This window comes from Pristiophorus japonicus, chromosome 17 (assembly GCF_044704955.1).
Source record: "Pristiophorus japonicus isolate sPriJap1 chromosome 17, sPriJap1.hap1, whole genome shotgun sequence".
In the NCBI taxonomy this organism is placed as follows: Eukaryota; Metazoa; Chordata; class Chondrichthyes; family Pristiophoridae; genus Pristiophorus; species Pristiophorus japonicus.
Window position 1 is genome coordinate 47,039,858 of NC_091993.1, and position 144,179 is coordinate 47,184,036.

The window sequence follows — 144,179 nt, forward strand, 5'->3', positions numbered from 1 at the left end:
TTTTGCAACTTCAGTGTTTGCTCCATTGATTTGATTTTGTGGGTCAGGTGTTTCTGTTCATTTGCACCTAGAAGTTACCATGTAAAAAGGGAACACTTTACAGATAAAATGCTGCACCATTTTTTTGTTTGTCACTCAAAGGAATGTTCCTGCGTTGTGTCAATGCCAAAATTATGTTGTCATGTTAAGATGAAACTGAGGCACAATAAGTCTCACTGCAGAGATTGCCATTTTAATCACTTTCATTTCAGCATCTTTAATTTTCCATGCCCATACATTATGTGTAAAATTATAGCTTGCTCTCTTGTCAGTACTCCTGTACCAGATTTCTGCTGGCGCTGGCACAGACACAGTGGGTCGAATGGCCTCCTTTCCTTCTGTGCTGTATCTTTGCATGATATACCACTTCTTTGGCCATTCAGCCCCTCGAGCTTGTTCTGTCATTCTTAGATCATGGCTGATCTGTGCCTCAACTCCATTTAACCGCTGTTACTCCATATCCCTTGATACCCTTACCCAACAAAGATTCCTGGAGATCGGTTTTGAAAACTTCAATTGTCCAGGCATCCCTGGCCTTTTGGGATGAGAGTTCCTGATTTCCACTATGAAAACATGCTTCCTGATTTTCCTCCTAAATGGGCTAGCTCTAATTTGAAGATTCTGCCCCTTCGTTCTGACATGGCCAATATTTATCCCTCAATAAACATAACAAAAACTGTTTATCTGGTCATTATCACACTGCTGTTTGTGGGAGCTTGCTGTGCGCAAACTGGTTGCCGCGTTTCCCACATAACAGTGACAACACTCCAAAAGTACTTCATTTGTTTGAAAGCGCTTTGAGACGTTCGCAGGTCATGCAAGGCGCTACATAAGTGCCGACTCAGCTAGTTCCACTCCCCTGCCCTTTCCCCATAGCCCTGCAATTTTTTTTCATTCAGATACTTATTCAACTCCCTTTTGAAAGATATGATTGAGTCTGTCTCCATCATCCTTTCGGGCCGTGCATTCCAGATCCCAACCACGAGCTGCGTAAAAAAAGAATTTTTTATATTGACTTTTGCCAATCGCCTTAAATCCGTGTCCTCTGGTTCGCGATCCTTCGGCAAATGGGAACAGTTTCTTTCTATCTACTCTGTCCAGAACCCTCATGATTTTGAAAGCCTCTATCAAATATCTCAATCTTTTTTGCTCCAAGGAGAACAACCCCAGCTTCTCCAGTTTCTCAACTGAACTGAATTCCTTCATCCCTGGAATCATTCTCCTAAATCTTTTCTGCACCCTCTCTGAGGCCTTCACGTCCTTCCTAAAGTGTGGTGCCCAGAATTGGACCCAGTTGGGGCCAAACCACTATTTTATACAGGTTCATCATAACTTCCTTGCTTTTGTACTCTATACCTCTACTTATGAAGCCCAGGATCCCATAAGCCTTTTTAACCGCTTTCTCAACCTGCCCTGCCACCTTCAATAATTTGTGCACACATACCTCCAGGTCTCTCTTGTTTATGCACGGCCTTTAGGATTGTACCCTTTAGTTTATATGTCCTCTCCTCATTCTTTCTACCAAAATGTATTTCTTCACACTTTTCTGCGTTAAATTTCATCTGCCACATGTCCGCCCATTTCACCAGCCTGTCTTATGTCTTCCTGAAGTCTATCACTCTCCTCCTCACTTCACTATACTTCCAAGTTTTGTGTCATAGAATCATAGAATGGTTACAGCGCAGAAGGAGGCCATTCGGCCTGTCGAGCCCGTGCCGGCTCTCTGCAAGAGCACTTCAGCCAGTCCCATTCCCCCGCCCCTTCCCCGTAGCCCTGCAATTTTTTTCCTTCAGGTACTCATCCAATTCCCTTTTGAAAGCCACGATTGAATCTTCCTCCACTACCCTTTCAGCCAGTGCGTTCCAGATCATCACTGCTTGCTGCGTGAAAGTTTGTTCTCCTCGCCCTCTGCTTTTGCCAATTGCCTTATTTCGGTGACCTCTGGTTACCGACCCTTCTGCCAATGGATATAGTTTCTCCTTATTCACTCTATTGATGCATTTCATCATTTTGAATACATCTATTAAATCTCCCCTTAACCTCTGCTCTCAGGAGAACAACCCCAGCTCCTCTAGTCTCTCCACATAACTGAAGTCTGGTGTCCGGCATCCCTGGTACCATTTTAGTAAATCTCTTCTGCACCTTCTCCAAGACCTTGACATCTTTACTAAAGTTTAGTGCCCAGAATTGAACACAATACTCCAGTTGAGGCCTATAAAGGTTTAGCATAACTTCCCTACTTTTGTGCTCGATAAAGCCTTTTTAACAGCCTTCTCAATTGTACAGACCTTCAAAGATTTATGTAAATACAACCTCAGGTCTCTGTTCCTGCACCACCTTAAAAATTGTATCATTTAGTTCATATTCACTCCCCTCATACTTCTTAGTAAAATGAATCACTTCACACTTCTCTGCCTTAAATTTCATCTGCCCTGTGTCTGTCCATTTCACCAGTCTGTGTATGTCCTCTTGAAGTCTGTTACGATCTTCCTCACTGTTTACTATATTTCTGGGTTTTGTGTCATCTGAAACCTTTGAAATGATGTTGTGTGTACCCAGTCCAGGTCATTAATATATATCAACAGGAGCAGTGGTCCTAATACTGACCCACTGTATACTTCCCTCCAGTATGAAAAACAAGCCTTCACCACTCTTTTCTGCTTTCTGTCCCTCAGCCAATTTCGGATCCATGCTGCCACTGTCCCTTTAATCCCGTGGGCTTCAATGTTGCTGATGAGCCTACTTTGTAGTACATTATCAAACGCCTTTTGAAAGTCCATATATACATCAACTGCACTACCCTCATCAACCCTCTGTTACAATAAAGCTCACAAATTAAAAAAAATGAACTCTGGCTAAAGTCAGATATTCCCTTATTGGAGGTACTCTTTCCCTCCAATCCGTGATACTTAAAAATATTCCTCCCAGTGGTTTACATGGCAATCTTTTAGCTCCATAATTAAATAATTTCAAAACTGAACAACTTTTGATTGAATTATGGGCACTCCAATTCTTGGCATGGGTTTTGATACTATTGTTTACAAAATTTGCACTTTCCTTGAAAATGTTTTAGAATCAATGTTTTAATCTCTGAAGTATTACTTAGTGTTGGCGATAAATATTTTCACTGGCTCTACAACTTCCAACAAAACTTGAAGAATTTTACAGCACAAAATGGCATTTAGTCCATCACGTCTCTGAAAGACTTATTCACTTAGTCCCATTCCTAGCCCTTTCCTCATAACTTTTAAAATCTTCAAATATTTATCCACTTTCATCGCTATTATGACTTCAGCGTCCATCAGTAGGGCATTCCATGAGCCATTTGTGTTTAAAAAAAATATATATGTATGTTTCTAATCTCCTTTTTCATTCTTTTAATTATTAAGCTTATGTCCTCTAGTTATTGCTTCACTGACCAGTGGATATATTTCCTCCCTGTTAACCTTAGCTAAACCCCTCAAAGTTTTGAGCACCTTTTTTAGATCTCTTAACCTTTGTTCTAGTTCTTTATGTACTCTCTCGTCATAACTAAAGATAATACTAAGGGTGGGAGGCTTAACAAATCTTTTCTGCACCCTCTCCATGATAATCTAAACTTCATGTGCATATATGTATATTGTGTATATATATATATATTTGTCAGAGCTATTCCAAGCTCCTACCACACCAGTGCCAAGTTGGTATTTTGCTGTCTGATTTGCAGATGGTTCTTCATGCTGGTTAAGGTCATCCCACAGTTCTCCTGCCCCAGGAGGATAACAGCATTTTCTCAGTATTACAGCCTCTTGCCTTCCATAAATTGCATGGCATTTTGATGGGAGCCAGTATGACCTGCCTGCCACAGTGAGCTGTGATTGGCTGCTTGTTACTGGAAACTGTTGGATGACTTATATTCCACGTAAAATTCTCCAGCAGAGTACAAATATATTTAAAAAAAGTTAATGCTAACCATATGGTGTTCAGTTGACAACTTAGTCATGACACATTCAGTGTGCTGGAAAAAATAGATGTCCTCATCTTGAATTATTTTTGAGGAAGTGGTAAGCATTTCCTCATGAAGGATGAATAAGGGCCACTGCCAGCTCTTTGCTCGAGCATCCAAAACTAATTCTACTTCTGTTCTCTTTACCCATAGCCCTGTATCATTATCTGCTTCAAATGTTTTTCTTCTGTCTCTGCCCCAACTACTTGCTTTGGCATGGCATCACATGCTCTATTTCTGCCTGAAGAAATTTCTGAGTTCTCCGTTTTCATCCAGGGCAAAATTTGGGTGTTAGGAATGGTGCCTCGTCCTTGAAGTAGAATCAGTAAGGCAATGCTCCCAATTGCTGCATAGTACCGCCTACTGGAAAGTACTTGATTGTGTCTCTCCGGTGACGGTGTAGGACGTGCAGAAATGACTCCTCGCCCCGTCCAACAGGTTATAAAGTTCAGACTTGAGACTGATGAGAAATGACACAAGACCCATGAGTTCTGCCTTTAACCTTTTATTGACGAAGACAGATTCAAAGCCCCAACCACTCTGAGCAGTACACCAATAACGTTACAAGAAATCGTACATACAATCACCCGCAGACGATCAGTCCAGCTTTGATTGTAGGTCTTCCCTCCCGAAATGACTGGCCAGGTCACCACCTTCCCTGACTGCAGCAGGCCCCCTCAAAGTCGAGCTAACTGGCCAAGTCCCTCCTTCCAACTGCACAACAAAACCTTTTGACCACCGTATTTTATACAGGTTTTTTTGCCTTTCTTAGTAAATTAATCGTCTTGGATCGTGCAAAGCTTTCTTTTAATGTCCGTTTCGAATTGTGAGAATTGTGAAATTTTCTCACAGTGCATCCTGCGTTCGCTGCCGTTATCAAAGCTCACATTGTCCATTCACTCAGAGTTTGAAGAAGTGGGCAATAAGCCATCTGGTCAAACTTCACGTGTTGCCTTGCGTCTTGTTCTTCAGCACTTCCCAGGTTTGACCTGACCTCCCCCCTCCCCCCCCCCCCCCCCGCCCCCAAAACCCGGTAAATACAAGCGTCATGTTTTTACAGCCTTGGCTTCTTCATTGCAGCCATAACATCTAGAGATTTTCTTGAGATAAAAAGGGGTTTGTTTATCTCTTGTCTTGACCGCCCCCATTGCCCAGTGTCGGCCATCTGGAAGACAGCCTTTGAACTTACAAAGCAGTTTAGAAGCTTCCAACAGCTCTGTTTTCAAGTTTACACACCTGTTCAACAAATACCTGCTAGCTTTTGTCATTTCAAAAAACCTTTTGCTTGGCAGAGCATTTTAATATATTCCAAAATTAAGAATTAAGGGTCTGTATATTCTTACAACGGTATAATTGAGCTCAACTTTGATGGTCACCATGGTTGCATAGCGTGCAATATCTTGCTATTTAGGCTCTCGGGTGAAGTACGGACACTTGGACAAGGTACTGGAGGGCTGCTGCTTGTTGAACTGTACTCCAGCACAAATCGATGCACTCAGCTGGGAAGAAAATGGACACCCAAAAAATTAATAGAACAACTGAACATTTTACAGGTTGATGGTTCTCTGCAGGCATGTAAAGTAACTTGACTTTGTGGTACTCCACTTCAAAACTACTCATAACTGCCCTCGAAAAGGACAGAGTTTGAATATTTTTTCCAATTGATTTTCGGTCTCATCTTTCCATCAGTTTTAGTAAAAAGTGCAATTGAATTGGTACCTTTCTTTGCACTGAATAACTTGTGTCTTGCCATTTATCTTCAGCTGCCTGAGCCCCAAGTTCTGGAACTCCCTCCCTAAACCTCTCCGCCTCTCTATCTCTTTCTCCTCCTTTAAGATGCTCGTTAAAACCTATCTCTTTAAACAAGCTTTTGATCATCTGCCTTAATTTCTTCTGTGGCTCGGTGTCAAATTTAACTGTTTGTAACACTGTTGAAGCGCCTTGGGACATTTTACTACGTTAAAAGCGCTATATAAATAAAAGTTATTTTTATTCTTAATTATTTTGGCCAAACACACAACCTCTGGTGCTCACGGTTGGTCACACTCTTTTATAAGGACAGCACATTGTATCCTGTAAAGTAGAACATCGACATTTGAGAGCAGAAGGTGGAACATGGTGACCATTTTGCAGCAGGATTAGACTATTGGTCCATCCAACTTCCCACAAGATTACCTTCCTGCATTACTAAATCTAATAGATGAATTGCCACATACCATCACTGAATTTTACTTGAATTTTGAACATTGCTTGAAAAAGAGAAAGTTCAAGGGAGAAGCTAGAGAGTGGAATTCGACTAGTTGACCCATGTAGAAAAACACCGCAAGAGATTTAGTGCGGTGAATGGACTGAGCTGTAATAATATATAATTCTATAACACTGAATCCCATTTGCTGAAGGCACTTGTATCGTCCCTTTTTAAGCCCCGTCATAGTTTCTTATTCTGCCACCCTATAAGATGTACTGCAGCAACTTCAGCAGCACATCCCAAATCCACGACCTCTACCAGCTCAAAGGACAAGGGCAGCAGGCGCATGGGAACACCATCACCTGCAACTTCCACTCCAAGTCACACACCATCCTGACTTGGAAATATATCGCCATTCCTTCATCGTCGCTGGGTCAAAATCCTGGAACTCTCTTCCCCTCCCTCCCCCCCCCACAACAGCACTATGGGAGCACCCTCACCACAAGGACTGCAGCGGTTCAAGAAGGCAGCTCACCACCTCAAGGGCAACTAGGGACGGGCAATAAATACAGGCCTTTCCAGCGACGCCCACATCCCAGAACGAATAAAAAAAGACCTTGGTGGCAGTCTGTTTCACATGTTTCACTGAAAGCACTGTCACCCGAGTTTCCCATTTTTCTTAGTTTGAGACTCTGATCCTTTGCTGTTAAATATTGTTTCTGGCAGAAAAACATATCTGAATCTACATCTTCGAAATCCTTTATAGTCTTAAATACTTGTATCAAGTTACCCCAGTCAACGATTTTGAAGAATAGTCCTGTTGTAGCCAACCTCTCCAAGATTTATCTCCTCAATTCTGGTATTAATCTGGTAGCCTTCCTCTGCTCCCTCCAGTAACTTAAAATCCTTTTCAAATCAGGACATCAAAACTGCATGCAGCACTGTAGATGTGAACAGATATCATTTTAGAATTGCCTCTATTTTTAAGTTATACTCTCAGCCATTCATCCCAGCATTTTGTTTGTTTTTCTAACTGCTTGTGAGCACTGTACTGACAGTTTCAGTAACCTGTCCATCCAACCCGCCCCCCCCCCCCCCTCCCCGGATAGTGTTCTTGCGATGTTGATAGATTTCCATTTAGCACAACTTGCTACATAGGCCAGCAAGCACAGGAGCTACTCTTCCCTCCACTGAATCTAATCATTTTACGTTTCTCCATACTCAGGAACATCTACTTTTCTGTCCAGACTCCTAGTCTCACTGGATTCCTTCGCATTTGTGCACGCTGATAATCATTTGCCACCACTCTCAGTTTTGGCATTTTGTCACAATCAGACACCGTAGCTGTGTTTTTTTTCCCATCCTGCAAATCATTTACAAAAATTAATAGGTCCCAACACCAGCCTCTGGCACACGACTCAAGCCGGCTGCCATCTAGATACCTCATTGTGTACCTCAGCTCACTGCTTCCAACAATCAGCCAATTTCTAATCTAGTCCAATGCCCAAACCATCCATCTCAAAGGCCGGAATGTTATGCTGCAGTCTGTTAGGTGGACAGTGTCAAATAGCTTTCTGAAATCCAAGTAAACCGCATCTGTTGTCTAGGCCCATTTCATTAGATTTGTAACCCTCAAAGAAATCCAGTAAATTTGTTTAGTGTGACCTGCAGGTCTCCAAACCATGTTGACTTTCTCTAATTAACCTCTGTGTCTCCATGATATCACATCATATCGTGCTAATATCTTCCCAAATCACGTAAGAAAATGCAAAATAAAACCCGGAAATAGTGGAGTACCAAGGGTCTAGTGAGAATGAGGAACTGAAAGAACTCGCTATTAGTAAAAATATAGTACTGGAGAAATTAATGGGACTGAAAGCTGATACATCCCCTGGACCTGATGGACTCCATCCTAGGGTTTTGAAAGAGTTGGCTATAGAAATAGTGAATGCATTGGTTGTCATTGTCCAAAATTCCATAGATTCTAGAATGGTTCCTGCAGATTGGAAAATAGCAAGTGTAACCCCACTACTTAAGAAAAGAGTGAGGGAGAAAATGAGGAACTACAGACCAGTTACCCTGACATCAGTAGTAGGGAAATTGCTAGAATCTATTATTAAGGACGTAGTAACAGGGCACTTCAAAAATAATAGTAGGATTGGGCAAAGTCAACACGAGTTTATGAAAGGGAAATCATGTTTGACAAATCTGTTGTAACTAGCAGAATAGATAAGGGGGCACCAGTGGATGTGGTGTATTTGGATTTTCAAAAGGCATTCGATAACGTGCCACAACAAAATTAGGGCTCATGGGATTGGGGGTAATATACTAGCATGGATTAAGGATTGGTTATCGAACAGAAAACATAGTAGGAATAAACAGGTCATTTTCAGGTTGTCAGGCAGTAACTAGTGGGGTACCGCAAGGATCGGTGCTGGGCCCCAGCTATTCACAATCTATAATCAGTAATTTGGCTGAGGAAATCAAATGTAATATATTCAAGTTTGCTGATGGTACAAAGCTAGGTGGGAATGTAAGTTGTGAAGAGGGTGCAAAGAGGCTTCAAGGGGATCTAGACAGGCTAAGTGAGTGGGCAAGAACATGGCAAATGGAATATAATGTGGAGAAATGTGAAGTTATCCACTTTGGTAGGAAAATAGAAAAGCAGAGTACTTTTTAGATGGTGAGAGATTGGGAAATGTTGGTGTTCAGAGGGACCTGGGTGTCCTTGTACACGAGTCACTGAAAGTTAACAGCAAGTAATTAAGAAAGCAAATGATATGTTGACCTTTATTACAAGAGGATTTGCATTTAAGAGTAAAGATGTTTTTACTGCAATTATATAGGGCCCTGGTGAGACCACACCTGGAGTAGTGTGCACAGTTTTGGTCTCCTTACCTAAGGAAGGATATAATTGCCATAAAGGGTGTGCAATGAAGGTTCACCAGACTGATTCCTGGGATGGGGGATTGTCCAATGAGGAGAGATTGAGTAGACTAGGTCGATATTCTCTCGAGTTTAGAAGAAGGTGAGGTGATCTCATTGAAACATACAAAATTCTTACAGGGCTTGACAGGGTAGATGCAGGGAGGATGTTTTCCCCTGGCTGGAGAGTATAGAATCAGGGGTCACAGTCTCAGAATAAGGGATCGGCCATTGACATAGAAATTTACAGCGCAGAAGGAGGCCATTTCGGCCCATCGTGTCTGCGCCGGCCGATAAAGAGCCGCACGGCCCTTCGTCATCAGCCCTAAAGGTTACATACAAACCCATGAACAATGACGGAAAGGCAGCGAGCATCCAGTCCAACCAGTTCGTCCCACACCACTGCAACACCCCTCATACTAAAAACATCTACACTCCACCCCAACCGAAGCCAGTGATCTCCTGGGAGAGGCAAAAACCAGATAAAAACCCAGGCCAATTTAGGGAGAAAAAATCTGGGAAAATTCTTCTCCGAACCATCCAGGCGATCGAATCTAGTCCAGGAGATCATCCTGGCCGTATTCTATTCCCTGCAGTACTTACCATTTTGTCTGCGCCGTCCAACAAAAGGTCATCCAGTCTAATCCCAATTACCAGCTTTATGTCTGTAACCCTGCAGGTTACGGCACTTTAAGTGCCCATCCAACCATCTCTTAAAAGTGGTGAGGGTTTCCGCATCCACCACTCTTCCAGGCAGCGAGTTCCAGATCCTCACAACCCTCTGCGTAAAGAAGCCCCCCTCAAATCCTCTCTAAACCTTCCACCAACCGCCTTAAAACTATGCCCCCTCGTAATAGCCCCCTCCACCAATGGAAATAGACCCTTACTATCCACTATGCCCAGGCCCCTCAATATTTTGTATACCTCCTCTGTTCCAATGAGAACAAACTCAGCCCATCCAATCTGTGTTCATAACTAAGATTCTCCATTCCAGGCAGCATCCTAGTAAATCTCTTCTGCACCCTCTCTAGTGCAATCACGTCCTTCCTATAATACGGCGACCAGAACTGCACGCAATACTCCACACTGTGGTCTAACCAATGTATTATACAATTTAAGCATAACCTCCCTGCTCTAACATTTTATGCCTTGGCCAATAAAGGCAAGCATTCCGTATGCTTTCTTAACCACCTTATCTACCTGGCCTGCTACTTTCAGGGATCTGTGGACAAGCACTCCAAGGTCCCTTTGTTCATCTACACTATTAAGTGGCCTACTGCTTAATGTGCATACTCTTTCCTTATTAGCCCTCCCAAAGTGCATCACCTCACACTTCTTTGAATTAAATTCCGTTTGCCACTGCTCTGCCTACCTGACCAGTAGATTGATATCCTCCTGCAGCTCATGACTTGCCTCTTCATTATCAACCTTCCAGCCAATTTTAGTGTCGTCTGCAAACCTCTTAATCATACTCCCTATATTCAAATCTAAATCGTTGATATATACCACAAAAAGCAAGGGACCCAGAACTGAGCCCTGCGGAACCCCACTGGAAACATCCTTCCAGTCACAAAAACATCCATCAATATTACCCTTTTCTTCCTACCTCCAAACCAATTTTGGATCCAACTTGCCACTTTGCCCTGGATCCCATGGGCTTTAACCTTCATGACCAGTCTATCATGCAGGATCTTATCAAAAGCCTTGCTAAAGTCCATATATACTACATCGTACGCACTACCCTCATCGACCTTCTTGGTTACCTCCTCAAAAAATTCAATCAGGTTAGTCAAACACGATCTTCCCTTAACAAATCCGTGCTGACTGTTCCTCATTAATCCTTGCCTATCCAAATGCAGATTTATCCTATCTTTCAGGATTTTTTCCAATAATTTTCCCACCACTGACGTTAGGCTGGCAGGTCTGTAATTACTCAGCTTTTCCCTTCTTAAACAAGGGTACTACATTAGCAGTTCTCCAATCATCCGGCACGACGCCCATATCCAAAGAGGACTGGAAAATAATGGTCAAGGCCTCTGCTATTTCCTCTCTTACTTCGCTCAACAACTTGGGATGTATTTCATCTGGGCCTGAGGACTTATCTACTTTCAAAGCTGCTAAACCCCTTAATACTTCCCCTCACTATATTTATTTCATCCAGAATATCACACTCCTCCTCTACAGCAGTATCTGCATTACCCCTTTCCTTTGTGAAAACAAATGCAAAGTATTCGTTAAGAACCCTACCAATATCTTCCGCCTCCTCACAAAGATTACCCTCATGGTCTCTAGGCTTTGCTTAGATACCCCCTTACTCTTAATATATTTATAGAACATCTTAGGGGTTTCCTTAATTTTACTGGCCAAGAATTTCTCATGCTCCATCTTAGCATTCCTAATATCCTTTTTAATTTTGCCTCTTATCTTTCTATATTCCTCTAAAGATTCTAAAGTATTCAGCTGTTGATATGTGACATAAGCGTCTCTTTTTTTCTTAATCCTCCCCTGTAAGTCCCTAGACATCCAGGGGGCTTAGAATTATTTTTCCCAGCTTTTTTCTTTAAGGGCACATGTTTGGCCTGAACCTTTCGGATCTCCTCCTTGAATGCCTCCCACTGTTTCGACACCGATTTACCCACAAGTAGCTGTTTCCAGTCCACTATCGCCAAATCACTCCTTAACTTAGCAAAATTAGCTTTTCCCCAGTTCGGAACTTTTATTCCACACCTATCCTTGTCCTTATCCATAACCAACTTGAATCTGACTGAATTTTGGTCACTGGCACCCAAATGCTCCTCCACTAATACCCCTTCAACCTGCCCAGCTTCATTCCCCAAAACTAAATTCAAGACCGCCCCCTCTCGTGTTGGGCTTGCTACATACTGACTAAAAAAGTTATCTTGAATGCATTTCAAGAATTCCGCACCCTCTATACCCTTCACACTAAATTTGTCCCTATCAATATTTGGTTAGTTAAAATCCCCTACTATTACTACACCATGGTTTTTAGACTTCACAACAGTTTGCCTACATATTTGCTCCTCTATCCCCCTCCCACTGTTTGGGGGTCTATAATACACTCCCAGAAGTGTGATCGCCCCTTTTTTATTTTTCAATTCGACCCTTATGGCCTCATTTGATGATCCCTCTAACATCATCCCTCCTCACTGCTGTAATAGTTTCTTTAATTAATACCACAACACCACCCCCCCCCCCCACCCCGCTTCCTTTTTAACCCCTATCTTGTCTCAAAATCCTGTAGCCAGGAATATTGATCTGCCAAACCTGCCCCTCTTCCAGCCATGTTTCTGTAATGGCTATTATGTCATACTCCCAAGTGTCTACCTGTGCTCTTAGCTCATCCGTCTTATTCGCTATACTCCTTACATTAAAGTATATACCATTCAGCACAGGAAGACCTACTGGCTTACTACATAGTAAGCCTTGTTTCCTCTGTTTTATAGGTTCGCTTTCTAGATTCTTGCTATCCAACTTCTGTTTTACTTCCTTCCTTTTTGAATTCGTTCTCAGGTTCCCATTCCCCTGCCAAGCTAGTTTAAACTCTCCCCAACAGCACGAACAAAACTCCCCGCGAAGATATTGGTCCCGGCGCTGTTGAGGTGCAATCCGTCCGGTTTGTACAGGTCGCATCTCCCCCAGAAGCGGTCCCAATGCCTCGAGAATTTAAAGCCCTCCCTCCTACACCAATTTTTCAGCCACATGTTCATCCTCTCTATCCTTCTATTCTTGTACTCATTAGCACGTGGCACCGGTAGTAACCGGAGATTACTACCTTTGAGTCCTACCCTTTAATTTTCTTCCGAGCTCCCTAAATTCTTCCTGTAGGACCTCATCCCTCATTTTACCTATGTCATTGGTCCCGATATGAGCCACGACCTCTAGCTGTTTACCCCCCCCTCCCCCCAGGATGCCCTGCGTCCGCTCTCTGACATCCTTGACCCTGGCACTAGGAGGGCACAAAACCATTCGTGAGTCATGTCTACGGCTGCAGAAACACCTGTCTGTTCCCCTAACAATAGAATCCCCGATCACTCGGGCTTTTTTGTTCTTCGTCCCTGCCCCCTGTGCAGCTGAGCCACCCGTGGTGCCTTGGAATTGGCTCTGGCTGCACTCCCCAGAGGCACCATCGTCCTTACCGATACTCAGAAGTGAATATTACAGGGGGACTCCTGCGCTACCTGCCGAGCACACTTACTACGCCTGGTGGTCACCCACTTCCCCATCACCTGCACGCCTTTAAGCTGAGGGGTGACCACCTCCTGAAACGTGCTATTCACATAGTTCTCAGCCTCGCAGATGCACTTTATTGACTCCACCCGCTGAGATGAGGACAAATTTCTTCACAGGGAGGGTGGTGAATCTTTGGAATTCTCTACCCCAAAGGGCTGTGGAGGCTCAGTTGTTGAGTATATTCAAGACAGAGATCGTTAGATTTTTGGATATTAAGGGAATCAAAGGTTATGGGGATAGTGTCAGCTGTGGCTCAGTGGGTAGCACTCTTGCCTCTCAGTCAGAAGGTTGTGGGTTCTAGTCACACTCCAGGGTTGAGCACAAAAAATAAATTCTCGGCTGATGCAAGTGCAGTGCAGCGGGAGCACTGCATTGTTGGAGGTGCCATCTTTCAGATGAGACGTTAAACCGAGGCCCAGTCTGCTCTCAAATGGAAGTAAAAGATCCCATGGCACTATTTTGAAGAAGAGCAGGGGAGTTATCCCCAATGTCCTGGCCAATATTTATCCCTCAATCAATGTAACTAAAAAAAAGATTATCTGATCATTTTCACATCGCTGTGTGTGGGAGCTCGCTGTGCGCAAATTGGCTGCCGCGTTTCCCACATTACAGCAGTGACTACGCTCCAAAAATACTTCATTGGCTGTAAAGCGCTTTGAGATGACCTGAGATGACCGGTGGTCGTGAAAGGCGCTATATAAATCCAAATCTTTATTGAGTGCAGGAAAGTGGAGTTGAGGTAGAAGATCAGCCATGATCTTATTGAATGGTGGAGCAGGTTCGATGGCCTACTGCTGCTTCTATTTCTTATGTCCTTATGGGTCTGTAATTTGACAGTTCATCTTCAGACCCTTATTTTTTTAAGTAACGCTTGTTATTTTCCAATCCTCCAGCCTGTGACTCCTATCCACTGAGAGATTTTCAGTCTCCAGACCCAACTCCTTCAGAGTCTCCTGCCGCTTCTCCGAGCTCAGCACTTACCTACCTTGAGCTTTGGACAACTACCCAATGTATCCTCCATTCTGATTTCAAAGGTTTCTAGTCTACACTCGCCCTTCAACTGTGTCTTCATTTTTGGCATTTTTCCTACTATATACAATTTGCACAAGATCTCTCAGTCCTCACCTCCCCATTGTCATTTCTTAGTGATCCAACATCTCAAGTGTGGATTGTTGAAGTCTTCTTCTTAGGCAGTCCCTCGGAGTCAAAGATGACTTGCTTCCACACTAAAAATGAGTCCTCAGGTGACTGAAGAGTCCAACGCGGGACCTACAGTCTCTGTCACAGGTGGGGCAGGTGGTGGTTGAAGGAACGGGTGAGTGGAGTGCCTGGGTTGCCGCGTGCTCCTTCCGCTGTCGACGCTTGGCTTCGACTTGATCTCGGTGAAGATCTGGGGCTGTCCATGAGTGTCCTGACGTTCCAGATCCTGAACTTCATCTTGAAGTGTAGAAGTTGCCTGTGCGTGAATTCTTTTAATGTGGGGTGGCTATTGCACACCAGCTACCACAGGGGCTTGACAGAGCAAGGTCTTGGTCCAATGAAGGCGATCCAAGACGACTGGAGACCAGGCTCTCTGTTGTATGGACCTAGTTCATACACACACGCATACTCCTACTGTCCTCCTTCCTCCATTCCACAGGAATTCTCTCCTCGTGATCCATAAGGCGCAGTGTAGTCCTCGCGACAGCTCGCTGTTGGCCCGTGCTGTTCTTTCCCTTGGCCTCGACATCGCCTCTCCTGAGCTTCCGACCTCTGCTCTGGGTCCCGACCTCCGGTTCTCCCGCTGTGGGCCCCAATGACTCTTGGCCCTGACCTCGTCTGGGCCCCGACCTCTGACTCCTCCTGGGCCCCCCCCCCCCGACTCGCTCTGGGTCCCGACCGCCCTCCCCCCACCCGACTTGCTCTGACCCGTCTGCGCTCAGTTGTTGAAGTGAAGTTGGCCTCAGTTACAGGTACGGCTGCGGATCCTGGCTTTGCTTGATTGACAGGTCAGTTAATAAGGTGGGTGACATCGTGCAAGCAGTATTGTTGTTGAGAGGGAGCTGAAACTCCATATTTTAAAAGTGATGTGCATTTGTAAAAGAGCACCATACCGGAGCTAGAATATTCATGCTATCCCAATTGCAAGATCATTCTTTTAAAAACTTAAACTTTGCTACATTTTTATCTCATTTGCTGTTTAGTTTATTTTAACGTATCTATGATCTGCTGCAGGTGCTGATGGGGTGGAAGTCAGTTCTGGCAAAACCAAGGCTGGGAAGTGGGAAGAATGACCCTTTAAGGTGTGGTAGAATTAATTTTTCTGTATTAGAATAAATGAGACCATGATGAAATTTTGCAGAGAACTGTTTCAGGAAGTACTATAGCAATTGTGGTGATGTGCACATGTAAAACTTTGAATATAGATTTGAGCGTGTTCCTGTGGCAGTGCTGGTAAATCAGAGGATAGCTGGTTTGTAAGGGGGTGGAGCATTATATCCGGTAGCAGGTTGTTCTGCTAATATAGTACAGGTATAGATGTTTTGCTTTAGGATACAATTGCACTGCCTTGTTTTGGGTGAGTTACCGGTCAGACTTGGCTTTCTTTTTGAAGCATTTCAGGGCAGAAGTCTAATTGTTAAATAAAGCAACAGTGAGGTGAATCACAGTTTAATTGTCTGGTGGAGGAATTATTCAGATTGAAAAGTACTCATCAGTTTGTGAAGCAGCCAGTTCTAAATCACTGGCTATTAATTACAGATTGTATTGCATCTGTAACTGTAATGTCTGGAGGATTTACATGGTATTTTTAACATTAATAAATGGACAGAAGATGGAATAATTCTTATCTATCTGGTCGTATCAGGGAACCTCCTGCAGTGACTTCGCTTCCCGCTCCTGGAGTTAGGAGTCTCTCAAAGATCTATTCTTGGCCCCCCCCTCCTGTTCCCTATCTACATGTTGCCCCTCCACAACATCATCCGAAATCACAACATTGGATGTGTGCTGATAACAACCAGCTCTATCTCACCACCATCTCTCAAACTCTCCACTGCCTCTAGGTTGTCGAGCTGCTTGACCGACATCAAGTGCTGGGTGAGCAGAAATTTCCTCCAATTAAACATTGGAAAGACCAAAGCCATTGTCTTCAGCCCTTGCCATAAACTCCATTCACTTCACTAGCCAGTAATTCCATACCACTACCTGGTCACTGACTCGGGTTGAGCCAGACTGTTCGCAATCTTGGCGTCTTATTTGGCCCCAAGCTGAACTTCTGACACCATATTCTCTCTATCACGAAGACCACCCACTTCCATCCCCATAATATCACCTGTCCGTCCTGCCTCTGCTTCTGAAACTCTCATCCATACTTTTATTACCTCCAGACTTGACTATACCAATGCTCTTCTAGCCAGTCTCCCATCTTTCACCCTCCGTAAACTTGGGCTCATTTAAAACCATCACCAGTGTGCATGCTGGCCTACATTGGCTCCCAGTATGGCAACGCCTTGATTTTAAAATTCTCCTCCTTGTTTTCAAATCCCTACATGGCCTCGCCCCTCCCAATCTCTGTAATCTCCTCCAACCCACGGCCCCGATCTCTGTGCTCCTTCAATTCTGCCCTCTGCTCTGGAACTACCTCTCCTCCTTTAAAACCAAGCTTTTGTTCACCTGTCCTAACGTCATCGTCTTTGGTTGGTGTCAATTTTTTTCTGATTGTACTAATGTGAAGTGCCTTGGGACATTTTACTATGTTAAAGGTGCTATTTAAATGCAAGTTGTTGTTATGAGAGACTGGGAAAGAAGTTTATAAGCGACGTGTTCACTGAAGTAAATGTGTTTCGATTGGTTCTTGGACAGTTATTCTCCCCTACACACACTCCATGTATGTAAACAAATCTGAGCATGTAAAATCTGTTTTATAAACAAATGCTGCTAATATAGTTACATCGGGGTAGAAATTCGGTTGTTTAGTGCCACCATTAGCACAGAGAGGGGCGCTAAGAGGCAGTTAAACACCTCCCACCTGAGCACCACACTGTCATCGCCTGCCGTGAACTTCAGTGAAGGTCTAGCGGCGGCTCTGACAGGTTGTGCCACGCTTGCTACTGCCGCTGAGTCGGTGACATCATCAAGTGCACAACTCCCCCGTAGCCCCACGTTTGCTAAATTCACATTTTTGTCTGCGGTACCGCCTGGTGCTGAAACTGACGGGAAAGCAGTCGGTCCAGCAATGATCCCGGGCTGATATCGTCCGGAGAGCAAGGTAAGTGCTGAAATTTAAGTTTTTAAACTTCTATTTATTTGTTGCAGGAGTGGGGAAGTGTGGGTGTAGTTCATTGAAATTTTCACCGGGACTTTTTTTTTCATCTTCAGGCGCTAGGATGCTGGCATCCTAGCGGCAAAAAATTGAGTCGGCCTCCTGCGCTTCTGCTCCGTTAGCGCCCCAAGAGGAGTGTGGAACGTTTCTCTTAGCGATCCCCTCTCCTCTTAGCGCTCCCCTTCCCTCTCCGCCCGGTGCTAAAGGTAGCGCCCTGACAATGTCACCGCCTCAATGCGGGCTACACCGACTTTCGGCCCCATAATCTTTCCTGCCAGTTGCCTCTGCTAGTTCATGCTTTGCTTTGTTTTAATCTTGTACAAAAAAACAACTCCTCTGTCGAAGAACTAGCAATTATAAAGCACGTTTTGTGTCATCCGGAAGCCCATAACGCTTCACAGTAAAAAAAAAAATAGCTCGTCACTGTTGCCTTGTAAGAGAAGACAGCAATTAATTTGTGTACAGCAAGTTTCCACAAACATCAAATGGGATAAGTGACCAGTGAATCTGTTTAGGTGGTTTCAGGGAGGAATATTATCCAGAATATTGCAAGAGCTCCCAGCTCGTTTTCAAATAGTGTCATTGGATCTTTTACTTGCACCAGAAAAACAGCCTTCAAAAGATCTTGCTTTTGACAATGCAGCATTCCCTTAGTACTGCACTGTCAGCCGAGATTATGTACAAGTCCTGGAGTGGGGTTTGAACCTGCAACCTTCTGACTCAGAGTGCTATGACTGAGCCAAGCTATTTTTAAGGTTTTAATATGATTTCTTTACTCTTGATGCTGTAATTGGTGAGGTGTTTTCCACTTTTGGTTAAAACGGAGGGGGTAAGGCTGAGAGCATACTCTGTGCTGATCAGTCTTTGCGTCAATCATTGATTTTCGCTATATCCCAGAGGGAAACGCTTTTAGCTGCATTTTGGATGCTGTAATGCAAAGATGGACACTTGGGAATTGTAGTTTGCTACCCAGCGATGAAGTCAGTAACAGCTTTGTGAAATCCGATAAATCTTGGAGGGAGACGGGCTCAAGTGAAATTGTCAAACTGAAGCCCCAGGCTCCTGACAAGTGCGGGAGTGGGCAGGGATAATTCTTTAACAAATAACCAATTTTATTGATTTTTTTCCTCTTCTGGAATTGGGTATTTTTTTATTTTAGTAGTAAATCTTGCACGGCACTGCTCATGGTGAATCTGTTTTATATTATACCGCATACATAAAATAGAATGTAGGCCTATAAAATGTTTTATGCTACCTACTAGTGACCATTCCAGCTACCTTCTGCTGCTGCAGTATAGTGCCTTCGGTCATACGACTATTGGATATGTCCAAAACAATGGTGACAATGTCAGTTGTGACATTAATGTGATGCAAATACCAGTTGTCATTGTTTGCAAGCCCTAAGACCCAAATTTTAAAAAAGCCAATTCTACGGCATGTGAAATTTTCAATGTGATTTTAAATATTACACACAAGTATTTACTATATCAGAGAACCAAATTGATAGATAGGTCTGCACATTTACCCGCATGGAATGTGACTCATGGTAACACTGGGTGATCCACTTGGCATTCAGCAGTATACATGGAGACCGATTTGAGATACAAGTATTGTAGAGCAAGTATTTGGGCTACTTCAAGAATGGTTCTGATGTTGGCACCACTCTGGGATGGCCTACAATAACCAGAACAATATTGGTGTGTGCAGGCTACTTAACATGGCTAAGGAAAACAGCTTAAACATAATTACAAAAGCAAATTACTGCAGATGCTGGAAATCTGAAATAAAACCAGAAAATGCTGGAAATATTCAGCCGGTCAGGCAGCATCTGTAGAGAGAGAAACAGAGTTCATGTTTCAGGTCGATTACCTTTCATAAGTTAGAGATGTAACCGGTTTTAAGCAAGTACAAAGATGGAAAGAAGTGGTGGTGGGGGCGGTGAAGAACTAAAGGGAAGGTCTGTGATTGGGTGGAAGGTAGGTGTGATTAAATAATGAAAGGGATGTTTCTCTCGCCACGGATGCTGCCTGATCTGAGTATTTCCAGCATTTTCTGTTTTTATTGCAGCATAACCATGGCTGTGGATGAGGAGCAGCGACAAGCCATCCACAGGAGCTGGACCATGATGACCAGAGGTAGAGTAACCATTGCAGAAAGTGATGCCAGGCTCGGATTGTGGAGACATTCCCTTGAGGCCTGCACAAGGACAGAGTACCTTAATGTTTATGTAGGCAGATTCCTTTTGGAAATGTATAAAGTTGGCAGGAAATGTGTGCCAGTGTCAAGTTTGACTCCATGCTAGCAGCCTGAGCTAGAAAGTGAGAAGAATGAGGTGGAAAAATTGAGACTTTTTTCATGAGAACAGTGTAGATTATGGGACAATATCATAGTATTAAATACGGTTGGGACTGTGCCGATAGAAGCAGACTGCTCCAGTCATTGAAGGGTCAAGAATGAGGGGCCAGAGAGACAAGATTAAATGTTGGAGATTTGGAACAGAGGGCAGGAGAAACTGTTACACGGAGAGTGATGAGGCTGTGGATTCACTTCCAGAGCGAGTGTTCGAGGCAAGAGCTATGTCAACACTCGGGATTAGATTGGATAGGTGGATGAAGGAAAAGGTTTGAATGGATATGGGAACAAGGTGGTTAATTGTGATCAGAACTATTTTTGTTGAAGGGGAGGGTGAATACTGACACATACTGCATGGGTTGAATGGCCTGCTCCATGTTGTAATGTTTATGTACAATATGTATTTCTGCAGGTACAAAAACTACTCAAAAAGGCGAATGGAATGTTGGGCTTTATCTCAAGGGGTTTGAAATTCAAAAGTGAGGAAGTGATGCTTCAGTTGTAATGACCCCATCTGGAGTACTGCGTTCAGTTTTTGGCACCACATCTCAGGAAAGATATGGTACAGCACCGGTATTCACCAGAATGATAGATACCAGGTGTAAAGGGTGACATTATGAGGACAAGCTGCATAAGCTTGGCTTGTATTCCTTTGAATATAGAAGGTTGAAGGGTGTTTAAAATGATTGAGGGATTCGACAGGGTAGATAGAGAGAAACAATTTGCTCTGGTGGGAATCCAGAACAAATGGGCATAATATTACAATTAGAGCCAGGCCTTTTAAGAAAGAAAGACTTGCATTTATATAGCGCCTCTCACAACCTCAGGACGTCCCAAGCGCTTTACAGCCAATTAAGTACTTTGAAGTGTAGTCACTGTTATAATGTAGGAAATGTGACATCCAATCTGCGCACAGCAAGCTCCCACAAACAGCAATGTGATAATGACCCAGATAATCTGTTTTAATGTTTTATTTCAGGTATAAATATTCAGGTATAAACTTCAAAATGGTACCATTGGATCTTTTACATTCACCTGCGAGGGCAGATAGGTCCTTGGTTTAACATCTCATCCAAAAGACCAACATTACAATGCTCCCTCAGTACTGCACTGCAGTAACGGCCGGGATTTTGTGCTCCAGTCTCTGGACTGAGACTGAGACAACCTGCTGACTCTGAGGCGATACCATTTATCTGGGAAGCACTTTTTCCACTTAAAGGGTAGTGGAAATCTGAAACTTACTCCTCCTGCTGTTGATGTTTTGTCAATTGGAATTTTGAAGACTGAGATAAATAGATAGATTTTTACAAGGTAAGAGTTATCAATGGATATGGATTACAGGTGGAGAACAAGGTGGTTAATTATGAGGTACAGATCAGTCATGGTCTAATTGAATGGCGGAAGAGGTTTGAGGGGCTGAATGGCCTACTGACCCTGTGTTTCTCTGTAGAGGTGTGGGTTTAAGTAAGCTCTCTCTTTCAATCAATCATTCATACATAACATTTGATCTGAATAAGTCTTTGGAAATTTTACACTAGATTATCAAATAATTTTGAAAGACAACTAAATATATTTTGATAGAACCCAGAACCCTTCTATCAGTCTCTATCAGGTAGCCAGCTTAAATGTTACTGATGCAACCCCAAGAAATTGTGCACGCTGCATTTGGTCAGATTGCAGGACCTGCCTTTAGCTAACGTTTCTACCCAGAGGAGCGATGACTATCCAGTCCAAGCCCAGTCTTTTGAGAGAGATGTAGGTCTTGAAATAAAAACTTTAATGCAAGTATTAATACACAAAAACAATGCAGTTGATACATTTTAATCAAAATGTTGTGAAATATTTTATTGTTTAAAACCTTATTTTGGACATTAGAAATGTCAGTGACTTTGAAAAAGGATGAAAATTGGCAGAATGTTGTATGCGAGATAATACAGCACCACCTAGTGATCAGAGCCTGTAATTACATTGTAATGGAGCCAGACAACAGGGCATTTGAGTGATTCGATAGGTTCATCGGCAAGTTGAGGCAAGTGTTTACATGGGGGAAATATCATTACCACACAGTATAAGCTTTTCAAAAAAAATTCTGAACAGGAACTAAAATTTGTGGACTGAATGTGGTGGGTTTTAAAAAATTTGTTTCTTGAATTGTGCGTGAGGCTGGCAAGACCACATTTATTGCTCATCCCGAGTTACCTCCAAGAAGGTTGCTGGGCCTTCGCTTTAAAATACTACAGTCATTGTGATGCTGCTGCCATAATGGTAGGGAATGCCAGGATACTAACCCAGTGACTGACGGAATGATGTCATAGGTCCAAGTTAGGATGATGTGTGACTTGCTGAAGAACTTGGAGGTAATGGTGTTCCTACTGCGTTAGAATCATAAAATGATACAGTGCAGAGGAAGGCCATTCAGCCAATCGTGCCTGTGCAGACTCTTTGGTAAAGCTATCCAATTAGTACCACTGCCTCGATTTAAACATTTAAATCCGTGTTTTCAAATCCCTCCATGGCCTCGCCCCTCCCTATCTTGGTAACCTCCTCCAGCCCTACAACCCTACGGGATCTCTCCAATTCTGCCCTCTTGGGCATCCTCCAATTTCCATTGTTCCACCATTGACAGTCGTGCCTTCAACTGCTCAGGCCCTAAGCTCTGCAACTCCCTCCCTAAACTTCCCCGCCTTTCTGCCTCTCGCTCTCTCTCTCGCTCTCCTCTAAAATGCTCCTTAAAACCTACATCTTTGACCAAGCTTTTGGTCACTTGTCCTAGTGTATCCTTCTGTGGCTCGGTGTCAAATTTGGTAATGCTGTGAAGCACCTTGGGACATTGTACTACATTAAAGGCACTATATAAATTCAAATTGTTGTTGTGGCTGCGCTCATCCAGATGATTGGTGGGTATTCCATCACACTTGAGTCTTGTAGATGGTGGAGTGGCTTTGAGGAGTCAGGAGGTGAGCCAGTCTGTCCTGCCTTTGTAGCTGCAGTGTTGATTTGACTGGTTCAGTTCAGCTTCTGTGTAATAGTGACTCCCCAAGCTATGTGTCACTTCGATGATGGTGTTGTCGAAGGGAGTGATGACTGGGCAGTTTTAGGTGCCCCATTAGAAAAAGGTCATGAAAGCCACAGACAGCTTAAAGCATAGATATACCAAGATGATGCCAGGGATGGGAAATTAGTTATGAGGAGAGACATGAGATATTGGGATTAATTCCACTGAAGCAGAGAAGGCTAAGAGGAGATTTAATTGAGGTAACATTGTTTAGGCAGTGAATAACGAAAGACACATTCCTCTGGTTGGGAATACTAAAGTTCTTTGGTTCCACATAGATGTGCTGCTTTTTTATATATTCATTCTTGGAATGTGGGCATTACTGGCAAGGCCAGCATTTATAGACCATCCCTAGTTGCCCTTCTTGGACTGCTGCATTTTGGAGATTTGATACAATGAATAGCTCGCTCGACCAGTTCAGAGGGTAGTTAAGAGTGTGGAACTGAAGTCACATACAATGTTTTCCCTGTGTGGGCCCATTAAATTTGCTGCAGCGGCTGTCGTTGTGCGGTATCACTTCCAGCGGCAGCAGCTGGTGAGTAGCCTGCGCGGGGCCTCGCGATTCGTGCGCGGCCGTGCACCTGAGGGGGAACATTGGTCACATGTAGACCAGACCGGGTGAACGTGGCAACTTTCCTTCCCTAAAGAACATTAGTGAACCAGTTGGGTTTTCACGACAATCCGATGGCTTCATGGTCATTTTTACTGATACCAGCTTAAATACTGCTATTAATTCTTTGTGTGATGTCATGCTTTCAGCTCCAACATTGGTTTCACTGAAACTCTTCCACCTGGGTAATTGCTGCTTTATTTCAAGCAACAATCCCACAATAGTGAAAAAAATGGTGTATATTTGTTGCTGAGAGTGCTTTTGTTAAATCTGCAGCTATTTGATTATAATTTGTACCATTTGTTGAGGATGCGACCTTGTGCTTTGCCCACTATCAGATTCCCTATATCCTGCATATACTTAGGATTTTTCTCCACGCAATGTAGGCATAGAGAAAGAAAAAGAAAGTCTTGCATTTATTACAGCGCCTTTCACAACCACCGGACATCTCAAAGTGCTTTATAGCCAATGAAGTATTTTTGGAGTGTAGTCACTGTTGTAATGTGGGAAACGTGGCAGCCAATATGCGCACAGCAAGCTCCCACAAACAGCAATGAGATAATAACCAGATAAACTGTTTTTGTTATGTTGATTGAGGGATACATATTGGCCAGGACACTGGGGATAACTCCCCTGCTCCTCCTCGAAATAATGGCGTGGGATTTTTTACATCCACTTGAGAGAGCAGATGGGGCCTTGGTTTAACGCCTCATCCGAAAGACGGCAACTTTGACAATGCAGTGCTCCCTCAGCACTGAGTGTCAGCCTAAATTTATGTGCTCAAGTCCCTGGAGTGGGATTTGAACCCACAACTTTCTGACTCCGAGGCGAATGTGCAACAGCTGACAAAAGCCTGAGAGGGTGCCATGTGCTCAAGATGTCTGATGTTGCAGGTAGGCGTTGCAAGTACATAAAGGAGGCTGAGGCCCAGAAATGCAGTTTACACTGAACATTGAGTCTACCCGACTGGGCTCTTGTTGATCTGGTATGGTTACTAACTCTAACTCATGCAATATATTGCTTGCCCCAAAACAAAATAAGTGCTTGCTCAGTTGGGACAATATGTTGATGCCAGCTTTTGTCAAAGACTTCAAATACTGTGCAAAATATAACCGCCCATTCGTGATTGCTGGTGGGCACATTTGATGCATAAATGTTTGTTGCCAAACATTTCAGCTGCCTGCCATAAAGATAACTTGAACCACATGTGGTGCTTTATTGAGGAAAAAATCAAAGAGTCGCTCAGTGTATCCACCATTCAAAATGCAGCTTTGCTGAGGACCTCTGCCTACCACATGGAGTAATCCATGCATGTTAAAGTGGCTGGTAGTTTCCCACCAGCAATCCTGAATTGGTTATTTTATTTTGTACAGTATTTGAAGCCTAGGACAGAAGCTGGCATCAACTTATTGTCCCAACTAAGGAAACATTTATTTTGGATTTGAATACTGCTGGTATGGTTCCACTACAGAGACCTCCCCCACCCCTTGTACAGTGTACCACTTTGGCATTCTCCTCCAGTGTGTGAAAAATGCTTAATGAAGAAGAACATAAGAAATAGGAGCAGGAGTAGGCCATTCGGCCCCTCTAGCCTGCTTGGCCAGTCAGTGATCATGGCTGATCTTCTACCTCAACTACCTGCACTATCCCCATATCCCTTGATTCCTTTAATATCCAAAAATCTATCGATCTCTGTCTTGAATATGCTCAACGCCTGAGCTTCCACAGCCCTCTGGAGCAGAGAATTCCAAAGATTCACCACCCTCTGAGTGAAAGAATTTCTCCTCATCTCAGTCCTAAATGGTGACTCCTTATTCTGAGACTGTGACCCCTGGTTCTCGACTTCCCAGCCAGGAGAAACATCCTCCCAGCATCTACCCTGTCAAGCCCTGTAAGAATTTTGTATGTTTCAATGAGATTACCTCTCATTCTTCTAAACTCTAGAGAATCTATTCAATCTCTCCTCATAGAACAATCCCCCAATCCCAGGAATCCGTCTGGTGAACATCCATGGCAAGTATATCCTTCCTTAGGTAAGGAGACCAAAACTGTACACAATACTCCAGGTGTGGTCTCACCAGGGCCCTATATAATTGCAATAAGACATCTTTAATCTTGTACACAAATCTTCTTGTAATAAAGGCCGACATGCCATTTGCTCCCTTAATTGCTTGCTGTACCCGCATGTTAATCATAGAATCGTAGAAATTTACATCAAGGAAGGAGGCCATTTCGGCTCATCGTGTCTGCGCCGGCCGACCAAGAGCTATCCAACCTAATCCCACATTCCAGCTCTGTAGGCCTATAGGTTACAGCAATTTAAGTGCATATTCAAGTACTTTTTTAATGTAATGATGGTTTCTGCCTCTATCATCCTTTCAGGCAGTGAATTCCAGACCCCCACTACCCTCTGGGTGAGGAAATTTCCCCTCCTATCTCCTCTAAACCTCCTCCCAATTACTTTAAATCTATGTCCCCTGGTTGTTGACCCCTTTGCCAAGAGAAGCAGGTCCTTCCTATCTACTCTATCCAGGCCCCTCATAATTTTATACACCTCAATAAGGTCTCCCCTCAGCCTCCTCTGTTCCAGAGAAAACAGACCCAGAATCTCCAATTTTTCCTCATAGCCAAAATTCTCCAGTCTGAGCAACATTCTTGTAAATCTCCTCTGCACCCTTTCCAATGCAATCACATCTTTCCTGTAATATGCTGACCAGAACGGCATGCAGTACGCCAACTGTGGCCTAACCAGTGCTTTATACAGTTCAAGCATAACCTCCCTGCTCTTGTATTCCATGGCTTGACTAATAAAGGCAAGTATTCCATTTGCCTTCTTTATCTACCTGACCTATCTTTAGGGACCTGTGGACCTGCACTCCAAGGTCCCTTTATTCCTCTACACTTTTCAGTGTCGTACCATTTAATGTGTATTCCCTTGCCTTTTTAGACCTCCCCAAATGCAATCCTTCACACTTATTCGGATTGAATTCCATTTGCCATTATTCCACCCACCTGACCAGTACATTGATATCTTCCTGCAGTCCACAGCTGATTTTAGTGTCATCAGCAAATTTCTTAATCATACCCCCAACATTCAAGTCCAGATCATTGATATATACCACAAAAAGCAAGGGACCTAGTACTGAGCCCTGCGGAACCCCACTGGATACAGCTTTCCAGTCAAAAACACCCATCAACTATTACCCTCTGCTTCATGCCTCTGAGCTAATTTTGGATCCAACTTGCCACTTTGCCTAGGATTCCATGGGCTTTTACTTTCGTGACCAGTCTGCCATGTGGGACCTTATCAAAAGCCTTGCTAAAATCCATATATGCTACATCATACGCACTGCCCTCATTGACCCTCATTATCTCCTCGAAAAATTCAATCAAGTTAGCCAGACACGATCTTCCCTTAACAAATCCATGCTGACTGTCCTTGATTAATCCGTGTCTTTCCAAATGAAGTGATTAATGTACAAGGACACCCATTTCCCAAACTTTCACCATTTAAAAAATACTCTGCTTTTCTATTTTCCTACCAAAGTGGATAACTTCACATTTCTCCCCATTATATTCCATTTGCCACATTCTTGCCCACTCACTTAGCCTGTCTATATCCCCGTATACCCTCTTTGCATCCTCTTCACGACTTACATTCTCACCTAGCTTTGTATCATCAGCAAACTTGGATATAATACATTTTGTCCCCTCATCCAAATCATTGATATAGATTGTGAATAGCTGAGGCCCCAGCACTGATCCTTGCGGTGCCCCACCAGTTAAAGCCTGTCAACCCGAAAATGACCCATTTATTCCTACTCTCTGTTTTCTGTCCGATAACCAATCCTCAATCCCATGAGACCTAATTTTGTTTAATAACCTCTTGTCTGGCATCTTATTGAATGCCTTCTGAAAATCCAAATACACCACATTCACTGGTCCCCCCCTTATCTATTCTGCTAGTTACATCCTCAAAAAACTCAACAGATTTGCCAAACATGATTTTCCTTTCAAAAATCCATGTTGACTCTGCCCAATCTTATTTTCTATGTGCACATCCTTAATAATAGATTCTAGCATTTTCCCTACTTCTGATGTCAGGCTAACTGGTCTGCAGTTCCCTGTTTCCTCTCTCCCTCCTTTGTTAAATAGTGGGGTTACATTTTCTACCTTCTAATTCACGGGAACCGTTCTAGAATCTATTGAATTTTGGAAGATAACAACTAATGTATCCACCTTCTTGAAAGCCACCTCTTTCAAGCCCCTAGGATGTAGGCCATCAGGTCCAGGGGATTTATCGGCTTTCGGTCCCATTAATTTCTCCAGCATTTTTTTACTAATATTAATTCCTTTCAAGAACGACAGATTACTTTAATGGGTCTTTATTTTTCAAATGATGCCTCCTCCATACATCTCAAGGCCCTGCAGCAGTGTAAACAAAAGGCAACATGCTGGAAATCTGAAGTAACAGAAAAAGCTTGAAACACACAGCAGTTCAGTCAGCATCAGTGGGGACAATAGTTGCTGTTTCGAGCTTGTACCCTTATTCACAACTGGAAAATAAGACATTGACAAGTGTGTTAACAAAATCTAAAAAGAGGGATTGAAAAACAAATGAGCATAAAGCGATAAGTGCCAGTGAATGATTGCTGGATCATGTAACTAATCATCTCAGTCAAGTAATGGAACCAAGCAGAGAAGAAACAAAGGCTGTATAAATGTGATATCTAGGCCCATTGGCTAGTTATATTTGGGGTGCGGCAGTCAGTTTCTCAGTAAGTTTTTAAAACAAGTACATTAAAAAAGCTTTCAAAACGTGCCCTTAGTGTCCTTGTGTCCAAAAGAACCAGCTTGATTTTTGGAGCCTCCTCAAAAGCCCAATTAATGGAAACTCCCAATGGTGATTAATTCATCCTGGAGGCATGGACGGTGCTGTGGGCAGGTCCAACTTCTAGCGCAAAGTTTTTTAAACTAGCAAAAGATCGCAGAAACTTGAGTTATACAGAACATAATTTGCACTTAAAATTCCGTGAACTTTTGCATGGGTTGCACCAATTTCAGTCCATGTGCTGAAATAAATCAGCGCAACCGAGCAGAAACTATCCTTGCAGCAAGGGTTGCTGCCGATGTGAGATTGGGTTTGTCGGTGACTGTGGAAGGATCACTGCACTCAGGCTTCCTGGTTTGAGGGTTTTTCTCCCCTCTCCCTTTCTCTGATCCAGTTGTTCATCTCTTACATTTCATTTCTAATGAATGATATGAGCCCAAAACATTGACTGTCTGTTTTCATTGACTCTGTTCTCTCCACAGATGCTGACTGGCTGTTGTGTGTTTCCAGGGGTGTAGGTGATTAGATGTATGCTCACGAGAATCACAGCAGCCTAGTATAGTGTAGATCCTGAGACTTGATAGGATATCCAAGCAGGAGACTATGTGCTCAGCTGTGCAAGCATCATAGAAATTTACAGCACGGAAGGAGGCCATTTCGGCCCATCGTGTCCGCGCCGTCCGGCGAAGAGCTACCCAGCCTAATCCCACTTTCCAGCTCTCGGTCCATAGCCCTGTAGGTTACGGCACTTCAAGTGCACATCCAAGTACTTTTTAAATGTGGTGAGGGTTTCTGCCTCTACCACCCTTTCAGGCAGTGAGTTCCAGACCCCCACCACCCTCTGGGTGAAGAAATTTCCCCTCAAATCTTCTCTAAACCTTACCCCCTCAATTACTTTAAATCTGTGACCCCTGATTGTTGATCCCTCTGCCAAGGGAAACAGGTCCTTCCTATCCACTCTATCCAGGCCCCTCATAAGTTTATACACCTCAATCAGGTCTCCCCTCAGCCTCCTCTGTTCCAAAGAAAACAGACCCAGCATCTCCAATCTTTCATCATAGCCAAAATTCTCCAGCCCAGACAACATTCTTGTAAATCTCCTCTGCACCCTTTCCAGTGCAATTACATCTTTCCTGTAATGTGGTGACCAGAACTGCACGCAGTACTCCAGCTGTGGCCTAACCAGTGCTTTATACAGTTCAAGCATTGGTTTCTCCACCAATTGTGCTGAGCTTAACTCCTATGCTGTGTGCAGGTTCCATATCATTTAAATAATGAAATAGGACTCTATAAGGTGGCAGTCTCATTTGAGAGCCATCACTGAGTGTCAATACTCCATGCAACGGCTTCTCTTCCCATTCCTGCATCGTTACCTCTGGTGTCCCCCAAGGATCTATCATTGGCCCCCTCCTATTTTTCATCGATAAACTGCCCCTTGGCGGCATCATCCGAAAACACTGAGTCATTTTCCACATGTACGCTGACGACACCCAGCTCGACCTCTCCGCTACTTCTCTCCACCCCCTCCTTGGTTTCTAAATTGTCAGACTGTTTGTCCGATGGATGAGCAGAAATTTTCTCCAATTAAATATTGAGAAGACCGAAGCCATTGTCTTTGGTCCCCATCACAAACTGTGTTCCCTAGCCACCCCCTCCCCAGCATCTGTCTGAGGCTGAACCAGACTGTTCGCAACCTAGGTGTCACATTTGACCCTGAACTGAGCTTCCAGTCACACATCCGTGACATAACCAAAACCATCTATTTCCACCTACGTAACATCGCCCGTCTCCGCCCCTGCCTCAGCTCATCTGTTGCTGAAATCCTCATCCATGCTTTGTTACCTCTAGACTTGACGACTCCTAGCTGACCTCCCACATTCTGCCCTATGTAAACTAGAGGTGATCCAAAACCCAGCAGCCCATGTGCTAACATGTACCCAGTCCCACCCACCCACCAACCTTGTGCTCGCTGACCTACATTGGCTCCCGGTTAAGCCTCAATTTCAAAATTCCTATCTCTCTAATCTCCTTCAGCCTCACAACCCCCCCCCACCCCCCCGGAGATGTCTGTGCTCCTCTAATTCTGCCCTGTTGAGCATCTCTGATTATAATCGCTCAACCATTGGCGGCCATGTCTTCAGCTGCCTGGGCTCCAAGCTCTGGAACTCCCTCCCTAAACCTCTCCGCCTATCTACCTCTCTTTCCTCCTTTAAGACGCTCCTTAAAAAACCTACCTTTTTCACTAAGCTTTTGGTCGTCTGCCCGCAACTTTTTCTTATGTGGCTCGGTGTCAAATTTACTGTTTTATCTTCTAACACTGCTGTGAAGCGCCTTGGGATGTTTTACTACATTAAAGGCGCTATATAAATACAAGTTGTTAGTAAATATCTGCAATATTTCATGAAATAATCAATCTGCAGACCTAGACTACTAAGAGTTTGGTTCCACTTTAGTCATCAGTTCTGTTAAGTTCATTAGTGGGGCGAAAGACCCAACTCACCTTTTGGTTATCCATCTGGAGCAATCTTGGGTTTCTCTGATGTGATAATCATATTACCGTACAAAAAACTACCATGCATAATTAATCCAGGAAAGTTTAATTGATTATTTAATCTAATCCTTTATTAGTTTAGTGAATTCTGAAATAATTGGTTCGCTCAAGCAGAATATGATTTTACGAGGTAGTAACTGAAAATTGCATCAAAATTCTGTTGGTGTCATTAGGTCTAAATTGATTTTTCTCTGACCAACTGACGTGCTGTGGGTACACAGCACAACATACTGTAATATGATATAAGAGTACATTTTACAGTTAAATGGTGGGAAGAGAAGAAAAGAGCTTTTAAGATGTCTTGCGCCAATGCTGTTTGCATTGCTGAATTTATTAATCACATCGGTTTTGTGATGATTTAGATCGGTAATTCCTGCTTTAAATTTTGTGTTCCACATGTTCAATCTGTTAATTTCCAATTACCCAGAGCTCTGAATCTGGGAGCGAGGCACTGATGGAGTGCCTTCAATTTGTTATCTGTGAGGGGGAGGGAGGATATGTACAAACTGTGTGCTTGAAGTTTAAAATCCTACGGAAATTTGAAAGCTTCTCCAGCAGAGGACATTGGGAATGTTTTAGTCTGTTTGGTATCAAACTTGTGAGAGACATATAGAAGAGGAGGATGGTATAGTATCAGCTGTGGGAGGCCATTTAGTTTTGCAATGTCTGTTGTTGAGAATTCATAGTGCAAATAAAGCCTGTTGTTAAGCAGGCAGACCCTCTAACAGATTCTACCATTCTATTTATTGATAGATTTGCTAAATTTCCCACCAGATTTTTTCAATTGTGAATTCTGTTGGAGGGTTTAATTTTTGTAAAATGATTTGGAGATTGCCATTACGTCTAACTAATTTGTGAATTCTTGTTAAAGTTTGATGAAGGTGTAGAACATTGACCTCATGCATCTATTGTGACAACGTGACTCATTAGCATGTTCCATCATCACTGTAGAAGAAACCCGGAACTGCAGCAGGAACTGCAAATCCAAAATGCTGTTGCAGCTGGTGATGTTCATACAGTGCGCAAGATGCTGGAGCAAGGCTATTCTCCTAATGGTCGAGACGCTAATGGGTGGACACTGCTCCATTTCTCTGCAGCTAGAGGCAAAGAAAGATGTGTTCGAGTATTTTTAGAGCACGGAGGTAAGTGAAGACAGGATCTCAAGTCTACACTACTCATAATTTACTTGTAATTGCTTGCGTTCTTGTATTGATTAGCAACAATTGTGACCTTTATGTAATCGACTGCATGTTTGTTGGGTGCAGTCCAGTCATCTACAATTTGTAGATTAAAGTGATTGGAACAGAGAAAACATGTTGAAAGGTATGGAAATAAAGGGATTGAAAATTCTGTGTTGGTTAGAGCAGGCAAATAATTGGTGATTTAACATTAACCTGTAGCTGTATCAAGAGGTGAAAAATCATGTCTGAATAGTCTGAGTGATGGTATTTTGTATCCAGAATCTTTATAATGAGATCATGGTAACAATTGAAGTACAAGTTTATTCAGCACAAATGAACTGTTTGCAGTCCTGTCCATTTTTCAAATTGTGTGATTTGAAGATGTTGCATCGTAACAGCAATGCTCGTTTTGAGGTTACAATATTTGAGTTTAGCATTTACAAGGGACCTATTGCAATACAGCTACCATCCATTTACTAATTGAATGAATAAGAAAGCTAGAGGTGTGTTTTCTTACAGCACAGAAGAGAACATTTGACCCATCGAGTCTGTCTGCTCTTTCGAAGAGCAATCAAGTTAGTCCCGCTCCCCCACTCTTTCCCCGTATCCCTGCAATTTTTTTCTCCTTTAAGTATTTATCCAATTCTCTTTTGAAGGCTATTATTGAATCTGTACCCACCACCATATCCGGCAGTGCATTCCAAATCCTAACCACCCCTTGTATAAATCTGGTTTTCCTCATGTCACCTCTGGTTCTTTTGCCAGTCACCTTAAACCTATGCCCTCCTGGTGTTGAATGCAGTCACTGTAGGGAAGTCCTTCAAAGGACTGAGTGACTGAGTTAAAAGTATTAATGGCCATTCTTCATTTAGGCAATCATCAGACATGGTAGGAGCTGGGCCTAGCTTGTTTAGTTCTGGGAAACCACATGCTTAGCATGTACATTAGGTAGGCATTGCCACAGATAGTTAGTAACCTTTTGTAGCTTGCAAAGCGGCAAGATTTGTGCCCGTTGATCTTTCTCCAGTAAAATGACAGTTCCCTACTTGCATTGCATTTCTTGCTCGTGAATTGGAACAAAGCCTTCACTCTCTGCAGGATTTGGTTAGATTAGATACCTACGCTTTTTCAGTCTCTTAAGATTTTCCAGTCCATGTTTTCTTCTTCAGTTTCTTTAATCTTGCGAAGCAAGGTGTCGATTGGTTGGCAACTCGTGTATGAATAAACTCAGTTATTCTATTTACATGCTTGGCTGCACTCGCTCTGTCCAGGTGGTATGACAAAAGCTGCTGTTGAAATGCATGCTCACTTGGCTGCCATTAAATCCAGCATAGAGGCTGAGATTCAAAATTGGATTCTTAACAGTGAGGAAAGAAAATGTGCCACAAGCTTTCTCACTCTGAGCGCAGCAGATTGGCACACAGCTCTCACACGCAGCACTGTTCCTCACTGGACCAATGCTACTGTGAGCGGAAGCCACGTGTCCTCCGACTGGAGTGCCGCTTGTATTTTTGTACCTCAGTGAGGTTGCCCATTAACCTTATAGGTCATTCCCTTTACATTGGCATTATTCCCATTGCACTTACCTGCACTTCAAATGCATATGCTTTTGAATTGTCTTCGTAACCCAAATGTTTCCAACATTACTTATTAAGCATGGTATTCTAATGCCTCAACCAAAGCTCTAAACTTTTTGGGCTGGGTTTTCGGTTGTTTATAGCCTCAGTTAGCGGCCGGAGTGGGCGTTAATGCGAGCGTTCGAGCTTAGCGACCGGGCTTTAGCATCCAGACAGAAAATTCCATTAAAGGCTCACCAGGGGAGCAAACCATCAGTGCCTGGCTGCTGACGATCACTCCGATCATGACGTAATCCTGGTGCAGCACGCACGATTGAGCCCTGGTCGGCAAGAACATAAGAATTAGGAACAGGAGTAGGCCATCTAGCCCCTCGAGCCTGCTCTGCCACTCAACAAGATCATGGCTGATCTGGCCGTGGACTTAGCTCCACTTACCCGCCCGCTCCCCATAACCCTTAATTCCCTTATTGGTTAAAAATCTATCTGTGATTTGAATACATTCAATGAGCTAGCCTCAACTGCTTCCTTGGGCAGAGAATTCCACAGATTCACAACCCTCTGGGAGAAGAAATTCCTTCTCAACTCGGTTTTAAATTGGCTCCCCCGTATTTTGAGGCAGTGTCCCCTAGTTCTAGTCTCCCCGACCAGTGGAAACAACCTCTCTGCCTCTATCTTGTCTATCCCTTTCATTATTTTAAATGTTTCTATAAGATCCCCCCTCATCCTTCTGAACTCCAACGAGTAAAGACTCAGTCTACTCAATCTAGCATCATAAGGTAACCCCCTCATCTCCGGTATCAGCCGAGTGAATCGTCTCTGTACCCCCTCCAAAGCTAGTCTATCCTTCTTAAGTAAGGTGACCAAAATTGCACGCAGTACTCCAGGTGCGGCCTCACCAATACCCTGTACAGTTGCAGCAGGACCTCCCTGCTTTTGTACTCCATCCCTCTCGCAATGAAGGCCAACATTCCATATGTCTTCCTGATTACCTGCTGCACCTGCAAACTAACTTTTTGGGATTCATGCATAAGGACCCCCAGGTCCCTCTGCACCGCAGCATGTTGTAATTTCTCCCCTTTTACTGTTTTTTTTTCCAAGGTGGATGACCTCACATTTTCCGACATTGTATTTCATCTGCCAAACCTTAGCCCATTCGCTTAACCTATCTAAATCTCTTTGCAGCCTCTCTGTGTCCTCTACACAACCCGCTTTCCCACTAATCTTTGTGTCATCTGCAAATTTTGTTACACTACACTCTGTCCCCTCTTCCAGGTCATCTATGTATATTGTAAACAGTTGTGGTCCCAGCACCGATCCCTGTGGCACACCACTAACTATCGATTGCCAACCTGAAAAGGACCCATTTATCCCGACTCTCTGCTTTCTGTTGGTTAGCCAATTCTCAGTCCATGCTAATACATTTCCTCTGACTCTGCATACCTTTATCTTCTGCAGTAACCTTTTGTGTGGCACCTTATCGAATGCCTTTTGGAAATCCAAATACACCACATCCATCGGTACACCTCTATCCACCATGCTCGTTATATTCTCAAGGAATTCCAGTAAATTAGTTAAACATGATTTCCCCTTCATGAATCCATGTTGCGTCTGCTTGATTGCACTATTCCTATCTAGATGTCCCGCTATTTCTTCCTTAATGATAGCTTCAAGCATTTTCCCCACTACAGATGTTAAACTAACCGGCCTATAATTACCTGCCTTTTCTCTGCCCCCTTTTTTAAACAGAGGCATTACATTAGCTGCTTTCCAATCTGATGGTACCTCCCCAGAGACCAGAGAATTTTGGTAGATTATAACGAATGCATCTGCTATAACTTTTCCGCCATCTCTTTTAATACGCTGGGATGCATTTCATCAGGACCAGGGGACTTGTCTACCTTGAGTCCCATTGGCCTGTCCAGCACTACCTCCCTAGTGATAGTGATTGTCTCAAGGTCCTCCCTTCTCACATTCCTGTGACCAGCAATTTTTGGCATGGTTTTTGTGTCTTCCACTGTGAAGACCGAAGCAAAATAATTGTTTATGGTCTCGGCCATTTCCACATTTCCCATTATTAAATCCCCCTTCTCATCTTCTAAGGGACCAACATTTACTTTAGTCACTCTTTTCCGTTTTATATATCGGTAAAAGCTTTTACTATCTGTTTTTATGTTTTGCGCAAGTTTACTTTCGTAATCTATCTTTCCTTTCTTTATTGCTTTCTTCGTCATTCTTTCCTGTCGTTTAAAATTTTCCCAATATTCTAGTTTCCCACTAACCTTGGCCACCTTATACACATTGGTTTTTAATTTGATACTCTCCTTTATTTCCTTGGTTATCCACGGCTGGTTATCCCTTCTCTTAACGCCCTTCTTTTTCACTGGAATATATTTTTGTTGAGCACTATGAAAGAGCTCCTTAAAAGTCCTCCACTGTTCCTCAATTGTGCCACCGTTTAGTCTGTGTTCCCAGTCTACTTTAGCCAACTCTGCCCTCATCCCACTGTAGTCCCCTTTGTTTAAGCATAGTACGCTCGTTTGAGACACTACTTCCTCACCCTCAATCTGTATTACAAATTGAACCATACTGTGATCACTCATTCCGAGAGGATCTTTTACTCGGAGATTGTTTATTATTCCTGTCTCATTACACAGGACCAGATCCAAGATAACTTGCTCCCTTGTAGGTTCTGTAACATACTGTTCTAAAACAATCCCGTATGCATTCTATGAATTCCTCCTCAAAACTATCCCGTGCGATTTGATTTGATCAATCGATATGTAGATTAAAATCCCCCATGATTACCGCCGTTCCCTTTTCACATGCCTCCATTATTCCCTTGATTATTGCCCGCCCCACCGTGAAGTTATTATTTGGGGGCTTATAAACTACGCCCACCAGTGACTTTTTCCCCTTTTATCTCTAATCTCCACCTTCAACATTTTGTTCATTAGAGCCAATATCGTGTCTCACAACTGCCCTGATATCATCCTTTATTAACAGAGCTACCCCACCTCCTTTCCCTTCTTGTCTATCTTTCCGAATTGTCAGATACCCCTGTATGTTTAATTTCCAGTCTTGGCCACCCTGCAACCACGTTTCAGTAATGGCCACCAAATCATACCCATTTGTAATGATTTATGCCGTCAACTCATTTACTTTATTTCGAATGCTGCGTGCGTTTAGGTAAAGTGTTTTAATGCTAGTTTTTAAACCATGATTTTTAGTTTTGACCCCTCCTGCAGCCCCTTTACATTCATACATATTGTCCCTTCCTATCACCTTGTGGTTTACACTTACCCGTGCTACTCTGCTCTGTTGCCTCCTGCCTTTTGCATTCTTTCTTGGAGTTCTGTTCATCTGAGCTCTCACCCACTCTAACTAGCTCAGAGCCCTCTCCTGGGTTCCCATCCCCCTGCCAAGCTAGTTTCAAGCCCTCCCAACCGCACTATCAAAACCACCCGCGAGAACATTGGTCCCGTCTCTGTTGAGGTGTAACCTGTCCGACTTGTACAGGTCCCACCTACCCCAGAAGCGGTCCCAATTGTTCAGGAAACTAAAGCCCTCCCTCCTACACCAATGCCCCAGCCACACATTTATCTGACTAGCCTTCCTATTTCTACCCTCACTTGTACGTGGCACTGGCAGTAATCCCGAGATTACCATCTTTGAGGTCCTGGCTTTCAATCTTACTCCTAGCTCCCTAAACTCAGCTTTCAGGACCACACCCCTCTTTGGTAAATCTGGTGCGCGCGTCTCATTGAGCGTCTGGAGAAACAGTCGGTCATTAACTGGTGGCTACTTAAAGGGATGTGGAACGCTTCCCTTGGAAGTCACAGTCAGTGCAACGTTTACACACAGCACGGTGCGTGAGCCTCCCAGTTTGCAGCGGCAGACAGACATAATAGATCAGCATTACAAAAAGTAATTTGCTCAACTTTAATGGGTGCATTACTATACCACCAGCGTTGTATTCTACATGCTCTAGCAAGGCGGCGTCAAGAAAGAAGGGCTGTTGGCCATGTCGGCGGCTGAAGGAGGACAGCTCCTAGACGTCCCTGCAGGAGGCCTTACCCCGTGCCCCCCCCCCCACGGCTTCACCGGCGGCAACGCTCATACCTGGACCTGCCCGAGGAACAGTGTGTCAGAAGGCTGCGCTTCCGAAGGGAGGTAGTTAGAAAAATGCCATCTCCTGCAGGAAGACCTGCAGCCTCATATCGGCAGCAGGACTGCATTGCCCATCGCAGTGAAGGTCACGGTGGCATTCACCTTGTATGACATATGCAGCGTCTCACAATTCACAGCACATCGCTGCATCCAGGACGTCACACAGGCTGTCTATACCTGCAGAATGGACTTAATTATTTTCCAGACGACCAGGGAGAAAGAGGATGAGCGTGCATGTGGGTTTGCCAGGATAGCGGATGTCCTGAGGATGCAAGGAGCATTTGACTGCACACACATGGCCTTGGGAGCACCATTCCAGAATGCAGAGGTTTCAGAAACAAAAAGGGACACCACGCCCTAAATGTGCAGCTGGTGTGCGACCACATGCAGCGCATCCTTGCAGTCGATGCTCGCTATCCTGGAAGCGCACAGAATGCCTTTATCCTACAGAGAGCACTGTACCTCAACTGTTTCAGCTACCACGGGAAGGCCGAGGCTGGCTGCTTGGGGACAAGGGATATGGCATGTCCCCGAATGCAGCCTGGAAGGAGCTGGAGACATACAATGTGAGTGCCACCGTGACCTTCACTGCGACGGGTAGCGCAGTCCTGCTGCCGATATGAGACTGCAGGTCTTCCTGCAGAAGATGACATTTTTCTAACTACCTCCCTTCGGAAGCTACCTAGTTAATGAACCCCTCCACAACCCCATCAAACAGCCAGAGGAATGCTACAGTGAGAGCCATGCTGCCACCCGCAACATCATCGAGCAGACAGTAGGGGTGCTGAAGCAGCGATTCCAATGCCTAGACCGCTCTGGAGGGAGCCTTCAATACTCCCCTCAACAGGCACAACTTGGCCATCATGAGGGCCCAGGCCTTGCCAGTGGGGATCGCAGACCCACCTCGGGGGGAGGAGGAGGAGCCTGGCAACGCCTCGAATCTCCAGCAACACGACGAGGACCAGCAGCAGCCACGGAGGAGGCAGCGTGCCAATGTTGGCGTCGCCCTGGCTATTCGACGGTAGCTGAGCGATGCAGCTAATCATGACTGCGCATTATGCCACGATAATGCCATATCTCTGTCACAACTGAACAGCCAGACATCAGAGGCTGAAGGAAACTGTTTAACTAACATTTTATTTGGCAAACATGCCTCAAACAACCCTAAAACCCCACACCCTCCAATAAAACTGGGGCACCCACCCCTTCAAACAACACAACAGATGCTGAAACTTCCCAACATATATACATGGGTCCCATGAGGACACATTTATTCAGTGGGTCTTCTGGCATTTCCCATCCTCTGCCTCACCTCTTCCCTCACCTACTCCTCCTCCTTAGCGGGTCCTCAGTGCCTGCAGCAAGGCCACTTGAGGGTTGCTGTGCGTCTGAGGGAGACAGGACAGGTGGCCTAGCACGACGCCCTGGACCAACTCTGGGCCGGCAGCTGACAGCGCCGCCTGAGAATGGGTGGCACCAGTCTTGGATGGCTGGGGTGCAGACCGCGGCAGGTACAAAGGCAGGATGGCAGTGCGAGGAGCCAGATTGATGTCCTCCTGAGAGAGGACATCAGGTACGAGCTCGACCGATGGCTTGCCACTCCCCTGGGATAGAGCCTCAGCATCTGGACCAATCTATTGGAGCGCAGATTGCTGGCCAACTTCGGCACCGTTACCTCCCCGTTGGACTGATGGGGCCCAGGACACGATGGCAGAAGTTAGTGCTTGTGTGGCATCAATTTGACTCTGCATCAGAGCACACAGCGCATTGATGCCACCAAGCAGGATGCAGGTGTAGCGTGGTCTCGGCCTGCCGTTAAATGGCTACTGCCACGTCGGCCATGGCCCGTGCCATCATGTCTGGGACCCCATGGTCATTTGTGGCATCCATCAGCCGTTGGAATCAACCAAGGATGGGCTCGATGGGCTTCTGAGACGCAAATGCAAACGTTGAGGCGGCCTCCACCACACTCCAACCAAGTGCATCCACACCCGTGGGGATCCTTGCCATTGCACCCATTAGCTCACGGTGCATCTGCATTGACTCCTTGAACATAGCCTCCAAATCCAGGTGCCCATCTGCCTGTCTGTGAGTAGGACTCGTGGGCCAACTTATTCCCTCGCGCTGGGCATTGCTGCAGGTCACTGGGGTCAGGAGCCTCGGGTTCAGCCAACCCCGGGAAGACGACCTTTTCCACCAAGGTGGTCTCCCCACTTGCTCCCAATGAGGACATGTTGCGCGGTTACAGCACACTGCTCTCAACAACCTCCTCATCTTCCCCGTCGACTGATGGCGTGTGCTGATGGGCAGACTGCTGTTCTTCTGGCTCATCATCTATAACCACAAAGCAACAGAAGTGCAGTTATCAGCTGGGGAGTGGGGCAGGAAGACAAGAAGTCGGAGGGCATCGTTATTTTGGTTGCAATATGTTATAAGGCATATGGCCTCCAGACTAAAGGGACTTGCACAAAATGCCCGTCGCATTTACAAACCGTCACTGTCGAACAGGGGCTCTGCCTCCGCATTCCACCGCCATGACTGCAGCGCCCGTGAGGGTGGACACTCGCTTCTCCACCTTGGTGAGGTCCTGGAGGGAAGGCTCACATCCGCCCCAATGATGCATCTCGCGCATACTGTGCACGTGTTTGACCTGCTATGACAAAAACAAAAAGTTGTTGGTGGCTGTGTAGGTGCTGGTGTGCCACATGTGTCTGCAGTAGGGTATTTGCGAGTAATATGGTGAAGTGTGCATATCGGCAATTCATCCAGCGTGGAATTGCACAGTGGATGTGTGAACGGGGGGTCTGGGCACAAGCAACTACCAGTAAGTGTGAGGCTTATGAGTGTGTCTGTGACCGCATGTGAAGAGTTGAAAGATGCTGCTAGGTGGGCTCAGGCTGAGGAAGGAGCTAGAAGGTGCGAGACGCTTGGATTAGCAGAGCATGTCTGGTGAGGCGACAGATGGGTTTCGGGCTGGTTTCAGCAAGGAGGAGCATGGCCTGGTAAACATAGAGAAGGGGTAGGCACTGCCTGTCTTTACATTGTGTGAGACAGTCAGGTTAACATGAAGGAATTGGAAGGTGAATGGAATGGGTACTCACCCTGACGATCTTTGAAGATCGTTGAATTTATCGCGACATTGCTTCGTTGCTGTGGCCACCGTGTCCTGGGCTGAAACGTGCTGTGCCACCTCCCTCCACAGCCTTGTCAGAACCCTAGGCGGTGGGTGGTCTCTGACCCCCCCCCCCCCCAGGCTGGAGAGCATTCCAGCGATTCTCCACTGCCTCCAGCAAGGCACCAAGGGCGGGGGCGGGGGCGAGAAGCGGGGAGATAGCTGTAGTCCTCTTTGCTCCATTATCTTGCTCTGAAGACACTGTGCAGCTGCACATGTGCTAACTTACGCCTTTAAGACTTGGATTTTTCCGGGATCTGAATCGGAGTCTGGCGCATGCGCAGTGGGCCCACAAAATTTATCGACCAAACTTTCGTTATTGTCCCCCTAGCTCTGATGTGCAACGGATGATTTAGCGCCCCGTGTTAGCTCTTTGACCGATTATGACGAAAGTCTGGGCAGGAGGCACAAACGTTTTCAAGGCGCCAAAAGTACCGCTCCGCCTGGATTAACGCCGCAACAGAGACGCGACCAAATTTCTCCCCCATACTGTTCTTGCTGTGTTCCAACACTTCAACTGCTTTTCCATATTGTTTTGTCATTTAATGCAGTAAGTTTAGTATCTCTCCTGGGTCCCTTTAAACGTTCTGTCTGTTCCCATCATCATATACCAAAAGTTCCTCATTCTTTCATCAATATGCATTTGTTGGTTTTGTATCTCATTTGCCATTTTCTAACTATTTATTGGATCTAATTGCTTCTCAAAAAGCTTAATTGCATGTTCCATTCGAACTACTCTCCCGATTTCAGTGTCATCTGTAAAATGAATAACCATATACTTAGTTTTTGCCTGAAAAGCAGAAAAGCAGGAAGTGGTGGCCCATATGATTTTGGCTCTGGAATTGTAGATATTTGAAGATTATACCAAATTTGGGAGTATAGCTAATAATGTGGAGATTGTACCAAAACACAGGAAGACATAGCCAAGATTGCAGAGTGGGCGGATAAATGACAAATGAAATTCAATATAGTTAAGTGTGAGGTGGTTCATTTTGGCTATAAGGAAGCCTGAAAGGTAAGAAACTAAATGGGGCAGAGGAGCAAAGAGATGTGGAATACAGATACATAAATCGCTAAAAGTAAAAACAGAAATTGCTAAAAGTAAAAACAGAAGTTGATATGGCCATAAAAAGGTGAAAACAAAGTGTTGGGATTCATTTCTCGAGGAATAAAATACAAAAGCAGGAAGGTAATGTAAAATTTCTATCGAACCTTGGTTAAACCACAAGGAGCGCTGTGTGCAGTTCTGGGCCTCATACTGCAGAAAGGATATTGAAACACTGGAGAAACTCCAGAAAAGATTTCCAAGGACATTACCAGAACTGAGAGGATGCAACTACCAGGAAAGACTGAGTAGGGAGGGACTCTTTTCTCTGGAAAAGAGAAGTGCAATAGGAGACCTGATAGAAGTTTTTAAAATGATGAGAGGGTTCAATAGGGTAGATGTGGCAAAACTGTTTCTACTTGGGGGTGAGTCTAGAACAAGGGGGCATAAATATAAGATAGTCACACTCATCAAATAAAGAATTTAAGAAAAATGTGGTGAGAATGTGGAACTCAGTGCCACACGGAGTGGTTGAAGCATTGACACACTTAAGGGGAGGTTAAAGCATACATGAGGGAGAAGGGATATAGAGGGTGTTGGGGGCAGGTGGGAAGAGATAAATAGAGTGGCAGAAGGCTCATGTTTAAACACTGACACATACCATTTGGGCCAAATGGCCTGTTTCTTTGCTGTAAATAAGAACATAGAACAAAGCAAGTACTGACCCTGTGGTACTACTCTCAGCACCTCCCTCATTCGGACACTACACACCTCAAGCACCATGTTTTCTATGCCCCCTTGCCCCCGAATCACATTCTACCCTTGATTCCCATTGATATTAGTTTCATTACTAGATTTTCTATTGGGACTGTGCCTGAGTCCTAATAAATTATATGCTGCTGACATTCACTAACACCTATTTTATTTGTAATGCCCTCAAAGAAATGGGGTCGTTCTGAATGTTGGGCGTTCGATTCCTGAATCCCCACTGAGTTACTTGCCTTATTGCTATAAAGGTACTTCTCCAACATATTTCATTCTTGCTCTCCTTCAATGCTGAAGAATTATGTCATTTTCACACGGATTTTAAAAAAAAAGTACTGCCTGCTCACTGATTCTGAAATATTATATTTGCTGCACTATACTAATTGGATAGTGAACCAATAATGTTTTCCCCCAGTGAGCACTTCTGGAAAATAAAAAAAAATCACAATCAATTATTCCAGCACTTATTGTTTTAAAGAGTCTCCCTGTTGCTTGCAGTGGTGTAGGGCTTCACTCAGCCTTACCCCAGCCCGTATCCTGGGGTCAGGATCATTTACAGATGTGGTACAGGTGTCAGAGCCATTGATGGTGCTATTATTGCACCTGCTTTAGCGGGGAAGGGAAATTTGCACAGTCCCTAGCTGGAGAGGCGCTGGTTATAGGGGAAAAACGTTTTACATCGGCACGGTCTCGATAGGCCAAATGGCCTCTTTCTGTGCTGTACTATTCTATGATTACTCTACATTTTTTAATGTTCTGCTTTGACTTATACAAAGTGTTCTCTTAAATTTTAATCCCCGCCCCACCCCATTGCCTCTGGGCAGGGATATACATCCAATGTCACTACAGATGGAAAATCCCAGAGGTGGCAATGGGTGGGGTAAATCAGCAGAATCTCTAATTTCCCTCCCCTGTCTGCCCAGGTTATGCCAGGAAAATTCCTCCCTGACCCAATCTCTTTTTTTTAAACAAAAATACAAAAACAAAATACTGTGGATGCTGGAAATCTGAAATACCACAGAAAATGCTGGAAATACTCAACGAGTGAGAAGGGTCGTCGAACTGAAACGTTAACTCTGTTTCTCTCTCCCTGACCTGCTGAGTATTTCCGACATTTTCTGTTCTTATTTCTCTTAACACTTGTTAGATTTCTCACTGGTTCCCCTTTTACATCCGAATGCTTTTTTAAATTTGTTTTAATCAATTTATTGTATTCTTCTCAAATTAGTTCTTTTAGTTTCACCTGTGTGGGAGCCTGCTTGTTTAGCGCTCATGTTTCTCTCTGGTGAATACCTGTCTTGTATATGTAATATTTTATTGTTTAGAAGTTTTCCATTTTTGTTCTGCTGATCCTTCTCCCTCTAAGCAGTGGATCCCTCATTCCATTCAAATTAGTTTTTCTGAAATCCTATCTTTCTGTGCCGGCCCTTGCTGGTGCTGTTTGCCAGATCACCTCCAATCCAGACGTTCCATTATTTCTAAATTGTCGATGCCACCCTGATTGCTTCCAAGAACCAAAGTATAGCTGTGAGTTTCTCCGAGTGATGCATTGTGTCAAGCTGCCGCCTTGTGCTTCGGTTACCAGTTTGTGTTCAGTTGCTCTGCTTCCACTCCCACATAATATTGAGTTGATTGATATTAACGATTATTTCAACATTATTAACTGTTCAAACCCTAATATTGTCATTTACTTTTACCTGCCCAGCAGCGACCCCAGTTGTTAAGTCTTCTGCCTGTATTTTAAAAAATTACTTTAATTTTTTTCCCATGTTCATGATATCCATGTGATCATGCATATTTTACCTGACCTCCCACATTGTTGCTTAGAAAGAATGAAAGAAGAAAGACTTGCATTTATATAGTGCCTTTCACGACCACTGGACATCTCAAAGCGCTTTACAGCCAATGAAGTACTTTTGGAGTGTAGTCACTGTTGTAATGTGGGAAACGCGGCAGCCAATTTGTGCACAGCATGCTCCCACAAACAGCAATGTGATAATAACCAGAGAATCTGTTTTTTGTTGTGTTAATTGAGGGATAAATATTGGCCAGGACCGGGGATAACTCCCCTGCTTTCCTTTGAAATACTGCCATGGGATCTTTTACATCCACCCGAGAGAGCAGACAGGGCCTCGGTTTAACGTCGCATCCGAATGCCGAAAAGCTTGTGATCTTTAACACGGACTCCTGAGCCAGGCGCAGAGCTGCAGAGCGCAGCACTTCAGGTGCTGAAGATAGAGTAGACATGTCGGGGGTGTTTTGGGAAGTACAATACACAAAGTCATGTGATGGGGAGTAGAACACCTCGAGGAATTATAGTAGTGTCTGAGCGGGGTGTGGAAGACAACAGTAATGGAATTTTAGAGGATAAAGCACTGTCCCCATCTTCTTCCGTGCATCACTCCCCAGGACGCTTGTAATCTATTCTTCTGCCCCAATCCCCAACACATCTACTCTATCTTCAACCTATATGGTAGAAGGTGATATTAACTTCTGTCTTGTCCCTCCGACTTAAAGAAATGCTCCATGATAAGGCCCTTGTTTATTTGATTTTTTTTTAAGTTGAGGTATAGAGCTTCTCTTGTTTCTTGCACACATTTGTTCCAAATGTGCACTCCAAGCTATAAATTATGCCACTGACAAATTTCTGTGATTGTCAAACCATATAATGGAAAATGTCACCTCAATGCTCTCCTACATAATAACTGGCCTCGCCCCTTGTGTAGATCTCACTCCTGTCAGCACTCTGTAACTGGGTCCCGCTGGGTGCCAGCCTCTCCAATGTGACTTGCTGTTTTTGCATTCGGTTTACTATGATTTGCTGCAGTTTGTACTGATCACTCTATGCAGTGATCCTGACTTTGATCCTTTTGTTGTCTGTGTTTTTGATGCTTTTACAACTCACTAGGTGGCAGTGTAAGGCATTGAAGAAGTGAATCATACCTAGATTTCTCTTCAGGAATTGAGTAATTCCACACTTACATAATACAATATTTTTAACAATATACTCATTGACATTTTTCATAGTCTAAAATAACAGTTCCTTGCACTTGAAACCGATAACAACCGCAATATCTCTGCTGTGTGCATGTCGGTTTGAATTTCAAATAACTTGGAGCATGGTAATAATGAAAACTTTTGAAGTGTTTTTTGACTGACTTATCCTGACTTTTTAGTGTAGCACCAAAATATTCCAAAAGACAGCCCGAGTGGCCTTGGTGTAGGAGTAAAGCTCATTATAGACTGCCACTGAACCAACAGTTGCTTACAATACTTCATTTTCTTTTAATGGTTTTAACTTGCATTCTGTATGTGTCTAGACAGAAACCCTGCCCGGTGCCAGCTTCACTTAATTGGAAGCCTCCGAGTCCGAGGTTTGTCGATTCGAGCTCGCTCTCCGGTTTGAGCCCATGATCTAGGCTGATGCTTCAGTGCATTACTGAGGGTGTTCCACACTTCAGAAGAGATGTTAAAGCCAGGTCCCATCTGTACGTTCAGAGGAACATTAAAGATCCCATGATCCGATCCGAAGGTCTTGGCCAATATTCTTCTCTCGGCAACACAAAACCAAAATAGATCCACTGGAATTCATATATTCCTGGGATCTTGCTATGTACAAAAACGGTTGCTGCATTACCTGCATAACAATCATCATATTTAAAAAAAAATTCATTCTGTGAGGAATACTTTGGGACATTTAAGACATCTCTCTTTAAATGAAGGGGTTCTCTACAAAAATGGCGTTTCAGACCACATTAATTTATCATGTTTTTCTAAAACAAAAATTGTTCTCAAGGTGTGGGTAACACTGGCCCACTTGTTGCCCTGAGGATTCGCCATAGAGTGTGGGGCTGGAGTCATATGTAGGCTAGAGTTTGTCGGGGTAGCAGATCCTTTCCCTGAAGGACGTTCGTGAACCATTTCATTGTGATTTTCTGGTGCCAGCCCACAAGTGACGGGATTCATTAAATTCAATTTCACAATTTGCAATGGCGGGATCCAAACTCTCCACCTTCAGATTGCAAGCCCACTACCATAGCTACTAGGCTACTATACTCTATTGTGTTAACACTGCATTGGAAATTTGCAGACAAGACCTGATTTTAAAAATTAGCTGAATTTTTCCCAGTGATTTGCGTCGTTTTTTTTTACCTAAATTTTAAAATCCCAAATTTCCCCAAAGATTGTGGGCCAGCCCGGTACCGACAGTCCCGGTACCTCGTCACCCACCCAACTGATGGTGTCCAGGAGTGATTGTCCAAGGGCAATGAATGCGGAGAGCATTGACATCATCTGAACCACATCTGTTAGATCCTTTAGATCCTGCACCTCAGGAGAGTGCTGTCGAGCTCTCTTTCCCCTCCATACCTTGGGTGTGGCTCGATGCATCCCATTAGGACCCGCAGCCTCGGACGGTGGGGCCCTGGGTCTGTCTCGCTGCATCCCACTGGAATCCCAGCCTCGGACTATGGGAAACCATGGAATGTCCCACCAACACTTGTACCACTCGGAAACGGGGCTGGCACCTGCATCTCCTCCAGAGTGAGTACAACAGTGGGGGCTTCATCTATCCCCTCCCGATCTCCCTCATCCCCATGCTCTTGGTCTGGAAGGTGGAATTGGAAGATGTTCTCCTCTTCAGGCTCGTCCGCGTCTGAATAATCTACTGCATCAGCTTCAACCTCGTCAGGGTTGGCCTCAATTTCTGCAAAATATAACAGAACAGACAAATGGTTAACAGCAGAGAAGGGGGCAGGGTGGCATGAGTAAGCTCACACAGCGCAGGCAGCAGGCTCATTTGAAGGACCATGATGAATGATAGCACATTGCATCAATCAAAGCGTAACTGATGGAGACATCCCTAATGAATCGAAGCATGGCTAGCCCGCGCAGTACTTAACATTTAGCAAAACCAGACTGTGGAATTTGCAGAACTTACCCTCTCCCTCAAGTGTGGGCCCAACTTGTGCAGTGGTGGTTGCTTTTCTCCAGGCAGGACCCATCAAAGCAGCGACGCTCTTTTCCAAGGGTGTCAATGGCTGCAGATTTGCCAGGCCTCCACCTGTTCGAGTTCTTTCCCTTTTGTTGTGTGCCACCTTCCTCTGCAAAGATGAAAATATAACTTTTTAGAGAGGGTGTTTTTCTGCTGGGTGGGACATATACAGATGGTCACATTTACAATTGCAATTGAATTGAATAAATGAAAATATTGCTTGCACTAAATACTCGGCCAAGGTCCTGCCACTTCTTTTTGCACTGGCCTCCAGACCTCGGGGTGGCCACCATTGCATAGTAATCTTCTGCAAGTTGGTTCCAGCGTTTCTTCATTTCTTTTGGTGAAACTTTTGTGTGACCTCTGCTGGTGTCCAGCTCGTGCCATCTGTTCTCAATTACAGTAACCGGTGCCTCCACTTCATCCTGTAAGAAATTCTTGGTCCTTGAGCCGCGTTGCATCTTGTATTGCAGCTCCGATTTTTTCAATGAGAATTAAAGTTCTCAAACACAACTGGCTCTTTAAAAATGGCCGAATGCAGACCGTGAGCTGTACTGGGCATGCACGCCCATAGCAATCACCTCAAAAACCTTTTTTTCCCCCACGCATGCGCAGAAGGCGGGGGAGCATCGTTTTTTCGGTGCAGACATTAGGCTCCACCTCCCGAAGCTAAAGGATAAGCTGCGCGGCGCCAATTTCAAAAAATAGAATGGGGAAACTTGCTAGTTATTTTTTTTGGAGTAGTTAGGGCCAGAAAGAATGGGCGTAACTCTTGCAATGCTCCAAAAAATGGCATTGGGGAAAATTGAGCCCAAAATTGGGCATTATTTTACAATTTTAAAAAAGTGTTTAAGGCTCTGGATATATTGCAACATCCGGTACAGTACTGAGCGTACAGAACAGAAGGTACCAGGTTCGACTTCTGCTATGTGCAGAATGAGCTGGTTTAGCAATTGTGGTAACACATTGGGCTCAGCATCCAATGGGCTAGAGGGGGTAAGAACATAGGAGCAGGAGAAGGCCATTTAGCCCCTCGTGTCTGTTCTGCCACTCATGGCCGATCTGTGATCGAACTCCATGTACCTGCCTTTGTCCAACATCCCTTATTGCCTTTGGTTAACAGATATATCAATCTCACATTTAAAATTAACAATTGACCCAGCATCAACTGCTGTTTGCGGAAGAGAGTTTGCGTGAGGCAGTGTTCCCCAACTTCACTCTTGAAAGGCCTTGCACTAATTTTGAGGCTAAGTCACTCCTGACTGCGATCCAATGAGCCACTGGAAGTGTGCATGTATAGATGGCAGGCGAAGAACAGGTTAAGCTTGGCTTTAATATCATTCCTGGTTCAAAGCCTGCCACTTACAATCTAGGCTCAAATGAAGAACAGCACTTGGGTGATGTTTGAGGCTGCTGGCACCGCTCAGTACTCCTTTATCACATCCTCAGGACATCCCAGTGCACACATCAAATTAATTATCTTGCTGTTTAGACACTGCTGTTATGTAGGCAAATATGCCAGCTAATTTGCACACTGCAGGGTACCACAAACAAAATGAGATGAATGGCTAGTTAATGTGTTTGTAGTGTTGGTCTTTTGAATAGTGCCACTGGAGTTTTTCCATCCACCTGAACAGACAGCTCTCAGTCAAACATCTTATCAGGAAGCCCCAGCAGTACAGCACTGCCCCAACACTGCATGGTAAACAGTGTCAGCTTGGAGTATGTGCCCGAGTACTGTCCTACAGCTTTTCTTTTGAAGTTATGTTATCTAAGAAGAATGATAGCGCCTTTCATGACCCCTCAACGTCCAAAAGTGCGTTACAGCCAATAAAATACTTTTGTAGTTGCTGTTGTAATGTAAGAAACTGGGCAGCCAATTTGTACACAGCAAGAAGCCACAAACAGCAATGAAATAACTGACCAGATCATCTGTTTTAGGTGTTGGTTGAGGGATAAATGTTGGCCAGGAGAAAAAAAGACCGACAGACTCTTGCGCATGGCAAACTCCTACAAACAGCAATGTGATAACCAGATAATCTGTTTCTGTTATGTTGATTGAGAGATAAATATTGACCGGGACACCTCTTCAACTAGCGCCATGGGATCTTTTATGTCCATCTGAGCGGGCAGACTGGCCTGGGTTTAACATCTCATCCGAAAGATGACACCTCCAACAGTGCAGCCCTCTCTCAGTACTGCACTGAGATGTCAGTCTGGATTTTGTGCTCCAGTCTCTGGAGTGGGAATTGAATTCCCATCCTTCTCAGTGCTACCACTGAGCCATGGCTGAACATATGAGTCACTACAGCCCCCAGATTTATGTTTTAGTACCGTATGAAGCCATTACAGTATAGGTTATGTTAATTCAGTCTGTATAGATTAAATAAAGGAGTATTGTCTTTTTAAAAACTTGATGTATCATCACGGGTATTATATTACTAAATAGTTTGAACAAGGAAGTGCAACAAAATGAAGTACGTTTCAAAATAATGCATTGGATGGGTAAAGTCCCAGCTAAAGATTCATCAGCTGTCCAACAAAGTGGCTGCAGAGGCCAAAGTGACCACTAGAGTTCCGATTACCCAAGGCGCAGTCCAGAATTCTTACGAGAGGGAGGACATTCTATCTCCTGGAATCCATCATCTCAAGCCTTTCTTAAAGATTTCACTGTATACTTTTGCGACACAGTCTTCCCAATTGAGTAGTTAGACAGTGAGTTTTTTTCTGTTTTAAAATCATGTCCTGCTACTGTCTCCTTTTAATTGTTTTTGATCTTTTCCAGCTGATCCCACCGTTAAAGACTTAATTGGAGGTTTCACTGCTTTGCATTATGCAGCCATGCATGGCCGAGCACGGATTGCACGGTTGATGCTCGAATCGGAACACAGACCTGACATTATTAATGCTAAGAGCAATGACGGATGGACTCCTCTCCATGTGGCTGCCCATTATGGCAGAGACTCGTTTGTCAAACTGCTGCTGGAGTTTAAAGCTGAGGTCGACCCACTCAGCGATAAAGGCACCACACCACTTCAGCTGGCCATTATCAGAGAGCGCTCAAGCTGTGTGAAAATTCTTTTGGATCACAATGCCAACATCGACATTCAAAACGGTTTCCTGTTGCGATATGCAGTGATAAAAAGCAACCACTCATACTGTCGAATGTTCCTTCAAAGAGGGGCAGACACAAATCTTGGCCGGTTGGAGGATGGACAGACACCATTACACTTGTCTGCACTAAAGGACGATGTGCTTTGTGCACGGATGTTACATAACTATGGTGCAGACTGTAACACAAGGAACTATGAGGGACAGACCCCTCTGGCTGTCTCTGTTAGTCTATCTGGAACCAGCAGACCCTGTCTGGATTTCTTGCAGGAAGTTACAAGTATGTCGGTTTTTTTTAATTTTTAGAGTTTGAAAGATTGTCAGAGGAAGCACACCTCCAGCACTTGTCTTAAGTGTGCTATTCTGAGTTTAAATTAGATTGTGTGGATGAATCAGCAGGATGTTTAAAAAAAAATGCTGCTTATAATTTTCTATTTGCTTACCGAACAAAGTAACTTCACAAATGACTGTACAAAATAGAGTAAAGACGGAAGAACTTGCACTTGTGTAGGGTCTTTCACATTCTCAGAGCATCCAAAGGATTGAATTTTCGGCTTTGATGATTTTGGGCGGTAATGGCAGCGGGGCGATAAGGTTTGCGCCCGGGAATAGATTACGCCTCAGTCAATAACGTTGGGCAGTTGGGCCCTGAGTCAGGGGCGCAGCGCTAAGGGAGGCGTAGACACCTCTCTCGGGCGCTAGCATGGGAAACTCCCGAGCTAAAGAGCCGGGCCGGGAGCGCTCCGAGAGATGCCGGGGGGGGAGGGGGATACACTAAAACATTCCCAATACATAGCCCACGCCACCACAACATAAATCTCAAAAGAATTAGGAAAAAAAACAATCACACTTACCTTAGAACTGCATTGTTTACCCCTCTGCAGGCGGGACAGTTGGACCGCCCGATTCCCCAGGCGTTCACTGCAGGGCGTCGGGCAGGAGTCAAAAAGCCATCGGTGTCGCAACCAGGGGCATTGCAGCTCCTCCGGGCGGTGCTGCTCCACGCCGCTGCTAAACTGAACCCGAGGATCGCTGCAGGATGTTGGGGGCTGACCGCTCGCCCCGAAGACCTCATTGCCACCACTCCGGGGTGAAAGACTGAGCGCAAAGCACTAGAAAATCCGCCGCAAAGTATTTCACACCCAATCAAGTACTTTTGAAGTGCAGTCACTGTTTTGTAGACATGCCACAGCCAATTTGCACACAGCAAGGTCCCACAAAAAGCAGAGAGACAGATGACTAGTTAACCTGTTTTGAGGGATAATTATTGGCCAGCACACCAGGATAACTCACCTATTCTTCGAATAGTGTCATGGAATCTTTCACATCACTTGAGGGGGCAGATGGGGCCTTGGTTCAGCATTTTCTCCACATCTTCCCTCCAGAATGTCCGTTCACTTGCAAACAAGGGCCTTGCCATCCATGACCTTGCTGTGGATATTTGCATTGGCACATGGCCTTGACAGACACTTGACTCACTGACAATGACCCCTGCTGAAACCTCTTCACCTGGCAATACCTTCCAGTAGCTGTCCTGCCCAAACCACCAATGTTGGAGCTTATGGCCTTTTTCACCAAATCTTGCATTGGTTTCTCCCCAACTCCTGTGGCTGCTTCTCCTTTGCACACCTCACATTGTTTGACCCCTCTTGTCGCTCCTTTAAAACCTTTGTTCGCTCACTGAGATGTCCTCACTCCTTTCCTCCCTCAGCCTCTGCACTAGGTGACTCCTCATTCTGGGTGATTTCAACATCTCATCTCACCTTGTCCTCTCTCCTGATTTCACTGTCCTCCCTTAACCCCTCCCTTCATACAAACTCTTCTACCCACATTATCCGTGTACCTACCCTATCAAATCCCTTTAATATTTTAAATACCTTGATTAGATCACCCCTCAACCTCTGAACTCCAGGGAATATAAACCAAGTGTATGTAACTGCCCTTATTATTTAACCCTTTAATCCCTGTATCATTCTGGTAAATCTGTGCAGCACCCCCTCCAGGGCTGAAAACTGATTCTGTACAATTGAAGCATCACTTCCTCAATTTTGCATTCCAAACCTCTTGAGATAAAGTGCAACATTGTATTAGCCATTTAAATTCCTGCTTGTACCTGTGCATTAGTTTTTAGTTATCCCTTTGTCCCTCCACAACAGCTAGTCTCTCTCTCCATTATGAAAATGTTCTGATTTGTCTTCCTCGAATCTAAAGTAGATGACCCCTCACTTCTCACATTGGACTCCATCAGCCACCGCTTTGACCACTCGCTTAGTTTGCCTGTGTCCATTGTAACTTCCTGCCCGTCAGTCTTAGAATGTTCCCTTTACCTATACTCTCTGTCTCCTACTTTCCAACCAATTACCAACCCAGGGCACAAGGATACCCTAATTTTTTTATCACATGCCGTCTGAAAGTCCACATAGATAATATCCATAGACAGTCCTCTATCCACCATATCAGTGACCTCAAAAGATTCAACTACATTAGTCAGACATGACCTGACCTTCACAAATCCATGCTGACTGTTTTTGATGACCTCATACCTGCCCCTGATCGTTTTCAGTAATTTCCCTACAACTGACATTAAACTGGCAGCTCTGTAGTTACTGGTTATCTCTCCCTCCCTTCTTAAATAATTAAGTGACTTTGCTATTTTCCGACCCATAGGCACAATTCCTGAAACTAGAAATCTGATTCATCATCAAATAGCGATAGCATAATGTTAATATGTGGTTTTTCCCCATTATAAATATTGCTATAAAAGGTGTTACAAGAAGTGCACTCTGTATTCAGATTGAACAAGTGATGGGGGTGACCATAAAATCACTGAGCAAATTCTGTCGGAAAAGCTATAATGGTTTGATGATTGTTGAGGCACTTCCCTTGTTCTCCAACTTCCTGAGTCTTCAAACTCTACCTTGAGTGCCTTCCTGAGTAGCTCAAGGCACTAAATTGCTTCCCTCACACTGTCCTAGGTCTCTCACCCACCATGGATATCCTCCATGAGTGCAGCCAGAGTCCAGCCACCCATTTGGTTCTTTTAAGCCTCAAACCACATTCCCACTCTGTTTCCAGATCCCGTTGCGCCCACACCTCAGCTGCCATGACTCCCAAGTCCAGCCCCCACTCCACTACCTCCCAAGCTGCAATGGCATACCATGCTACTACCCCAGTCTTGTTTCTCCGAGGGTGCATCGCCCTCTCCCACTCCTTAAATCCCCGACATAACCTTCAGTCCCACCTTCTGCTTTAACCATTCAACGCCCTGCTGTTTGTTGACTACGCTAGTTATTACACCAGAAAAAACGTGTGCACCAGTAATACTGGAGACGTACAAAAGAGCGGGAAGGAGCTACTTACAGAAAGAATGAAAGAGGCCCGACAGGATAAGACAGGATATACTTGACTTGGAGGAAGTTGAGAGAAGGTTCACAAGGTTGATTCCGGAGATGAGGGGGTTGACTTATGATGAAAGGTTGAGTAGGTTGGGCCTCTACTCATGGGAATTCAGAAGAATGAGAGGTGATCTTATCAAAATGTATCAGATTATGAGGGGGCTACAGAAGAACATAAGAATTAGGAACAGGAGTAGGCCAACTAGCCCCTCGAGCCTGCTCCGCCATTCAACAAGATCATGGCTGATCTGGCCGTGGACTCAGCTCCACTTACCCGCCCACTCCCCGTAACCCTTAATTCCCTTATTGGTTAAAAATCTATCTATCTGTGATTTGAATACATTCAATGATCTAGCCTCAACTGCTTCCTTGGGCAGAGAATTCCACAGATTCACAACCCTCTGGGAGAAGAAATTCCTTCTCAACTCGGTTTTAAATTGGCTCCCCTATATTTTGAGGCTGTGCCCCCTAGTTCTAGTCTCCCCGACCAGTGGAAACAACCTCTCTGCCTCTATCTTGTCTATCCCTTTCATTATTTTAAATGTTTCTATAAGATCACCCCTCATCCTTCTGAACTCCCAACGAGTAAAGACCCAGTCTACTCAACCTATCATCATAAGATAACCCCCTCATCTCCGGAATCAGCCTAGTGAATCGTCTCTGTACCCCCTCCAAAGCTAGTATATCCTTCCTTAAGTAAGGTGACCAAAACTGCACGCAGTATTCCAGGTGCAGCCTCACCAATACCCTATACAGTTGCAGAAGGACCTCCCTGCTTTTGTACTCCATCCCTCTCACAATGAAGGCCAACATTCCATTCGCCTTCCTGATTACCTGCTGCACCTGCAAACTAACTTTTTGGGATTCATGCACAAGGATCCCCAGGTCCCTCTGCACCGCAGCATGTTGTAATTTCGCCCCATTCAAATAATATTCCCTTTTACTGTTTTTTTTCTCAAGGTGGATGACCTCACACTTTCCGACATTGAATTCCATCTGCCAAACCTTAGCCCATTCGCTTAACCGATCTAAATCTCTTTGCAGCCTTTCTGTGTCCTCTACACAACCCGCTTTCCCACTAATCTTTGTGTCATCTGCAAATTTTGTTACACTACACTCTGTCCCCTCTTCCAGGTCATCTGTGTATATTGTAAACAGTTGTGGTCCCAGCACCGATCCCTGTGGCACACCACTAACCACCGATTTCCAACCCGAAAAGGACCCATTTATCCCGACTCTCTGCTTTCTGTTGGCCAGCCAATTCTCTATCCATGCTAATACATTTCCTCTGACTCCGCGTACCTTTATCTTCTGCAGTAACCTTTTGTGTGGCACCTTATCGAATGCCTTTTGGAAATCTAAATACACCACATCCATCGGTACACCTCTTTCCACCATGCTCGTTATATCCTCAAAGAATTCCAGTACATTAGTTAAACATGATTTCCCCTTCATGAATCCATGCTGCGTCTGCTTGATTGCACTATTCCTATCTCGATGTCCCGCTATTTCTTCCTTAATGATAGCTTGAAGCATTTTCCCCACTACAGATGTTAAACTAACCGGCCTATAGTTACCTGCCTTTTGTCTGCCCCCTTTTTTTAAACAGAGGCGTTACATTAGCTGCTTTCCAATCCGCTGGTACCTCCCCAGAGTCCAGAGAATTTTGGTAGATTATAACGAATGCATCTGCTATAACTTCCGCCATCTCTTTTAATACCCTGGGATGCATTTCATCAGGACCAGGGGACTTGTCTACCTTGAGTCCCATTAGCCTGTCCAGCACTACCCCACTAGTGATAGTGATTGTCTCAAGGTCCTCCCTTCCCACATTCCTGTGACCAGCAATTTTTGGCATGGTTTCTGTGTCTTCCACTGTGAAGACCGAAGCAAAATAATTGTTTTAAAGTCTCAGCCATTTCCACATTTCCCATTATTAAATCCCCCTTCTCATCTTCTAAGGGACCAACATTTACTTTAGTCACTCTTTTCCGTTTTATATATCTGTAAAAGCTTTTACTATCCGTTTTTATGTTTTGCGCCAGTTTGCCTTCGTAATCTATCTTTCCTTTCTTGACAAGGTGGATGCAGAGAGGATGTTTCCACTGATGTGGGGAGACTAGAATTAGGGGACATAGTCTTAGAATAAGGGGCCGCCCATTTGAAACTGAGATGAGAAGGAATTGTTTCTCTCAGAGGGTTGTAAATCTGTGGAATTCGCTGCCTCAGAGAGCTGTGGAAGCTGGGACAGTGAATAAATTTAAGACAGAGATAGACAGTTTCTTAACTGATAAGGGCTTATGGGGAGAGGGCAGGGAAGTGGACCTGAGTCAATGATCAGATCAGCCATGATTGTATTAAATGGCGGAGCAGGCTCGAGGGGCCAAATGGCCTACCCCGCTCCTATTTCTTATGTTCTTATGACAGAGTAATAAATACCACAATGCAAATTGACAGTCATATAAACCAAAGCCTAAAAGGGTAGAAGATATAGATAGAAAGAATTAGAAATGCTGATTTTAACTCTCCCTTTTGCCACTTGATGTCCACCTGCTTCCATTTTAACTGCGTGGTTCTTTTAGGAGCAGACCAGAGCCCCATGAATGCATGCAAATCGGGGTCCGAAGAAGTCATTAGGACACTGATGCAATTTTAATGAGCAAAAACAGAGTACCGCTTAGTGGTGAACCTGCTGAGTAAAACCTAGTCTCACAATGACCATGGAAGTCACATTTAAAGGGATGCTTATCTGCAAGCACTCAGATAATTGTATTTTTTGGATTTCCACTGGAGAGTTTGCCATGGAGATTGCTCTTTTTTTCTACATGTATTCTGCTTCCACATCCTCTAAGCACACAGTCCATGCTGGGTGTCATTCTTGGAACTTGAATGTGGTTGTGTGAAGAGGAGGAGTAGGGGGCTGTCCTATCACAAGGAGAAGCAGTTGGTCCTGTTCGGGACATGTGGGGCAGGGGGTGCTGCTCGAAAACCTTACCTAGCTCAGGATGGAAGGCTGAGAGTGCGTTTCCTCCATTGTCTGAGGAGCAGTGCATGAGGCAGCTGTTGCAGATCTCTTGAGCCTCCTGCAAGCCTCATACAGTTTGCAGGGCCAGGTGACCATGCGTTGCAGTGAAAGCCACCATCGCCCTTCACCACCTTCACTCGGGCTCTTTCCAGGGCACTAATGGGGATATTTCTTGCCTCTCTGAGTCTGTAGTTCATACTTGTATCAAGCAGAGGCCCTCTTTGCCAGGGCCAGCAACTGCATTACTTCCCCAATGGATGCCAGAATGAAAGGGCTGTGGGATTAGTTGCAGTAGTTGTCGTATCTCAAGTGCAAGGGGTCATAGCTATATACATATAGCCATTAGGGCACCAGAAAACCAGCCAAGAGCATGTGTTGACGGGAAAAGATTTCATTCCGTCTGTGTACAGCTAGCCAGTGATCACTGCCGCTGAATAATGCTGGTCTGTGCCAGATTTCCAGACAGCAGTCATGATTCCTTCATTCTGCACCCGTCAACGATCCCCTCACTATTCCACCTGTCACACAACACTGGAGGATGACTGCAGGGGACAAGGGCTGCCCCCTCCACACATTGCTTATGAAACCCCGCCATAACTCCAACGTGCCCGCACAAGTTAGGTAAAGCAGAACCATTGGACCACCAGGATGATCAATGGTTTAAGTGCCTGAATTGGTCTGGGAGCTCACTTCAATACAGCACACGGGGATCTCGCACACTGCTAGTGTGCTACATAACCTTGCAATCCAACCAGGATTACACATGAGGAGGAACAGCAAAAGGATCTCCCCTCATATGACGAGGAAGACTTGGTCAAAAGCGAGCAAGGATGGATTACTTTACTGTAATAACCTGTTCAACATGTGCATGAATCATGGGTATTAAACCAAGTTGCTGTGCTGTGTGTAGGTCATAACTGGTTGTGAAATTGTAGAACTGTGCAAATTGCATGTAAAAACAGTAGTTTTGTTCTGTGGCATCTAAAGTGTAGTGTAGCTGCATGTTTTAATGTCAGTGGTTGATAAGGCAATATCACATGTAAAGTGTAAGTTTCTACTAAAGTCTGTTCTTTTTCTGTCTCCAATCTTTCCACATTTAATCCAGCACAAAGACACCTGAAGAGTTTTTAATCAGCCATGCTCCTTAGTTGCCTTGTTTCAACATCCCTGAACTAGAAACACAAGCCCCCTCTAAAGGCTGGAATTTGAACTCTGGTCTCCTCATCTAAACACAGAAACATAGAAAATAGGTGCAGGAGTAGGCCATTCGGCCCTTCGAGTCTGCACCACCATTCAATAAGATCATGGCTGATCATTCCCTCAGTACCCCTTTCCTGCTTTCTCTCCATACCCCTTGATCCCTTTAGCCGTAAGGACCATATCTAACTCCCTCTTGAATATATCCAATGAACTGGCATCAACAACTCTCTGCGGCAGGGAATTCCACAGGTTAACAACTCTGAGTGAAGAAGTTTCTCCTCATCTCAGTCCTAAATGGCCTACCCCTTATCCTAAGACTGTGTCCCCTGGTTCTGGACTTCCCCATCATCGGGAACATTCTTCTTGCATCTAACCTGTCCAGTCCCGTCAGAATCTTGTAAGTTTCTATGAGATCCCCTCTCATCCTTCTAAACTCCAGTATATAAAGGCCCAGTTGATCCAGTCTCTCCTCGAATGTCAGTCCTGCCATCCTGGGAATCAGTCTGGTGAACCTTCGCTGCACTCCCTCAAATAGCAAGAACGTCCTTTCTCAGATTAGGAGACCAAAACTGAACACAATATTCCAGGTGAGGCCTCACCAAGGCCCTGTACAACTGCAGTAAGACCTCCCTGCTCCTATACTCAAATTCCCTAGCTATGAAGGCCAACATACCATTTGCCGCCTTCACCGCTTGCTGTACGTGCATGCCAACTTTCAATGACTGATGAATCGTGACACCCAGGTCACGTTGCACCTCCCCCTTTTCCCAATCTGCCACCATTCAGATAATATTCTGCCTTTGTGTTTTTGCCCCCAAAGTGGATAACCTCACACTTACCCACATTATACTGCATCTGCCATGCATTTGCCCACTCACCTAACCTGTCCAAGTCACCCTGCAGCCTTTTAGCGTCCTCACAGCTCACACAGCCACCCAGTTTAGTATCATCTGCAAACTTGGAGATATTACATTCAATTCCTTCATCTAAATCATTAATGTGTATTGTAATTAGCTGGGGTCCCAGCACTGAGCCCTGAGGCACCCCACTAGTCACTGCCTGCCATTCTGAAAAGGACCCATTTATCCCGACTCCCTGCTTCCTGTCTGCCAACCAGTTCTCTATCCATGTCAGTACATTATCACCAATACCATGTGCCTTGATTTTGCACACCAATCTCTTGTGTGGGACCTTGTCAAAAGCCTTTTGAAAATCCAAATACACCACATCCACTGGTTCTCCCTTGTCCACTCTACTAGTTACATCCTCAAAAAATTCCAGATTTGTCAAGCATGATTTTCCTTTCATAAATCCATGCTGACTTGGACCGATCCTGCCACTGCTTTCCAAAATGCGCTGCTATTACATCTTTAATAATTGACTCCAACATTTTCCCCACTACTGATGTCAGGCTAACCGGTCTATAATTACCTGTTTTCTCTCCCGCCTTTTTTAAACAGTGGTGTTACACCAATCCATAGGAACTGATCCAGAGTCGATAGACTGTTGGAAAATGATCACCAATGCATCCACTATTTCTAGGGCCACTTCCTTAAGTACTCTGGGATGCAGACTATCAGACCCAAGGGATTTATCGGCCTTCAATCCCATCAATTTCCCTAACACAATTTCCTACTTTATAAGGATATCCTTCAGTTCCTCCTTCTCACTAGACCCTCGGTCCCCTAGTATTTCCGGAAGGTTATTTGTGTCTTCCTTCATGAAAACAGAACCAAAGTATTTGTTTAACTGGTCCGCCATTTCTTTGTTTCCCATTATAAATTCATCTGAATCTGACTGCAAGGGACCTACGTTTGTTTTCACTAATCTTTTTCTCTTCACATATCTATAGAAGCTTTTGCAGTCAGTTTTTATGTTTCCAGCAAGCTTCCTTTCATACTCTATTTTCCCCCTCCTAATTAAACCCTTTGTCCTCCTCTGCTGTATTACAAAATTCTCCCAGTCCTCAGGTTTGCTGCTTTTTCTGGACAATTTATATGCCTCTTCCTTGGATTTAATACTATCCTTAATTTCGCTTGTTAGCCACAATTGAGCTACCTTCCCCATTTTATTTTTACTCCAGACAGGGATGTACAATTGTTGAAGTTCATCCATGTGATCTTTAAATGTTTGCCATTGCCTATCCACCGTCAAACCTTTAAGTATCACTCACTAGTTTGAGCACTCTAATGTGAAACTCCTCGCCCGCCTTTGCCTTCCCTTCCTCCTACAGAGGATAGGGACTAATAACGCAATATTGGCTTTGTCACATTTCTGGAGTGTTTGACTATTTTATCACAAGAAACTACTTTGAACGCTGGAGGCTTTGAAAACAGTGCATTTTTAAAAAAGGCATCCAGACAAAAGGTGGTTAATATGCTAAACTGAAGTTGTTCCTCAAATATGAGCGGTTTTGATAGAGTTGATCGGGAGAAATTGGCTGGACGGTCAATAACCAGAGGACATAGATTTAAGGTCATTGGCAAAAATTCAGCAGTGACATAGACATTTTTTAAATGCAGGGAGTTATGATCTGGCATGCACTGCCTGAAAGGGCGGTGAAAGCAGATTCATTAATAACTTTCAAAAGGGAATTGAATTGGATATATATCGGAAAAAGAACAAATTGTAGGGCTGTGGGCAATGTTCACTTTAAGTTGTGCGGCCGCTTGGACCTGCTGCGCAACTGGCTTGCCGACTGAATGGGAAAAACCGCACATGCCCAGTATTGGGAATAGGTCGCTCAGCCCCTTAAACATGCCCGGTATTGGGAATAGGTCTCTCAACCCCTTAAACATGCCCGGTATTGGGAATGGGTCTCTCAGCCCCTTAAATATGCCCAGTATTGAGAATGGGTCTCTCAGCCCCTTAAATATGCCCAGTATTGGGAATGGGTCACACAGCCCCTTAAACATGCCCAGTATTGGAAATGGGTCTCTCAGCCCCTTAAATATGCCCAGTATTGGGAATGGGCCCCTCAGCCCCTTAAACATGCCCAGTATTGGGAATGGGTCTCTCAGCCCCTTAAATATGCCAAGTATTGGGAATGGGTCTCTCAGCCCCTTAAACATGCCCAGTATTGGGAATGGGTCTCTCAGCCCCTTAAACATGCCCAGTATTGGGAATGGGCAACACACCGAAAAAAAATTAACAGGCACATTGGGTAAACAGCAGGGAAGTGGGACTAATTAGATAGTTCTTTCAAAGAGCCGGCACAGGCATGATGGGCCAAATGGCCTCTTTTGTGCTGTATGATTCTATGATCAAAAAGTCAGCCAGGCAGTAAAATCCTGTGAGAAGGTCAAAGAGACAAGAAACTGCATGGAGAAAGGTTCTTCCTGGGGTGTGGGACAGAACACAAGTTTTGGTCAGTTTAAGTTGCGAAATATGACACATAAAAATTAGGTAGTGCAGCATGTTCAATAATTTGTGTGAAGTGAAGATAAATTGTACCGACTTGAACTAAGTGAATTTGCCTCCTAAAACAATAACAAGTACTTGTATCTATATGGCACCTTTAACTTAGTAAAACGTCCCAAGGTGCTTCACAGGAGTATTATGAGACTAAAAATTTGACACCGAGCCACATAAGGGGAAATTAGGGCAGATGTCCAAAAGCTTGGTCAAAGAGGTAGGTTTTAAGGAGCGTCTTAAAGGAGGTAGAGAGGTGGAGAGGTTTAGGCAGGGAGTTCCAGAGCTTGGGGCGCAGGCAACAAAAGACACGGCCACCAATGGTTGAACGACGACAATCAGGGATACTCGAGGACAGAATTTAGAGGGCCGCAGATATCTCTGGGTGGGGAGGGGATTGTGGGGCTGGAGGAGATTACAGAGCTGGAGGGACGAGTCCGTGGAGGGAATTGAAAACTAGGATGAGAATTTTTAAATTGCGGCGTTGCTTAACTGGGAACCAATGTAGATCAACGAGCAAAGGGGTGATGTGTGCGAGTTAGGACACGGGCAGCTGAGTTTTGGATCACCAAGTTTATGTTGGGTAGAATGTGGGAGGCCTGCCAGGAGCACGTTGGAGCAGTCATAGAATCATAGAAAATTCCGACACAGAAGGAGGCCATTCGGCCCATCGTGTCTGTGCCGGTCGAAAAAGAGCTATCCAGCCTAATCCCACTTTCCAGCTCTCGGTCCGTAGCCCTGTAGGTTACGGCACTTTAAGTGCACATCCAAGTATCTTTTAAATGTGATGAAGGTTTCTGCCTCTACCACCCTTTCAGGCAGTGAGTTCCAGACCCCTACCACCCTCTGGGTGAAGAAATGTTTCCTCATATCCCCTCTAATCTTTCTACCAAATACTTTAAATCTATGCCCCCTGGTTATTGACTCCTCTGCTAAGGGAAATAGATCCTTCCTGTCCATTCTATCTAGGCTCCTCATAATTTTATACATCTCAATTAACTCTCCCCTCAACCTCCTCTATTCCAAGGAAAACAACCCCAGCCTATGCAATCTTTCCTCATAGCTAAAGTTTTGCAGTCCTGGCAACATTCTCTGCACCTTTTCTAGTGCAATCACATCCTTCCTGTAATGTGGTGACAGTACTCAAGCAGTGGCCTAACTAGTGTTGTATACAGTTCTGGCATAACTTCCCTGCTCTTGTATTCTATGCCTCGGCTAATAAAGGAAAGCATTCCGTATGCCTTTTGAACTACCTTAGCGACCCATCCTGCTACCTTTTAAGGAGCTGCGGACATACACTCCAAGGTCCCTCTGTTCTTCCACGCCTCTGCGTTCCTCCCATTTATTGTGTATACCCTTGCCTTGTTGTTCCTCCCCAAATGCATTACCTCACACTTTTCCGGATTGAATTCCATTTGCCACTTCTGTGCCCAACTGACCAGTTCATCGATATCTTCCTGCAGTCTGGAGCTTTCCTCCTCACTGTCAACCACACAGCCAATTTTTGTATCATCTGACAATTTCTTTGTCAAGTCTAGATGCAATAAAAAGACACGGAGGAGGGTTTCAGCAGTGGATGAGCTGAGGCAAGGATGGAGACAGGCGATGTTACTGAGGTGGAAATAGCCGGTCGTGGTTACGCTGCGATTATGTGTTCAAAAGCTAATTTCAGGATAAAATATGACACCTTGGATGTAAACAGTGTGGTTCAGCCTCAGACACATGTTGGGGAGAGGGATGCAGTCAGTGGCCAGGAAACTGAGTTTGTGGCAGGGACTGAAAACAACGGCTTTGGTCTTCCCAATCCCAATCCTAATTCTAATGTCGGAGAGATTGAAGAGATATACGTGCAATAGACACACATCTAGTCTAGATCACAGGAGGAAACTATTGTTACATCCCTGGGTTATACTGTTGTACAAGTGGGTGTTCGTCAACAACACCCATAAAAGTAAGATGCTCATACCAATTATGAGAGCTCCTGATTCACTGAACCCGCGTCGGTGTCTGCAACATATCTGAATTTGTAGCCGTGTTTGATTGTTCTCATTTGATCAACCAAACACCCAATGTAGATTTGGTGGGGGTGTTTTCAGTTCTGACAACCAAGGCAGTTCCGTTTATCGGTACACACAGGTCGATCTACTCTCTTTTGGTTACGGTATTATAAAATCTGTAGAGTTGCCTAGGGCCTTGCTTTTTAAAAAGAAATAATGAGCTATGAATTAATCAGAACAGACTATACTTCCCCTGGATTCTTTAAAACGAAGTCACACATGCACAGTGGCACAGAATTTCTTTTTTGGAATTCATTCACGGGATGTGGGCGTCGCTGGCAAAGCCGGCATTTATTGCCCATCCCTAATTGCCCCTGGAGAAGGTGGTGGTGAGCTGCTGCCTTGAGCCGCTGCAGTCCGTGTGGTGAAGGTTCTCCCACAGAGCTGTTAGGGAGAGAGTTCCAGGGTTTTGGCCCAGTGACGATGGCAGGTATATTTCCAAGTCAGGATGGTGTGTAACTTGGAGGGGAACTTGAAGGTGATGGTGCTCCCATGCACCTGCTACCCTCGTCCTTCTAGGTGGTAGAGGTTGCGAGTTTGGGAGGTGCTGTCGAAGAAGCTTTGGTGAGTTGCTGCAGTGCATCTTGTAGATGGTACACACTGCAGCCACGGTTCGTCGGTGGTGGAGGGAGTGAATGTTTAAGGTGGCGGATGGGGTGCCAATCAAGCGGGCTGCTTTGTCCTGGATGGTGTGAACCTTGTATGTTGTTGGAGCTGCACTCATCCAGACAAGTGGAGAGTATTATATTAGATTCCTGACTTGTGCCTTGCAATTTTGGAAAGGCTTTCGGGAGTCAGGTGAGTCACTCGCCACAGAATACCCAGCCTCTGACCTGCTCTTGTAGCCACACTATTTCTGTGGCTGGTCCAGTTAAGTGTCTGGTCATGGTGACGCCCACAATGTTGACGGTGGGGGATTCAGTGATGGTAATGCCATTGAATGTCGAGGAGGTGGTTAGACTTTCTCTTGTTTGAGATGGTCATTATCTGGCACTTGTATGATGTGAATGTTACACGCCATTCACCAGCCCAAGTCTCAATGTTGTCCATTTCTTGCTGCATGCGGGCATGGACTGTTTCATTATCTGAGGAATTGCGAATGGCACTGAACACTGTGCAATCATCAGCGAACATCCCCACTTCTGACCTTGTGATGGAGGGAAGGTCATTGAAGCAGCTGAAGAAAGTTGGACTCGGGACCCCCTGAGGAACTCCTGCAGCCATGTCCTGGAGCTGAAATGATTCACCTCCAACAACCACAACCATCTTCCTTTGTGCAGAGTATGACTCCAGCCAGTGGAGAGTTTTCCCCGATTCCCATTGACTTCAGTTTTACTCGGGCTCCTTGATGTCACACTCGGTCAAATGCTGCCTTGATGTTAAGGGCAGTCACTCTCACCTCACCTCTGGAATTCAGCTCTTTTGTCCATGTTTGGGCTAAGGCTGTAATGAGGTCTGGAGCCGAGTGGTGCTGACGGAACCCAAACTAACCATCAGTGAGCAGGTTATTGGTGAGTAAATGCCAGTTGATAGCACTATTGACGATATCGTCCATCACTTTGCTGATGATTGAGAGTAGATTGATGGGGTTTGGTGGGAGGCAGGGGGGGTGGGGGTGTGGGTGGCGAAGGTAACTGGACGAATTTGATTTGTCCTGCTTTTTATGGACAGGACATACCTGGGCATTTTTCCACTTTGTAGGGTAGATGCCAGTGTTGTAGCTACATTGGAACAGCTTGGCTAGAGGCGCAGCTAGTTCTGGAGCACGTCTTCAGCATGACAGCCGGGATGTTGTCAGGACCCATAGCCTTTGCTGTATCCAGTGCACTCAGCCGTTTGTTGATATCATGTGGAGTGATTCAAATTGGCTGAAGACCAGCTTCTGTGATGGTGGGGACCTCAGGAGGAGGCCGATATGGATCATCCACTCGGCACTTCTGGCTGAAGATGGTTGCAAACGCTTCAGCCTTGCCTTTTGCATTCGCGTGCTAGTCTCCGCCATCATGTGTGGGGTGGACTGGTTGGGCTCGGTGCTCTTTACCTTTACGCCGTTGTTCATAGGTTTATATGTAACCTTCTGAGCTGTTGACTGAGGGCCGTGTGGCTCTTTGTTGGCCAGCACGGATATGATGGGCCAAAATGGCCTCCTTCTGCGCTGTAAATTTCTATGGGGAATGTTCATGGAGTCGCCTCCTCCCATTAGTTGTTTAATGGTCCACCACCATTCACTACTGGATATGGCAGGACTGCAGAGCTTTGATCTGATCCGTTGGTTGTGGGATCGCTTGGCTCTGTCTATAGCATGTTGCTTCCGTTATTCAGCATGCATGTAGTCCTGTGTTGCAGCTTCACCAAGTTGGCACCTCAGTTTTACGTACACCCAGTGCTGCTCCTGGCATGCTCTTCGACACTCCTCATTGACTCGGGTTGGTCCCCTGGCTTGATGGTAGAATGAGGAATACACCAGGCCATGAAGTTGCAGATTGTAGTGGAATACAATTCTGCTGCTGCTGATGGCCCACAGCGCTTCATAGAAACGTAGAAAATAGGTGCAGGAGTAAGCCATTCGGCCCTTCGAGCCTGCACCACCATTCAATAAGATCATGGCTGATCATTCACCTCAGAACCCCTTTCCTGCTTTCTCTCCACACCCCTTGATCCCTTTAGCCGTAAGGGCCATATCTAACTCCCTCTTGAATATATCCAACGAACTGGCATTAACAACTCTCTGCGGCAGGGAATTCCACATGTCAACAACTCTCTCAGTGAAGAATTTTTCCTCATCTCAGTCCTAAATGGCTTACTCCTTATCCTTAGACTGTGTCCCCTGGTTCTGGACTTCCCCAATATCGGAAACATTCTTCCTGCATCTAACCTGTCCAGTCCCATCAGAATTTTATATGTTTCTATGAGATCCCCTCTCATCCTTCTAAACTCCAGTGAATACAGGCCCAGTCAATCCTGTCTCTCCTCATATGTCAGTCCTGCCATCCCGGGAATCAGTCTGGTGAACCTTCGCTGCACTCCCTCAATAGCAAGAACATCCTTCCTCAGATTCGGAGACCAAAACTGAACACAATATTCCAGGTGAGGCTTCACCAAGACCGTGTACAATTGCAGTAAGACCTCCCTGCTCCTCTACTCTCATCCCCCAGCTATGAAGGCCAACATACCATTTGCCTTCTACACCGCCTGCTGCACCTGCATGTCAACTTTCAATGACTGATGAACCATGACACCCAGGTCTTGTTGCACCTCCCCTTTTCCTAATCTGCCGCCATTCAGATAATATTCTGCCTTCGTGTTTTTGCTACCAAAGTGGATAACCTCACATTTATCCACATTATACTGCATCAGCCATGCATTTGCCCACTCACCTAACCTATCCAAGTCACCCTGCAGCCTTTTAGCATCCTCCTCACAGCTCACACCGCCACCCAGCTTAGTGTCATCTGCAAACTTGGAAATATTACACTCAATTCCTTCATCTAAATCATTAATGTATATTGTAAATAGCTGGTGTCCCAGCACTGAGCCCTGTGGCACCCCACTAGTCACTGCCTGCATTCTGAAAAGGACCCGTTTATCCCGACTCTTTGCTTCCTGTCTGCCAACCAATTCTCAATCCACATCAATACATTACCCGCAATACCATGTGCTTTAATTTTGCACACCAATCTCTTGTGTGGGACCTTGTCAAAAGCCTTTTGAAAGTCCAAATACACCACATCTACGGGTTCTCCCTTGTCAACTCTACATCCTCAAAATTCTAGAAGATTTGACGAGCAGGATTTCCCTTTCATAAATCCATGGAGGCCCAGTTTTGAGCTGCTAGATCTGTTCTGAATCTGCAATGTTTTGTGCAACTGACGTGTGTTCAGTGCCACCATTTATGCAAAAATATTTGGAGCATTGTCAATTCGAATTGTCTAATAACTTTAAAACACACAATTATTCTTTACCAACCAGTCTGGGATGACCTTCATTGGCATCACATCCATAACGGGTTCCAGTAGCCTACCTTCAAACACATGGAGCAAGCTCTGATAATTGGCTGCTGAAGAAACAGTTTTATTGTTGTTGTAATAGTTGCTGGGAGGGTCGAATACATTCACAAATGCTTTTAATTTAGTAATGTAATAGAGTAGCTTAGCGGTACCACTGCTGTTTTGAAAACCCATTTTGCTTGTTCCCACCTATCCTTACAGAATTCTTCAAATTGTGTGTCCCAGTTACAATGTGTGATTGAAACAATTGAAGGAAAAATTATTGATTCCTTCAACTAACTGTGAATTTGCAATAGAAAATGGGGTTTTTAATATCTGCAAAGATACAATTAAATGTGAAATTTATATTCAGTTCCTCAGTGTCAGCTGTGGCTCAGTGGGTAGCACTCTCGCCTCTGAGACAGAAGGTTGTGGGTTCCAGTCCCACTCCATGGTACTTGAGCACATAAATCTAGGCTGACACTCCTGTGCAGTGCTGAGGCCCTGCACAGTCTGCTATCTTGGGTCATAGAATTAGAGAATCATACAAATTTACGGAAGGAGGCCATTTCGGCCCATCGTGTCCATGTCAGCTGACAAAGATCTACCCAACCTAATCCTACTTTCCAGCTCCAGGTCTGTAGCCCTGTAGGGTACGGCTCTTCAAGTGCACATCCAAGTACTTTTTAAATGTGGTGAGGGTTTCTGTCTCTACCACCCTTTCAGGCAGTGAGTTCCAGAACCCCACCACCCTCTGGGTGAAGAAATTTCCCCTCAAATCCCCTCTTCACCTCCTACCAATTACTTTAATCTATGCCCCCCCCCCTGGCTCTTGACCCCTCTGCGAAGGAAAATAGGTCCACTCTATCCAAGCCCCTCATAATTTTATCCACCTCACTATGGTCTCCCTTCAGCCTCCTCTGATCCAAAGAAAACAAACCCAGCCTATCCAACCTTTCCTCATAGCTAAAATTCTCCAGTCCAGGCAACATCCTCATAAATCTCCCCTGTACCCTCTCTAATGCAATCACATCTTTCCTGTAATGTGGTGACCAGAACTGCATGCCGTACTCTAGGTGTGGCCTAACTAGTGTTTTATACATTTCAAACATAACCTCCCTGCTCTTGTATTTTATACCTCGGCTAATAAAGGCAAGTATTCCGTTTGCTGCCTTAACCACTTTATCTACCTGGCTTGCTACCTTCAGGGATCTGTGGACATGCACTCCAAGGTCCCTTTGTTCATCTACACTTCTCAGTGTCCTACCATTTAATGTGTATTCCCTTGCCTTGTTAGCTCTCTCCAAATGCATTACCTCTCAATTTTCCGATTGAATTCCATTTGCCATTGTTCTGACCAGTTCATTGATATCTTCCTGCAGTCTACAGCTTTCTTCTTCATTAGCAAACACACAGCTGATTTTAGTATCATCTGCAAACTTCTTAATCATACTCTCTACATTCAAGTCTAGATCATTGTAAGGGACCCAGCACCGAGCCCTGCGGAACCCCACTGGATACAGCCTTCCAGTCACACAAGCATCCATCAACCATTACCCTTTGCTTCCTGCCTCTGAGCCAATTTTGGATCCAACTTGCCACTCTGCCCCGGATCCCATGGCCTTTTACTTTCATGGCCAGTCTGCCATGTGGGACCATATCAAAAGCTTTGCTAAAATCCATATACACGAGATCAAACACACTACCCTCATTGACCCTCTTTTTTACCACCTCAAAAAATTCAATCAGACATTACCTTCCCTTAACAAATCCATGCTAACTGTCCTTGATTAATCCATATCTTTCTAAATAAAGATTTATCCTGTCCCTCAGAATTTTTTTCCAAAAATTTTCCCACCACCGAGTTTAGACTGACTGGCCTGTAATTACTCGGTCTATCCCTTTCTCCCTATTTAAACAAAGCTGCAACATTAGCAGTCCTCCGGCACCATACCTGTAGTCAGAGAGGATTGAAAAATGATGGTCAGAGCCTTTGCTATTTCCTCTTGCTTCTCTTAACAGCATGGGATACATTTCATCCGGGCCTGGGTATTTATCCACTTTCAAAGCTGCTAAGCCCCTTAATACTTCCTCTCTCACTATGTTTATTTCATCTAATATTTCACACTCCTCCCTGATTGCAATGTCTGCATCGTCCCTCTCTTTTGTGAAAACAGGCGCAAAGCATTCATTAAGAACCATACCCACTTCCGCCTCCACACATAGAGATTACCTTTGTGGTCTATAATAGACCCTACTCCTTCTTTAGTTATCCTGTTGCTCTTAATGTATTTATAAAACATCTTTGAGCTTTCTTTGATTTTACATGCCAAAAATTTTTCATGCTTTTTGCTTTCCTAATTTCCTTTTTAATTGCACCCCTGCACTTTCTATACTCCTCGTGTTTCTGCAGTATTGAGCCCTCGGTATCTGTCATAAACCTCCTTTTTTCCCTTGACATCCAGGGGGTCTAGATTTATTAGTCCCACCCTTTTTCTTTAAGAGAATATACTTGCTCTGAACCCTCCGGATCTCCTCCTTGAATGCCTCCCACTGCTCTGACACTGATTTACATTCAAGTAGCTGTTTCCAGTCCACTTTGGCCAAATCGCCTCTCAGCTTAGCAAAATTGGCTTTTCTCCAATTGAGAACTTTTATTCCTGGTCTATGTTTGTCCTTTTCCATAACTACCCTAAATCTAACTGAATTATGATCACTAGCACCAAAATGCTCTCCCACTGATACCCCTTCCACCTGCCCAGCTTCACTCCCTAAAACTAAGTCCAGGTGGATGTAAAAGATCCAACTGCACTATTTCAAAGAAGAGCAGGGGAGTTATCCCTGGTGTCCTGGAGCCAATATCTATCCCTCAATCAACATGACAAAAAAAGATTTATCTGGTTATTATCACATTGCTGTTTGTGGAAATACCTCTAAAAATTTCATGAGCTGGTGTTTCATAAGTGTTGGAGTTTCCTTGACTTGTGTCTAAGTCCCCTTGTAAGGCTGCATCGGAGGTTCTTCATATTAATCTGATTTATTAAGATAGTTATGAGACATTAGTGTAATACTTTTTTCGTTTCTTTTTCTCTCTCTAGGACAGCCTAGAAATTTGCAGGATTTGTGCCGAATTAAGATCCGACAGTGCATAGGTCTGCAGAATTTGAAAGGACTGGATGAACTCCCTCTTGCTAAAGTCATGAAAGACTATTTGAAGCACAAGTTTGATGACATCTGAATGTTGAAAATTCAAGTCTTGAGGGTTTGAAGTAGCTGCTGCCTTGCCCCAAGTACATCCTATGCAATTCCCGATTTGATGAAATTTAAAGTCAATACGGGTATCCATACCTCTCCAAATTTAACAACTTGGTCTTATTTGTCATAATTAGCCCGCTCCAGGAGAATCTGTGTTCGCTTCCAAAATAAAGTTCCAAGCTGACATTCTTAACTATTTGAGTTGGCAAAGTTCAAAAACATTCATTATTTTCTCCCTCCCAATTATTTTAACTTATTGACTATAAGATTCACTCAACCGGAACAGGTGACATTTGAATGATAGAGGTCACGAAACAAGAATGAACAAGCTACAAAGAAATTCTGTTTGAAAACCTCCGTTAAGGGATTTGGTACACCTGCAAGTTAGTTTCTATCAAGACTGATCGTCCAAGTCAAATGTTGGAAATCTGAAAGAAAGGCAGAAGCAGCTCATTCAGCACCTCTGGAAAGAATGGACCGTTGGTGTTTTGGGCTCGTACCCTTCATCAGAACTGAAAAATAATAGACAGACCAGCATATTGATACAATGAAAAAAAGGGGAATGGAGAGGGAAACAAGAAACTGTGAGTGCCAGTGGAATGAATGAGTGATGTATCAGATCATTTCAGTCAAGTAAAAGAAAGGAGGGATATGTGAATAGTTGGAACAGTTGGAAGGCTTAAGGAAAAGATTATGGGAAAGATACTGAACTGCAATGACCTGTTACATCATCCAACAGACATTCCAATGGTATTTTTCATTTTCCCTCCCCTCCCCCTTTTACTGATCAAATTACAGGTTGAACCTCCCTTACCCAGAACCCTCGGGACCTAGCCTATTCTGAATAAGGGATTTTTCTGGATGAGGGGTGGTCACGTTAAATTGGATGGCACAGGTACTGAGCAAGGGATATCGGGGCTGGCTGGCTTGGGGCTAGGAGAGCGGCAGAGATATCATGGTGGGGGGGGTAGGGGGGTGGATCGGGGGTCAGGCCAGCGATTGCGGGAGTCAGCAGTGAAGAAGGACTTCAATTTGTTCACGTCGGAGTTCTGGACGAGGGATGGTTCTGGATAAGGGAGGTTCAACCTGCAATATGTTTATCCATTTTTGTTTTTCTATTCTGAAAAACGGTAAGAGCTCCAAACGCCATGGTGTGTCCTCAGCACAGATGCTGACTGAGCTACAGTGAGTCTCCTTGTGTTGGTGTCTCCACACCCAGGCTATTGTATTTTGGTGAGGAACAGAACTTAAAGATGCTAGTGTGATTTGGGCTTTCATTGCAGTATTTTCCGTTCTTCTGTCTTCTCTTTTCCACCCCTCCCAAAACTGCTTATCTTGCCCTTCGCTGTAATGCTCTGCTTTCTTGTCTGTGGTAGTTTGGCAATGCAGGTGACATGCTGGGTTGCAGTCGATGCATTGAACATGGAAATATTGTTTGGGAGAAGGTGAAAGAGCTGAGCAGCGTGTATATCATAATCAGATTTTCATATAATAAATATCTCTTCACTCAGCCTTGCTCTGTCCTTGGCACCTCTCATCTCTTTGTGCTGCTTACTAGTGTACCTCTGTGTTATCTTCTTTGCCCTCAACCTGTCTTGCTCTGGAATTGGCATTTTCTATTCTGTCTACAGCAGGGCCTCGTTAACTTGACCTATATTGTAGTCTCACCACCTCCTCGGTTTCATATTGCTATGGTATGATGTATGCAGTTCATTCTTTTTGATTTTTCAAACATCCATCCAGCAGAAATAAGAATACTGAAGACAGACGGGTGTCAGTGAGTAGTATTTCTTGTGTGTCTGCCCAGTGGTATTTGTCCCTGTGAGAGGCGTTTCAGCAAAAGTAGAATCTAAAAACGATACAACTTTAATTTTAGGCGGAATACAACATTAGAGATTACCATTTATTTCACTTGCATCAAATTCTGAGCGGAACATTTTGGAGTGTTTCTCATTTTATGTTTCTCATTGGTGTGAATATACAGAATAATAAGAATTCCTATTTGGTTCTGCCAGAATATTAAAGGAGATTAAATATCACAGCTACTGGTCTGGAGGGAATGGTCCTGTTTATTGTAGACTTGAGTGCACAGTTCTGTTCTACTTCGTAAGTGTTATTCAACAATGCAGTTAGGTGTTCAACACAGTCATAAGGAACAGGGCTACTCTTCTCTGAGGGTGGCAAGACCCGAGATTACTGGTGCACTACTTTATTCTTCTTCCTCTCTGTCCTGTTCTTTGTCTCTGCCCCCAGCAAAGTAAAAAGCAGTAAGCAACTGGATCCTCTTGTTTCGGATTTATTGAAAAGATTGACTCGACACTGTAGGTTTCAAAAGTTACATGTAAAGGTAAGAATATGCTTTAGCCACTAAGATGTAAGAGACACTTTATAGTTTTTTGCCAGTTTTGTGTGGATTGTGTGTGTGTTTTGGGGGTAGGAGAGGGACTTTGGTTAAACTAGCAGTGTGCAATGTTACTACCTACGGTCTGCTCGCTCCTTTCCTGCTCGGGTGAAAATATGACCAGAGGTACTGCTGCATGTTTACAAATCCTATACAGTAACATTCAAGTGATTTAATTTATTTACAGCCCCAACACTTATTTTCACAGCAGTGGCAATGATTCTGTCACATGCTGCACAGTAGCAGTGAATGGTCCCTGGAGACTGACTCAGTTAGAGTTGAGTATCCCTCTGTATGTTGCCTTTGCACAAAGCAACAAATAAAACCATTATTGAGAAATCTGCAAATTGGAACCACTGACATTGCTGTTACACAAAACATTAGTGTCTGCCTTACAAATATGAAATGCCTTACACATCTATCCCTGGTCTGACACTGGAGTGTCCCTCTCCACACTAACATAACAAACAAAAGAAACAAATCAGAGAACAAGTCTGGGAGCCTCGACACTGTAGAAATCATCATTTTGTTTTACTCATCTTTTTAAAGAAATAAAAAATTCTAATTTAAAGCTTAAATTGTTTCTGACCATTTTTTTCAGGTAACACTAATGTATTTGATGGTAACACAAGTTTCAGGCGCATTTAACTGCCTTTATTTCTTTTGTGAGAAGGACTTCAGTCAGTGATCTTGGTGGCTAACCTGTATTTTGCCTTGCCCTTGTGCTCCGTTAGCACTGAAACCTACTGTGTCCTGCCCATAGCAGTCTGTTCACCAGTGACCCTAGAATTCAGAATGGTCATTGAAGCTAGTGATGCATTTCTTGATGCAAAGGGCATTTAGCTGGTCCTGAATAGCATGTTGTAATAAGGACCCACTGTACTATCAAGGTGTATTGGGGCACTTATTTAATGTCTTGAATGCTCGAGAACTATTTAGTTCTTGCTGCACCAATCAAAAGGAAATTTAGTAAGTGGCCTTTTGAATGAAAAAAGCAAGCCCATTGGAGATAAACAGCTTTGAAGACCAAACGTTATCTTGCATCATTTCTAGACTTGATGGGTTGGGATCCAATCCTTTAGTAAATACAGAAGTATATAAACAGATACATTTTTTTTTAAAGCTAGTAAGCTATGATGCATAGGGGTCATAGATTTTTTTAAGTGTTTTTTTTGTACATTTTTCATCTTAACTTGAAATACCAAAGAAAAACTAAGATCTCTAAGAATTCATTGGATGAATTTTTTTTGTACAGTTTTATAACTGGTAATGTATCAACTGAACTATTTAATGTTTGAAGAAATGGACCACTGATTTTTGTAAATGTTGTGTTCTAAATGTAAACAGATTAATACATTTTTAGAGTTATTTAAATGCCACAATTCAATAAAATATTTCATAAGTGTTACTCATGTTATATTGTGTGTGTTCAGATACTTTGTACATGGCTTGGGATGTCTGCACAGGTTCCATTTTACACACCCATTGGCGAGCTGCAAGTACTTTATTTTATTCATTGATTTATTTCTGCGAGAGATTTCCTGCATATCAAAGTGAATCCTTTTGCAGCTCCTGCCCAAACTCATTAGTGAGAAATTACCAACCGATCGAATGGATATCCAAGGACCCTTTAAAGTCAATTTTATTGCTAGGCTTTTCCAGGAGTTGTTAAAGATTTTTATTTTAGGCGTCAAAAACCAGGAGAAAATCTGAGGAAAAAATTAGAGTTCAAAAACCAGGATTCAGCGGGGGAAAAACACTTTATTTTGAGCATCGTTTAACCTCAAAGCCAGCAAAGGACGAATGAGGCACGGTTAGGCTAACTGGCAACTGCCGATTATTTACACAGTTCACAGGCACCACTTTCATAGGCCTTATTAGCAGCTCAAAATAGTCATTCTCCATAATCACAAAATACTGTTGCATTATTCTAACAGTAAGATCCATTGATTGTATTTGTGAATGGACAGCGTGCTGTAAAATACTGACCTTAACAATTAGTGTCTAAAGTAGCATATCGTATCGTGAAGCTCGAATATTTTTAAAGTCTGACTAAATATGGAATTTAAATTTTGCAGTATGTGCTATGGTATATTGTGGTTATTGTATGTAGTGTAAGCTGAACAGGATTAATCTACAAGAGGATTTGAGCATATTTGGGAATTGGGCAGACAGGTGGCTGATGAAATTCAATGTAGAGAAATCCAGGAAGTGACCGTTACTTAAATGGAAGAAAATTGATGCGTGTGGAAAATGAAAGTGACCTGGGCATCCAGATTGACAATCAATTGAAGGGGTACATAGTGGTTATGATACTGGACTAGTAATCCAGAGGTCTGGATGAATGATCCGGAGAGATGAGTTCAAATTCCACCACGGCAGCTGGGGAATTTAAATTCGGTTAATTAAAAAAATCTGGACTAAAAAGCTATTATCAGTAATGATGACCATGAAACTGCTGGATTGTTGTAAAAACCCAAATGGTTCACTCATGTCCCTTAGGGAAGGAAATATGCCACCCTTACCCGGTCTGGCCGATATGTGACTCCAGATCCACTGCAATGTGGTTGACTCTTAACTGCCCTCTGAATGTCCCAGCGAGACACTCGGTTGTTTAAGGCAGTCCACCACCACCACCTTGAAGACTATAAATGCTGGGCCTTGCCACACATCCCATGAATTAATAAAAAATATTGCATCAATGCTCAGTGGCAGTGAGTGAAGCAAATCAGATGTTGGGATGTATTAAAAGGTTCATATTGAGCCGGATTAGTGAGAGAATCCTGATTATAAATCATTCTACCACATGCTACCATGCTTGCATTTTAAAAAAAAACATTTAAACGCTCACTTCATTGCACGTGCTCATCTCAACAGTCTTCCATCCAGCAATCATGTTAGTTCCTCACTCACCCCACTCTATAGCCTGCAAATTTACATTTATTACATACAAACTACACAAAAAAAAACATGCAAACCTTTGCAATCATCACCCTCCTTTTGGGCTGTGTGCGCTGTTGGCAGTAATTGCATACTTTATCATGGCCTTGGGTTTCCGTATATAGCACATCACAAGCATGTTCTGGTAGAGATTTTGATGTGAGGTATTCAGAGGGAGAGAGACCAGTGAATGCACAGGATTAGGAGAATGAATTTTGACCACAGCCACAGGTTGGATGACAGTAGTTTGGGAGGGAGGCCAGGGAAATGAGAGTGTGCAGTCTAAGTTGGCATTTCCTTCCTGTTTCATTCTGTTGAAACTCACTGCTTCATATTTATTTTGACCAATTTGAAACATTAACCTCCTTGCAAACTGTTTTACAACATTCATTTAAGTTGATTCTAATTTATCACCTGCTTAGCAACAGGACTGCTGCCAGATTCCTCGCCTGGCTACCAGCAATACTGAGCTCCAAAGGTGTTTTCCCCTCAATCATTCTGTCACTTTTGCTCGACTGGTACAAAGCTGTTCAGGCGGGTTCCCACAAATCTGCACTTATGTAATGGACATCCAAATTGTTTTTGCTCCTCCTGGTCTCTCACCGTTAAAGAAAGAAAGACTTGTGTTTATATAGCGCCCTTCACCAGCACCAGAGTCCCAGAGCGCTTTACAGCCAATGAAGTACTCAGAAAATATACCGATTTGTCTTCCTCCAATCTGAAGTCGATGACCTCTCACTTCCCCACATTAAGCTCCACCGATCATAGAATCTTACAGCACAAAAGGAGGGCATTGGCCCGACGTGCCTGTGCCATCTCTTTGAAAGAGCTCTCCAATCAGTCCCACACCTCAGCTTTTTCCCCATTACCCTGCAAATTACTCCTCTTCAAATACATGTCCAATTGCCATTTAAAGCTTCCTGTGCCATCTGCTTCCACCACCCTTTCAGATTGTGTATTCTAGAGCTGAGCCCTCTAAAGAAATTTAAATTATAATGATCAGAAACTGGAATTAAATGACACAGAATCTACAGAACAGAAATAGGCCATTCAATCCAACTGGTCGATGCCATCAGCCTCCTCCCACTTTAATTATTTCTTCCCACCCTGCCCTGTAGCCTCGGTTTTTTTGATAGTGACTATCATTGATGCCCCCTTGGGTGGAAACGGCTTCTCCATATCCACTCTATCGAACCCCTTCAACATTTTAAAGACCTTTATCAGGTCTCCTCTCAAAGAGAAGAGCCCTAGCCTGTTTGATCTTTCCTGATAGTTGTATCCTCTCAATTCCGACAACATCGTTGTAAATCATTTCCTCACTCTATGCAGTGTTTCAATATCCGTTTGTAGAATGGAGCCCAGAACTGCGCACAGCACTCCATGTGGTCTAACTAAGGTTATATGTAAATTTAACATTATCCCTGCTATTCCTCTAGAAGTTAACTCCAGTATGTTTTTGCACTCTTTATGGCTTTATCACAAACATGTCTCACTTCACTTGTAGTGCAATCTCAGTGAGAGGTTGCAATAATGGCATACATTACAATGAAAACCTTCCACGCTGTGACACCACTCAAATATATTTTGCCTCTATCTCTCTCTTCTATCTGCTCTTGCTCTCGCCTCTTTTTGTAAGTCACTCTTCCTCCGTCTTCACTCCTGTATATCTCCAAGACTCTGTATATGCCTCGCAACTTTCTGTATCTGTATCCCTCTCACATTGTGTTCCTCTTCCACACTTTCCCGTTATCTATGGGCCTTTCCTTCCTCTTCTTTCCCCCTTCCATGGAAACCCGAAGCTAATCTCGGAGATCTGGACCTCCGATTGTCACTGAAGTGATTGTTTTTCTCCCTGTGTATGTGTAAGCGCCTTGGGTCCGTTTGCTACGTTAATGGTACTATATAAATGCAAGTTGTTGTTGTCAAGGATCTTCCCTCAGCCAATTGTTTAATCCTCAAACTCCCTCAGAGCCTGGTCAGCAGTGAAACACGATCGATCATTCGTCACCATCTCAGGGTGCCTGGATACAATTTCAAAAAGCTCTACTTCAAGGGAATTAGTGCAGCATTGTCCAATATAGTAGTCACTAGCCACATGTGTGGAATTGGGAATCCAGATGTGGCTAATTGCCTTTGATTAATAAATAAATCAATAATAAACACCGTCATTGGGCATGTGAAAGAAAGACATGCATTTATATAGCGCCTTTCACAACCACCAGACGTCCCAAAGTGCTATGCAGCCAATTAACTACTTTTTGAAGTGCAGTCACTGTTGTAATGTAGGAAACAATCTCAGTACTCATATTTGCACAGTGTATGCAAGTGAACTTTAATCTTTTTTGTGTTTTTTTTGCTCAAATTATATGAAAAGCAGAGTGCGAGTGTTTATTGTGCGTTGTGAGTACTTCATTTCCTTGGTTACTAAATAGCGTAGATATTTGAAGTACCTGGATTGTATGGAAACCATTTTGTACTAAAACGATGTTGCTGTAGTCACACTTGTGGCTCGTCAGGGATTTATACTGTACAACACTGAATTAGAATAACTTTTAATTGATTGGCTGGGGTTAGGTGGTCGTTCAGTGTTCTCTCTGTAAGAGCTAATGGAATACAGTGCAATTCACTTCCATCGGTCTTTATAGTGCCCAGATAGCTTGGCTGAGAAAATGTGACTCTCCCAAACCTTTTCCCATTTGTTTGTATGTTTGCACTCAGTTATAAACAACAGGAGTTGGGTTTGTGAAGTGATTCCCTTTAATGTTTCACAGGCAGGAAGGAATTTCACAGCTGCTGGGGAAAGCTCATTGACCTGCATTGGAGGTCAGCTGCAACCATCTGTGTGCACTATATATTTTCCTTTTTCTGAACGCTAGCTTTTGTTGATTTGAAATGTTGGGTGAGCTCGCTCAATGCTACCCCTGCCGTCCAAGATGGTGAAATCAAATGGCAGAGATCTGGTGAAGCACTAAAATCCCAGTCCACGCGGTTGAACCTGATCATGCACAAGGATAACGATCCAGAAGTTGCGTACACTGGCCAGGACATGTCCTCTCGTGATTTGTGCTGCTGAATGTTCTGCTGCATCTCCCGCAAACAGTCTCATATCACTGATTTCACATCAACAGGAGTGTTACAGATCCCGAGCACAAAACCCAACCTAACAGCCTCGAGCAGTACTGAGGGAGCGCTGTACTGTTGGAGGTGCCTTCATTCACATGAGACGTTAAAATGATGACCCGCCTGCCCACTCGGCTGGATGTAAAATCCATGGCACTATTTTGAAGAACACGGGAGTTCTCCCAGGTGTCCTGGTCAGTTTTTATTCCTCAATCAACAGATTATCTTGTCCTTTATGTCAGTGCTGTTTGTGGGACCTTGCTGTGTGAAAATCAGCTGCTGCATTTCCTACATTATAACAGTGACTATACTTCAAAAGTACTGGTGGTCATGATATCTTGCCTTTATTGCAAAGGGGATGGAGTATAAAAGCAGGGAAGTCTTGCTACAGCTATACAGGGTGTGCTGAGGCCACACCTGGAATACTGCGTGCAGTTTTGGTTTCTATATTTAAGAAAGCATATACTTGCTTTGGAGGCAGTTCAGAGAAGGTTCACTAGGTTGATTCCGGAGATGAGAGGGTTGACTTATGAGGGAAGGTTAAGGAGGTTAGGCCCCTACTCATTGGAATTCAGAAGAATGAGAGGTGATCTTATCGAAACAAAAAAGATTAGGAGGGGGATTGACGAGGTGGATGGAGAGATGATGTTTCCACTGATAGGGGAGAATAGAACTAGGGGACATAATCTTAGAATTAGGGGACGCCTTCTGAGATGAGAAATGTCTTCTTTCAGAGGGTTGTATACCTATGGAATTCGCTGCCTCAGAGAGCTGTGGAAGCTGGGTCATTGAATAAATTTACGACAGAAATAGACAGTTTCTTAAACGATAAGGGGTTATGGGGAGCAGGCAGGGAAGTGGAGCTGAGTCCATGATCGGATCAGCCATGATTTCATTTAAGGGCAGAGCAGGCTCGCGGGGCCGTGGGCATACTCCTGCTCCTATTCCTTATATGGTATCAAAACAGATTCCAACCCTGACACACAACATTGTCCTGATTCAAATTCCAGCCCTGATACACACCCCAGTTCTGATAATGATCCCGATCCTGATATAGACCCCGGTCTTGATACAAACTTGATACAGATCCCAGTGCTGATACAGTCTCAGTGCTGATACAGTCCCAGTGTTGATATAGATCCCAGTGCTGATACAGTCCCAGTGCTGATACAGTCCCAGTGCTGATACAGTCCCATTGCTGAGACAGATCCAGTGCTGATACAGTCCCAGTGCCGATACAGATCTCAGTGCTGAGATAGTCCCAGTGCTGATACAATCCCAGTGTTGATACAGAGCCCAGTGTGGAACATTCCCAGTGCTGATACAGTCGCAGTGCTGATACAGTCCCAGTGTTGATGCAGATCCCAGGGCTGATACAGTACCAGTGTTGATATAGAGCCCAGTGTGGAACACTCCCAGTGCTGATACAGTCCCAGTGCTGATACAGATCACAGTGCTGATTCAGTCCCAGTGCTGATACAGATCCCAGTGCTGATAAAGTCCCAGTGCTGATAGAGATCCAGTGATGATACAGTCCCAGTGCGGGTACAGATCCCAGTGCTGATACAGTCCGAGTGCTGATACAGATCTCAGTGCTGATACAGATTCCAGTGCTGATACAACCCCAGTGCTGATACAGCCCCAGTGCTGATACAGATCCCAGTGCTGCTACAGCCCCCTGCTGATGGAGCTGCAGTGCTGATACAGTCCCAGTGCTGATACAGATACCAGTGCTGATACAGCCACAGTGCTGATACATCCTAGTGGCGATACAGATCTCAGTGCTGATACAGATCCCAGTGCTGATACAGTTCCAGTGCTGATGCAGTCCGGTGTTGATACTGTTCCACTGCTGAGGCAGATACCAGTGCTGATACAGTCCCAGTCCTGATAGAGATCCCACGCTTATACACTCCCAGTGCTGATACAGACCCCAGTGCTGATACAGTCCCAGTGCTGATACAGATCCCAGTGTTGATACATACCAGTGCTGATACAGTCCCAGTGCTAATAGAGTCCAAGTGCTGATACAGACCCCAGTGCTGACACCGCCCCAGTGCTGATACAATCGCAGTGCTGATACCATCGCAGTGCTGATACAGATCCCAGTGCTGATACAGTCCCAGTGCTGATTCAGATGTCAGTGCTGATAAAATCCCAGTGCTGCTATAGATACCAGTGCTGATACAGTCCCAGTGTTGATACAGTCCCAGTACTAATACAGATCTCAGTGCTGATAAAGATCCCAGTGCTGATACAGTTCCAGTGCTGTTACAGTCCCAGTGCTGATACAGATCCCAGCGCTGATACAGTCCGAGTACCGATGCAATTCCCAGTGCTGATACAGACCCTAGTGCTGATACAGATCCAAGTGCTGATACAGATTCCAATGCTGATACAGTCCCAGTGCTGATACAGTCCCAGTGCTGATACAGATCCCAGCGCTGATACAGTCCCAGTGCTGAAACAGATGCCAGTGCTGATACAGTCCCAATGTTGATGCAGTCCCAGTGCTGATACAGATCCCAGTGTGGATACAGTGCCAGTGCGGTTACAATTCCCAATGCCGATACAATTCCCAGTGCTGATACAGATTCCAATGCTGATACAGTCCCAATGTTGATGCAGTCCCAGTGCTGACACAATCCCAGTGCTGATTCAGTCCCAGTGCTGATACACATCCCAGTGACCTACAGTCCCAGTGCTGATAGAGATCCAGTGCTGGTACAGTCCCAGTTCTATTACAGTTCCGGTGCTGATACAGATCCTAGTGCTGATACAGCCCCAGTGCTGATTCAGTCCCAGTGCTGATATACATCCCAGTGACTTACAGTCCCAGTGCTGATAGAGATCCAGTGCTGATACAGTCCCAGTGTTATTACAGTCCCAGTTCTGATACAGATCCTAGTGCTGATACAGCCCCAGTGCTGATCCAGTCACAGTGCTGTTATAAATCCCAATGCTGATACAGATCCCAGTGCTGATACAGTCCCAGAGCGGATACAGATACCCATGCTAATAAACTCCCAGTTCTGATACAATCCCAGTGCTGATACAGATCCCAGTGCTGATACAGTTCAAGTGCTGATGCAGTCCCAGTGCTGATTCTGTCCCTGTGCTCATACTGATCCCGATGCTGCTACAGTCCCAGTGTTGACATGGTCTCCGTGATGATACTGTTCCAGTGCTGATGCAGATACCAGTGCTGATACAGTCCCAGTGCTGATAGAGATCCAGTGCTGAAATAGTCCCAGTGCTGATACAGTCCCAGTGCTGAAACAGATCCCAGTGTTGATACAGATCCCAGTGCTGAAACAGTCCCAGTGCTGATACAGTCCAATGCTGATACGGTCCCAGTGCTGATACAGTCCCGGTACTGATAAAGATCCCAGTGCTGATTCAGTCCCAGTGCTGATACAGATCCCAGTGTTGATACAGTCCCAGTGCTGATATAGATTACAGTACTGATACAGTCCCTGTGCTGATACAGATCCCTGTGCTGATACAGTCCCAGTGCTGATAGAGATCCAGTGATGATACAGTCCCAGTGCGGGTACGGATCCAAGTGCTGATACAGATCAAAGTGCTGATGCAGATCGCAGAGCTGATTCAGTCGCAGTGCTGATAGAGATCCAAGTGCTGCTACAGTCCTGCTGCTGATGGAGATCCAGTGCTGAAAAAGTCCCAGTGCTGATACAGTCCCAGTGGGGATACAGATCTCAGTGCTGATACAGATCCCAGTGCTGATACAGTCCCAGTGCTGATGCAGTCCGGTGTTGATACAGATCTCAGTGCTGATACAGATCCCAGTGCTGATACAGCCCTAGTGCTGATTCAGTCACAGTGCTAATACAAATCCCAGTGCTGCTAAAGTCCCCTTCTGATGGAGCTGCAGTGCTGATACAGTCCCAGTGCTGATACAGTCCGAGTGCTGATACAGATCCCACTGTTGACACAGTCCAAATGCAGATAGAGATCCAGTGCTGATACAGTGCCGGTGCTGATACTTTCCCAATGCTGATACAGTCCCAGTGCTGATACAGATCCCAGTGTTGATACAGCCCCAGTGCTAATAGAGTCCGAGTGCTGATACAGATCACAGTGCTGATACCATCGCAGTGCTGGTACAATCCCAGTGCTGATACAGATCCCAGTGCTGTTACAGTCCCAGTGTTGATACAGTCCCAGTGCTGATACAGATCTCAGTGCTGATACAGATCCCAGTGCTGATACAGTCCCAGTGCTGATGCAGTCCGGTGTTGATACAGATCTTCAGTGCTGATACAGATCCCAGTGCTGATACAGTTGCAGTGCTGATTCAGTCCCAGTGCTAATACAGATCCCAGTGCTGCTACAGCCCCCTGCTGATGGAGCTGCAGTGCTGATACAGTCCCAGTGCTGATACAGATACCAGTGCTGATACAGTCGCAGTGCTTTTACGTCCTCGTGGGGATACATATCTCAGTGCTGATACAGATCCCAGTTCTGATACAGTTCCAGTGCTGATGCAGTCCGGTGTTGATACTGTTCCACTGCTGAGGCAGATACCAGTGCTGATACAGTCCCAGTGCTGATACAGTCCCAGTGCTAATACAGACCCCAGTGCTGATACAACCACAGTTCTGATACCATCGCAGTGCTGATACAATCCCAGTGCTGATACAGATCCCAGTGCTGATATAGTCCCAGTGCTGATACAGATGTCAGTGCTGATAAAGTCCCAGTGCTGCTATAGATTCCAGTGCTGATACAGTCCCAGTGTTGATACAGTCCCAGTGCTGATAAAATCCCAGTGCTGATACAGTCCCACTGCTGATACAGTCCCAGTGTTGATACAGATCCCAGCGCTGATACAGTCCAAGTGCCGATACAATTCCCAGTGCTGATACAGATCGTAGTGCTGATACAGATCCAAGTGCTGATACAGATTCCAATGCTGAAACAGATGCCAGTGCTGATACAGTCCCAATGTTGATGCAGTCCCAGTGCTGATACAGATCCCAGTGCTGATACAGATCCCAGTGCTGATATAGTTTCAGTGCTGATACAGATGTCAGTGCTGATAAAGTCCCAGTGATGCTATAGATTCCAGTGCTGATACAGTCCCAGTGCTGATACAGTCCCAGTGCTGATACAGATCCCAGTGCTGATAAAATCCCAGTGCTGATACAGTCCCAGTGCTGATACAGTCCCAGTGTTGATACAGATCCCAGCTCTGATACAGTCCAAGTGCCGATACAATTCCCAGTGCTGATACAGATCGTAGTGCTGATACAGATCCAAGTGCTGATACAGATTCCAATGCTGAAACAGATGCCAGTGCTGATACAGTCCCAATGTTGATGCAGTCCCAGTGCTGATACAGATCCCAGTGCGGATACAGTCCCAGTGCGGTTACAATGCCCAGTGCTAATACAATTCCCAGTGCTGATACAGATCCAAGTGCTGACACAATCCCAGTGCTGATATAGTCCCAGTGCTGATACACATCCCAGTGATCTACAGTCCCAATGCTGATAGAGATCCAGTGCTGATACAGTACCAGTGCTACTACAGTCCCAGTGCTGATACAGATACCAGTGCTGATACAGATCCCAATGCTGATACAGATCCCAGTGCTGATACAGATCCCAGTGCTGAAACAGATGCCAGGACGGATACAGTCCCAATGTTGATGCAGTCCCAGTGCTGATACAGTCCCTGTGTTGATACAGTCCCAGTGCGGTTACAATTCTCATTGCTGATACAGATCCCAATGCTGCTACAGTCCCAGTGCTAATAGAGATCCAGTGCGGATACAGTCCCAGTGCGGATACAGTCCCAGTGCTGATGCAGTCACAGTGCTGATACAGATCCCAGTGTTGATACAGATCCAAGTGCTGATACAGTCTCAGTGCTGATAGAGATCCAGTGATGATACAGTCCCAGTGCTTATACAGTCCCAGTGCGGGTACAGATCCCAGTGCAGATACAGTCCTAGTGCTGATACAGATCACAGTGTTGATGCAGATCCCAGTGCTAATTCAGTCCCAATGCTGATACAGATCCCAGTGCTGCTACAGCCCCCTGCTGATGGAGCTGCAGTGCTGATACAGTCCCAGTGCCGATAGAGATACCAGTGCTGATACAGTCGCAGTGCTGATACGTCCCAATGGGGATACAGATCTCAGTGCTGATACAGATCCCAGTGTGGATACAGTCCCAGTGCTGATGCAGTTGGGTGCTGATACAGATCTCAGTGCTGATACAGCCCCAGTGCTGATTCAGTCCCAGTGCTAATACAGATCCCAGTGCTGCAACAGTCCCCTGCTGATGGAGCTCCAGTGCTGATACAGTCCCAGTGCTGATACAGATACCAGTGCTGCTACAGTCCTCCTGCTGATGGAGAGAAAGCGCTGAAAAAGTCCCACTGCTGATACAGTCCCAGTAGGGATACAGATCCCAGGGCTGATTTAGTCCCATTGCTGATACAGATCCCAGTGATGATACAGTCCCAGTGCTGATACAGATGTCAGTGCTGATACAGATCCCAGTGCTGATAAAGATCCCAGTGCTGATACAGTCCCAGTGCTGATACAGTCCCAGTGCTGATAGAGGTCCAGTGATGATACAGGCCCAGTGCTGATAGAGGTCCAGTGATGATACAGATCCCAGTGCTGATACAGTCCTAGTGCTGATCCAGATGCCAGTGCTGATAAAGGGCTAGTGCTGATACAGATCCCAGCGTTGATACAGTCCGAGTGCCAATACAATTCCAAGTGCTGATACAGATCCCAGTGCTGATACAGATCCCAGCGCTGATACAGTCCGAGTGCCAATACAATTCCAAGTGCTGATACAGATCCTAGTGCTGACACAGTCCCAGTGCCGATACAGATCCCAGCGCTGGTACAGTCCCAGTGCAGAAACAGATGCCAGTGCTGATACAGTCCCAATGTTGATGCAGTCCCAGTGCTTATACAGATCTCTGTGTGGATACAGTCCCAGTGCGGTTACAATTACCAGTGCCGATACAATTCCCAGTGCTGATACAGATCCCAGTGCTGACACAATCCCAGTTCTGATTCAGTCCCAGTGCTGATACACATCCCAGTGACCTACAGTCCCAGTGCTGATAGAGATCCAGTGCTGGTACAGTCCCAGTTCTATTACAGTCCCAGTGCTGATATAGAAACCTGTGCTGATACAGATCCCAGTGCTGATGCTGTCCCAGTGCTGATACAGATCCCAGTGCTGATACAGTCACAGTGCCGATACAGTTCCCAGTGCCGATACAATTACCAGTGCTGATACAGATCCCAGTGCTGATACCATCACAGTGCTGATTCAGTCCCAGTGCTGATACACATCCCAGTGACCTACAGTCCCAGTGCTGATAGAGATCCAGTGCTGATACAGTCCCAGTGCTATTACAGTCCCAGTGCTGATACAAATACCAGTGCTGATACAGATCCTAGTGCTGATACAGCCCCAGTGCTGATGCAGTCCCAGTGCTGTTACAGATCCCAATGCTGATACAGATCCCAGTGCTGATACAGATCCCGGTGCTGATACAGTCCCAGAGCGGATACAGATCCCAGTGCTAATAAACTCCCAGTTCTGATACAATCCCAGTGATGATACAGATCCCAGTGCTGATACAGTTCCAGTGCTGATAAAGATCCCAGTGCTGATGCAGTCCCAGTGATGATTCTGTCCCAGTGCTCATACTGATCCCAATGCTGCTACAGTCCCAGAGCTGACACAGTCCCAGTGCTGATACTGTTCCAATGCTGATGCAGATACCCGTGCTGATACAGTCCCAATGCTGATAGAGATCCAGTGCTGAAATAGTCCCAGTGCTGATACAATCCCAGTGCTGATACAGATCCCAGTGCTGAAACAGTCCCAGCACTGATACTGTCCAATGCTGATACGATCCCAGTGCTAATACATTCCCAGTGCTGATACAGTCCCAGTGCTGATACAGGTCAGGTGCTGATATAGATCCCAGTGCTGATACAGTCCTAGTGCTGATCCAGGTGCCAGTGCTGATAAAGGGCTAGTGCTGATACAGATCCCAGCGCTGATACAGTCTGAGTGCCGATACAATTCCTAGTGCTGATACAGATCCTAGTGCTGATACAGATCCAAGTGCTGATACAAATTCCAATGCTGATACAGTGCCAGTGCTGATACAGTCCCAGTGCTGATACAGATCCCAGTGCTGATACATTCACAGTGCCGATACAGTTCCCAGTGCCGATACAATTACCAGTGCTGATACAGATCCCAGTGCTGAAATAGATGCCAGTGCTGATACAGTCCCAGTTCTATTACAGTCCCAGTGCTGATATAAATACCTGTGCTGATACAGATCCCAGTGCTGATACAGTCCCAGTGCTGATGCTGTCCCAGTGCTGATACAGATTCCAGTGCTGATACAGTTCCAGTGCTGATAAAGATCCCAGTGCTGATGCAGTCCCAGTGATGATTCTGTCCCAGTGCTCATACTGATCCCAATGCTGCTACAGTCCCAGAGCTGACACAGTCCCAGTGCTGATACTGTTCCAATGCTGTTGCAGATACCCGTGCTGATACAGTCCCAGTGCTGATAGAGATCCAGTGCTGAAATAGTCCCAGTGCTGATACAATCCCAGTGCTGATACAGATCCCAGTGCTGAAACAGTCCCAGCACTGATACTGTCCAATGCTGATACGATCCCAGTGCTAATACATTCCCAGTGCTGATACAGTCCCAGTGCTGATACAGGTCAGGTGCTGATATAGATCCCAGTGCTGATACAGTCCTAGTGCTGATCCAGATGCCAGTGCTGATAAAGGGCTAGTGCTGATACAGAACCCAGCGCTGATACAGTCTGAGTGCAGATACAATTCCTAGTGCTGATACAGATCCTAGTGCTGATACAGATCCAAGTGCTGATACAAATTCCAATGCTGATACAGTGCCAGTGCTGATACAGTCCCAGTGCTGATACAGATCCCAGTGCTGATACAGTAACAGTGCCGATACAGTTCCCAGTGCCGATACAATTACCAGTGCTGATACAGATCCCAGTGCTGAAATAGATGCCAGTGCTGATACAGTCCCAGTTCTATTACAGTCCCAGTGCTGATATAAATACCTGTGCTGATACAGATCCCAGTGCTGATACAGTCCCAGTGCTGATGCTGTCCCAGTGCTGATACAGATCCCAGTGCTGATACAGTCACAGTGCCGATACAGTTCCCAGTGCAGATACAATTACCAGTGCTGATACAGTCTGAGTGCCGATACAATTCCAAGTGCTGATACAGATCCAAGTGCTGATACAAATTCCAATGCTGATACAGTGCCAGTGCTGATACAGTCCCAGTGCCGATACAGATCCCAGCGCTGATACAGTCCCAGTGCTGAAATAGATGCCAGTGCTGATACAGTCCCAATGTTGATGCAGTCCCAGTGCTGATACAGATCCCTGTGTGGATACAGTCCCAGTGCGATTACAATGACCAGTGCCGATACAATTCCCAGTACTGATACAGATCCCAGTGCTGACAAAGTCCCAGTTCTGATTCAGTCCCAGTGCTGATACACGTACCAGTGACCTACAGTCCCAGTGCTGATAGAGATCCAGTGCTGGTACACTCCCAGTTCTATTACAGTCCCAGTACTGATATAGATACCTGTGCTGATACAGATCCCAGTGCTGATACAGTCCCAGTGCTGATGCTGTCCCAGTGCTGATACAGTCACAGTGCCGATACAGTTCCCAGTGCCGATACAATTACCAGTGCTGATACAGATCCCAGTGCTGATACTGTCACAGTGCTGATTCAGTCCCAGTGCTGATACACATCCCAGTGACCTACAGTCCCAGTGCTGATAGAGATCCAGTGCAGATACAGTCCCAGTGCTATTACAGTCCCAGTGCTGATACAGATACCAGTGCTGATACAGATCCTAGTGCTGATACAGCCCCAGTGCTGATGCAGTCCCAGTGCTGTTACAGATCCCAATGCTGATACAGATCCCAGTGCTGATACAGATCCCAGTGCTGATACAGTCCCAGAACGGATACAGATCCCAGTGCTAATAAACTCCCAGTTCTGATACAATCCCAGTGATGATACAGATCCCAGCGCTGATACAGTTCCAGTGCTGATAAAGATCCCAGTGCTGATGCAGTCCCAGTGATGATTCTGTCCCAGTGCTCATACTGATCCCAATGCTGCTACAGTCCCAGAGCTGACACAGTCCCAGTGCTGATACTGTTCCAATGCTGATGCAGATACCCGTGCTGATACAGTCCCAGTGCTGATAGAGATCCAGTGCTGAAATAGTCCCAGTGCTGATACAGTCCCAGTGCTGACACAGATCCCAGTGCTGAAACAGTCCCAGCACTGATACAGTCCAATGCTGATACGATCCCTGTGCGAATACATTCCCAGTGCTGATACAGTCCCAGTACTGGTACTGATCCCCGTGCAGATACAGATACCAGTGCTGATACAGTCCCAGTGCTGATACAGATCAGGTGCTGATATAGATCCCAGTGCTGATACAGTCCTAGTGCTGATCCAGATGCCAGTGCTGATAAAGGGCTAGCGCTGATACAGATCCCAGCGCTGATATAGTCCGAGTGCCGATACAATTCCAAGTGCTGATACAGATCCTAGTGCTGAAACAGATCCAAGTGCTGATACAGATTCCAATGCTGATACAGTGCCAGTGCTGATACAGTCCCAGTGCCGATACAGATCCCAGTGCTGATACAGTCCCAGTGCTGAAACAGATGCCAGTGCTGATACAGTTCCAATGTTGATGCAGTCCCAGTGCTTATACAGATCCCTGTGTGGATACAGTCCCAGTGCGGTTACAATTACCAGTGCCGATACAATTCCCAGTGCTGGTACAGATCTCAGTGCTGATGCAGTCCCAGTGCCAATACAAATCCCAGTGGTGATACAGATCCCAGTGCAGAAACAGTCCAAGTACAGATACAGAACTAGTGCCGACACAGATCCCAGTACTGATACAGATCCCAGTGCTGATACAGATCCCAGTGCTGATACAGCCCCAGTTCTGTTACAATCGCAGTGCTGATACAGATCCCAGTGCCGATACAGTCCCAGTGCTGATAGAGATGCAGTGCTGATGCTGTCCCAGTGCTGATACAGTCCCAGTGCTGATACAGTCCCACTGCTGATAATGTTCCCAGTACTGATACAGTCCCAGTGCTGATACAGTCCCAGTGCTGATAATGTCCCAGTGCCGATACAGATCCCAGTGCTGATACAGTCCCAGTGCTGACACAGATCCCAGTGCTGAAACAGTCCCAGTATTGTGACAGATCCCAGTGCTGATACAGATCCCAGTGCTGATACAGTCTCAGTGCTGATACAGATCCCAGTGCTGACACAGTCCCAGTGCTGATACAGTCCCAGTGCTGATAATGTCCCAGTGTCGATACAGATCCCAGTGCTAATACAGTCCCAGTGCTGATTCAGTCCCAGTGCTGATGCAGATCCCAGTGCTGCTACAGTCCCAGTGCAGATACAGATCCCAGTGCAGATACAGATACCAGTGCTGATACTGTCCCAGTGCTGATACAGACCCCAGTGCTGATACAGTCTCAGTGCTGATAAAGATCCCAGTGCTGATACAGTGCCATTGCTGATAGAGTCCCAGTGCTGAAACAGTTCCCAGTGCTGATGCAATCCCACTGCTGATAATGTTCCCAGTACTGATACAGTCCCAGTGCTGATACAGTTCCAGTGCTGATAATGTCCCAGTCCCGTTGCAGATCCCAGTGCTGATACAGTCCAAGTGCTGATATAGATCCCAGTGCTGAAACAGTCCCAGTGCTGATACAGATCCCAATGCTGATACAGTCCCAGTGCTGATACAGATCCCTGTGCTGTGACAGATCCCAGTGCTGACACAGTCCCAGTGCTGATACAGATCCCAGTGCTGATACAGTCCCAGTGCTGATACAGATCCCAGTGCTGATACAGTCCCAGTGCTGATACCGATTCCAGTGCTAATACTGTCCCAGTGCTGATTCAGTCCCAGTGCTGATACAGACCCCAGTGCTGCTACAGTCCCAGTGCTGATACAGTCCCAGTGTGGATACAGTCCCAGTGCCGATGCAGTCTCAGTGTTGATACAGATCCCAGTGTTGATACAGATCCCAGTGCTGATACAGTCCCACTGCTGATACTGATCCCAGTGCTGATACAGTTCCAGTGCTGATATAGTCTCAGTGCTGATACAGAACCTAGTGCTGATACGGTTCCAGTGCTGATACAGTCCCACTGCTGATACTGATCCCAGTGCTGATGCAGTCCCAGTGCCGATAGAAATCCCAGTGCTGATACAGATCCCAGTGCTGATACAGTCCCAGTACCGATACAGTCCCAGTGCTGATACAGATCCCAGTGCTGATACAGATCCCAGTGCTGATACAGATCCCAATGCTGATACAGCCCCAGTGATGATACTGTCCCAGTGCTGTTAAAGATCCCAGTACTGATACGGTCCCAGTGCTGATATAGTCCCAGTGCTGATACAGATCCTATTACTGATACGGTCCCAGTGCTTATACAGTCCCAGTGCTGATACAGATCTCAGTGCTGATACAGTCCCAGTGCCGATACAAATCCCAGTGGTGATACAGATCCCAGTGCAGAAACAGTACAAGTACAGATACAGACCCAGTGCCGATACAGATCCCAGTACTGATACAGCTCCCAGTGCTGATACAGATCCCAGTGCTGACACAGTCCCAGTTCTGTTACAATCGCAGTGCTGATACAGATCCCAGTGCCGATACAGTCCCAGTGCTGATAGAGATGCAGTGCTGATGCTGTCCCAGTGCTGATACAGTCCCAGTACTGATACAGATCCCACTGATGATACAGATCCCAGTGCTGATACAGTCCCACTGCTGATAATGTTCCCAGTACTGATACAGTCCCAGTGCTGATACAGTCCCAGTGCTGATAATGTCCCAGTGCCGATACAGATCCCAGTCCTGATACAGTCCCAGTGCTGACACAGATCCCAGTGCTGAAACAGGCCCAGTACTGTGACAGATCCCAGTGCTGATACAGATCCCAGTGCTGATACAGTCTCAGTGCTGATACAGATCCCAGTGCTGACACAGTCCCAGTGCTGATACAGATCCCACTGCTGATACTGATCCCAGTGCTGATACAGTTCCAGTGCTGATATAGTCCCAGTGCTGATACAGACCCTAGTGCTGATACGGTTCCAGTGCTGATACAGTCCCACTGCTGATACTGATCCCAGTGCTGATGCAGTCCCAGTGCCGATAGAAATCCCAGTGCTGATACAGATCCCAGTGCTGATACAGTCCCAGTACCGATACAGTCCCAGTGCTGATACAGACCCCAGTGCTGATACAGTGCCATTGCTGATAGAGTCCCATTGCTGATATAGATCCCAGTGCTGAAACAGTCCCAGTGCTGATACAGATCCCAATGCTGATACAGTCCCAGTGCTGATACAGATCCCTGTGCTGTGACAGATCCCAGTGCTGAAACAGTCCCAGTGCTGATACAGATCCCAGTGCTGATACAGTCCCAGTGCTATACAGATCCCAGTGCTGATACAGTCCCAGTGCTGATACAGATCTCAGTGCTGATACCGATTCCAGTGTTAATACAGTCCCAGTGCTGATTCAGTCCCAGTACTGATACAGACCCCAGTGCTGCTACATTCCCAGTGCTGATACAGTCCCAGTGTGGATACAGTCCCAGTGCCGACGCCGTCTCAGTGTTGATACAGATCCCAGTGCTGATACAGTTCCAGTGCTGAAATAGTCCCAGTGCTGATACAGATCCTAGTGCTGATACGGTTCCAGTGCTGATACAGTCCCACTGCTGATACTGATCCCAGTGCCGATAGAAATCCCAGTGCCGATAGAAATCCCAGTGCTGATACAGATCCCAGTACCGATACAGTCCCAGTGCTGATACAGTCCCAGTGCTGATAATGCCCCAGTGCCGATACAGATCCCAGTGTTGATACAGTCCCAGTGCTGACACAGATCCCAGTGCTGAAACAGTCCCAGTACTGTGACAGATACCAATGCCGATATAGATCCCAGTGCTGATACAGTCTCAGTGCTGATACAGATCCCAGTGCTGATACAGTTCCAGTGCTGATATAGTCCCAGTGCTGATACAGATCCCAGTACCGATACAGTCCCAGTGCTGATACAGTCCCAGTGCTGATAATGCCCCAGTGCCGATACAGATCCCAGTGTTGATACAGTCCCAGTGCTGACACAGATCCCAGTGCTGAAACAGTCCCAGTACTGTGACAGATACCAATGCCGATATAGATCCCAGTGCTGATACAGTCTCAGTGCTGATACAGATCCCAGTGCTGACACAGTCCCAGTGCTGATACAGATCCCAGTGCTGATACAGATATCAGTGCTGATACTGTCTCAGTGCTGATAGATTCCCAGTGCTGATACAGATCTCAATGCTGATACAGACCCCAGTGCTGTGACAGATCCCAGTGCTGATAAAGGTCCCAGTGCTGATACAGTGCCATTGCTGATAGTGTCCCAGTGCTGAAACAGATCCCAGTGCTGATGCAGTCCCACTGCTGATAATGTTCCCAGTACTGATACAGTCCCAGTGCTGATACAGTTCCAGTGCTGATAAAGTCCCAGTCCCGATGCAGATCCCAGTACTGATACAGTCCCAGTGCTGATATAGATCCCAGTGCTGAAGCAGTCCCAGTGCTGATACAGTCCCAGTGCTGATACAGATCCCTGTGTTGTGACAGATCCCAGTGCTGACACAGTCCCAGTGCTGATACAGATCCCAGTGCTGATACAGTCCCAGTGCTGATACAGATCTCAGTGCTGATACCGATTCCAGTGCTAATACAGTCCCAGTGCTGATTCAGTCCCAGTACTGATACAGACCCCAGTGCTGCTACATTTCCAGTGCTGATACAGTCCCAGTGTGGATACAGTCCCAGTGCCGACGCGGTCTCAGTGTTGATACAGATCCCAGCATTGATACAGATCCCAGTGCTGATACAGTCCCACTGCTGATACTGATCCCAGTGCTGATACAGTTCCAGTGCTGATACAGATCCCAGTGCTGATACAGATCCTAGTGTTGATACGGTTCCAGTGCTGATACAGTCCCACTGCTGATACTAATCCCAGTGCCGATAGAAATCCCAGTGCCGATAGAAATCCCAGTGCTGATACAGATCCCAGTACCGATACAGTCCCAGTGCTGATACAGTCCCAGTGCTGATAATGCCCCAGTGCCGATACAGATCCCAGTGTTGATACAGTCCCAGTGCTGACACAGATCCCAGTGCTGAAACAGTCCCAGTACTGTGACAGATACCAATGCTGATATAGACCCCAGTGCTGATACAGTCTCAGTGCTGATACAGATCCCAGTGCTGACACATACCCAGTGCTGATACAGATCCCAGTGCTGATACAGAACTCAGTGCTGATACAGACCCCAGTGCTGTGACAGATCCCAGTGCTGATAAAGGTCCCAGTGCTGATAAAGTGCCATTGCTGATAGAGTCCCAGTGCTGAAACAGATCCTAGTGCTGATGCAGTCCCACTGCTGATAATGTTCCCAGTACTGATACAGTCCCAGTGCTGATACAGTCCCAGTGCTGATAAAGTCCCAGTCCCGATGCAGATCCCAGTACTGATACAGTCCCAGTGCTGATATAGATCCCAGTGCTGAAGCAGTCCCAGTGCTGATACAGATCCCAATGCTGATACAGTCCCAGTGCTGATACAGATCCCTGTGTTGTGACAGATCCCAGTGCTGACACAGTCCCAGTGCTGATACAGATCCCAGTGCTGATACAGTCCCAGTGCTGATACAGATCCCAGTGCTGATACAGTCCCAGTGCTGATACAGACCCCAGTGCTGCTACAGTCCCAGTGCTGATACAGTCCCAGTGTGGATACAGTCCCAGTGCCGATGCAGTCTCAGTGTTGATACAGATTCCAGTGTTGATACAGATCCCAGTGCTGATACAGTCCCATTGCTGATACTGATCCCAGTGCTGACACAGTCCCAGTGCTGATATAGTCCCAGTGCTGATACAGATCCTAGTGCTGATATGGTTCCAGTGCGGATACAGTCCCACTGCTGATACTGATCCCAGTGCTGATGCAGTCCCAGTACCGATACAGTCCCAGTGCTGTTAAAGATCCCAGTACTGATACGGTCGCAGTGCTGATTTTGTCCCAGTGCGGATACAGATCCTATTACTGATACGGTCCCAGTGCTTATACAGTCCCAGTGCTGATACAGATCTCAGTGCTGATGCAGTCCCAGTGCCGATACAAATCCCAGTGGTGATACAGATCCCAGTGCAGAAACAGTCCAAGTACAGATACAGACCCAGTGCCGATAAAGATCCCAATACTGATACAGATCCCAGTGCAGATACAGATCGAAGTGCTGATACAGCCCCAGTCCTGTTACAATCGCAGTGCTGATACAGATCCCGGTGCCGATACAGTCCCAGTGCTGATAGAGATGCAGTGCTGATGCTGTCCCAGTACCGATACAGTCCCAGTGCAGATACAGATCCCACTGATGATACAGATCCCAGTGCTGATACAGTCCCACTGCTGATAATGTTCCCAGTACTGATAAGTCCCAGTGCTGATACAGTCTCAGTGCTGATAATGTCCCAGTGCCGATACAGATCCCAGTGTTGATACAGTCCCAGTGCTGATACAGATACCAGTGCTGAAACAGTCCCAGTACTGTGACAGATCCCAGTGCTGATATAGATCCCAGTGCTGACACAGTCTCCGTGCTGATGCAGATCCCAGTGCTGATACAGATCCCAGTGCTAATACAGTCCCAGTGCTGATTCAGTCCCAGTGCTGATACAGATCTCAGTGCTGCTACAGTCCCAGTGCAGATACAGATCCCAGTGCTGATACAGATACCAGTGCTGATACTGTCCCAGTGCTGATAGATTCCCATTGCTGATACAGATCTCAGTGCTGATACAGACCCCAGTGCTGTGACAGATCCCAGTGCTGACACAGTCCCAGTGCTCATACAGACCCCAGTGCTGATAGAGTCCCAGTGCTGAAACAGATCCCAGTGCTGATGCAGTCCCACTGCTGATAATGTTCCCAGTACTGATACAGTCCCAGTGCTGATACAGTTCCAGTGCTGATAAAGTCCCAGTCCCGATGCAGATCCCAGTACTGATACAGTCCCAGTGCTGATATAGATCCCAGTGCTGAAGCAGTCCCAGTGCTGATACAGTCCCAGTGCTGATACAGATCCCTGTGTTGTGACAGATCCCAGTGCTGACACAGTCCCAGTGCTGATACAGATCCCAGTGCTGATACAGTCCCAGTGCTGATACAGATCTCAGTGCTGATACCGATTCCAGTGCTAATACAGTCCCAGTGCTGATTCAGTCCCAGTACTGATACAGACCCCAGTGCTGCTACATTTCCAGTGCTGATACAGTCCCAGTGTGGATACAGTCCCAGTGCCGACGCGGTCTCAGTGTTGATACAGATCCCAGCATTGATACAGATCCCAGTGCTGATACAGTCCCACTGCTGATACTGATCCCAGTGCTGATACAGTTCCAGTGCTGATATAGTCCCAGTGCTGATACAGATCCTAGTGTTGATACGGTTCCAGTGCTGATACAGTCCCACTGCTGATACTAATCCCAGTGCCGATAGAAATCCCAGTGCCGATAGAAATCCCAGTGCTGATACAGATCCCAGTACCGATACAGTCCCAGTGCTGATACAGTCCCAGTGCTGATAATGCCCCAGTGCCGATACAGATCCCAGTGTTGATACAGTCCCAGTGCTGACACAGATCCCAGTGCTGAAACAGTCCCAGTACTGTGACAGATACCAATGCTGATATAGACCCCAGTGCTGATACAGTCTCAGTGCTGATACAGATCCCAGTGCTGACACAGTCCCAGTGCTGATACAGATCCCAGTGCTGATACAGATCTCAGTGCTGATACAGACCCCAGTGCTGTGACAGATCCCAGTGCTGATAAAGGTCCCAGTGCTGATAAAGTGCCATTGCTGATAGAGTCCCAGTGCTGAAACAGATCCTAGTGCTGATGCAGTCCCACTGCTAATAATGTTCCCAGTACTGATACAGTCCCAGTGCTGATACAGTCCCAGTGCTGATAAAGTCCCAGTCCCGATGCAGATCCCAGTACTGATACAGTCCCAGTGCTGATATAGATCCCAGTGCTGAAGCAGTCCCAGTGCTGATACAGATCCCAATGCTGATACAGTCCCAGTGCTGATACAGATCCCTGTGTTGTGACAGATCCCAGTGCTGACACAGTCCCAGTGCTGATACAGATCCCAGTGCTGATACAGTCCCAGTGCTGATACAGATCCCAGTGCTGATACAGTCCCAGTGCTGATACAGACCCCAGTGCTGCTACAGTCCCAGTGCTGATACAGTCCCAGTGTGGATACAGTCCCAGTGCCGATGCAGTCTCAGTGTTGATACAGATTCCAGTGTTGATACAGATCCCAGTGCTGATACAGTCCCATTGCTGATACTGATCCCAGTGCTGACACAGTCCCAGTGCTGATATAGTCCCAGTGCTGATACAGATCCTAGTGCTGATATGGTTCCAGTGCGGATACAGTCCCACTGCTGATACTGATCCCAGTGCTGATGCAGTCCCAGTACCGATACAGTCCCAGTGATGTTAAAGATCCCAGTACTGATACGGTCGCAGTGCTGATTTTGTCCCAGTGCGGATACAGATCCTATTACTGATACGGTCCCAGTGCTTAGACAGTCCCAGTGCTGATACAGATCTCAGTGCTGATGCAGTCCCAGTGCCGATACAAATCCCAGTGGTGATACAGATCCCAGTGCAGAAACAGTCCAAGTACAGATACAGACCCAGTGCCGATAAAGATCCCAATACTGATACAGCTCCCAGTGCTGATACAGATCCCAGTGCTGACACAGTCCCAGTTCTGTTACAATCGCAGTGCTGATACAGATCCCAGTGCCGATACAGTCCCAGTGCTGATAGAGATGCAGTGCTGATGCTGTCCCAGTGCTGATACAGTCCCAGTACTGATACAGATCCCACTGATGATACAGATCCCAGTGCTGATACAGTCCCACTGCTGATAATGTTCCCAGTACTGATACAGTCCCAGTGCTGATACAGTCCCAGTGCTGATAATGTCCCAGTGCCGATACAGATCCCAGTCCTGATACAGTCCCAGTGCTGACACAGATCCCAGTGCTGAAACAGGCCCAGTACTGTGACAGATCCCAGTGCTGATACAGATCCCAGTGCTGATACAGTCTCAGTGCTGATACAGATCCCAGTGCTGACACAGTCCCAGTGCTGATACAGATCCCAGTGCTGATACAGATCCCACTGCTGATACTGATCCCAGTGCTGATACAGTTCCAGTGCTGATATAGTCCCAGTGCTGATACAGACCCTAGTGCTGATACGGTTCCAGTGCTGATACAGTCCCACTGCTGATACTGATCCCAGCGCTGATGCAGTCCCAGTGCCGATAGAAATCCCAGTGCTGATACAGATCCCAGTGCTGATACAGTCCCAGTACCGATACAGTCCCAGTGCTGATACAGACCCCAGTGCTGATACAGTGCCATTGCTGATAGAGTCACATTGCTGATATAGATCCCAGTGCTGAAACAGTCCCAGTGCTGATACAGATCCCAATGCTGATACAGTCCCAGTGCTGATACAGATCCCTGTGCTGTGTCAGATCCCAGTGCTGAAACAGTCCCAGTGCTGATACAGATCCCAGTGCTGATGCAGTCCCAGTGCTGATACAGATCCCAGTGCTGATACAGTCCCAGTGCTGATACAGATCTCAGTGCTGATACCGATTCCAGTGTTAATACAGTCCCAGTGCTGATTCAGTCCCAGTACTGATACAGACCCCAGTGCTGCTACATTCCCAGTGCTGATACAGTCCCAGTGTGGATACAGTCCCAGTGCCGACGCGGTCTCAGTGTTGATACAGATCCCAGTGCTGATACAGTTCCAGTGCTGAAATAGTCCCAGTGCTGATACAGATCCTAGTGCTGATACGGTTCCAGTGCTGATACAGTCCCACTGCTGATACTGATCCCAGTGCCGATAGAAATCCCAGTGCCGATAGAAATCCCAGTGCTGATACAGATCCCAGTACCGATACAGTCCCAGTGCTGATACAGTCCCAGTGCTGATAATGCCCCAGTGCCGATACAGATCCCAGTGTTGATACAGTCCCAGTGCTGACACAGATCCCAGTGCTGAAACAGTCCCAGTACTGTGACAGATACCAATGCCGATATAGATCCCAGTGCTGATACAGTCTCAGTGCTGATACAGATCCCAGTGCTGATACAGTTCCAGTGCTGATATAGTCCCAGTGCTGATACAGATCCCAGTACCGATACAGTCCCAGTGCTGATACAGTCCCAGTGCTGATAATGCCCCAGTGCCGATACAGATCCCAGTGTTGATACAGTCCCAGTGCTGACACAGATCCCAGTGCTGAAACAGTCCCAGTACTGTGACAGATACCAATGCCGATATAGATCCCAGTGCTGATACAGTCTCAGTGCTGATACAGATCCCAGTGCTGACACAGTCCCAGTGCTGATACAGATCCCAGTGCTGATACAGATATCAGTGCTGATACTGTCTCAGTGCTGATAGATTCCCAGTGCTGATACAGATCTCAATGCTGATACAGACCCCAGTGCTGTGACAGATTCCAGTGCTGATAAAGGTCCCAGTGCTGATACAGTGCCATTGCTGATAGTGTCCCAGTGCTGAAACAGATCCCAGTGCAGATGCAGTCCCACTGCTGATAATGTTCCCAGTACTGATACAGTCCCAGTGCTGATACAGTTCCAGTGCTGATAAAGTCCCAGTCCCGATGCAGATCCCAGTACTGATACAGTCCCAGTGCTGATATAGATCCCAGTGCTGAAGCAGACCCAGTGCTGATACAGTCCCAGTGCTGATACAGATCCCTGTGTTGTGACAGATCCCAGTGCTGACACAGTCCCAGTGCTGATACAGATCCCAGTGCTGATACAGTCCCAGTGCTGATACAGATCTCAGTGCTGATACCGATTCCAGTGCTAATACAGTCCCAGTGCTGATTCAGTCCCAGTACTGATACAGACCCCAGTGCTGCTACATTTCCAGTGCTGATACAGTCCCAGTGTGGATACAGTCCCAGTGCCGACGCGGTCTCAGTGTTGATACAGATCCCAGCATTGATACAGATCCCAGTGCTGATACAGTCCCACTGCTGATACTGATCCCAGTGCTGATACAGTTCCAGTGCTGATATAGTCCCAGTGCTGATACAGATCCTAGTGTTGATACGGTTCCAGTGCTGATACAGTCCCACTGCTGATACTAATCCCAGTGCCGATAGAAATCCCAGTGCCGATAGAAATCCCAGTGCTGATACAGATCCCAGTACCGATACAGTCCCAGTGCTGATACAGTCCCAGTGCTGATAATGCCCCAGTGCCGATACAGATCCCAGTGTTGATACAGTCCCAGTGCTGACACAGATCCCAGTGCTGAAACAGTCCCAGTACTGTGACAGATACCAATGCTGATATAGACCCCAGTGCTGATACAGTCTCAGTGCTGATACAGATCCCAGTGCTGACACATACCCAGTGCTGATACAGATCCCAGTGCTGATACAGAACTCAGTGCTGATACAGACCCCAGTGCTGTGACAGATCCCAGTGCTGATAAAGGTCCCAGTGCTGATAAAGTGCCATTGCTGATAGAGTCCCAGTGCTGAAACAGATCCTAGTGCTGATGCAGTCCCACTGCTGATAATGTTCCCAGTACTGATACAGTCCCAGTGCTGATACAGTCCCAGTGCTGATAAAGTCCCAGTCCCGATGCAGATCCCAGTACTGATACAGTCCCAGTGCTGATATAGATCCCAGTGCTGAAGCAGTCCCAGTGCTGATACAGATCCCAATGCTGATACAGTCCCAGTGCTGATACAGATCCCTGTGTTGTGACAGATCCCAGTGCTGACACAGTCCCAGTGCTGATACAGATCCCAGTGCTGATACAGTCCCAGTGCTGATACAGATCCCAGTGCTGATACAGTCCCAGTGCTGATACAGACCCCAGTGCTGCTACAGTCCCAGTGCTGATACAGTCCCAGTGTGGATACAGTCCCAGTGCCGATGCAGTCTCAGTGTTGATACAGATTCCAGTGTTGATACAGATCCCAGTGCTGATACAGTCCCATTGCTGATACTGATCCCAGTGCTGACACAGTCCCAGTGCTGATATAGTCCCAGTGCTGATACAGATCCTAGTGCTGATATGGTTCCAGTGCGGATACAGTCCCACTGCTGATACTGATCCCAGTGCTGATGCAGTCCCAGTACCGATACAGTCCCAGTGCTGTTAAAGATCCCAGTACTGATACGGTCGCAGTGCTGATTTTGTCCCAGTGCGGATACAGATCCTATTACTGATACGGTCCCAGTGCTTATACAGTCCCAGTGCTGATACAGATCTCAGTGCTGATGCAGTCCCAGTGCCGATACAAATCCCAGTGGTGATACAGATCCCAGTGCAGAAACAGTCCAAGTACAGATACAGACCCAGTGCCGATAAAGATCCCAATACTGATACAGATCCCAGTGCAGATACAGATCGAAGTGCTGATACAGCCCCAGTTCTGTTACAATCGCAGTGCTGATACAGATCCCGGTGCCGATACAGTCCCAGTGCTGATAGAGATGCAGTGCTGATGCTGTCCCAGTACCGATACAGTCCCAGTGCAGATACAGATCCCACTGATGATACAGATCCCAGTGCTGATACAGTCCCACTGCTGATAATGTTCCCAGTACTGATAAGTCCCAGTGCTGATACAGTCTCAGTGCTGATAATGTCCCAGTGCCGATACAGATCCCAGTGTTGATACAGTCCCAGTGCTGATACAGATACCAGTGCTGAAACAGTCCCAGTACTGTGACAGATCCCAGTGCTGATATAGATCCCAGTGCTGACACAGTCTCCGTGCTGATGCAGATCCCAGTGCTGATACAGATCCCAGTGCTAATACAGTCCCAGTGCTGATTCAGTCCCAGTGCTGATACAGATCTTAGTGCTGCTACAGTCCCAGTGCAGATACAGATCCCAGTGCTGATACAGTTCCAGTGCTGATAAAGTCCCAGTCCCGATGCAGATCCCAGTACTGATACAGTCCCAGTGCTGATATAGATCCCAGTGCTGAAGCAGTCCCAGTGCTGATACAGTCCCAGTGCTGATACAGATCCCTGTGTTGTGACAGATCCCAGTGCTGACACAGTCCCAGTGCTGATACAGATCCCAGTGCTGATACAGTCCCAGTGCTGATACAGATCTCAGTGCTGATACCGATTCCAGTGCTAATACAGTCCCAGTGCTGATTCAGTCCCAGTACTGATACAGACCCCAGTGCTGCTACATTTCCAGTGCTGATACAGTCCCAGTGTGGATACAGTCCCAGTGCCGACGCGGTCTCAGTGTTGATACAGATCCCAGCATTGATACAGATCCCAGTGCTGATACAGTCCCACTGCTGATACTGATCCCAGTGCTGATACAGTTCCAGTGCTGATATAGTCCCAGTGCTGATACAGATCCTAGTGTTGATACGGTTCCAGTGCTGATACAGTCCCACTGCTGATACTAATCCCAGTGCCGATAGAAATCCCAGTGCCGATAGAAATCCCAGTGCTGATACAGATCCCAGTACCGATACAGTCCCAGTGCTGATACAGTCCCAGTGCTGATAATGCCCCAGTGCCGATACAGATCCCAGTGTTGATACAGTCCCAGTGCTGACACAGACCCCAGTGCTGAAACAGTCCCAGTACTGTGACAGATACCAATGCTGATATAGACCCCAGTGCTGATACAGTCTCAGTGCTGATACAGATCCCAGTGCTGACACAGTCCCAGTGCTGATACAGATCCCAGTGCTGATACAGATCTCAGTGCTGATACAGACCCCAGTGCTGTGACAGATCCCAGTGCTGATAAAGGTCCCAGTGCTGATAAAGTGCCATTGCTGATAGTGTCCCAGTGCTGAAACAGATCCTAGTGCTGATGCAGTCCCACTGCTAATAATGTTCCCAGTACTGATACAGTCCCAGTGCTGATACAGTCCCAGTGCTGATAAAGTCCCAGTCCCGATGCAGATCCCAGTACTGATACAGTCCCAGTGCTGATATAGATCCCAGTGCTGAAGCAGTCCCAGTGCTGATACAGATCCCAATGCTGATACAGTCCCAGTGCTGATACAGATCCCTGTGTTGTGACAGATCCCAGTGCTGATACAGTCCCAGTGCTGATACAGACCCCAGTGCTGCTACAGTCCCAGTGCTGATACAGTCCCAGTGTGGATACAGTCCCAGTGCCGATGCAGTCTCAGTGTTGATACAGATTCCAGTGTTGATACAGATCCCAGTGCTGATACAGTCCCATTGCTGATACTGATCCCAGTGCTGACACAGTCCCAGTGCTGATATAGTCCCAGTGCTGATACAGATCCTAGTGCTGATATGGTTCCAGTGCGGATACAGTCCCACTGCTGATACTGATCCCAGTGCTGATGCAGTCCCAGTACCGATACAGTCCCAGTGCTGTTAAAGATCCCAGTACTGATACGGTCGCAGTGCTGATTTTGTCCCAGTGCGGATACAGATCCTATTACTGATACGGTCCCAGTGCTTATACAGTCCCAGTGCTGATACAGATCTCAGTGCTGATGCAGTCCCAGTGCCGATACAAATCCCAGTGGTGATACAGATCCCAGTGCAGAAACAGTCCAAGTACAGATACAGACCCAGTGCCGATAAAGATCCCAATACTGATACAGATCCCAGTGCAGATACAGATCGAAGTGCTGATACAGCCCCAGTTCTGTTACAATCGCAGTGCTAATACAGATCCCGGTGCCGATACAGTCCCAGTGCTGATAGAGATGCAGTGCTGATGCTGTCCCAGTACCGATACAGTCCCAGTGCAGATACAGATCCCACTGATGATACAGATCCCAGTGCTGATACAGTCCCACTGCTGATAATGTTCCCAGTACTGATAAGTCCCAGTGCTGATACAGTCTCAGTGCTGATAATGTCCGAGTGCCGATACAGATCCCAGTGTTGATACAGTCCCAGTGCTGATAAAGATACCAGTGCTGAAACAGTCCCAGTACTGTGACAGATCCCAGTGCTGATATAGATCCCAGTGCTGACACAGTCTCCGTGCTGATGCAGATCCCAGTGCTGATACAGATCCCAGTGCTAATACAGTCCCAGTGCTGATTCAGTCCCAGTGCTGATACAGATCTCAGTGCTGCTACAGTCCCAGTGCAGATACAGATCCCAGTGCTGATACAGATACCAGTGCTGATACTGTCCCAGTGCTGATAGATTCCCATTGCTGATACAGATCTCAGTGCTGATACAGACCCCAGTGCTGTGACAGATCCCAGTGCTGACACAGTCCCAGTGCTCATACAGACCCCAGTGCTGATAGAGTCCCAGTGCTGAAACAGATCCCAGTGCTGATGCAGTCCCACTGCTGATAATGTTCCCAGTACTGATACAGTCCCAGTGCTGATACAGTTCCAGTGCTGATAATGTCCCAGTCCCGATGCAGATCCCAGTGCTGATATAGTCCCAGTGCTGATATAGATCCCAGTGCTGAAACAGTCCCAGTGCTGATACAGATCCCAATGCTGATACAGTCCCAGTGCTGATACAGATCCCTGTGCTGTGACAGATCCCAGTGCTGACACAGTCCCAGTGCTGATACAGATCCCAGTGCTGATACAGTCCCAGTGCTGATACAGATCCCACTGCTGATACAGTCCCATTGCTGATACTGATCCCAGTGCTGATACAGTCCCAGTGCCGATGCAGTCTCAGTGTTGATACAGATCCCAGTGTTGATACGGTTCCAGTGCTGAGACAGTCCCACTGCTGATACTGATCCCAGTGCTGATACAGTCCCAGTACCGATACAGTCCCAGTGCTGATACAGATCCCAGTGCTGATACAGTCCCAGTACCGATACAGTCCCAGTGCTGATACAGATCCCAGTGCTGATACAGATCCCAGTGCTGATACAGATCCCAATGCTGATACAGCCCCAGTGCTGATACTGTCCCAGTGCTGTTAAAGATCCCAGTACTGATACGGTCCCAGTGCTGATATAGTCCAAGTACTGATACGGTCCCAGTGCTTATACAGTCCCAGTGCTGATACGGATACCAGTGCTGATGCAGTCCCAGTGCCGATACAAATCCCAGTGCTGATACAGATGCCAGTGCAGAAACAGTCCAAGTACAGATACAGAACCAGTGCCGATACAGATCCCAGTACTGATACAGATCCCAGTGCTAATACAGATCCCAGTGCTGATACAGCCCCAGTTCTGTTACAATCGCAGTGCTGATACAGGTCCCAGTGCCGATACAGTCCCAGTGCTTATAGAGACCCAGTGCTGATGCTGTCCCAGTGCTGATACAGATCCCAATGATGATACAGATCCCAGTGCTGATACAGTCCCACTGCTAATAATGTTCCCAGTACTGATACAGTCCCAGTGCTGATACAGTTCAGTGCTGATAATGTCCTGGTCCCGATGCAGATCCCAGTGCTGATACATTCCCAGTGCTGATATAGGTCCCAGTGCTGAAACAGTCCCAGTGCTGATACAGATCCAAATGCTGATACAGTCCCAGTGCTGATACAGACCTCAGTGCTGCTGCAGTTCAAGTGCTGATACAGATCCCAGTGTTGATACAGATCCCAGTGCTGATACAGTCCCATTGCTGATATCGATCCCAGTGCTGAAACAGTGCCAGTGCTGACACAGTCCCAGTGCTGATACAGATCCCAGTGCTGATACAGTCCCAGTGCTGATACAGATCCCAGTGCTGATACAGTCCCAGTGCTGATACAGACCACAGTGCTGCTACAGTTCAAGTGCTGATACAGATCCCAGTGTTGATACAGATCCCAGTGCTGATACAGTCCCATTGCTGATACTGATCCCAGTGCTGATACAGTCCCAGTGCTGATATAGTCCCAGTGCTCATACAGATCCTAGTGCTGATACGGTTCCAGTGCTGATACAGTCCCACTGCTGATACTGATCCCAGTGCTGAGGCAGTCCCAGTGCTGATAGAAATCCCAGTGCTGATACAGATCCCAGTGCTGATACAGTCCCAGTACCGATACAGTCCCAGTGCTGATACAGATCCCAGTACTGATACAGATCCCAGTGCTGATACAGATCCCAATGCTGATACAGCCCCAGTGCTGATACTGTCCCAGTGCTGTTAAAAATCCCAGTACTGATACGGTCCCAGTGCTGCTACAGTCCCAGTGCAGATACAGATCCCAGTGCTGATACAGATACCAGTGCTGATACTGTCCCAGTGCTGATAGATTCCCAGTGCTGATACAGATCTCAGTGCTGATACAGACCCCAGTGCTGTGACAGATCCCAGTGCTGACACAGTCCCAGTGCTGATACAGACCCCAGTGCTGATAGAGTCCCAGTGCTGAAACAGATCCCAGTGCTGATGCAGTCCCACTGCTGATAATGTTCCCAGTACTGATACAGTCCCAGTGCTGATACAGTTCCAGTGCTGATAATGTCCCAGTCCCGATGCAGATCCCAGTGCTGATACAGTCCCAGTGCTGATATAGATCCCAGTGCTGAAACAGTCCCAGTGCTGATACAGATCCCAATGCTGATACAGTCCCAGTGCTGATACAGATCCCTGTGCTGTGACAGATCCCAGTGCTGACACAGTCCCAGTGCTGATACAGATCCCAGTGCTGATACAGTCCCAGTGCTGATACAGACCCCAGTGCTGCTACAGTCCCAGTGCTGATACAGTCCCAGTGTGGATACAGTCCCAGTGCCGATGCAGTCTCAGTGTTGATACAGATCCCAGTGTTGATACAGATCCCACTGCTGATACAGTCCCATTGCTGATACTGATCCCAGTGCTGATACAGTCCCAGTGCTGATATAGTCCCAGTGCTGATACAGATCCTAGTGCTGATACGGTTCCAGTGCTGAGACAGTCCCACTGCTGATACTGATCCCAGTGCTGATACAGTCCCAGTACCGATACAGTCCCAGTGCTGATACAGATCCCAGTGCTGATACAGATCCCAGTGCTGATACAGATCCCAATGCTGATACAGCCCCAGTGCTGATACTGTCCCAGTGCTGTTAAAGATCCCTGTACTGATACGGTCCCAGTGCTGATATAGTCCTAGTACTGATACGGTCCCAGTGCTTATACAGTCCCAGTGCTGATACAGATACCAGTGCTGATGCAGTCCCAGTGCCGATACAAATCCCAGTGCTGATACAGATGCCAGTGCAGAAACAGTCCAAGTACAGATACAGACCCAGTGCTGATACAGATACCAGTACTGATACAGATCCCAGTGCTGATACAGATCCCAATGCTGATACAGCCCCAGTGCTGATACTGTCCCAGTGCTGTTAAAAATCCCAGTACTGATACGGTCCCAGTGCTGCTACAGTCCCAGTGCAGATACAGATCCCAGTGCTGATACAGATACCAGTGCTGATACTGTCCCAGTGCTGATAGATTCCCAGTGCTGATACAGATCTCAGTGCTGATACAGACCCCAGTGCTGTGACAGATCCCAGTGCTGACACAGTCCCAGTGCTGATACAGACCCCAGTGCTGATAGAGTCCCAGTGCTGAAACAGATCCCAGTGCTGATGCAGTCCCACTGCTGATAATGTTCCCAGTACTGATACAGTCCCAGTGCTGATACAGTTCCAGTGCTGATAATGTCCCAGTCCCGATGCAGATCCCAGTGCTGATACAGTCCCAGTGCTGATATAGATCCCAGTGCTGAAACAGTCCCAGTGCTGATACAGATCCCAATGCTGATACAGTCCCAGTGCTGATACAGATCCCTGTGCTGTGACAGATCCCAGTGCTGACACAGTCCCAGTGCTGATACAGATCCCAGTGCTGATACAGTCCCAGTGCTGATACAGACCCCAGTGCTGCTACAGTCCCAGTGCTGATACAGTCCCAGTGTGGATACAGTCCCAGTGCCGATGCAGTCTCAGTGTTGATACAGATCCCAGTGTTGATACAGATCCCACTGCTGATACAGTCCCATTGCTGATACTGATCCCAGTGCTGATACAGTCCCAGTGCTGATATAGTCCCAGTGCTGATACAGATCCTAGTGCTGATACGGTTCCAGTGCTGAGACAGTCCCACTGCTGATACTGATCCCAGTGCTGATACAGTCCCAGTACCGATACAGTCCCAGTGCTGATACAGATCCCAGTGCTGATACAGATCCCAGTGCTGATACAGATCCCAATGCTGATACAGCCCCAGTGCTGATACTGTCCCAGTGCTGTTAAAGATCCCTGTACTGATACGGTCCCAGTGCTGATATAGTCCTAGTACTGATACGGTCCCAGTGCTTATACAGTCCCAGTGCTGATACAGATACCAGTGCTGATGCAGTCCCAGTGCCGATACAAATCCCAGTGCTGATACAGATGCCAGTGCAGAAACAGTCCAAGTACAGATACAGACCCAGTGCCGATACAGATCCCAGTACTGATACAGATCACAGTGCTAATACAGATCCCAGTGCTGATACAGCCCCAGTTCTGGTCCAATCGCAGTGCTGATACAGATCCCAGTGCCGATACAGTCCCAGTGCTTATAGAGACCCAGTGCTGATGCTGTCCCAGTGCTGATACAGATCCCAATGATGATACAGATCCCAGTGCTGATACAGTCCCACTGCTGATAATGTTCCCAGTACTGATACAGTCCCAGTGCTGATACAGTTCAGTGCTGATAATGTCCTGGTCCCGATGCAGATCCCAGTGCTGATACATTCCCAGTGCTGATATAGATCCCAGTGCTGAAACAGTCCCAGTGCTGATACAGATCCCAATGCTGATACAGTCCCAGTACTGATACAGATCCCTGTGCTGTGACAGATCCCAGTGCTGACACAGTCCCAGTGCTGATACAGATCCCAGTGCTGATACAGCCCAGTGCTGATACAGATCCCAGTGCTGATACAGTCCCAGTGCTGATACAGACCACAGTGCTGCTACAGTTCAAGTGCTGATACAGATCCCAGTGTTGATACAGATCCCAGTGCTGATACAGTCCCATTGCTGATACTGATCCCAGTGCTGATACAGTCCCAGTGCTGATATAGTCCCAGTGCTGATACAGATCCTAGTGCTGATACGATTCCAGTGCTGATACAGTCCCACTGCTGATACTGATCCCAGTGCTGATGCAGTCTCAGTGCTGATAGAAATCCCAGTGCTGATACAGATCCCAGTGCTGATACAGTCCCAGTACCGATACAGTCCCAGTGGTGATACAGATCCCAGTGCTGATACAGATCCCAGTGCTGATACAGATCCCAATGCTGATACAGCCCCAGTGCTGATACTGTCCCAGTGCTGTTAAAGATCCCAGTACTGATACGGTCCCAGTGCTGATATAGTCCTAGTTCTGATACGGTCCCAGTGCTTATACAGTCCCAGTGCTGATACAGATACCAGTGCTGAAGCAGTCCCAGTGCCGATACAAATCCCAGTGCTGATACAGATGCCAGTGCAGAAACAGTCCAAGTACAGATACAGACCCAGTGCCGATACAGATCACAGTACTGATACAGATCCCAGTGCTAATACAGATCCCAGTGCTGATACAGCCCCAGTTCTGTTACAATCGCAGTGCTGATACAGATCCCAGTGCCGATACAGCCCCAGTGCTGATAGAGACCCAGTGCTGATGCTGTCCCAGTGCTGATGCAGTCCCAGTGCTGATACAGATCTCAATGATGATACAGATCCCAGTGCTGATACAGTCCCACTGCTGATAATGTTCCCAGTACTGATACAGTCCCAGTGCTGATACAGTTCAGTGCTGATAATGTCCTGGTCCCGATGCAGATCCCAGTGCTGATACAGTCCCAGTGCTGATATAGATCCCAGTGCTGAAACAGTCCCAGTGCTGATACAGATCCCAATGCTGATACAGTCCCAGTGCTGATACAGATCCCTGTGCTGTGACAGATCCGAGTGCTGACACAGTCCCAGTGCTGATACAGATCCCAGTGCTGATACAGTCCCAGTGCTGATACAGATCCCAGTGCTGATACAGTCCCAGTGCTGATACAGATCCCAGTGCTGATACAGATCCCAGTGCTGATACAGTCCCACTGCTGATAATGTTCCCAGTACTGATCCAGTCCCAGTACTGATACAGTCCCAGTGCTGATACAGTCCCAGTGCTGATATAGATCCCAGTGCTGAAACAATCCCAGTGCTGATACAGATCCCAATGCTGATACAGTCCCAGTGCTGATACAGATCCCTGTGCTGTGACAGATCCCAGTGCTGACACAGTCCCAGTGCTGATACAGATCCCAGTGCTGATACAGTCCCAGTGCTGATACAGATCCCAGTGCTGATACAGTCCCAGTGCTGATACAGTCCCAGTGTGGATACAGTCCCAGTGCCGATGCGGTCTCAGTGTTGATACAGATCCCAGTGTTGATACAGATCCCAGTGCTGATACAGTCTCACTGCTGATACTGATCCCAGTGCTGATACAGTCCCAGTGCTGATATAGTCCCAGTGCTGATACAGATCCTAGTGCTGATACGGTTCCAGTGCTGAGACAGTCCCACTGCTGATACTGATCCCAGTGCTGATGCAGTCCCAGTGCCGATAGAAATCCCAGTGCTGATACAGATCCCAGTGCTGATACAGTCCCAGTACCGAAACAGTTCCAGTGCTGATACAGACCCCAGTGCTGATAGAGTCCCAGTGCTGATAAAGATCCCAGTGCTGATACAGTGCCATTGCTGATAGAGTCCCAGTGCTGAAACAGATCCCAGTGCTGATGCAGTCCCACTGCTGATAATGTACCCAGTGCTGATACAGTACCAGTGCTGATACAGTTCCAGTGCTGATAATGTCCCAGTCCCGATGCAGATCCCAGTGCTGATACAGTCCCAGTGCTGAAACAGTCCCAGTGCTGATACAGATCCCAATGCTGATACAGTCCCAGTGCTGATACAGATCCCTGTGCTGTGACAGATCCCAGTGCTGACACAGTCCCAGTGCTGATACAGATCCCAGTGCTGATGCAGTCCCAGTGCCGATAGAAATCCCAGTGCTGATACAGATCCCAGTGCTGATACAGTCCCAGTACCGATACAGTCCCAGTGCTGATACAGATCCCAGTGCTGATACAGATCCCAGTGCTGATACAGATCCCAATGCTGATACAGCCCCAGTGCTGATACTGTCCCAGTGCTGTTAAAGATCCCAGTACTTTTACGGCCCCAGTGCTGATATAGTCCCAGTGCTGATACAGATCCTATTACTGATACGGTCCCAGTGCTTATACAGTCCCAGTGCTGATACAGATCTCAGTGCTGATGCAGTCCCAGTGCCGATACAAATCCCAGTGTTGATACAGATCCCAGTGTAGAAACAGTCCAAGTACAGATACAGACCCAGTGCCGATACAGATCCCAGTACTGATACAGATCCCAGTGCTGATACAGATCCCAGTGCTGATACAGCCCCAGTTCTGTTACAATCGCAGTGCTGATACAGATCCCAGTGCCGATACAGTCCCAGTGCTGATAGAGACCCAGTGCTGATGCTGTCCCAGTGCTGATACAGTCCCAGTGCTGATACAGATCTCAATGATGATACAGATCCCAGTGCTGATACAGTCCCACTGCTGATAATGTTCCCAGTACTGATACAGTCCCAGTGCTGATACAGTTCCAGTGCTGATAATGTCCCAGTCCCGATGCAGATCCCAGTGCTGATATAGTCCCAGTGCTGATATAGATCCCAGTGCTGAAACAGTCCCAGTGCTGATACAGTCCCAGTGTGGATACAGTCCCAGTGCCGATGCAGTCTCAGTGTTGATACAGATTCCAGTGTTGATACAGATCCCAGTGCTGATACAGTCCCATTGCTGATACTGATCCCAGTGCTGATACAGTCCCAGTGCTGATATAGTCCCAGTGCTGATACAGATCCTAGTGCTGATATGGTTTCAGTGCGGATACAGTCCCACTGCTGATACTGATCCCAGTGCTGATGCAGTCCCAGTACCGATACAGTCCCAGTGCTGTTAAAGATCCCAGTACTGATACGGTCCCAGTGCTGATTTTGTCCCAGTGCTGATACCGATCCTATTACTGATACGGCCCCAGTGCTTATACAGTCCCAGTGCTGATACAGATCTCAGTGCTGATGCAGTCCCAGTGCCGATACAAATCCCAGTGGTGATACAGATCCCAGTGCAGAAACAGTCCAAGTACAGATACAGACCCAGTGCCGATAAAGATCCCAGTACTGATACAGATCCCAGTGCAGACACAGATCCCAGTGCTGATACAGCCCCAGTTCTGTTACAATCGCAGTGCTGATACAGATCCCAGTGCCGATACAGTCCCAGTGCTGATAGAGATGCAGTGCTGATGCTGTCCTAGTGCCGATACAGTCCCAGTGCTGATGCAGATCCCACTGATGATACAGATCCCAGTGCTGATACAGTCCCACTGCTGATAATGTTCCCAGTACTGATACAGTCCCAGTGCTGATACAGTCACAGTGCTGATAATGTCCCAGTGCCGATACAGATCCCAGTGTTGATACAGTCCCAGTGCTGACACAGATCCCAGTGCTGAAACAGTCCCAGTGCTGTGACAGATCCCAGTGCTGATCTAGATCACAGTGCTAATACAGTCCCAGTGCTGATTCAGTCCCAGTGCTGATACAGATCCCAGTGCTGCTACAGTCCCAGTGCAGATACAGATCCCAGTGCTGATACAGATACCAGTGCTGATACTGTCCCAGTGCTGATAGATTCCCAGTGCTGATACAGATCTCAGTGCTGATACAGACCCCAGTGCTGTGACAGATCCCAGTACTGACACAGTCCCAGTGCTGATACAGACCCCAGTGCTGATAGAGACCCAGTGCTGAAACAGATCCCAGTGCTGATGTAGTCCCACTGCTGATAATGTTCCCAGTACTGATACAGACCCAGTGCTGATTCAGTTCCAGTGCTGATAATGTCCCAGTCCCGATGCAGATCCCAGTGCTGATACAGTCCCAGTGCTGATATAGATCCCAGTGCTGAAACAGTCCCAGTGCTGATACAGATCCCAATGCTGATACAGTCCCAGTGCTGATACAGATCCCTGTGCTGTGACAGATCCCAGTGCTGACACAGTCCCAGTGCTGATACAGATCCCAGTGCTGATACAGTCCCATGCTGATACAGACCCCAGTGCTGCTACAGTCCCAGTGCTGATACAGTCCCAGTGTGGATACAGTCCCAGTGCCGATGCAGTCTCAGTGTTGATACAGATCCCAGTGTTGATACAGATCCCAGTGCTGATACAGTCCCATTGCTGATACTGATCCCAGTGCTGATACAGTCGCAGTGCTGATATAGTCCCATTGCTGATACAGATCCTAGTGCTGATATGGTTCCAGTGCTGATACAGACCCACTACTGATACTGATCCCAGTGCTGATACAGTCCCAGTACCGATACAGTCCCAGTGCTGATACAGATCCCAGTGCTGATACAGATCCCAGTGCTGATACAGATCCCAATGCTGATACAGCCCCAGTGCTGATACTGTCCCAGTGCTGTTAAAGATCCCAGTACTGATACGGTCCCAGTGCTGATACAGTCCTAGTACTGATACGGTCCCAGTGCTTATACAGTCCCAGTGCTGATACAGATACCAGTGCTGATGCAGTCCCAGTGCCGATACAAATCCCAGTGCTGATACAGATGCCAGTGCAGAAACAGTCCAAGTACAGATACAGACCCAGTGCCGATACAGATGACAGTACTGATACAGATCCCAGTGCTAATACAGATCCCAGTGCTGATACAGACCCAGTTCTGTTATAATCGCAGTGCTGATACAGATCCCAGTGCCGATACAGTCCCAGTGCTGATAGAGACCCAGTGCTGATGCTGTCCCAGTGCTGATACAGTCCCAGTGCTGATACAGATCCCAATGATGATACAGATCCCAGTGCTGATACAGTCCCACTGCTGATAATGTTCCCAGTTCTGATACAGTCCCAGTGCTGATACAGTTCAGTGCTGATAATGTCCTGGTCCCGATGCAGATCCCAGTGCTGATACATTCCCAGTGCTGTTACAGATCCCAGTGCTGATACAGTCCCAGTGCTGATACAGATCCCAATGCTGATACAGTCCCAGTGCTGATACAGACCCCAGTGCTGCTACAGTCCCAGTGCTGATACAGATCCCAGTGTTGATACAGATCCCAGTGCTGATACAGATCCCAGTGCTGATACAGATCCCAATGCTGATACAGCCCCAGTGCTGATACTGTCCAAGTGCTGATACAGATCCTAGTGCTGATACGGATCCAGTGCTGATACAGTCCCACTGATGATACTGATCCCAGTGCTGATGCAGTCCCAGTGCTGATAGAAATCCCAGTGCTGATACAGATCCCAGTGCTGATACAGTCCCAGTACCGATACAGTCCCAGTGCTGATACAGATCCCAGTGCTGATACAGATCCCAGTGCTGATACAGATCCCAATGCTGATACAGCCCCAGTGCTGATACTGTCCCAGTGCTGTTAAAGATCCCAGTACTGATACGGTCCCAGTGCTGATATCGTCCTAGTACTGATACGGTCCCAGTACTGATACAGGTCCCAGTGCTGATACAGATCCCAGTGCTGATACAGCCCCAGTTCTGTTACAATCGCAGTGCTGATACAGATGCCAGTGCAGAAACAGTCCAAGTACAGATACAGACCCAGTGCCGATACAGATCCCAGTACTGATACAGGTCCCAGTGCTGATACAGATCCCAGTGCTGATACAGCCCCAGTTCTGTTACAATCGCAGTGCTGATACAGATCCCAGTGCCAATACAGTCCCAGTGCTGATAGAGATGCAGTGCTGATGCTGTCCCAGTGCCGATACAGTCACAGTGCAGATACAGATCCCATTGATGATACAGATCCCAGTGCTGATACAGTCCCACTGCTGATAATGTTCCCAGTACTGATACAGTCCCAGTGCTGATACAGTCCCAGTGCTGATAATGTCCCAGTGCCGATACAGATCCCAGTGTTGATACAGTCCCAGTGCTGACACAGATCCCAGTGCTGAAACAGTCCCAGTACTGTGACAGATCCCAGTGCTGATATAGATCCCAGTGCTGATACAGTCTCAGTGCTGATACAGATCCGAGTGCTGACACAGTCCCAGTGCTGATACAGATCCCAGTGCTGATACAGATATCAGTGCTGATACTGTCCCAGTGCTGATAGATTCCCAGTGCTGATACAGATCTCAGTGCTGATACAGACCCCAGTGCTGTGACAGATCCCAGTGCTGACACAGTCCCACTGCTGATAATGTTCCCAGTACTGATACAGTCCCAGTGCCGATACAGTTCCAGTGCTGATAAAGTCCCAGTCCCGATGCAGATCCCAGTGCAGATACAGATCCCAGTGCTGATACAGCCCCAGTTCTGTTATAATCGCAGTGCTGATACAGATCCCAGTGCCGATACAGTCCCAGTGCTGATAGAGATGCAGTGCTGATGCTGTCCCAGTGCCGATACAGTCCCAGTGCAGATACAGATCCCACTGATGATACAGATCCCAGTGCTGATACAGTCCCAGTGCTGATAATGTCCCAGTGCCACTACAGATCCCAGTGTTGATACAGTCCCAGTGCTGACACAGATCCCAGTGCTGAAACAGTCCCAGTACTGTGACAGATCCCAGTGCTGATATAGATCCCAGTGCTGACACAGTCCCAGTGCTGATACAGATCCAAGTTCTGATACAGTCCCAGTGCTGATACAGTTCCAGTGTTGATAAAGTCCCAGTCCCGATGCAGATCCCAGTACTGATACAGTCCCAGTGCTGATATAGATCCCAGTCCCGATGCAGATCCCAGTGCTGATACAGTCCCAGTGCTGATATAGATCCCATTGCTGAAACAGTCCCAGTGCTGATACAGATACCAGTGCTGATACAGTGCCATTGCTGATAGAGTCCCAGTGCTGAAACAGATCCCAGCGCTGATGCAGTCCCACTGCTGATAATGTTCCCAGTACTGATACAGTCCCAGTGCTGATACAGTTCCAGTGTTGATAAAGTCCCAGTCCCGATGCAGATCCCAGTACTGATACAGTCCCAGTGCTGATATAGATCCCAGTGCTGAAGCAGTCCCAGTGCTGATACAGATCCCAATGCTGATACAGTCCCAGTGCTGATACAGATCCCTGTGTTGTGACAGATCCCAGTGCTGACACAGTCCCAGTGCTGATACAGATCCCAGTGCTGATACAGTCCCAGTGCTGATACAGATCTCAGTGCTGATACCGATTCCAGTGCTAATACAGTCCCAGTGCTGATTCAGTCCCAGTACTGATACAGACCCCAGTGCTGCTACATTCCCAGTGCTGATACAGTCCCAGTGTGGATACAGTCCCAGTGCCGACGCGGTCTCAGTGTTGATACAGATCCCAGCGTTGATACAGATCCCAGTGCTGATACAGTCCCACTGCTGATACTGATCCCAGTGCTGATACAGTTCCAGTGCTGATATAGTCCCAGTGCTGATACAGCCCCAGTTCTGTTACAATCGCAATGCTGATACAGATCCCAGTGCCGATACAGTCCAAGTACAGATACAGACCCAGTGCCGATACAGATCCCAGTACTGATACAGGTCCCAGTGCTGATACAGATCCCAGTGCTGATACAGCCCCAGTTCTGTTACAATCGCAGTGCTGATACAGATCCCAGTGCCGATACAGTCAGAGTGCTGATAGAGATGCAGTGCTGATGCTGTCCCAGTGCCGATACAGTCACAGTGCAGATACAGATCCCATTGATGATAAAGATCCCAGTGCTGATACAGTCCCACTGCTGATAATGTTCCCAGTACTGATACAGTCCCAGTGCTGATACAGTCCCAGTGCTGATAATGCCCCAGTGCCGATACAGATCCCAGTGTTGATACAGTCCCAGTGCTGACACAGATCCCAGTGCTGAAACAGTCCCAGTACTGTGACAGATCCCAGTGCTGATATAGATCCCAGTGCTGATACAGTCTCAGTGCTGATACAGATCCGAGTGCTGACACAGTCCCAGTGCTGATACAGATCCCAGTGCTGATACAGATATCAGTGCTGATACTGTCCCAGTGCTGATAGATTCCCAGTGCTGATACAGATCTCAGTGCTGATACAGACCCCAGTGCTGTGACAGATCCCAGTGCTGACACAGTCCCACTGCTGATAATGTTCCCAGTACTGATACAGTCCCAGTGCAGATACAGATCCCATTGATGATAAAGATCCCAGTGCTGATACAGTCCCACTGCTGATAATGTTCCCAGTACTGATACAGTCCCAGTGCTGATACAGTCCCAGTGCTGATAATGCCCCAGTGCCGATACAGATCCCAGTGTTGATACAGTCCCAGTGCTGACACAGATCCCAGTGTTGATACAGTCCCAGTGCTGACACAGATCCCAGTGCTGAAACAGTCCCAGTACTGTGACAGATCCCAGTGCTGATATAGATCCTAGTGCTGACACAGTCCCAGTGCTGATACAGATCCCAGTTCTGATACAGATCCCAGTGCTAATACAGTACCAGTGCTGATTCAGTCCCAGTGCTGTAACAGATCCCAGTGCTGCTACAGTCCCAGTGCAGATACAGATCCCAGTGCTGATACAGACTCCAGTGCTGATACAGTGCCATTGCTGATAGAGTCCCAATGCTGAAACAGATCCCAGTGCTGATGCAGTCCCACTGCTGATAATGTTCCCAGTTCTGATACAGTCCCAGTGCTGATACAGTTCAGTGCTGATAATGTCCTGGTCCCGATGCAGATCCCAGTGCTGATACATTCCCAGTGCTGTTACAGATCCCAGTGCTGATACAGTCCCAGTGCTGATACAGATCCCAATGCTGATACAGTCCCAGTGCTGATACAGACCCCAGTGCTGCTACAGTCCCAGTGCTGATACAGATCCCAGTGTTGATACAGATCCCAGTGCTGATACAGATCCCAGTGCTGATACAGATCCCAATGCTGATACAGCCCCAGTGCTGATACTGTCCAAGTGCTGATACAGATCCTAGTGCTGATACGGATCCAGTGCTGATACAGTCCCACTGATGATACTGATCCCAGTGCTGATGCAGTCCCAGTGCTGATAGAAATCCCAGTGCTGATACAGATCCCAGTGCTGATACAGTCCCAGTACCGATACAGTCCCAGTGCTGATACAGATCCCAGTGCTGATACAGATCCCAGTGCTGATACAGATCCCAATGCTGATACAGCCCCAGTGCTGATACTGTCCCAGTGCTGTTAAAGATCCCAGTACTGATACGGTCCCAGTGCTGATATCGTCCTAGTACTGATACGGTCCCAGTACTGATACAGGTCCCAGTGCTGATACAGATCCCAGTGCTGATACAGCCCCAGTTCTGTTACAATCGCAGTGCTGATACAGATGCCAGTGCAGAAACAGTCCAAGTACAGATACAGACCCAGTGCCGATACAGATCCCAGTACTGATACAGGTCCCAGTGCTGATACAGATCCCAGTGCTGATACAGCCCCTGTTCTGTTACAATCGCAGTGCTGATACAGATCCCAGTGCCAATACAGTCCCAGTGCTGATAGAGATGCAGTGCTGATGCTGTCCCAGTGCCGATACAGTCACAGTGCAGATACAGATCCCATTGATGATACAGATCCCAGTGCTGATACAGTCCCACTGCTGATAATGTTCCCAGTACTGATACAGTCCCAGTGCTGATACAGTCCCAGTGCTGATAATGTCCCAGTGCCGATACAGATCCCAGTGTTGATACAGTCCCAGTGCTGACACAGATCCCAGTGCTGAAACAGTCCCAGTACTGTGACAGATCCCAGTGCTGATATAGATCCCAGTGCTGATACAGTCTCAGTGCTGATACAGATCCGAGTGCTGACACAGTCCCAGTGCTGATACAGATCCCAGTGCTGATACAGATATCAGTGCTGATACTGTCCCAGTGCTGATAGATTCCCAGTGCTGATACAGATCTCAGTGCTGATACAGACCCCAGTGCTGTGACAGATCCCAGTGCTGACACAGTCCCACTGCTGATAATGTTCCCAGTACTGATACAGTCCCAGTGCCGATACAGTTCCAGTGCTGATAAAGTCCCAGTCCCGATGCAGATCCCAGTGCAGATACAGATCCCAGTGCTGATACAGCCCCAGTTCTGTTATAATCGCAGTGCTGATACAGATCCCAGTGCCGATACAGTCCCAGTGCTGATAGAGATGCAGTGCTGATGCTGTCCCAGTGCCGATACAGTCCCAGTGCAGATACAGATCCCACTGATGATACAGATCCCAGTGCTGATACAGTCCCAGTGCTGATAATGTCCCAGTGCCACTACAGATCCCAGTGTTGATACAGTCCCAGTGCTGACACAGATCCCAGTGCTGAAACAGTCCCAGTACTGTGACAGATCCCAGTGCTGATATAGATCCCAGTGCTGACACAGTCCCAGTGCTGATACAGATCCAAGTTCTGATACAGTCCCAGTGCTGATACAGTTCCAGTGTTGATAAAGTCCCAGTCCCGATGCAGATCCCAGTACTGATACAGTCCCAGTGCTGATATAGATCCCAGTCCCGATGCAGATCCCAGTGCTGATACAGTCCCAGTGCTGATATAGATCCCATTGCTGAAACAGTCCCAGTGCTGATACAGATACCAGTGCTGATACAGTGCCATTGCTGATAGAGTCCCAGTGCTGAAACAGATCCCAGCGCTGATGCAGTCCCACTGCTGATAATGTTCCCAGTACTGATACAGTCCCAGTGCTGATACAGTTCCAGTGTTGATAAAGTCCCAGTCCCGATGCAGATCCCAGTACTGATACAGTCCCAGTGCTGATATAGATCCCAGTGCTGAAGCAGTCCCAGTGCTGATACAGATCCCAATGCTGATACAGTCCCAGTGCTGATACAGATCCCTGTGTTGTGACAGATCCCAGTGCTGACACAGTCCCAGTGCTGATACAGATCCCAGTGCTGATACAGTCCCAGTGCTGATACAGATCTCAGTACTGATACAGACCCCAGTGCTGCTACATTCCCAGTGCTGATACAGTCCCAGTGTGGATACAGTCCCAGTGCCGACGCGGTCTCAGTGTTGATACAGATCCCAGCGTTGATACAGATCCCAGTGCTGATACAGTCCCACTGCTGATACTGATCCCAGTGCTGATACAGTTCCAGTGCTGATATAGTCCCAGTGCTGATACAGCCCCAGTTCTGTTACAATCGCAATGCTGATACAGATCCCAGTGCCGATACAGTCCAAGTACAGATACAGACCCAGTGCCGATACAGATCCCAGTACTGATACAGGTCCCAGTGCTGATACAGATCCCAGTGCTGATACAGCCCCAGTTCTGTTACAATCGCAGTGCTGATACAGATCCCAGTGCCGATACAGTCAGAGTGCTGATAGAGATGCAGTGCTGATGCTGTCCCAGTGCCGATACAGTCACAGTGCAGATACAGATCCCATTGATGATAAAGATCCCAGTGCTGATACAGTCCCACTGCTGATAATGTTCCCAGTACTGATACAGTCCCAGTGCTGATACAGTCCCAGTGCTGATAATGCCCCAGTGCCGATACAGATCCCAGTGTTGATACAGTCCCAGTGCTGACACAGATCCCAGTGCTGAAACAGTCCCAGTACTGTGACAGATCCCAGTGCTGATATAGATCCCAGTGCTGATACAGTCTCAGTGCTGATACAGATCCGAGTGCTGACACAGTCCCAGTGCTGATACAGATCCCAGTGCTGATACAGATATCAGTGCTGATACTGTCCCAGTGCTGATAGATTCCCAGTGCTGATACAGATCTCAGTGCTGATACAGACCCCAGTGCTGTGACAGATCCCAGTGCTGACACAGTCCCACTGCTGATAATGTTCCCAGTACTGATACAGTCCCAGTGCAGATACAGATCCCATTGATGATAAAGATCCCAGTGCTGATACAGTCCCACTGCTGATAATGTTCCCAGTACTGATACAGTCCCAGTGCTGTTACAGTCCCAGTGCTGATAATGCCCCAGTGCCGATACAGATCCCAGTGTTGATACAGTCCCAGTGCTGACACAGATCCCAGTGTTGATACAGTCCCAGTGCTGACACAGATCCCAGTGCTGAAACAGTCCCAGTACTGTGACAGATCCCAGTGCTGATATAGATCCCAGTGCTGACACAGTCCCAGTGCTGATACAGATCCCAGTTCTGATACAGATCCCAGTGCTAATACAGTACCAGTGCTGATTCAGTCCCAGTGCTGTAACAGATCCCAGTGCTGCTACAGTCCCAGTGCAGATACAGATCCCAGTGCTGATACAGACTCCAGTGCTGATACAGTGCCATTGCTGATAGAGTCCCAATGCTGAAACAGATCCCAGTGCTGATGCAGTCCCACTGCTGATAATGTTCCCAGTACTGATACAGTCCCAGTGCTGATAAAGTTCCAGTGTTGATAAAGTCCCAGTCCCGATGAAGATCCCAGTACTGATACAGTCCCAGTGCTGATATAGATCCCAGTGCTGAAGCAGTCCCAGTGCTGATACAGATTCCAATGCTGATACAGTCCCAGTGCTGATACAGATTCCTGTGTTGTGACAGATCCCAGTGCTGACACAGTCCCAGTGCTGATACAGATCCCAGTGCTGATACAGTCCCAGTGCTGATACAGATCTCAGTGCTGATACCGATTCCAGTGCTAATACAGTCCCAGTGCTGATTCAGTCCCAGTACTGATACAGACCCCAGTGCTGCTACATTCCCAGTGCTGATACAGTCCCAGTGTGGATACAGTCCCAGTGCCGACGCGGTCTCAGTGTTGATACAGATCCCAGCGTTGATACAGATCCCAGTGCTGATACAGTACCAGTGCTGATTCAGTCCCAGTGCTGTAACAGATCCCAGTGCTGCTACAGTCCCAGTGCAGATACAGATCCCAGTGCTGATACAGACTCCAGTGCTGATACAGTGCCATTGCTGATAGAGTCCCAATGCTGAAACAGATCCCAGTGCTGATGCAGTCCCACTGCTGATAATGTTCCCAGTACTGATACAGTCCCAGTGCTGATACAGTTCCAGTGTTGATAAAGTCCAAGTCCCGATGCAGATCCCAGTACTGATACAGACCCAGTGCTGATATAGTTCCCAGTGCTGATACAGTCCCACTGCTGATACTGATCCCAGTGCTGATACAGTTCCAGTGCTGATATAGTCCCAGTGCTGATACAGATCCTAGTGCTGATACGGTTCCAGTGCTGATACAGTCCCACTGCTGATACTAATCCCAGTGCCGATAGAAATCCCAGTGCCGATAGAAATCCCAGTGCTGATACAGATCCCAGTACCGATACAGTCCCAGTGCTGATACAGTCCCAGTGCTGATAATGCCCCAGTGCCGATACAGATCCCAGTGTTGATACAGTCCCAGTGCTGACACAGATCCCAGTGCTGAAACAGTCCCATTACTCTGACAGATACCAATGCTGATATAGACCCCAGTGCTGATACAGTCTCAGTGCTGATACAGATCCCAGTGCTGACACAGTCCCAGTGCTGATACAGATCCCAGTGCTGATACAGATCCCAGTGCTGATACAGATATCAGTGCTGATACTGTCCCAGTGCTGATAGATTCCCAGTGCTGATACAGATCTCAGTGCTGATACAGACCCCAGTGCTGTGACAGATCCCAGTGCTGAAACCGATCCCAGTGCTGATGCAGTCCCACTGCTGATAATGTTCCCAGTACTGATACAGTCCCAGTGCTGATACAGTTCCAGTGCTGATAAAGTCCCAGTCCCGATGCAGATCCCAGTACTGATACAGTCCCAGTGCTGATATAGATCCCAGTGCTGAAGCAGTCCCAGTGCTGATACAGATCCCAATGCTGATACAGTCCCAGTGCTGATACAGATCCCTGTGTTGTGACAGATCCCAGTGCTGACACAGTCCCAGTGCTGATACAGATCCCAGTGCTGATACAGTCCCAGTGCTGATACAGATCCCAGTGCTGATACAGTCCCAGTGCTGATACAGACCCCAGTGCTGCTACAGTCCCAGTGCTGATACAGTCCCAGTGTGGATACAGTCCCAGTGTCGATGCAGTCTCAGTGTTGATACAGATTCCAGTGTTGATACAGATCCCAGTGCTGATACAGTCCCATTGCTGATACTGATCCAAGTGCTGATATGTTTCCAGTGCGGATACAGTCCCACTGCTGATACTGATCCCAGTGCTGATGCAGTCCCAGTACCGATACAGTCCCAGTGCTGTTAAAGATCCCAGTATTGATACGGTCCCAGTGCTGATTTTGTCCCAGTGCGGATACAGATCCTATTACTGATACGGTCCCAGTGCTTATACAGTCCCAGTGCTGATACAGATCTCAGTGCTGATGCAGTCCCAGTGCCGATACAAATCCCAGTGGTGATACAGATCCAGTGCAGAAACAGTCCAAGTACAGATACAGACCCAGTGCCGATAAAGATCCCAATACTGATACAGATCCCAGTGCAGATACAGATCCCAGTGCTGATACAGCCCCAGTTCTGTTACAATCGCAGTGCTGATACAGATCCCAATGCTGATACAGTCCCAGTGCTGATACAGATCCCAGTGCTGTGACAGATCCCATTGCTGACACAGTCCCAGTGCTGATACAGATCCCAGTGCTGATACAGTCCCAGTGCTTATAGAGACTCAGTGCTGATGCTGTCCCAGTGCTGATACAGTCCCAGTGCTGATACAGATCCCAATGATGATACAGATCCCAGTGCTGATACATTCCCACTGCTGATAATGTTCCCAGTACTGATACAGTCCCAGTGCTGATACAGTTCAGTGCTGATAATGTCCTGGTCTCGATGCAGATCCCAGTGCTGATACATTCCCAGTGCTGATATAGATACCAGTGCTGAAACAGTCCCAGTACTGATACAGATCTCAATGATGATACAGATCCCAGTGCTGATACAGTCCCACTGCTGATAATGTTCCCAGTACTGATACAGTCCCAGTGCTGATACAGTTCAGTGCTGATAATGTCCTGGTCCCGATGCAGATCCCAGTGCTGATACAGTCCCAGTGCTGATATAGATCCCAGTGCTGAAACAGTCCCAGTGCTGATACAGATCCCAATGCTGATACAGTCCCAGTGCTGATACAGATCCCTGTGCTGTGACAGATCCCAGTGCTGACAGAGTCCCAGTGCTGATACAGATCCCAGTGCTGATACAGTCCCAGTGCTGATACAGATCCCAGTGCTGATACAGTCCCAGTGCTGATACAGACCACAGTGCTGCTACAGTTCAAGTGCTGATACAGATCCCAGTGTTGATACAGATCCCAGTGCTGATACAGTCCCATTGCTGATACTGGTCCCAGTGCTGATACAGTTCCAGTGCTGATAGAAATCCCAGTGCTGATACAGATCCCAGTGCTGATACAGTCCCAGTACCGATACAGTCCCAGTGCTGATACGGATCCCAGTGCTGATACAGATCCCAGTTCTGATACAGATCCCAATGCTGATACAGCCCCAGTGCTGATACTGTCCCAGTGCTGTTAAAGATCCCAGTACTGATACGGTCCCAGTGCTGATATAGTCCAAGTACTGATACGGTCCCAGTGCTTATACATTCCCAGTGCTGATACAGATACCAGTGCTGAAACAGTCCCAGTACTGTGACAGATCCCAGTGCTGATATAGATCCCAGTGCTGACACAGTCTCCGTGCTGATGCAGATCCCAGTGCTGATACAGATCCCAGTGCTAATACAGTCCCAGTGCTGATTCAGTCCCAGTGCTGATACAGATCCCAGTGCTGCTACAGTCCCAGTGCAGATACAGATCCCAGTGCTGATACAGATACCAGTGCTGATACTGTTCCAGTGCTGATAGATTCCCAGTGCTGATACAGATCTCAGTGCTGATACAGACCCCAGTGCTGTGACAGATCCCAGTGCTGACACAGTCCCAGTGCTGATACAGACCCCAGTGCTGATAGAGTCCCAGTGCTGAAACAGATCCCAGTGCTGATGCAGTCCCTCTGCTGATAATGTTCCCAGTACTGATACAGTCCCAGTGCTGATACAGTTCCAGTGCTGATCATGTCCCAGTCCCGATGCAGATCCCAGTGCTGATATAGTCCCAGTGCTGATATAGATCCCAGTGCTGAAACAGTCCCAGTGCTGATACAGATCCCAATGCTGATACAGTCCCAGTGCTGATACAGATCCCTGTGCTGTGACAGATCCCAGTGCTGACACAGTCCCAGTGCTGATACAGATCCCAGTGCTGATACAGTCCCAGTGCTGATACAGACCCCAGTGCTGCTACAGTCCCAGTGCTGATACAGTCCCAGTATGGATACAGTCCCAGTGCCGATGCAGTCTCAGTGTTGATACAGATCCCAGTGTTGATACAGATCCCAGTGCTGATACAGTCCCATTGCTGATACTGATCCCAGTGCTGATACAATCCCAGTGCTGATATAGTCCCAGTGCTGATACAGATCCTAGTGCTGATACGGTTCCAGTGCTGAGACAGTCCCACTGCTGATACTGATCCCAGTGCTGATACAGTCCCAGTACCGATACAGTCCCAGTGCTGATACAGATCCCAGTGCTGATACAGATCCCAGTGCTGATATAGATCCCAATGCTGATACAGCCCCAGTGCTGATACTGTCCCAGTGCTGTTAAAGATCCCAGTACTGATACGGTCCCAGTGCTGATATAGTCCTAGTACTGATACGGTCCCAGTGCTTATACAGTCCCAGTGCTGATACAGATACCAGTGCTGATGCAGTCCCAGTGCCGATACAAATCCCAGTGCTGATACAGATGCCAGTGCAGAAACAGTCCAAGTACAGATACAGACCCAGTGCCGATACAGATCCCAGTACTGATACAGATCCCAGTGCTAATACAGATCCCAGTGCTGATACAGCCCCAGTTCTGTTACAATCGCAGTGCTGATACAGATCCCAGTGCCAATACAGCCCCAGTGCTTATAGAGACCCAGTGCTGATGCTGTCCCAGTGCTGATACAGATCCCAATGATGATACAGATCACAGTGCTGATACAGTCCCACTGCTGATAATGTTCCCAGTACTGATACAGTCCCAGTGCTGATACAGTTCAGTGCTGATAATGTCCTGGTCCCGATGCAGATCCCAGTGCTGATACATTCCCAGTGCTGATATAGATCCCAGTGCTGAAACAGTCCCAGTGCTGATACAGATCCCAATGCTGATACAGTCCCAGTACTGATACAGATCCCTGTGCTGTGACAGATCCCAGTGCTGACACAGTCCCAGTGCTGATACAGATCCCAGTGCTGATACAGTCCCAGTGCTGATACAGATCTCAGTGCTGATACAGTCCCAGTGCTGATACAGACCACAGTGCTGCTACAGTTCAAGTGCTGATACAGATCCCAGTGTTGATACAGATCCCAGTGCTGATACAGTCCCATTGCTGATACTGATCCCAGTGCTGATACAGTCCCAGTGCTGATATAGTCCCAGTGCTGATACAGATCCTAGTGCTGATACGATTCCAGTGCTGATACAGTCCCACTGCTGATACTGATCCCAGTGCTGATGCAGTCTCAGTGCTGATAGAAATCCCAGTGCTGATACAGATCCCAGTGCTGATACAGTCCCAGTACCGATACAGTCCCAGTGCTGATACAGATCCCAGTGCTGATACAGATCCCAGTGCTGATACAGATTCCAATGCTGATACAGTCCCAGTGCTGATACTGTCCCAGTGCTGTTAAAGATCCCAGTACTGATACGGTCCCAGTGCTGATATAGTCCGAGTACTGATACGGTCCCAGTGCTTATACAGTCCCAGTGCTGATACAGATACCAGTGCTGAAGCAATCCCAGTGCCGATACAAATCCCAGTGCTGATACAGATGCCAGTGCAGAAACAGTCCAAGTACAGATACAGACCCAGTGCCGATACAGATCACAGTACTGATACAGATCCCAGTGCCGATACAGCCCCAGTGCTTATAGAGACCCAGTGCTGATGCTGTCCCAGTGCTGATACAGATCCCAATGATGATACAGATCACAGTGCTGATACAGTCCCACTGCTGATAATGTTCCCAGTACTGATACAGTCCCAGTGCTGATACAGTTCAGTGCTGATAATGTCCTGGTCCCGATGCAGATCCCAGTGCTGATACATTCCCAGTGCTGATATAGATCCCAGTGCTGAAACAGTCCCAGTGCTGATACAGATCCCAATGCTGATACAGTCCCAGTACTGATACAGATCCCTGTGCTGTGACAGATCCCAGTGCTGACACAGTCCCAGTGCTGATACAGATCCCAGTGCTGATACAGTCCCAGTGCTGATACAGATCTCAGTGCTGATACAGTCCCAGTGCTGATACAGACCACAGTGCTGCTACAGTTCAAGTGCTGATACAGATCCCAGTGTTGATACAGATCCCAGTGCTGATACAGTCCCATTGCTGATACTGATCCCAGTGCTGATACAGTCCCAGTGCTGATATAGTCCCAGTGCTGATACAGATCCTAGTGCTGATACGATTCCAGTGCTGATACAGTCCCACTGCTGATACTGATCCCAGTGCTGATGCAGTCTCAGTGCTGATAGAAATCCCAGTGCTGATACAGATCCCAGTGCTGATACAGTCCCAGTACCGATACAGTCCCAGTGCTGATACAGATCCCAGTGCTGATACAGATCCCAGTGCTGATACAGATCCCAATGCTGATACAGTCCCAGTGCTGATACTGTCCCAGTGCTGTTAAAGATCCCAGTACTGATACGGTCCCAGTGCTGATATAGTCCTAGTACTGATACGGTCCCAGTGCTTATACAGTCCCAGTGCTGATACAGATACCAGTGCTGAAGCAGTCCCAGTGCCGATACAAATCCCAGTGCTGATACAGATGCCAGTGCAGAAACAGTCCAAGTACAGATACAGACCCAGTGCCGATACAGATCACAGTACTGATACAGATCCCAGTGCTAATACAGATCCCAGTGCTGATACAGCCCCAGTTCTGTTACAATCGCAGTGCTGATACAGATCCCAGTGCCGATACAGTCCCAGTGCTGATAGAGACCCAGTGCTGATGCTGTCCCAGTGCTGATGCAGTCCCAGTGCTGATACAGATCTCAATGATGATACAGATCCCAGTGCTGATACAGTCCCACTGCTGATAATGTTCCCAGTACTGATACAGTCCCAGTGCTGATACAGTTCAGTGCTGATAATGTCCTGGTCCCGATGCAGATCCCAGTGCTGATACAGTCCCACTGCTGATACTGATCCCAGTGCTGATGCAGTCTCAGTGCTGATAGAAATCCCAGTGCTGATACAGATCCCAGTGCTGATACAGTCCCAGTACCGATACAGTCCCAGTGCTGATACAGATCCCAGTGCTGATACAGATCCCAGTGCTGATACAGATCCCAGTGCTGATACAGATCCCAGTGCTGATACAGATCCCAATGCTGATACAGTCCCAGTGCTGATACTGTCCCAGTGCTGTTAAAGATCCCAGTACTGATACGGTCCCAGTGCTGATATAGTCCTAGTACTGATACGGTCCTAGTGCTTATACAGTCCCAGTGCTGATACAGATACCAGTGCTGAAGCAGTCCCAGTGCCGATACAAATCCCAGTGCTGATACAGATGCCAGTGCAGAAACAGTCCAAGTACAGATACAGACCCAGTGCCGATACAGATCACAGTACTGATACAGATCCCAGTGCTAATACAGATCCCAGTGCTGATACAGCCCCAGTTCTGTTACAATCGCAGTGCTGATACAGATCCCAGTGCCGATACAGTCCCAGTGCTGATAGAGACCCAGTGCTGATGCTGTCCCAGTGCTGATGCAGTCCCAGTGCTGATACAGATCTCAATGATGATACAGATCCCAGTGCTGATACAGTCCCACTGCTGATAATGTTCCCAGTACTGATACAGTCCCAGTGCTGATACAGTTCAGTGCTGATAATGTCCTGGTCCCGATGCAGATCCCAGTGCTGATACAGTCCCACTGCTGATACTGATCCCAGTGCTGATGCAGTCTCAGTGCTGATAGAAATCCCAGTGCTGATACAGATCCCAGTGCTGATACAGTCCCAGTACCGATACAGTCCCAGTGCTGATACAGATCCCAGTGCTGATACAGATCCCAGTGCTGATACAGATCCCAATGCTGATACAGTCCCAGTGCTGATACTGTCCCAGTGCTGTTAAAGATCCCAGTACTGATATGGTCCCAGTGCTGATATAGTCCTAGTACTGATATGGTCCCAGTGCTTATACAGTCCCAGTGCTGATACAGATACCAGTGCTGAAGCAGTCCCAGTGCCGATACAAATCCCAGTGCTGATACAGATGCCAGTGCAGAAACAGTCCAAGTACAGATACAGACCCAGTGCCGATACAGATCACAGTACTGATACAGATCCCAGTGCTAATACAGATCCCAGTGCTGATACAGCCCCAGTTCTGTTACAATCGCAGTGCTGATACAGATCCCAGTGCCGATACAGTCCCAGTGCTGATAGAGACCCAGTGCTGATGCTGTCCCAGTGCTGATGCAGTCCCAGTGCTGATACAGATCTCAATGATGATACAGATCCCAGTGCTGATACAGTCCCACTGCTGATAATGTTCCCAGTACTGATACAGTCCCAGTGCTGATACAGTTCAGTGCTGATAATGTCCTGGTCCCGATGCAGATCCCAGTGCTGATACAGTCCCAGTGCTGATATAGATCCCAGTGCTGAAACAGTCCCAGTGCTGATACAGATCCCAATGCTGATACAGTCCCAGTGCTGATACAGATCCCTGTGCTGTGACAGATCCGAGTGCTGACACAGTCCCAGTGCTGATACAGATCCCAGTGCTGATACAGTCCCAGTGCTGATACAGATCCCAGTGCTGATACAGTCCCAGTGCTGATACAGATCCCAGTGCTGATACAGTCCCACTGCTGATAATGTTCCCAGTGCTGATCCAGTCCCAGTACTGATACAGTCCCAGTGCTGATATAGATCCCAATGCTGATACAGTCCCAGTACTGATACAGATTCCTGTGCTGTGACAGATCCCAGTGCTGACACAGTCCCAGTGCTGATACAGATCCCAGTGCTGATACAGATCCCAGTGCTGATACAGTCCCAGTGCTGATACAGACCACAGTGCTGCTACAGTTCAAGTGCTGATACAGATCCCAGTGTTTATACAGATCCCAGTGCTGATACAGTCCCATTGCTGATACTGATCCCAGTGCTGATACAGTCCCAGTGCTGATACAGTCCCAGTGCTGATACAGATCCTAGTGCTGATACGATTCCAGTGCTGATACAGCCCCACTGCTGATACTGATCCCAGTGCTGATGCAGTCTCAGTGCTGATAGAAATCCCAGTGCTGATACAGATCCCAGTGCTGATACAGTCCCAGTACCGATACAGTCCCAGTGCTGATACAGATCCCAGTGCTGATACAGATCCCAGTGCTGATACAGATCCCAATGCTGATACAGCCCCAGTGCTGATACTGTCCCAGTGCTCTTAAAGATCCCAGTACTGATACGGTCCCAGTGCTGATATAGTCCTAGTACTGATACGGTCCCAGTGCTTATACAGTCCCAGTGCTGATACAGATACCAGTGCTGAAGCAGTCCCAGTGCCAATACAAATCCCAGTGCTGATACAGATGCCAGTGCAGAAACAGTCCAAGTACAGATACAGACCCAGTGCCGATACAGATCACAGTACTGATACAGATCCCAGTGCTAATACAGATCCCAGTGCTGATACAGCCCCAGTTCTGTTACAATCGCAGTGCTGATACAGATCCCAGTGCCGATACAGTCCCAGTGCTGATAGAGACCCAGTGCTGATGCTGTCCCAGTGCTGATGCAGTCCCAGTGCTGATACAGATCTCAATGATGATACAGATCCCAGTGCTGATACAGTCCCACTGCTGATAATGTTCCCAGTACTGATACAGTCCCAGTACTGATACAGTTCAGTGCTGATAATGTCCTGGTCCCGATGCAGATCCCAGTGCTGATACAGTCCCAGTGCTGATATAGATCCCATTGCTGAAACAGTCCCAGTGCTGATACAGATCCCAATGCTGATACAGTCCCAGTGCTGATACAGATCCCTGTGCTGTGACAGATCCGAGTGCTGACACAGTCCAGGTGCTGATACAGATCCCAGTGCTGATACAGTCCCAGTGCCGATACAGTCCCAGTGCTGATACAGATCCCAGTGCTGATACAGATCCCAGTGCTGATACAGATCCCAATGCTGATACAGCCCCAGTGCTGATACTGTCCCAGTGCTGTTAAAGATCCCAGTACTGATACGGTCCCAGTGCTGATATAGTCCTAGTACTGATACGGTCCCAGTGCTTATACAGTCCCAGTGCTGAGACAGATACCAGTGCTGAAGCAGTCCCAGTGCCAATACAAATCCCAGTGCTGATACAGATGCCAGTGCAGAAACAGTCCAAGTACAGATACAGACCCAGTGCCGATACAGATCACAGTACTGATACAGATCCCAGTGCTAATACAGATCCCAGTGCTGATACAGCCCCAGTTCTGTTACAATCGCAGTGCTGATACAGATCCCAGTGCCGATACAGTCCCAGTGCTGATAGAGACCCAGTGCTGATGCTGTCCCAGTGCTGATGCAGTCCCAGTGCTGATACAGATCTCAATGATGATACAGATCCCAGTGCTGATACAGTCCCACTGCTGATAATGTTCCCAGTACTGATACAGTCCCAGTACTGATACAGTTCAGTGCTGATAATGTCCTGGTCCCGATGCAGATCCCAGTGCTGATACAGTCCCAGTGCTGATATAGATCCCATTGCTGAAACAGTCCCAGTGCTGATACAGATCCCAGTGCTGATACAGTCCCAGTGCTGATACAGATCCCAGTGCTGATACAGTCCCAGTGCTGATACAGATCCCAGTGCTGATACAGATCCCAGTGCTGATACAGTCCCACTGCTGATAATGATCCCAGTGCTGATCCAGTCCCAGTACTGATACAGTCCCAGTGCTGATATAGATCCCAGTGCTGAAACAATCCCAGTGCTGATACAGATCCCAATGCTGATACAGTCCCAGTGCTGATACAGATCCCTGTGCTGTGACAGATCCCAGTGCTGACACAGTCCCAGTGCTGATACAGGTCCCAGTGCTGATACAGTCCCAGTGCTGATACAGATCCCAGTGCTGATACGGTTCCAGTGCTGATACAGTCCCACTGCTGATACTGATCCCAGTGCTGATGCAGTCCCAGTGCCGATAGAAATCCCAGTGCTGATACAGATCCCAGTGCTGATACAGTCTCAGTGCAGAAACAGTCCAAGTACAGATACAGACCCAGTGCCGATACAGATCACAGTACTGATACAGATCCCAATGCTGATACAGTCCCAGTGCTGATACTGTCCCAGTGCTGTTAAAGATCCCAGTACTGATATGGTCCCAGTGCTGATATAGTCCTAGTACTGATACGGTCCCAGTGCTTATACAGTCCCAGTGCTGATACAGATACCAGTGCTGAAGCAGTCCCAGTGCCAATACAAATCCCAGTGCTGATACAGATGCCAGTGCAGAAACAGTCCAAGTACAGATACAGACCCAGTGCCGATACAGATCACAGTACTGATACAGATCCCAGTGCTAATACAGATCCCAGTGCTGATACAGCCCCAGTTCTGTTACAATCGCAGTGCTGATACAGATCCCAGTGCCGATACAGTCCCAGTGCTGATAGAGACCCAGTGCTGATGCTGTCCCAGTGCTGATGCAGTCCCAGTGCTGATACAGATCTCAATGATGATACAGATCCCAGTGCTGATACAGTCCCACTGCTGATAATGTTCCCAGTACTGATACAGTCCCAGTACTGATACAGTTCAGTGCTGATAATGTCCTGGTCCCGATGCAGATCCCAGTGCTGATACAGTCCCAGTGCTGATATAGATCCCATTGCTGAAACAGTCCCAGTGCTGATACAGATCCCAATGCTGATACAGTCCCAGTGCTGATACAGATCCCTGTGCTGTGACAGATCCGAGTGCTGACACAGTCCAGGTGCTGATACAGATCCCAGTGCTGATACAGTCCCAGTGCCGATACAGTCCCAGTGCTGATACAGATCCCAGTGCTGATACAGATCCCAGTGCTGATACAGATCCCAATGCTGATACAGCCCCAGTGCTGATACTGTCCCAGTGCTGTTAAAGATCCCAGTACTGATACGGTCCCAGTGCTGATATAGTCCTAGTACTGATACGGTCCCAGTGCTTATACAGTCCCAGTGCTGAGACAGATACCAGTGCTGAAGCAGTCCCAGTGCCAATACAAATCCCAGTGCTGATACAGATGCCAGTGCAGAAACAGTCCAAGTACAGATACAGACCCAGTGCCGATACAGATCACAGTACTGATACAGATCCCAGTGCTAATACAGATCCCAGTGCTGATACAGCCCCAGTTCTGTTACAATCGCAGTGCTGATACAGATCCCAGTGCCGATACAGTCCCAGTGCTGATAGAGACCCAGTGCTGATGCTGTCCCAGTGCTGATGCAGTCCCAGTGCTGATACAGATCTCAATGATGATACAGATCCCAGTGCTGATACAGTCCCACTGCTGATAATGTTCCCAGTACTGATACAGTCCCAGTACTGATACAGTTCAGTGCTGATAATGTCCTGGTCCCGATGCAGATCCCAGTGCTGATACAGTCCCAGTGCTGATATAGATCCCATTGCTGAAACAGTCCCAGTGCTGATACAGATCCCAGTGCTGATACAGTCCCAGTGCTGATACAGATCCCAGTGCTGATACAGTCCCAGTGCTGATACAGATCCCAGTGCTGATACAGATCCCAGTGCTGATACAGTCCCACTGCTGATAATGATCCCAGTGCTGATCCAGTCCCAGTACTGATACAGTCCCAGTGCTGATATAGATCCCAGTGCTGAAACAATCCCAGTGCTGATACAGATCCCAATGCTGATACAGTCCCAGTGCTGATACAGATCCCTGTGCTGTGACAGATCCCAGTGCTGACACAGTCCCAGTGCTGATACAGGTCCCAGTGCTGATACAGTCCCAGTGCTGATACAGATCCCAGTGCTGATACGGTTCCAGTGCTGATACAGTCCCACTGCTGATACTGATCCCAGTGCTGATGCAGTCCCAGTGCCGATAGAAATCCCAGTGCTGATACAGATCCCAGTGCTGATACAGTCTCAGTGCAGAAACAGTCCAAGTACAGATACAGACCCAGTGCCGATACAGATCACAGTACTGATACAGATCCCAATGCTGATACAGTCCCAGTGCTGATACTGTCCCAGTGCTGTTAAAGATCCCAGTACTGATATGGTCCCAGTGCTGATATAGTCCTAGTACTGATACGGTCCCAGTGCTTATACAGTCCCAGTGCTGATACAGATACCAGTGCTGATACAGATACCAGTGCTGATACTGTTCCAGTGCTGATGCAGATCCCAGTGCTGATACAGATCCCAGTGCTAATACAGTCCCAGTGCTGATTCAGTCCCAGTGCTGATACAGATCCCAGTGCTGCTACAGTCCCAGTGCAGATACAGATCCCAGTGCTGATACAGATACCAGTGCTGATACTGTTCCAGTGCTGATAGATTCCCAGTGCTGATACAGATCTCAGTGCTGATACAGACCCCAGTGCTGTGACAGATCCCAGTGCTGACACAGTCCCAGTGCTGATACAGACCCCAGTGCTGATAGAGTCCCAGTGCTGAAACAGATCCCAGTGCTGATGCAGTCCCTCTGCTGATAATGTTCCCAGTACTGATACAGTCCCAGTGCTGATACAGTTCCAGTGCTGATCATGTCCCAGTCCCGATGCAGATCCCAGTGCTGATATAGTCCCAGTGCTGATATAGATCCCAGTGCTGAAACAGTCCCAGTGCTGATACAGATCCCAATGCTGATACAGTCCCAGTGCTGATACAGATCCCTGTGCTGTGACAGATCCCAGTGCTGACACAGTCCCAGTGCTGATACAGATCCCAGTGCTGATACAGTCCCAGTGCTGATACAGACCCCAGTGCTGCTACAGTCCCAGTGCTGATACAGTCCCAGTATGGATACAGTCCCAGTGCCGATGCAGTCTCAGTGTTGATACAGATCCCAGTGTTGATACAGATCCCAGTGCTGATACAGTCCCATTGCTGATACTGATCCCAGTGCTGATACAATCCCAGTGCTGATATAGTCCCAGTGCTGATACAGATCCTAGTGCTGATACGGTTCCAGTGCTGAGACAGTCCCACTGCTGATACTGATCCCAGTGCTGATACAGTCCCAGTACCGATACAGTCCCAGTGCTGATACAGATCCCAGTGCTGATACAGATCCCAGTGCTGATATAGATCCCAATGCTGATACAGCCCCAGTGCTGATACTGTCCCAGTGCTGTTAAAGATCCCAGTACTGATACGGTCCCAGTGCTGATATAGTCCTAGTACTGATACGGTCCCAGTGCTTATACAGTCCCAGTGCTGATACAGATACCAGTGCTGATGCAGTCCCAGTGCCGATACAAATCCCAGTGCTGATACAGATGCCAGTGCAGAAACAGTCCAAGTACAGATACAGACCCAGTGCCGATACAGATCCCAGTACTGATACAGATCCCAGTGCTAATACAGATCCCAGTGCTGATACAGCCCCAGTTCTGTTACAATCGCAGTGCTGATACAGATCCCAGTGCCAATACAGCCCCAGTGCTTATAGAGACCCAGTGCTGATGCTGTCCCAGTGCTGATACAGATCCCAATGATGATACAGATCACAGTGCTGATACAGTCCCACTGCTGATAATGTTCCCAGTACTGATACAGTCCCAGTGCTGATACAGTTCAGTGCTGATAATGTCCTGGTCCCGATGCAGATCCCAGTGCTGATACAGATTCCAATGCTGATACAGTCCCAGTGCTGATACTGTCCCAGTGCTGTTAAAGATCCCAGTACTGATACGGTCCCAGTGCTGATATAGTCCGAGTACTGATACGGTCCCAGTGCTTATACAGTCCCAGTGCTGATACAGATACCAGTGCTGAAGCAATCCCAGTGCCGATACAAATCCCAGTGCTGATACAGATGCCAGTGCAGAAACAGTCCAAGTACAGATACAGACCCAGTGCCGATACAGATCACAGTACTGATACAGATCCCAGTGCCGATACAGCCCCAGTGCTTATAGAGACCCAGTGCTGATGCTGTCCCAGTGCTGATACAGATCCCAATGATGATACAGATCACAGTGCTGATACAGTCCCACTGCTGATAATGTTCCCAGTACTGATACAGTCCCAGTGCTGATACAGTTCAGTGCTGATAATGTCCTGGTCCCGATGCAGATCCCAGTGCTGATACATTCCCAGTGCTGATATAGATCCCAGTGCTGAAACAGTCCCAGTGCTGATACAGATCCCAATGCTGATACAGTCCCAGTACTGATACAGATCCCTGTGCTGTGACAGATCCCAGTGCTGACACAGTCCCAGTGCTGATACAGATCCCAGTGCTGATACAGTCCCAGTGCTGATACAGATCTCAGTGCTGATACAGTCCCAGTGCTGATACAGACCACAGTGCTGCTACAGTTCAAGTGCTGATACAGATCCCAGTGTTGATACAGATCCCAGTGCTGATACAGTCCCATTGCTGATACTGATCCCAGTGCTGATACAGTCCCAGTGCTGATATAGTCCCAGTGCTGATACAGATCCTAGTGCTTATACGATTCCAGTGCTGATACAGTCCCACTGCTGATACTGATCCCAGTGCTGATGCAGTCTCAGTGCTGATAGAAATCCCAGTGCTGATACAGATCCCAGTGCTGATACAGTCCCAGTACCGATACAGTCCCAGTGCTGATACAGATCCCAGTGCTGATACAGATCCCAGTGCTGATACAGATCCCAATGCTGATACAGTCCCAGTGCTGATACTGTCCCAGTGCTGTTAAAGATCCCAGTACTGATACGGTCCCAGTGCTGATATAGTCCTAGTACTGATACGGTCCCAGTGCTTATACAGTCCCAGTGCTGATACAGATACCAGTGCTGAAGCAGTCCCAGTGCCGATACAAATCCCAGTGCTGATACAGATGCCAGTGCAGAAACAGTCCAAGTACAGATACAGACCCAGTGCCGATACAGATCACAGTACTGATACAGATCCCAGTGCTAATACAGATCCCAGTGCTGATACAGCCCCAGTTCTGTTACAATCGCAGTGCTGATACAGATCCCAGTGCCGATACAGTCCCAGTGCTGATAGAGACCCAGTGCTGATGCTGTCCCAGTGCTGATGCAGTCCCAGTGCTGATACAGATCTCAATGATGATACAGATCCCAGTGCTGATACAGTCCCACTGCTGATAATGTTCCCAGTACTGATACAGTCCCAGTGCTGATACAGTTCAGTGCTGATAATGTCCTGGTCCCGATGCAGATCCCAGTGCTGATACAGTCCCACTGCTGATACTGATCCCAGTGCTGATGCAGTCTCAGTGCTGATAGAAATCCCAGTGCTGATACAGATCCCAGTGCTGATACAGTCCCAGTACCGATACAGTCCCAGTGCTGATACAGATCCCAGTGCTGATACAGATCCCAGTGCTGATACAGATCCCAGTGCTGATACAGATCCCAGTGCTGATACAGATCCCAATGCTGATACAGTCCCAGTGCTGATACTGTCCCAGTGCTGTTAAAGATCCCAGTACTGATACGGTCCCAGTGCTGATATAGTCCTAGTACTGATACGGTCCTAGTGCTTATACAGTCCCAGTGCTGATACAGATACCAGTGCTGAAGCAGTCCCAGTGCCGATACAAATCCCAGTGCTGATACAGATGCCAGTGCAGAAACAGTCCAAGTACAGATACAGACCCAGTGCCGATACAGATCACAGTACTGATACAGATCCCAGTGCTAATACAGATCCCAGTGCTGATACAGCCCCAGTTCTGTTACAATCGCAGTGCTGATACAGATCCCAGTGCCGATACAGTCCCAGTGCTGATAGAGACCCAGTGCTGATGCTGTCCCAGTGCTGATGCAGTCCCAGTGCTGATACAGATCTCAATGATGATACAGATCCCAGTGCTGATACAGTCCCACTGCTGATAATGTTCCCAGTACTGATACAGTCCCAGTACTGATACAGTTCAGTGCTGATAATGTCCTGGTCCCGATGCAGATCCCAGTGCTGATACAGTCCCAGTGCTGATATAGATCCCATTGCTGAAACAGTCCCAGTGCTGATACAGATCCCAATGCTGATACAGTCCCAGTGCTGATACAGATCCCTGTGCTGTGACAGATCCGAGTGCTGACACAGTCCAGGTGCTGATACAGATCCCAGTGCTGATACAGTCCCAGTGCCGATACAGTCCCAGTGCTGATACAGATCCCAGTGCTGATACAGATCCCAGTGCTGATACAGATCCCAATGCTGATACAGCCCCAGTGCTGATACTGTCCCAGTGCTGTTAAAGATCCCAGTACTGATACGGTCCCAGTGCTGATATAGTCCTAGTACTGATACGGTCCCAGTGCTTATACAGTCCCAGTGCTGAGACAGATACCAGTGCTGAAGCAGTCCCAGTGCCAATACAAATCCCAGTGCTGATACAGATGCCAGTGCAGAAACAGTCCAAGTACAGATACAGACCCAGTGCCGATACAGATCACAGTACTGATACAGATCCCAGTGCTAATACAGATCCCAGTGCTGATACAGCCCCAGTTCTGTTACAATCGCAGTGCTGATACAGATCCCAGTGCCGATACAGTCCCAGTGCTGATAGAGACCCAGTGCTGATGCTGTCCCAGTGCTGATGCAGTCCCAGTGCTGATACAGATCTCAATGATGATACAGATCCCAGTGCTGATACAGTCCCACTGCTGATAATGTTCCCAGTACTGATACAGTCCCAGTACTGATACAGTTCAGTGCTGATAATGTCCTGGTCCCGATGCAGATCCCAGTGCTGATACAGTCCCAGTGCTGATATAGATCCCATTGCTGAAACAGTCCCAGTGCTGATACAGATCCCAGTGCTGATACAGTCCCAGTGCTGATACAGATCCCAGTGCTGATACAGTCCCAGTGCTGATACAGATCCCAGTGCTGATACAGATCCCAGTGCTGATACAGTCCCACTGCTGATAATGATCCCAGTGCTGATCCAGTCCCAGTACTGATACAGTCCCAGTGCTGATATAGATCCCAGTGCTGAAACAATCCCAGTGCTGATACAGATCCCAATGCTGATACAGTCCCAGTGCTGATACAGATCCCTGTGCTGTGACAGATCCCAGTGCTGACACAGTCCCAGTGCTGATACAGGTCCCAGTGCTGATACAGTCCCAGTGCTGATACAGATCCCAGTGCTGATACGGTTCCAGTGCTGATACAGTCCCACTGCTGATACTGATCCCAGTGCTGATGCAGTCCCAGTGCCGATAGAAATCCCAGTGCTGATACAGATCCCAGTGCTGATACAGTCTCAGTGCAGAAACAGTCCAAGTACAGATACAGACCCAGTGCCGATACAGATCACAGTACTGATACAGATCCCAATGCTGATACAGTCCCAGTGCTGATACTGTCCCAGTGCTGTTAAAGATCCCAGTACTGATATGGTCCCAGTGCTGATATAGTCCTAGTACTGATACGGTCCCAGTGCTTATACAGTCCCAGTGCTGATACAGATACCAGTGCTGAAGCAGTCCCAGTGCCAATACAAATCCCAGTGCTGATACAGATGCCAGTGCAGAAACAGTCCAAGTACAGATACAGACCCAGTGCCGATACAGATCACAGTACTGATACAGATCCCAGTGCTAATACAGATCCCAGTGCTGATACAGCCCCAGTTCTGTTACAATCGCAGTGCTGATACAGATCCCAGTGCCGATACAGTCCCAGTGCTGATAGAGACCCAGTGCTGATGCTGTCCCAGTGCTGATGCAGTCCCAGTGCTGATACAGATCTCAATGATGATACAGATCCCAGTGCTGATACAGTCCCACTGCTGATAATGTTCCCAGTACTGATACAGTCCCAGTACTGATACAGTTCAGTGCTGATAATGTCCTGGTCCCGATGCAGATCCCAGTGCTGATACAGTCCCAGTGCTGATATAGATCCCATTGCTGAAACAGTCCCAGTGCTGATACAGATCCCAATGCTGATACAGTCCCAGTGCTGATACAGATCCCTGTGCTGTGACAGATCCGAGTGCTGACACAGTCCAGGTGCTGATACAGATCCCAGTGCTGATACAGTCCCAGTGCCGATACAGTCCCAGTGCTGATACAGATCCCAGTGCTGATACAGATCCCAGTGCTGATACAGATCCCAATGCTGATACAGCCCCAGTGCTGATACTGTCCCAGTGCTGTTAAAGATCCCAGTACTGATACGGTCCCAGTGCTGATATAGTCCTAGTACTGATACGGTCCCAGTGCTTATACAGTCCCAGTGCTGAGACAGATACCAGTGCTGAAGCAGTCCCAGTGCCAATACAAATCCCAGTGCTGATACAGATGCCAGTGCAGAAACAGTCCAAGTACAGATACAGACCCAGTGCCGATACAGATCACAGTACTGATACAGATCCCAGTGCTAATACAGATCCCAGTGCTGATACAGCCCCAGTTCTGTTACAATCGCAGTGCTGATACAGATCCCAGTGCCGATACAGTCCCAGTGCTGATAGAGACCCAGTGCTGATGCTGTCCCAGTGCTGATGCAGTCCCAGTGCTGATACAGATCTCAATGATGATACAGATCCCAGTGCTGATACAGTCCCACTGCTGATAATGTTCCCAGTACTGATACAGTCCCAGTACTGATACAGTTCAGTGCTGATAATGTCCTGGTCCCGATGCAGATCCCAGTGCTGATACAGTCCCAGTGCTGATATAGATCCCATTGCTGAAACAGTCCCAGTGCTGATACAGATCCCAGTGCTGATACAGTCCCAGTGCTGATACAGATCCCAGTGCTGATACAGTCCCAGTGCTGATACAGATCCCAGTGCTGATACAGATCCCAGTGCTGATACAGTCCCACTGCTGATAATGATCCCAGTGCTGATCCAGTCCCAGTACTGATACAGTCCCAGTGCTGATATAGATCCCAGTGCTGAAACAATCCCAGTGCTGATACAGATCCCAATGCTGATACAGTCCCAGTGCTGATACAGATCCCTGTGCTGTGACAGATCCCAGTGCTGACACAGTCCCAGTGCTGATACAGGTCCCAGTGCTGATACAGTCCCAGTGCTGATACAGATCCCAGTGCTGATACGGTTCCAGTGCTGATACAGTCCCACTGCTGATACTGATCCCAGTGCTGATGCAGTCCCAGTGCCGATAGAAATCCCAGTGCTGATACAGATCCCAGTGCTGATACAGTCTCAGTGCAGAAACAGTCCAAGTACAGATACAGACCCAGTGCCGATACAGATCACAGTACTGATACAGATCCCAATGCTGATACAGTCCCAGTGCTGATACTGTCCCAGTGCTGTTAAAGATCCCAGTACTGATATGGTCCCAGTGCTGATATAGTCCTAGTACTGATACGGTCCCAGTGCTTATACAGTCCCAGTGCTGATACAGATCCCAGTGCTGATACAGTCCCAGTGCTGATACAGTCCCAGTGTGGATACAGTCCCAGTGCCGATGCGCTCTCAGTGCTGATACAGATCCTAGTGCTGATACGGTTCCAGTGCTGATACAGTCCCACTGCTGATACTGATCCCAGTGCTGATGCAGTCCCAGTGCCGATAGAAATCCCAGTGCTGATACAGATCCCAGTGCTGATACAGTCTCAGTGCAGAAACAGTCCAAGTACAGATACAGACCCAGTGCCGATACAGATCACAGTACTGATACAGATCCCAGTGCTAATACAGATCCCAGTGCTGATACAGCCCCAGTTCTGTTACAATCGCAGTGCTGATACAGATCCCAGTGCCGATACAGTCCCAGTGCTGATAGAGACCCAGTGCTGATGCTGTCCCAGTGCTGATGCAGTCCCAGTGCTGATACAGATCTCAATGATGATACAGATCCCAGTGCTGATACAGTCCCACTGCTGATAATGTTCCCAGTACTGATACAGTCCCAGTACTGATACAGTTCAGTGCTGATAATGTCCTGGTCCCGATGCAGATCCCAGTGCTGATACAGTCCCAGTGCTGATATAGATCCCATTGCTGAAACAGTCCCAGTGCTGATACAGATCCCAATGCTGATACAGTCCCAGTGCTGATACAGATCCCTGTGCTGTGACAGATCCGAGTGCTGACACAGTCCAGGTGCTGATACAGATCCCAGTGCTGATACAGTCCCAGTACCGATACAGTCCCAGTGCTGATACAGATCCCAGTGCTGATACAGATCCCAGTGCTGATACAGATCCCAATGCTGATACAGCCCCAGTGCTGATACTGTCCCAGTGCTGTTAAAGATCCCAGTACTGATACGGTCCCAGTGCTGATATAGTCCTAGTACTGATACGGTCCCAGTGCTTATACAGTCCCAGTGCTGAGACAGATACCAGTGCTGAAGCAGTCCCAGTGCCAATACAAATCCCAGTGCTGATACAGATGCCAGTGCAGAAACAGTCCAAGTACAGATACAGACCCAGTGCCGATACAGATCACAGTACTGATACAGATCCCAGTGCTAATACAGATCCCAGTGCTGATACAGCCCCAGTTCTGTTACAATCGCAGTGCTGATACAGATCCCAGTGCCGATACAGTCCCAGTGCTGATAGAGACCCAGTGCTGATGCTGTCCCAGTGCTGATGCAGTCCC

General features: G+C 46.7%; 1 protein-coding gene across 2 annotated transcripts; it reads left to right on the plus strand.

Moving 5' to 3' along the window:
- Positions 1-15,602: 15,602 nt before the first annotated feature.
- Positions 15,603-72,379, plus strand: asb7 (ankyrin repeat and SOCS box containing 7). Of its 2 annotated transcripts, XM_070859359.1 has the most exons (5): positions 15,603-15,670; positions 19,756-19,823; positions 31,959-32,229; positions 50,773-51,378; positions 71,271-72,379. In XM_070859359.1, exons 3-5 carry the CDS (start codon positions 32,019-32,021, stop codon positions 71,408-71,410), a joined length of 957 nt encoding a protein of 318 aa, XP_070715460.1. In that variant the 5' UTR covers positions 15,603-15,670; positions 19,756-19,823; positions 31,959-32,018; the 3' UTR covers positions 71,411-72,379. The 2 variants fall into 2 exon arrangements, with proteins under 2 accessions (XP_070715460.1, XP_070715461.1); XM_070859360.1 differs by lacking the exon at positions 19,756-19,823 and having other exon boundaries at positions 15,604-15,670.
- The last annotated feature ends 71,800 nt before the right edge of the window (positions 72,380-144,179 follow it).

What these genes read in the sequence shown, in the direction of transcription:
- asb7 (XM_070859359.1), top strand. Translation starts at nt 32,019, where the DNA reads ATGTTCCATCATCACTGTAGAAGAAACCCGGAACTGCAGCAGGAACTG. An exon ending in AGTATTTTTAGAGCACGGAG is followed by an intron (nt 32,230 to 50,772) that starts GTAAGTGAAGAC and finishes GATCTTTTCCAG; the next exon opens with CTGATCCCACCGTTAAAGAC. An exon ending in TTTCTTGCAGGAAGTTACAA is followed by an intron (nt 51,379 to 71,270) that starts GTATGTCGGTTT and finishes TTCTCTCTCTAG; the next exon opens with GACAGCCTAGAAATTTGCAG.